This window comes from Nicotiana sylvestris, chromosome 6, assembly GCF_000393655.2.
Source record: "Nicotiana sylvestris chromosome 6, ASM39365v2, whole genome shotgun sequence".
Lineage (NCBI taxonomy): Eukaryota > Viridiplantae > Streptophyta > Magnoliopsida > Solanales > Solanaceae > Nicotiana > Nicotiana sylvestris.
The window spans coordinates 1,996,771-2,140,949 of NC_091062.1; the positions used below are offsets into that span (position 1 = coordinate 1,996,771).

The 144,179-nt window shown below is 36.6% G+C and overlaps 7 protein-coding genes, 1 long non-coding RNA gene and 1 pseudogene across 8 annotated transcripts; 3 read left to right on the forward strand and 6 right to left on the reverse strand.

Moving 5' to 3' along the window:
* The first annotated feature begins 9,113 nt into the window (after positions 1-9,113).
* Positions 9,114-9,692, forward strand: LOC138870117 (uncharacterized). Its single transcript, XM_070147745.1, has one exon. It carries the CDS (start codon positions 9,114-9,116, stop codon positions 9,690-9,692), a length of 579 nt encoding a protein of 192 aa, XP_070003846.1.
* Positions 9,693-30,271: 20,579 nt separating this feature from the next.
* LOC104214762 (zeatin O-glucosyltransferase-like) lies at positions 30,272-34,164 on the reverse strand (annotated as a pseudogene).
* Positions 34,165-34,666: 502 nt separating this feature from the next.
* On the reverse strand, positions 34,667-36,185 carry LOC104214761 (zeatin O-glucosyltransferase-like). Its single transcript, XM_009764473.2, has one exon. It carries the CDS (start codon positions 36,183-36,185, stop codon positions 34,800-34,802), a length of 1,386 nt encoding a protein of 461 aa, XP_009762775.1. The 3' UTR covers positions 34,667-34,799.
* A 3,993-nt stretch (positions 36,186-40,178) lies between these two features.
* On the reverse strand, positions 40,179-42,542 carry LOC104214760 (uncharacterized). Its single transcript, XM_009764472.2, has 2 exons — positions 40,595-42,542; positions 40,179-40,490 (listed from the first exon to the last, which is right to left on the reverse strand). The coding sequence occupies exons 1-2, from the start codon at positions 41,813-41,815 to the stop codon at positions 40,467-40,469; spliced, it is 1,245 nt and encodes a 414-aa protein (XP_009762774.1). The 5' UTR covers positions 41,816-42,542; the 3' UTR covers positions 40,179-40,466.
* Positions 42,543-45,274: 2,732 nt separating this feature from the next.
* On the reverse strand, positions 45,275-56,322 carry LOC104227474 (V-type proton ATPase subunit H-like). The gene is made up of 12 exons (XM_070150114.1): positions 56,083-56,322; positions 55,238-55,352; positions 54,606-54,731; positions 54,134-54,236; positions 53,993-54,065; positions 53,031-53,096; positions 52,801-52,918; positions 52,067-52,228; positions 51,669-51,794; positions 50,869-50,994; positions 50,477-50,656; positions 45,275-45,866 (listed from the first exon to the last, which is right to left on the reverse strand). Exons 2-12 carry the CDS (start codon positions 55,271-55,273, stop codon positions 45,618-45,620), a joined length of 1,365 nt encoding a protein of 454 aa, XP_070006215.1. The 5' UTR covers positions 55,274-55,352; positions 56,083-56,322; the 3' UTR covers positions 45,275-45,617.
* Positions 56,323-58,346: 2,024 nt separating this feature from the next.
* Positions 58,347-59,205, reverse strand: LOC104225288 (uncharacterized). Its single transcript, XM_009777058.2, has 2 exons — positions 58,841-59,205; positions 58,347-58,765 (listed from the first exon to the last, which is right to left on the reverse strand). The coding sequence occupies exons 1-2, from the start codon at positions 59,132-59,134 to the stop codon at positions 58,454-58,456; spliced, it is 606 nt and encodes a 201-aa protein (XP_009775360.2). The 5' UTR covers positions 59,135-59,205; the 3' UTR covers positions 58,347-58,453.
* Positions 59,206-78,224: 19,019 nt separating this feature from the next.
* On the reverse strand, positions 78,225-79,619 carry LOC104221532 (putative UPF0481 protein At3g02645). Its single transcript, XM_009772601.2, has one exon. It carries the CDS (start codon positions 79,617-79,619, stop codon positions 78,225-78,227), a length of 1,395 nt encoding a protein of 464 aa, XP_009770903.1.
* A 13,668-nt stretch (positions 79,620-93,287) lies between these two features.
* LOC104221523 (uncharacterized) lies at positions 93,288-103,838 on the forward strand. The gene is made up of 3 exons (XR_011400521.1): positions 93,288-93,535; positions 93,622-93,668; positions 103,750-103,838. It is a non-coding gene; the product is annotated as an uncharacterized lncRNA (long non-coding RNA).
* A 17,308-nt stretch (positions 103,839-121,146) lies between these two features.
* Positions 121,147-121,963, forward strand: LOC104240041 (uncharacterized). Its single transcript, XM_009794826.2, has one exon. The coding sequence runs from the start codon at positions 121,229-121,231 to the stop codon at positions 121,742-121,744; it is 516 nt and encodes a 171-aa protein (XP_009793128.1). The 5' UTR covers positions 121,147-121,228; the 3' UTR covers positions 121,745-121,963.
* The last annotated feature ends 22,216 nt before the right edge of the window (positions 121,964-144,179 follow it).

The following is a 144,179-nucleotide window of genomic DNA, read 5'->3' on the forward strand; positions in this document are numbered from 1 at the left end:
TGGTAATTAAAATAGAATTTGCATTAAGTAATAATGAAATGAATATGATTTATATTCGGAAATTATAATCAATGGTCAATATTTAATAAATTGTGGATTATTTTCCAAAAAATTAAAGAATATCTTAAAACGAGATTTCTTGTGATGTAACAAACATTTTTTTTGTGGAAATTCCATAATATCATTACAAATATGTTGCGCAATTAAGGATACGTTCGCGTACCCTGATTATACTTCTAAAAGCAAAAATTTCGGATTATGCGTACGCGCAATTTCGAGCGAATGTTTAATAAAAGGATTTTTCTAAAGGTGTTAAATCAATTTCATAAAAATCCGATATGTACGGTTCACTATTCAAGAAAAATAATTATTCTTGATTCAACACAATCTCGAAAAAAAATGTGCTTAATAAATATATTGTCAAAAGTAATTGTGTACACGTGCGCGTGACACAATTCCGCATCTTTTTAATTTATAACACGAATATACGTACGCGTAATTCGATTCAAAGAAGGGTTCTCAATCACAATAAGTATAAGCGGTAGTAAAATCAGATAACCTCAATATATTTAATTATCAAGATAATTAAGCCAATAATAAAAACAGTTAAGCGACCATGCTAGAACCATGGAATTCGGAAATGCCTAACACCTTCTTCCGGATTAACAGAATTCCTTACTCAGGATTTCTGGTTCGCAGAATAATAAACAGAGTCATATTCTCCTCGATTCAGGGATTGAAATTGGTGACTTGGGACGCCTTAAAATTCCCAGGTGGCGACTCTAAAATAAACAAACAAATCCCGTTTCGACTGTCCTTTAATTGGAGAAAACTCCCCATGCGCCCCGCGGGTGCGGCAAATAGGAAGTGCGACAGTGGAATTCCCATAATACATTCTGTTTCTGGAACTTAAAATAACTGGGCGAATTTGCTCTATGCGTTCGCAACAGGCTCATCGCATTCGCGATGAGCTAGGCCTGAGAGACCTTCGCGCTCGTGGAAATGGGCTCGTGTTCGCGGAGAACTAACTCCTCGAGCCTTCGTGTTCGCGTCCAGGTGGTCGCGTTCGCGTAGGTATAATACCCCTCCCCCTGCCCAGGCTCATAAGCCTTCGCGATACCAGGCCCACGTTCGCGAAGGGAAGACCCCCCAAAGCTATGCGTTCACGACTTGGGTCTCGCATTCGCGTAGAAGGAAATTTCCTTCAGCAAGAATAACTCATCGCGTTCGCGAGGGTCCTCCTGCGAACGCACCAGAAACTGAAAAACCTACAACTTTTATGAGTTCAAAAACCTTCCGAAACACACCTGAGCCCTCGGGGCTCCAAACCAAACATACGTACTAACTCAAAAACATCATATGAACTTATCCGTGCGATCAACTCGCCAAATTAACCCCTTAAACAATGAATTAAACCTCAAAATCAATGAAATATTTCAAAACTTCTTAAAACATCAAATTTTGCATTTAAGGTCCGAATCACGTCAAACAGATTCCGTTTCTTACCAAACTTTACCGAATTATCTTAAATCACATATAAGACTGTACCGATCGCTAGAACCAAAATACGGGTCCGATACCAACATGTTCTAATCAAAATTCATTTCCAAATCCTTTAAACAATTTCAGAATACAATTTTATTTTAAAAAATTCATTTCTCGGGCTTGGGACCTCGGAATTCGATTCCGGGCATACGCCCAAGTCCCATATTTTTCCACGGACCCTCCGGGACCGTCAAATCATGGGTCCGGATCCGCTTACCTAAAACGTTGACCGAAGTCAAATTAATTCATTTTATAGTCAAAAATTATTATTTTTCACAGATTTTCACATATAAGCTTTCCGGCTACGCACCCGAACTGCACACGCAAATCGAGGTAATGTTAAAAGAGGTTTTTAAAGCCTTAGAATGCAGAATTTTATTTTAAAGGTCATCACAAGAAGGTACGTTAGACATGTTTCCAACGAAAGAGAGGGTTTTCAGAGCAACAAAGAGTTAAAAACAATAGAGATCGCTGGAACAGAGAAAAAAAATGCACAACCATGGAAGAAGAGGAAGTAGCACAAGGTTTCGATACAAAATATCTGTAAATTTTGAAATTATATCTTCACATCCCTATTTATAAGAACTCAAGCGTCAGAACCAAGAAATTAGGTCATCATTACCTGACACCAGAATTGAAGCGGCAGGTCCAATCAAAAGACACACACGAAACGAAGCAACGCATCATAATGATATATGATGTCGTGACGTCACTTTGATTCATGAACAATGTAACTCCAAAATTTGCGGCTTAGGAAGGGCCACGTTGCCAAATCGCCTTGATCATCACGACCCGACCCTCTCGTCCAATCGTTTCGGCCACAATGAACAGAATCCGCTTATCAAGCTCGCTTGAGGCCGACCTCAATAAGCGGAGGGACTAACTGTATGAGTCAAAATCTGCCCTAGAATATTTAAGATAAGATTACATTGAAGGAAGAATTTTCGAGCCGTCACCAGTCGAGGTAGACCAGAAAGCAGAAAGACTTATAGCCGAAGAGTCAATTAGAGCCATGGTCGAGATGTCAGTAATGGTCGAGGTCGAGCATCGTTGATGAAGCAGCAACAACTAGTTTTCAAAATAAGATATTAAAGAGAATATTCTAGTAAATATTTTCTGCACTTGTACTATTAGGGTTTACTAGAAATATGTATCATATAAGTAGAAAAGAGGGCCAATGATCGGGGCATGTGAGATTCATCCGTAAGAACAAACTTTTGACCAAATATTCTCTCCCTCTTAACTATAATACAAACACTACCTTTTCATCAAGATTCTTGTCGATATTATTCCATACTTTTCCATCAGATCCGAGAATAATTCGAACATTAAAGGATTTGTTGTCACTTATCATTGTGAGGAGAAACAACCATCTAGTTCATCCTTTATTGGGTGAATCACTCCTCCTATTTACTTAAATGTCATTTATTGTTATTCATTATTATTAAATGCTCTATTATTGCTCACACTATTTGGAATAGTTATTGCATATTGTTATCACTTTCCTACAGGATCTATTCGACGCTAATCACATTTTCAAAAGTCATATCTAGAAATATTATTGTTAACTAGGTTTAACCCATTATCATATAAATTTAATTATTTGAACCAATTGTTATATTTTTTGGTCAAACAAGTTTTTTTCTTAAAACTCTACATATACACTAAGAAATCTACTAAAAATCTATAAATAGTTGACTCTGAACTTAATCATTACTCCCTCCGTTCATTTTTACTTGGCTTATATACTAAAAATAGATTTTTATTTTTACTTGGCACTTTAAGCATATCAAGAGAAGTCAATTTTTTTTTCCTGTTATACACATAGTATTTATTACTCATTTCAAATCATTTTCTCAAATCCAATAAAATATACATTAATTAATATGTGTATCATGATAAATTATCCACTTCATTTATTATTTCTTAAGGAGCGAGAAACGTTAAAACGTGCAAGTAAAAGTGAATGGACAGAGTATGTAGTTTTAACTTCAGGACGTTGTAGGAACTCATAAACTTTAAATTTTGAATAGTCAATTAGAAAGTAATTTTAATTTGAGATTACCGTAAGAAGTTATAAACTTTAAATTCTGAATCCGGCTATTAACGTAATATTATCGAACTATAAGAAATCCAACAAAGCCATAATCTCAAATTTTATATACTTTCCAAATCTTATCGCCACGCCTTTAAAGACTCATTTTTTTCCCCAAGAGAATAAATACCTTTATAGACATTAAATTACCAAGATGGTAGAAAACTTAAAACTCTTTTAAAAATGCTTCTTTTGTCGGCAGAAGTGGACCCAATTAGAAAATGTTGTGCAATGACTATCCATTATAATAAAAGAACTTATGATTAACTTTTAAAATTTAAAGTTGTGATTTCATAGGAAGTTATTTGTAAATTCATAAATAGTAGTGTCACATCACACGAGATCATCCACTAGTAAGTGACACATTCTTAATTTCAAAATGCATAGTTTATTTTAATTTTCAATTATAAAAAAATCTAACGTTCGTCTGCTCTTAATTTCTAAACTTTGCTTATAACGAGAGTTTAGTACACTTATGCAGTGTCGTAATAGAAAATAAAAATTTCATCAAAAATTTAATATACTCCCAACAAATAAGTATATTTATTTTGATGAAATTTTTTTTTATGAACCCATTTTCTTTATGAACTCATTTTCCTCCAATTGGAGGAAAATGTTTTCCTTATCAAGAGAAGGGAAAACATTTTCCAAAACTCTTTCTCAAACTTCCCCACCCTCACCAACCCATTTTTCATTTTTCTTCACCAATCACCCCCACCCCGCACAATTATTTTTTTTTACTTTTTTTTTTGTAATTTCAAATTTCTGTTTTTCTGCACCCCCACCCCCACCAAACCCTCCACCCCCCAATTTTCTTTTACTTTTTTTTTTTGTAATTAGTTTCTGTTTTTTTATTTTTCTGCACCCCCTCGGGAAAATATATTTTTTTAATATATTTTTTTGATTTTTTTTTCTCTTTCGGTTTACAGGTTCGAAATTATACAAGTTCCAAAGTTATGAGTTTGGAAGTTTATGGGTTCGAAAGTTCGCGGTTTCTGAAAGTTTAGCGGTTCAGAAGTTTATGAAATTTGTGGGTTCGGAAGGTGGTTGGTTCGAAAGTTTATGGCTTCATGTTTATTATATCTAAATTATTTATGAATACTCTTGAGAAGTTATTTTCCTTAATTTGCGTACCAAACACCGGAAAATAAATAAGATTACTACTTGTTTTCCAAGAAAACTTCTTGAAAAATATTTTCCGTTATACCAAACACATCCCTAATGTTTAATCTTTCTACTTTAAGTCCTTAACCAAAATGTCCCTTTTACATTTCTCAGTTCTAGCCATTTTTGCTCCAATGACTATAATATTCTTCAACTATAAGAAGTAATTGTAGCCATAATCCCATGGCCAGAACAATCAACTCTTTCATATTGCTAACTTCATTTTCACTCATAATATTCCTGTTCACTTCATTTCTCTTACTGATACAAACCAAGACCCAAAACTTCGTGTCAAAAATAGCCACAAAACCTCAAATATTTACTTCAATGACCTTTTGGCATCAAATTCAGAGACCAAGAATTCAGGAAAAAAAAGAAGATGATGGTGCTGATGAGTATGCTTTTTTAGAGTTCTTGGAAAAATTAAGTGACCCCATTTGCAAAATATGTGTTGAACCATCAACTAGTGCTAAAAAAATTGGTCATTATTTATGATTCTTTAATGACAAGCAATATAAGGGATATGTAGGGGTGTTCATAAAAATCCGAAAATCCGAAAATCAAACCAAACCGACCAAAAAATCGATACTTTTTGGTTTGGTTTGGTTTGATTTGGTTTATGTTTTGAAATTTAAAAACCGATCAAATTTGATTTGGTTTTGGTTTTAATTAAAAAAAATCAAACCAAACCGAATATAGGAGTAGCTATTTTAAATTTATTATTACACGTATATATATGTATACTTTTATATAAAGTTTTAAAATTTTTATAGTAAATATTAATCGTTTGCACTTTTAGTACAGTTCTTTACCTTTACATTCTAGTTTAATTGGTAGTTTTCTTTTGTTAAGTGTAAGAATCTATTTCATGTTAAAAATAATATATTTTTAATTGAGTCCTTAAATTATTCATCACTATTTGATTCAATTATCATCAATATATCTTGGTAAATAATAAATTTCTTAAAGGGCAATTGATTTGATAGTGTTATGTTGAAAATGTGGTCGCCGAAATGTGTGTTTGGTAGTGTATGTCTTATATTTAAGAAAAAACCGATAAATAACCGAAAAAACCGAAAAACCGACATAAACCGAATCGAGAAAAAACCGACTTAATTGGTTTGGTTTGTTCTAATATTTGAAAAACCGACTTACTTGGTTTGGTTTCTTTTTAGGAAAAAACCGATCCAAACCGAACCATGAACACCCTAGGGATGTGTATTCAATTTCAGATGCGGAGTGTTACTCATTTCATGCCATTTCAGCTTTGCTATGTATTATACGTTTAGACAAATTGTTAATGTAGTTGACGAAGATCATGACGAAATGGTCATTCAACTCGATGAATTTGCACATGTGGAGAATTTGTGAATTCTTGTAGAGAGTTGGAAGGCAAGTACATTGATTTGCTTGCAAATGTTAGAAATAAGCCATTGTGGGCTCTTGGTCCATTTCATGTGATACACGAATCACACGAGTCAGGTGGCGAAACTGAGGCGGATCCAAGATCCGAGAGTTAAGGGTAAGGGTGTCTAATGAGGGGGCTAGGCCGGGCTGGGTAGGGAAAATTTTGAACCGTACGGGTTTGGAACCGGGTCGATTACGAGTTAGGAGTTACCTGGCTTAACGGGTTCGGGTTCATCCGGGTAAAAAATGAACGGTAAGGCTGCGGGTACAAGGGGCCGGGCCGGACTGGGTTAGTGTTTTTTTTTTTTTTAAAAAAATATTTTGTATAACTATTGTAATTTATATTAATATAAAGTATGGGTGTGCATTCGAATCGGTTTATCATAATCGAATCGATTATTTGTTATCGGTTTGTCGATTTATCGATTTTGACTTCGAAATTTTCCTTATCGATTTCGATTTTGTCCTCTTCGGTTATCGGTTTATCGATTAACCGATAAGATATACTAAAAAGACAAAAAACAAATTATTATTATTATTATTATTTTTACCCTTATTCTGTAATAACCTTTCCTTTATCCTAAGTCCCTAACCCTATTATTTCCTCTGCCACATTTAAGGAATGATCATATTTAAAGATCAAGGGAATGAAGTTCAAATTAATGGAAAACAGAATTAGCTGTGATGATGTATTTTATTTTGTTAGTGACATACATTTGATCCCGTACTTTAGTTTTGTTGCATATGCTTGTTGACACAATTTTTATGTTATAAATAGTGTTCGTCTTATTTTAGCTTCTTTTTGTCCATATTAGTTAGGTGAGTTTATAACGATATACTTTCCGTGGAATCCCGCAAATTTTCTTATTGGTGTAATCGATAACCGAATCGATAAGCCCCAAAATCGATAAATTGAAATCGAAAAAATCGAAACCGTATTGAAACGATAACGATAAGCATATGTACAAATCGATAATCGATAAGGGTCAAAATCGAATCGATAAATCGAATGCACACCCCTAATATAATGTAAAAATATAAAGAATACAATGAAGATGGAAAAAAAATTGCACTTATAAATTGCAAGTGCTACATTTATTTCAAAATTCATACTTACAAATTGAAAGATTTACATTTAACAACAAGTAAATTAACGAAAAAGAGTAAATTCAAAGGTTTTGCATTGCCTTAGACTCTAAAACCTTAAAAAAAATAATTGAAATCTAGCCTTTAAACCGGGTCGGCCCGGTCAACCGGTTCTACAGGGATTTTGGTTGACCGAGTTTGACCGGTTCGGTTAACCAGATAAATTAAAGTGAACGGACCAACTCCCTAACCCCAGTAACCCAACCCACCTAGCCCCCTAAGTACCGGGCCGGACCGATCCCGAGTCAACCCGGCCCGTTTGACACCTATAGTTAATGGGCACCGTTATATTCAATATAAATTTATCTGCTCATAAAGACTGGTCGAGGGCCTTTGTTAATATATTTCTCGAAGAATTAGCAAATATATATGGAATTTTTTGCTGAAGTTTTTGGGTGTCGGTGACCCCTCTACCAACCATGTAGGTCCGCCTCATGCCAGAAGGAGAAGAGATAAGACTGAGGGCAAAGGAGTTGAGTAATAAGATCAAAAGTCCTGTTAGCCATGGAGGACTAGCGCGTAAGGAAATGGAATCTTTCATTTCTTATATTAGCAAATAAATTTTTCCATTTATTGGCAACACGCTTTACCCCATTTTGTGCAATTATACTGAATTTGTTGTTGTTGTTGACGACATGCTTTAGCGTCCATCGCTTGTATATCATCTGCAATTAAGTTCCATGCTATAAATCTATTTTATACGACAACTTCTCCTTTTTGCCATGCCAACTTAGAGTGTGTCGTATCAAATGTTTTAAAACGTTGGTTTTATGCTAAACTGTCAGTATATATTGAAATCCAGGACTGCAATTTATGACTTTTTTTGTAGTAGTGTTTTGCCTACTCTAAAGAGAAACATTAAGCTCTCTATCCTATTATATTATGCAGACTTAAGATTACAGATTACTTGACTAAATGGAAGAAAGTCTTAATTTGGGAATCTACTATAGTGAGAATCTATATCTAGTTGACAGCAGAGTGCATATAGTTATCAAATTCTTACTTGTGCATTAGGGTAGGCTGTCTCTTGATGTGCAGCCTTTCACCAAATCTTGCGTGAACGCGATATATTTTGTGCACGGAACTGCCTTTTTTTTAGTTGTAAATTAGTAATTTATGTTCCTATATTCATCTTGCTCTATTCGAGTAGCTCTTTTCGCCAGTCTCAAAATGTTAACTATTTTGGACTTTTCTGTATTCAAAATTAGATCTTTGCTTGATTCAAATTTTATGTTTGTATTGAAACAACAACAAATCCAATATAATTTTACGAGTGAGGTCTGGAGAGGGTAGTGTGTACGCAGACCTAACCCCAACCTTGAGGGTAGAGAGATTATTTTGTTGGATTTTGCATCTGTTACTGCTACTGTTTTCTAGAATAATTAGTTGTTTAGTTTTAGGAGGAGTTTGCTAGAAGATTCAGAATTTTAATTATAGTACGAGTTTAGTAATTTAGTTGTAGGAGGAGTCTACTACTTTATTTATTTGGTTATTTAAAGCCCTATGATTAATAAAATTTTAGAGACAGTTTTTCAATCCTATTTTTCAACCTTCTTGCTGCTTGTATATTTTCTAAAATCCATAACAGTGGTATCAGAGCCTCCATTGATTGATCTTGATGGATCTCTGAATACGCTGAAAAAACAACCAATTTCAAGCACTTTTAAACCATACGCATTTTTACCCATACCGATTTTTAACCAAATTTTTAACAATGACAAGCAGCGGTTAAAACTATCAGATTTGGTCAGTGAGGATGAAATTTTATCTTGAAGCTTATGATCTATGGAAAGTTGTAATAGAAGACAGACTTATACAACCATTTCCTGCAAATCCTACCCTTGCCCAAATCAAAGCTCATTTAGATGAGAAAACCAAAAAATACAAAGCCAAAACTATAATTCAAAATTCAGTTGCAGATTCAATCTTCTCGAAAATCATTGCATGTGAGACAGCAAAAGAAGCTTGGGAAACACTCAAACATGAGTATCAAGGAAGTGAACGAGGCAGACAAAATCAGATTTTAAATTTGAAAAGAGATTTTGAATCTCTTAGAATGCAAGATGATGAGACCATCGCTAAGTATTCTGACCGAATTTCTTTAATTGTCAATAAAATCAGTTTGCTTGGCAAGGATTTCAAAGACGACAGGATAGTTGAAAAAATTCTTGTGACAATTCCCGAGAGATTTGAATCCAAAATTTCCTATCTGGAAGCGTCTAAAGATCTCTCTACCATCTCTGTTGCAGAATTAATAAGTGCTCTTCAAGCACAAGAGCAAAGAAGGGCCTTCAGACAAGATAAAGTTACTGAGGGTATATTTTATGTGAAATAGCAAAAAGAAAAAGTCGATTATCCTTATTGCAAATATTGCAAAAAGAAAACACACTTAGAAAAATTTTGTTGGTGGAGACCTGATGCATTATGTGGAAATTGCAAGCAAAAAGGCCATGTTACAAAAGTGTGCAAGTTCAAAGATGCTCATGCACAAGCACTAATAGCAGAAGAAGGAATTGAGGATGACCTTCTTTAGACTACAACAATAAAAGCAAGGAGGAGTGTTGAATTTTGCATTTGTTACTGCTACTGTTTTCTAGAATAATTAGTTGTTTAGTTTTAGGAGGAGTCTGCTAGAAGATTCAGAATTTTAATTATAGTACGAGTTTAGTAATTTAGTCGTAGGAGGAGTCTACTACTTTATTTATTTGGCTATTTAAAGCCCTATGATTAATAAAATTTTAGAGACAGTTTTTCAATCCTATTTTTCAACCTTCTTGCTGCTTGTATATTTTCTAAAATCCATAATAGTGGTATCAGAGCCTCCATTGACTGATCTTGATGGATCTCTGAATTCGCTGAAAAAACAACCAATTTCAACCACTTTTAAACCATACGCATTTTTACCCATACCGATTTTTAACCAAATTTTTAACAATGGAAAACAACGGTGAAAACTATCAGATTTGGTCAATGAAGATGAAATCTTATCTTGAAGCTTATGATCTATGTAAAGTTGTAATGGAAGACAGACTTATACAACCACTTCCTGCAAATCCTACCCTTGCCCAAATCAAAGCTCATTTAGATGAGAAAACCAAAAAATACAAAGCCAAAACTATAATTCAAAATTCAGTTGCAGATTCAATCTTCTCTAAAATCATTGCATATGAGACAACAAAAGAAGCTTGGGAAACACTCAAACAGGAGTATCAAGGAAATGAACGAGGCAGACAAAATCAGATTTTAAATTTGAAAAAAGATTTTGAATCTCTTAGAATGCAAGATGATGAGACCATAGCTAAGTATTCTGACCGAATTTCTTTAATTGTCAATAAAATCAGTTTGCTTGGCAAGGATTTCAAAGACGACAGGATAGTTGAAAAACTTCTTGTGACAATTCCCGAGAGATTTGAATCCAAGATTTCCTCTCTGGAAGCGTCTAAAGATCTTTCTACCATCTCTGTTGCAGAATTAATAAGTGCTCTTCAAGCACAAGAGCAAAGAAGGGCCTTCAGACAAGATAAAGTTACTGAGGGTATTTTTTATATGAAACAGCAAAAAGAAAAAGTCGATTATCCTTATTGCAAATATTGCAAAAAGAAAACACACTTAGAAAAATTTTGTTGGTGGAGACATGATGCATTATGTGGAAATTGCAAGCAAAAAGGCCATGTTACAAAAGTGTGCAAGTTCAAAGATGCTCATGCACAAGCACTAATAGCAGAAGAAAGAATTGAGGATGGCCTTCTTTAGACTGCAGCAATAGAGTAAGGAGGAGTGTTGAATTTTGCATTTGTTACTGCTACTGTTTTCTAGAATAATTAGTTGTTTAGTTTTAGGAGTAGTCTGCTAGAAGATTCAGAATTTTAATTATAGTACGAGTTTAGTAATTTAGTTATAGGAGGAGTTTACTACTTTATTTATTTGGTTATTTAAAGCCCTATGATTAATAAAATTTTAGAGACAGTTTTTCAATTCTATTTTTCAACCTTCTTGCTGCTTGTATATTTTCTAAAATCCATAACATGTTTCCGATAGACGCCCGACTCGAGAAAAGAAGAAAAGAAAGTAGTAACAACAACTAGATAATAAGAATAACATGTAGCAATAATAGTTTAAAGAATAGCTTAAAAGGATTACAAATCAAATTGCTGGTACAAGACTAGTGCTAATATGAGTAACAACTCAAAAATATCAAGGTAGCTAATGTTTTTTCTATATATTAGAAGAGAATGAGTTTAGACATGTGTGCTTCAGATCAATATATATAAAATTAAGGGTATATTGGACTTTTCAACTATTAACTTTACGTATCTTTCATTGTGCAACTGAAGAGCCACGTATCATACCCCTTTTTGATTTCTCTTCGTATCTTGGTTCTCATGGTTCTTCAATTTGATCTGCTCTTTCATGCTCTTTTCAATATCTGCAATTTCTGCACTAACCCTTTTCATCAGTTTTCCATTCTTAGTCTTCTCTTCTCATACGATTTTGTTGCTAAAAAGAGCAAAGGTTTCGACGTGTCAGTTTTAAGTCATTTAAATTTTGTTCAAGGATACTCCTGTCTTTTCATATCCTCAATGAGATGTGGCTTTTAATCTGAATGAAAGTGCACAGCCACGTATCATTTGGTCACTATTACTTTGTCAGGTTCATGTCTTCTTCCTGTTACTCTTTCATCTTCATCTCTTTGAACTTTGCAACTCTTGCTTGTGGATTTTGTACCAGCTATGTCAATAAATTCAGTCATTTTCTCCAAACCAGAATTCAATGGATTGCTTGCTTTTCTTCTTAATTTACAGCCTTTCTCCAACATCTTTGTTGCGCCTGTATGTTACTGATGGTTCTACTGTTATGCTTTGTTTCATCTTCTTTGTATCAGGTTACACTCTGCATTGTGATAATTGCGTGTTCTTGTTTCTACTCAGCATTATTCGACTTCGGTGAGTAAGACTTTTCCACTAAGGAATGCATATTACCTTTTAAAAAATATATTCTTCCAATATGATGGCTAAAAACTTGATATAATCTGTGAAACAAAGTGTGTAGCAAGAGCCTGATGTGACGTTGCTGTTTATTTAAAATGTGTTAGTCTTTCTTTCATGTAGTTTGCTGTTAAAAATCGGCATTTAGAAATTGATTCACCTTAATTGAAAAGGTAAAGAAACTTCCCTGAGTTTTACAGGGAAAAGCGTCAAGTTGATAACAACCTCGCTCTCTTATTTAATAAACAAGCTTAGAGAGTTTTAAATAACTTAAACTGAAGAAAATACAAGATTGTTCCTATATCATTGTGAAAAAGAATATCTAAAGTTATTATTAGTTCGGTAACACATCAACATAGATATGAAGTCAGCGTTAAAAAGAGTAACAAATTAAATTTTGTGGAGTGTTTATCCAAGGTGATAATGAGTTCACCTTGAACTACAAGCATGATAAGAGTTGTATGATCCTTTACTGAAGTTTGCAGCTTCAGCTGTATATGTAAAATATTTTTATGTTGCAGATTTGAGAAGCCTATGCAGTAAAGTATTCTTCTACTTATCGTTGTATTATCAGGACTTGCATGGTCATATGTGATTGTTTTCCTAATGCCAGTAAAGAGAGGTTGATAATTATTAAACAATTATTTCTTGACAACTCAAAGTACGTACCTGATCATCTTATCTTTGCAGGTGGAAAATATCCACTTAAATTAGAATATCAAAGTAGTTCTCGGCATGACACCATAGAAGCTCTCATTAAATTTGTAGATGTATGACCAAAAGAGTATAGCGGAATAGGAGAATATTAATATCAGAACCATTATTAAGGTGCTTGATTCAGCAAAAATAAAGTAATGAACCTGCAAAGAAAACACAAATGATGGATACAGTGCCTTAGGCTGGCTGCATTCCTTGCGAGCCTATATTTACCACGTAGAGTCTCCACTCTAAGATTCTGAACTTCTTTGTTATCTTTTGTTAACAATGGATCAGATCAATTATTGTCTGCTAAACTTCTCCCAGCTCTTGTGGAGTTTAGCTTTTTTGAAGTTAGAGGAGATATTCCCTCGCAACCTTAGAGTTCAAATTCTAAAAGAAGTTATTTATTATGATATACAAATCAAGAGAATAGAATGAAATTTATAAATACTCAAGAGATGGATATAACAGTAAAGTTTTATGGTAATTCTACCTTTGAAATTTACTTTGGAATAAAAGTTGTTCATTAGTATTTGTAGACAAAATGATATATACTTGGAGTTCAACAGATGTTTTACTAAAGCATATATTTTCCTTGAAGCTATTCAGATACAAATAGTAGAAACTTGGTGGAAAAAGTTAATATGCTAATTTTGAAGTCATCTATGCCTATTTTGCACTTTTTGTGTCACTAATTGTTATTATTGACTGTTTGGATGCACTATTTAATGTAGACCTTGTGATGCTTGTGGAAGTAGTACCGGAGAAAATACTTCGAGAGCAACAATTGAAAGACCAGTAAAGTTCCTGCCAGTAGGATTATTTTCTCTGCAAAGAACTAATTGGTTCATTTAGAAAAAAAAAGTTGTGCAGTCTTTATCTTGATTGCAGTTAATAACTTATAATATTCTGATACAGTAAGACTTTGTTGGTTGATTAATGCAGTCGATATGACTTGGTGAAGATGTATTGGGAAAAAAATGAATTTACATTGTAGGTGTGGCATGACACGTGGACTTGTCAAACGGTCAAAACACAATAAATAGCCAAGAGGCACGGGCGACAACAGATAAGGGAAAAAGAAAGCAACATAGGTGCGGACCGTTACTAAAATAGATACGAGTCTCGTACCTATCCAAGTCATTTAAAGATCGAAGATTGGAAGAAGTTGAAAATACGAATCCGATGACGTAAAAGAGTCTAAATACAACATTAAATATCAAATACGTTAGAATATTTGATTTAAAAAGAAATGATTGTGTAACGTTTCTTTTAATGTCATTTATTGCTCATAATTGCCTCATTAAGACAAAGGCATTACATCTTCTCCTAGAATTAACTATAAAAGGAGAAGAACTCACCATCTGTAAGGATACGAAATACTATTGGGATCTTACTGAAATACAAAACTATTTACTGTTTTACCATCATTCTCAAAAATATTTTATTTTCGTCTCCTGATTATCAGTAACCCGAATTTCTTTTTAGCTTTGATCAAAGACTCAGATTTTTGGTTAAACAAATTGGTTCTGTTACTGAAAATCTGATAATCTTTTCTTTTAAGCTATATCTTGTCCATTGTTATCACCATGTCAAACAACAACACCGACAATAACAATAATAACACATTGGGAAACCATGAAAATCAAATCCATCAAAATCAAGGTGACGTGGTTCCCTCCCCTCCAGATTCACCACGTCAATCTCGTGAAGGCACTCCTGTTACTGAATCCCGTGTTGATCAACAAGAACAATCTGAACACTTTGAAGGAGGTACAAATGAAGCTTTACAAAAGCTAATTGATGCGCAGGTCGGCAAAGCTCTTCAGGCTCTAGTTAGTCGATTGCCTGCTGCACCACCCACACCAACTCCTAATAATAATACATTGGAGAATCCCCGTTCTGGTCTTGTTAATTCTGAAAACGGAGGAACCACCAATGAACCACAGGAAGGGGGACCAGGTAATTCAAATAATTCGTATTTGCAAAATTTAGTACTAACCTTGCAGAAACAGATTAAGGAACAAAATGAGCGTATTGATCAAATCCCTGGAGTTCCGCCTGTAATAAAAGGAGTAGACATGGACAAATACTCACAACAACCTTGGAAGCCAAGTGCTGCTCCCCTTCCAATTCCGAAAAAGTTCAAAATGCCTGACATCCCGAAATATGATGGTACTACAGACCCACGTGACCACGTGACTGCATTTACAACAGGCGTGAAAGGCAACGACTTGACCAAACAAGAAATTGAATCAGTACTGGTCAAGAAATTTGGAGAAACACTCACCAAGGGTGCATTAACCTGGTATTCTCTTTTATCTGAAAATTCTATAAATTCTTTTGCGGAGCTTGCAGATTCTTTTATTAAAGCACATTCGGGAGTACAAAAGGTTGAGAAAAGAATGGAAGATATTTTCAAAATCAAACAAGGGGATTCAGAGTTGCTTAGAGATTTTGTTGATAGATTCCAGCGTGAAAGAATGACTCTACCCCGTGTGCCTGACAACTGGGCTGCAATAGCCTTTGCAAGTAATTTAAATGACAAAAGTTCTGAAGCCACGAGACGACTCAAAGAAAGCCTTCGAGAATTTCCTGCAACCACGTGGAATGATGTTTACAACAGGTATAGTACGAAGCTGCGAATTGAAGAAGATACCGTACCTAAGTTTCATCATGAAGAAAGGGGTGGTCCCAGAAGATCAGAAACCGAAAAAAGATCAGGTAAAAACAGATACGATCCATATATGGGACCTGCAGGAAAAGACCCGCGGTCAAAACAAGATAACCAGCAATATGATCACAAATCGAGGAACAGGGACTCTGGTTCTTCTTCAAAATTTAGGAATGATCGAAACATGCAAGAGTCACGAGATGATGACAGAAGTTTAAAGGCACGATTCGGCGGATATAATTTTAATGTCTCTACCTCCGAGCTCGTGGCTGTTTTGAGAAGCATGGGAGATAAGGTACGGTGGCCAAAAGAGATGCGGTCAAATCCAAATAGACGCAATCCAGATCATTGGTGTGAATTCCACAATGATCACGGGCACAAAACTTCAGAATGTAGATTCTTGCAGAGTGAAGTGGATCATCTATTGAAGCAAGGGTACCTCACTGAGTTATTTAGTGAAAAAGGAAAACAAGCCTATATGAAAAATAGGCAAGAGCCACCAAAGCCTCCTTCACCCAAGAGAACAATGAATGTGATAAGTGGGGGAGAAGATATTCACGACATAACCTACACAGCCTCCAACAAGGTTTCTAAGGTAACAATTACACACGGGAAACGGGTGCGGCAGGTTTTAGAAAATGAAAGTATTTCGTTCTATGACGCAGATACCGAAGGAGTGATAACTCCACATAATGACGCTCTGGTAATATCTTTACTTGTACATGATACTAATGTAAAACGAGTTTTGATTGATCCAGGGAGTTCCGTAAATATTATACTACTAAGGGTATTACGTGAAATGCAAGCTGAAGACAAAGTGATACCCAAGGCGCACACCTTGTCAGGCTTCGACAATTCAAGTGTGGTAACAAAAGGAGAGGTAATTCTAACAACTTTTGCTACGGGTGTTGTTAAAGAAACTAAATTTCAGGTAGTTGATATGGAAATGGCCTACAATATGATCATGGGGAGACCATGGATACATGATATGGATGCTGTCCCATCAACTCTACATCAAGTTATTAAATTCCCATCACCATGGGGAATTTGCTAAATTTGTGGGGATCAACGGACGGCTAGAAGTGTCAACGCTGTAACAGGTACGAGCACCGTAAATAAAGAAAAATAGCAATTACAGGAAACAGTTGAAGGTGCAAAAGATCAAACTTCAGCTGAACAAGAAAAGATAGAATTGGACTCGAGGCTTGATACAATTCAGGAACCTGAAGAAAATTAAAGCATCAAAACAACAATTGAAGAGCTCGAGGCAGTGATATTATTTGAGCAATGGCCTGAACAGAAGGTTTATGTCGGAGCCAATTTAAGCTCAGACATGTGAGGTATGATAATTGAATTTTTAAAAGCTAACGTAGACTACTTTGCTTGGTCCCACGCTGATATGATAGGGATACCACCGGATGTGATGACTCACAAACTCAATGAGGACCCCTCTTTCACACCAATAAAGCAAAAGAAAAGAAAGCAAGGTGCTTTCAAGAACCAGGTGATTCAAGATGAGGTCCAAAAATTATTAAAAATCGGATCAATCCGCGAGGTAAAGTATCCTAATTGGCTAGCTAACACGGTGGTCGTACCCAAGAAAAATGGTAAGTGGCGCGTTTGTGTGGATTATACCGATCTAAATAAAGCTTATCCAAAAGATTCTTTTCCTTTACCGCATATAGACCAACTAATTGATGCAACCGCAGGTCATGAACTTTTAAGCTTTTTAGATGCATATTCGGGATATAATCAAATTAAAATGGATCCTGGTGATGAAGAAAAAACTTCTTTCATCACAGACAGGGGGACTTACTGTTATAAAGTAATGCCCTTTGGTCTCAAACATGATGGGGCAACCTATCAAAGGTTGTTCACCAAAATGTTCCAAGAACATTTAGGGAAAACAATAGAGGTATATATAGATGATATGCTCGTCAAAACCCAGCAGTCTCATGATCATATTTCTCATCTATCTGTTACATTTGAAATTTTGCGAAAATTTAATATGAAACTCAACCCAGAAAAATGTGCATTTGGAGTTGCATCAGGTAAGTTTTTGGGTTTTCTTGTTTCTAACCGTGGTATTGAAGTAAATCCTTCTCAGATCAAAGCAATAGAAGAAATCTCTGATATCCTTACTAATAAAAAGGAAGTCCAAAGATTAACGGGAAGAATTGCAGCTTTGGGGAGATTTATTTCCAAATCCTCAGAAAAGTGTTTTAAGTTTTTCTGTGCACTCAAAAAGCAAGATCATTTTGAATGGAATGAAGATTGTCAACAAGCCCTTAGAAATTTGAAAGCTTATTTGTCAAAACCACCGTTATTGACAAAACCAAAGGTGGGGGAAAAGCTTCTCATCTATCTGGCTGTATCTGAAGTTGCGGTGAGTGCTGTTTTAGTCCGTGAGGACCAAGGTAAACAATCTCCTATTTATTATGTAAGTAAGTCCTTATTGGATGCTGAGACACGATACCCACAGCTAGAAAAGTTAGCATTAGCTTTGATCATGGCATCTAGAAAATTAAGACCTTATTTTCAATGTCATCCCATTATTGTAGTTACTGCTTTTCCGCTTCGAAATATTTTGCATAAACACGAACTTTCAGGAAGATTAGTAAAATGGGCTATAGAACTAAGTGAATACGAAATCATTTATCAACCCAGGACCGCTATAAAATCTCAAGTACTAGCTGATTTCATGGCTGATTTTAGTCAAGGGATGCATCTAGAAGCAGAAAAAGAATTACTAGTTTTTAATGGTGCAAACCCGGGGACTTGGGTTTTATTCACTGATGGTTCATCTAATGTAAAAGGGGCAGGACTAGGGATAGTCCTCGTACCACCTACGGGTGAGACTATTAGACAGGCTATAAAATGTCACTCTATAACTAACAATGAAGCAGAGTATGAGGCTGTAATTGCAGGTCTAGAATTGGCACGAGAACTCGGCATAACACAGATTATAATCAAGAGTGATTCTCAACTCGTGGTCAATCAAATGTTGGGGACTTATACAGCCAGGGAGACGCGAATGCAAGAATACCTCGCAAAGGTACGGGAGTTAATAAAGCAATTCCAAACTTAGAAAGTAGTGCAGATCCCAAGAGATGAGAATGTAGAGGCAGATGCTTTAGCTAATCTCGCATATGCAGCAGACGTAGCAAACTATACAAATGCTTCAGTCATACATTTATTTCATTCCGTTCTCGAACCTGATAAAAACGAGGTAAATTTTAATCATTTAACACGGGATTGGAGAAACGAAATTGTTGCCTTTTTACAGCACGGTACCGTGCCTAATGACAAAGGAAAGGCTCACGCGCTTCGCAAAAAAGCTGCTCGATATTGTTTATATCAAGGAAATCTTTATCGAAAGATGTTCGGTGGACCACTAGCAAGGTGTCTCGGACCCTCTCAAACAGAATATGTGATGGGAGAAGTGCACGAAGGACATTGTGGAAATCACGCAGGGGGAGGTCACTGGTAAGAACATTAATTCGCGCAGGATATTATTGGCCTAAGATGGAAGAAGAGGCAAACAGTTTCGTGTCCAAATGTGATAAATGTAAAAAATATGACAATAATATGCACAGACCAGCTGAGTTACTACACCCTGTTATAGCCCCGTGGCCCTTTATGAAATGGGGAATGGATATCGTAGGTCCACTTCCACAAGCAAAATGTCAGGTAAAGTTTCTACTTGTACTTACAGATTATTTCACTAAATGGGTAGAAGCAGGGGCATTTAAACAGGTACGAGAGAATGAAGTTAAAGACTTCATATGGCGAAATATAATATGCCGCTTTGGAGCACCAAAGGAGATCGTGTGTGACAATGGACCACAATTCATAGGAGCTCAAATCACAGAATTTCTTTAAAGTTGGCAGATTAAAAGGATAACGTCTACGACATACCATCCAGTGGGTAATGGACAAGCGGAATCCACTAACAAAGTCATTATCAACAACTTGAAGAAGAGGTTACAAGATTCAAAAGGTAATTGGCCTGAGGTGTTACCTGGAGTATTATGGGCTTATCGTACAACGACAAAAACAAGTATTGGAGAAACACCACTTTCAATGGTTTATGGTGCGGAAGCCTTAATTCCAGTTGAAATAGGTGAACCAAGCACACGGTACGATCGAGCAACGGAGGAATCTAATGATGAAGAGATGCGGGTCAACCTTGATTTGCTTGAAGGAAGAAGAGAAGCTGCATTGATAAGAATGGCAGCACAAAAGCAAGTAATTGAACGATATTACAATAGGAAAGCACGCCTCAGATTTTTCAAAATTGGGGACTTCGTGCTTAAAAAGGTGTTCCAATCTGCAAAGGCTGCTAATTCAGGAAAGCTAAGTCCAATGTGGGAAGGACCGTACAAAGTTCGTGACATTGCGGGAAAAGGAGCATACGAGTTGGAGACAATGGACGGCAAAGTTTTACCCTCACATTGGAATGCCGTCCATTTAAAAAGATATTACTTCTGAAAAAGCACCCACGGTCAGGTATCACCATGTTAAAATTTCTCTCTTGAATTATTCATGTTTTACTAACAATTTTAGATGCTAGGCAAAAACCCTAACTCGTGCCAAATGATGAGTCACAACCTGCAAGGCAAAATGGAGTATTCTCAATTTCCTAGCCCAGAGTTACAATTAATCTGATGGAAATACACACGAGTTAGGCAGTCTTCATCTATAATCGCACCTCCGAGTCCCGTATATCTTTCTGTTTCAGGAAAAGGGCCAAAGTAAAAGAAATAAACAAGTGCTCGAGGCTTCATACTTCACTGCTCAAACACTTGGGGGACTACATATTATACACAGATATGTGTAGAAAAACAGATACAAATATCGAGCAAAAGTCGGCCACAAAGAGACAAGTGTTGAGAAAAAGTTACGAAGTCTTCAGCATTCATGAGAACAACAGAGTCATCTCTCAAACTCATAAACAAAGTCACCTCTCAAACCCTTCTTAATATATAAAGATAGGGTCATGACTATGTACTGAAACAGGTTATGAAGAAAAACCTTGTTTATTCTATGTTATGTACAAATCTGTTACAAGAAAAACAGTTACGAGAAAGTTGTAGATGTATTGTAATACATGTAATAGTCAAACACTTGTTAAAGTTCATGAATAAAAACTTGCCAAAGTTGTTTCATACAAAACATGTGTATTCCTATTTCTTTCATCGTATTATAACACCATTATGAAGTTGAGACGTCTTCTTCATTAAGTGTCGATAAAATAAAAGGGACCTCTTTTATAAGCCTCATGTTGATAATCCATGAGAAGAATCATAAAGCATTTTAAAAGGATAAAAATGCTAAGCTATTCTATAAGTCCTAGATAAATGGGCAAGAATAAAATATACAGAAGTACCAACAAAAACTTCTTAATATAAAAGACTAAGTACAAACTTAGTCAGCAAAATATTTGTTTTTTACAAATGCCCCATTATGATAACTGGGGACTTCGTCAAAAGATCCCTTAAAGTTGCCAAGGGATAACACCACCAATTAATAAAAACAAAAACATCAGTAAAGTTTGAAATACATTCAACTAGTCACTAAAGGGGTTGGAACATTAGAGGTTGCAATTTCATTTTCAGGAACAATTTCAATTGGGCTTGGAATGTTGAAATCACCGAGGGAAGCAAGAGTCATAGGAGCTTCAGCTTCCATGGACTGTGTCATAGAAGTTTCACCCTCGGGAGCCGGAATTGCAACTCTAATTGCCGCAGTAGCCACTTCTTCATTTAAAAGCTCTTCCGTTCTAGGAGCTTCAAATGCAGGAGAAGGAGTATCAACAGGTTGTTGACTTTTCTCGATAATGTCTAAGACTTTGGCTAATTCAGATTGCAAATCAAAGCTTTCCTGAGCAGCTTCCAACAAAGCATCACGGCGAGATTTCAGGAAAGCCCAACTTACCTCTATGTTGAAGTTCTCCTCCAGAAGTCCATACTCCCTTTCCCACATAGCAAGATCATTCTTCAATATTTGATGTTCAGCTAAATGGGAATCAAAGGAAGCTTCAAGGGAGGCATGAGAACTCTTCAAAGCTCGAATCTCGTCAGAGGAGATCTGTAAGTCAGCTTGAGCTTGAGTCAAGATTTGCACTAATTCTCCTGCATACTCTTCTTTCTTGGCTAAAAGTGCCTTAAGCTCCCTGACTTCTTCACTAGCCTTTGATAATTGTTCTGACAATGAGCACTCCAAAAGCTCTTTATCTCTTTTAAATTGGCTTGAAGAAGCCTTGGCAGTTGCTAGTTCAGAAGTCAAACCACGCTTTTGCTGCTCCAGGAGATTTCTACTTTCTTGCAACTCCTCTATGGTCCCCTAAGCATTCTCAAACTGTTCTTTCCAATTAGCTGCTTCAAGCTGGGCTCCCCTGGCTATTTCCTCGGCCTCATGGATAGATTTTTCAGACTCACGGGTTTTTCTTTCCATAAGGGAAATTTTTCCTATCAATTCTGTACCAATAAGGTTAGCCTACAGAGACAACTCATAGAAATGAGGATTTGTAGATTAAAAACAAAAAACTTGTTGGTAAAGGAAAAATACCTTCAAAGTAGAATGAACTATGTCATTCATCAGAGTCAGGCAGCTGTGGCTCTCCATCTTCTTCTTCTTCTCAATATCTCCGATTAGAGGCTCAAGCCAAACATCAGCTCTACCAGTCTTTCTCAAAAGGCTATGGTTGGCAGGAACTTCAAGAGTAACACTTCTCATAGCCATAGAACTATCGGGTAGAATAGCCAAGTGGGCCATAGAACTGAGCGAGCACGACATAACGTACCGGCCGCGAACTACCATTAAGTCGCAGGTGCTCGCTGACTTCGTCGCTGATTTCAGCATGAAAATATTGCCCGAGGTAGAACAGGAAGCACTCCGCACTTCCACACATATCGACCTCTGGGTCCTCTACACCGACGATGCCTCTAATGCCTCGGGACCAGGACTGGGACTCGTCCTCGAGGTCCCTACATGCGAAGTAATTCGCCAGTCCATACGATGCCCCAAGATGACTAACAACGAGGCCGAGTATAAAGCTGTGATTGCAGGTTTGAAGGTAGCCCTCAAATATGGCGCTCGACGACTCGTCCTCCATTGTGACTCTCAACTCGTGGCAAACCAAGTCACCGGGACTTTCCAAATCAAAGAACAAAGACTATAAAGGTACCAGTCATAAATCCACAACCTACTGCCAGAATTCGACGAATGCCACCTCGACCAAATAGCCAGGGCGCGGAATATTGAAGCAGATGGCCTCGTTAAACTAGCTGTCGCCACCAAGAATATCAACAAAGAAAACGTGGTCACCCTCCTTCATTCCGCAATAGACCACGTCGAGGTACATTTTATAAACTTGACTTGGGATTGGCATAACTGTTTCGCAACCTATTTGCAGGATGGAACGCTCCCGCAAGATAAAAAAGAAGCCAAAAAACTCTGGGTACAGGTAGCCCGATACAGCCTAGTAAACGGTGATCTCTACCAAAGAATGTTCGGTGGCCCACTAGCCAAATGTATTAGGCCACATCAAACAAGGCGAGTACTGGAAGAAGTACACGAAGGGCACTGCAGCATTCACATGGGAAACCGTGCCCTCGTCAGATGCCTCATCCGCGCTGGGTACTACTGGCCTACCATGAAAAACGAAGCCGCGGACTATGTCCGGAGATGTGAACAATGTCAAAAGTATGCCTCTATGATACATCAAGCAGGGGAACTCCTTCATTCCGTCACTTTGCCATGGCCATTCATAAAGTAGAGAATGGACATAGTCGGCCCCTCCCAGCAGGACGAGGTAAGGTATGCTACCTTTTGGTTTTAACTGACTATTTTTCTAAATAGGTAGAAGCATGTGACACACTCAGATACTTGAGCAGGAGGTCATCGCGTTCATATGGAAAAACATTATATGTCGTTTTGGCATCCCCAAAGAAATCAGCTGTGACAACGGACCTCAATTCGTTGGTAAAAGAACGACTGAGTTTTTCGAAAAATGGCACATCAAACGAATACTCTCCACGCCATATCACCCTGCTGCCAATGGTCAAGCCGAGTCCTCCGATAAAGTAATACTGAATATATTGAAAAAGAAGCTTGAGGATGCTAAAGGGCTATGGCCTAAACTACTACCGGAAGTATTATGGGCATAATGTACCACGCCAAAAGCCAGAACAGGAGAAATGCCATATTCACTAGTCTACGGGGCGGACACAGTTATACCCATCGAAGTCGGGGAACCCAATTTGAGATACTCCAACGAGAAAGGACCAAGCAACGACGGAAGTAGGCTACAAGATCTGGATGAAGTCGAAGAATGGAGAGACATGGCCCACATAAGAATGGTAGCCCAGAAACAGCAAGTAGAAAGATACTACAACAAGAGAGCCAAGGTGCGACCACTCAAAGTCAGAGCCTACGTCCTCAAGGCCAAAACACAAGTATCAAAAGACCCTAAGGAGGGAAAATTAGGAATGAACTGGGACAGACCATACAAAATCATAGCTGCAGCAAACAAAGGAGCATTCCAGTTAGAAACAATGAAGGGAAAACTACTCCAAAACAACTGGAATGTCGCCCACCTCAAGTACTTCCACTTCTAAAAGAAGGCATCACCTAAGTCGTACTCTTTTTCCCTCACTCAGGTTTTGTCCCAATCGGGTTTTTCCGGGGAGGTTTTTAACGAGGCGGCAAGGGAGACACCTCAAAGGTCAAAGTGCTATTCATTACCTCGATCCGTCGACATGATCTCCGGAGCGAAGTAATGAAGGGACTGGATATAGATAATTGAATCTCCATTGTATTATCAGAGTCAACATGTGATTCTCACAAGAATTTAATCAAATCTGTATTGTATGTGCAGAGTCGACATGTGATCCTTAAAAGTATATAATTAAACCTCCATTGCATAAACAAAGTCATGTCTTCCTACGGGAATACGATCAAAATCTCCAAGAAGAAGTGGCCAAGGCCATCGACAAAAACATGAGTTCGACCTCGTTCGAACTACGACAGGATTCTACTTCGACGACAGCTCGAAGCATCATCCCAATGGCCAAGGCCATCGACGATATATATGAGTTCAACCTCGTTCGAACTATGACGGGATGCTACTTCGACGACAGCTCGAAGAAACATCCCAATGGCCAAGGCCATCGACGATAATATGAGTTCGACCTCGTTCGAACTACGATGGGATCCTACTTCGACGACAGCTCGAAGCAACATCCCAATGGCTAAGGCTATCGACAATAATATGAGTTCGATCTCGATTGAACTACGACGGGATCCTACTTCGACGACAGCTCGAAGCAACATCCCAATGGCCAAGGCCATCAACAAAAACATGAGTTCTACCTCATTCGAACTACGACGAGATCCTCCTTCGACAATAGCTCAAAGCAACATCCCAATGGACAAGGCCATCGACGATAATATGAGTTCGATCTCACTCGAACTATGACGGGATCCTACTTCGATGATAGTTGGAAGCAACATCCCGATAGCCAAGGCCGTTAATAATAACATGGGTTCAATAATTGCAAGAAAGGACAAATCGACGAAATAAAGTTTATATTACATCAAAATATTATTTATGCTTACCCTTACAAGCGGGCTCAAGTATGCCTCCCGCAAAAACCCCAAAACAAAAGCAAACATAAAGAAAGGCTACACATTACCTCCAGGGGGTAAGCATCTTCATACCATGAATCTGAGGCAAGGCGGTTCGCATCATCAGAATTGATGTCATCCCCGTCATGTGTGAGGGGGTCATACCCGCATGCCTCGCGAGCTGCACGAGCTTCGGTATACATGATCTGGAGCTCCACCTCAGTAGCCCTTTCCTCGACGTGAAAAGCATTATACACGTCAAGACGAGCCTCCGTGTGGACCCACAATTCATATAAACGATAGGGCATGACCGGATTGGCTGAGGCACGAGACGTAGAAGGCTGAGAACGTCGATTTGCATCCTCTACCCTTAGCAAGGCCATTTGTCCATTCAGTGCAGCCAGCTCAGCCTCCAGCTCTTTGACACACCCTTCAAGCCTAGCAACCTTGCGACCAGAGGCTTCCTTCTCTTCAGCCAGCTCCGACCTGCAAATGCGGAGGGCATTCTCCAAAGATGCAGTTCCAAAAATAGCTGCCTCCAATTTGTCAGTACTGACGCTCAGCTTTCCCTTAATCCCCTCTACCTCCGTTGCTTTCGCATTCAGCTCAGCGGTCAAACCGGTCACCTTTGCCTGCAAGTTGGCATTTTCGGCCATCACCCCCTACTCAACTTCATCTCTTCGTCCTTCACTTTGAGGGAAGCCTCGTGTTCGCTATTACGAGCGATAGTTTTCATAAGCTCCTCATCCCACTCCCTCAACCCTTCAATCATACGCTCTAATTGGTCCTCTCGTTGTTTGATCCCCTCGCGAAACAACTAGAACTCGGGGTCTTGATGATAAATGTCGGCCATCGCCCAATGCTTAGCATGATACTACTGGTATTTAGACAAAATCTTCTCATAAAGGCCCATCCTTCTCCTCTCTCAATGCTCTCTCTCAACCTCCATGACGAGGGTCTGGCAAAAAAAAGAGAAGGGGAGAAGTTAGAAACAAAATACGGAATGACGATCACCGCACAAACCCAACGATGAAAAGCGAAGAAAGGCACCTACCTACAGGGCAATACTGGCAACCTTCTGAGACAACTCTACGTCGTTCATCACCCTAAGCATCTCGCTTTAAGGAGCGGCACATGGAGGAGCTAGGGCAGAAGCCACCTGCTCGCTGTTCAGCAGCAAGTTGTAGTCCCCCGGGATGACTACATGACGGTCAGATCCGTCCATCCTAACTTCTACGTGGGTATGGCGACCCACGAACTCATTAACATCCTCTGGGTCGACATCCGATCCTGGGCCGTCACCCTCAACACCCGTCGCCCTCCAACGTTAGACAATGCACCACCCTCAACAGAGCGCACTGAACCAGCTCCTGGGTAAACTCCTTCCACTTGGGGAGATCTCCCCGATAAAATGGCATCGACCATGAATACGGGCACAGGGGCTATCTGCGACGCCCTGCTTCTATCAACATCCGTGGCCACACCCTTCCCAAGTTCCATCCTCTTTCTTTTTCTCAATAATGGCTCGTCTCCGTTAAAGGATTTGTCCAAAGGGAGTGAGGCCGGCACCGAAGAAGCCTCTTCCCTCATGACCAGGACTCGAGATGGACCTTCTAATTGAATAGGTTGAGGACGGCCCTCTCAAACACACTCACTTAGAACAAATTGCGCATCTGCAGTAGCAACGGCTTGTCGAAAGGCAGGGACTGGCGCCCGTCACCTAGAAGCTCCTCGACCTGTCATCACAAATGGTTGTACCATTAAATAAGGTTGCACGGTCAACAAAGTAGTAAGTAAGACATTTACCAGAGGGAACTTTAGGGCCGTAACGCTTCATGAAGGTGGGCCAACCTCGAGTTTCTATTGCATAAGGCAACAGATGGGCTACTAAATCCTTGATATCCGTAATAGGGCGAGGTGGACGGCCCATAGCTGCAAACGGGAAACGAATAAACTTTACAGTGAATACAGAGGAAATGGGAGTAAAATGAGTGGCGACACTTATGAGCCTCATTTCATCGCTCCGGGAATCTAACGGAATTAGAAATGACGTGCTCGGTTTTGACAAATAAGTACTTGTGCCAAAACTTGCGGCTTGCTTGGTCATCCATCCCGACCACCAGCCCTTTCATGCCACGAAGCCTCAAATGCACCATGGTACCCCTAATGAACCTAGGCGTGAACATGTGCAAAAGGTGGTGGACAGAAATGTTACACCCCGCCAACTCTACATACTTGGTCAGTAGCAGAAGTACCTTGAGCGTATATGGCGAAAGTTATGCTGGACAAACTTAGTAGAATCTACAGAATTTTTCCGCTAAGGGGAAGAGAGGAAGAGTATAACCGATCATAAAAGGGTACTCATAGAAAGTGCAACACCCAGGTCTGTGGACGTCCATATGATCTCTGCCCATCGGAACCATCTCTATATGAACGGGAATGCCATACTTTACACGAAGAGCATCGATATGCACTTGCTCCGTCTCAGAAAATATGGGGTTCGGGGTAGGAGGGGGATCTTTGAGGAAGTCACTCCGGGATAATGGGTGTTTCGGTAGTAACTCCTCCACCATGGGAGGGCTATCACCCTCTTCTACCATCGTATCTTCATCGCCAGAAGGGGGAGCTGTGGACAACGGGGTAGCTCCAGAAGCCTCTTCATGAGAACGACGATACCTCGGCATAATATCGTTCAAAGGAATATCAACACAGAAGGAAGAAGGAAGAAGAAAAAGTTTCAAATGAAGAACATAAAAAGAAACAGAAGGATATAAGAGCAAATGAGGAAGAGTGAAAGAAGTTATCGAGAGTGAAATGGCTAAAGTTTTTCGAAAAAACAAACCCTTCACCTATTTATAGGGTTGGGTGGCGCCAAAATCGAGGCGGCAGGTCACAAAGCGGCGCAAGAATCGAAGCATCTAGCCGTCGATCCCTGCTTGAAAACCTGCGTAATGATGACGCACGTGAAGCTGACATCATTTCCCGGTAAAGTGCATCACTCGATGTTTGCTGAGCACGATGACCATCTCTCGTTGGCCACGTCGTAATGTTTCGACGGATCAAATTTCTCTATGAGAACGCATGAAGTCCGCTCATCAAGGATGCATCCTGTTGCAACCCCGACAAGCAGAGGGACTAACTGTATGAGTCCAAATTTGACCGATCACGACCAATAATGAATATGACAAACGACTGGGTTTCTTCGAGTTGACGTCCCGAGGGAGATGACCTCAAGGCAAAAGAAGAGATTGTGCGACCTCCGTAAAAGTGTAAGCCTATTAGGGGACATTAGGAATATTCCGTCGAATATTCCTTGTATTTGGTCTTTCACAATTTAGAAGAGTTTCTCTCTTAGTATAAAAGGGGGACAATAACCTTGTGGGGGGGGGGGGGAGGGGGATTTTTTGATTTCTGGAATACGAAGAAAATTAACGACCTTCTACTCTTTATCTATCATTATTTCTAGAGATTATTATATTCAGCTAAGATTTACCCCTTCATCTTTGATTGATTTGTTTAAAAAGGTTTTAGTATCTTTTGAGTCAAACACTCACCAAGAGAGAGTAAGTGTACTGGTATATTATGGGAGGCAATAAAACGAGCAAGGATGAAATGCTGGTTGAGATGGCTATGCTCAGGAAATGGTACCATTGCCACAATCACTTCATTAAGGTGAATAATGTTGACTGATGAGTTGGTAGCCATTGGAACAAAAAGAGAAGAACTGAGAAACGAATAACTTACAATGAGTGCAGGGCTTATATTAGAAAATAAAATGAAATAAAATATTTGTCTTATATGTTTAATTGCCTTTGACTTTAAATATAATGTGCATTTAAAGATTGAGCATAAATGCATCTTGTCATAAGCAGATCTTGGGAACATACTAAGAGATCCCAACTTGATGTTTTGCAGATGAGCTTTTATTAACTATCCGGTGTCTAAGTTTATTGACTCGATTAATTTCGATTTCTGAGGGGTAATGCATTTCCGAAAGATTTTTTATTTTATTTTTAGGATTCAAACTCAATATATCTGAGTTTATTTTTATTTTATGTTTGTAAAATATTGGCTTGAGGTGAATTTAAGACATGGTCAGTGATGATTCATATAGCCGATCCAACTTGTTTGGGACTGAGGCGTAATAGTTTTTTTGGCTATTGAACTCAAAACATCTAATTAAGAGTAGAGGGACCTAGCTATCCCGTTCACATATATCCATAAGCAATCAAAGCAAGACGAATCACTGAAATATTTATAGGAATCCACCGAGGGGAGCGATAAATTATGAGTTACCACTACTTGAAAAGGATCACAAAATCATATTGCTAATAGGAAACTTGTTATATGAATAACTATCCATAAATCTCAAGGTTACGAGGCTCCCTTTGTACCACTAGACAACAATAACAATCCCAGTGTAATCCCAGAGTATAGTCGGTATACAAACCTTATTCCTACCTTATTGAAGTAGAGAGGTTATTTTCGATAGACCCTCGGCTCAGAAAAAGCATAGTCACATCATAGTTGAAAAGAAATATAGTAACGAGAAGCCATGGAAAAAAAAAGTAGTAACAAGAAGCAGTAACAACAACAATAAAATAACCGAAGCAAAAGAGACAACCTGTAGTAATAAAGATCTAACTGTAAGAAAATCCACGAATAATAATGATACTACAGGTATGAAAAAGGAAAATCTTAATTACCTACTAACCGTTTACCCTAATTCTCGGCCTCCATCGGTAAGCTGCAGTGCACCATGCCTTCTATAGCACTAGACCATGTTCTTAAAAGACTCTTCGATTTCAATGCAAGGATCTGAAGATTGTGAGAAGTAAAAAACTATTCAAATGAGCTCTAAAGTAGGAACAGAAAGTACTAATACTCAAATATGAATGTCTAATATACACTGATCTGGCTATGAAGTTATTTGATAATATCGGAGATGAAAGATTCCATTTCCTTGCGCGCAACTCCTCCATGGCTAATAGAGTTCTTGATCTTATTGCTCAATTCCATCGCCCTTTGCCTCATCTCTTCCCCTTCTATCGTATCCATCAAAGTCTTGACAGCTTTCTCAACCGCCTTTGCTGTCACCAATTCCTCCTGGTGAGCCCAACTCTTAACAGAGGTTCCAATCTTCAGTACATTGGTTACCAAAATAGCGTTATAAGGCTGGTCGTATTGGATTGGCCAAGTTGCTAGAGGCACTCCCATGCTAATGCTCTCGATACAAGAATTCCATCCACAATGACTCAAAAATACACCTGCAGACGAGTGCCCCAAGATTTCCAATTGGGGTGCCCAATTTCTCACTACCATTCCTCTTCGTTTCGTTCTTTCTTCAAACCCTTTTGGTAATTCAATCTTCCCATCTTTCTCTTCAAATTTCTCATTTTCCATCTTTTTATCCGCTTCTCTTAGTACCCAAATGAATCTATGGTTGCTTTGTTCTAAACCAAGCGCGATCTCACACTTGCTCTTACGAGAATGTAGTGGTTGTTCCAACGAGACAAGTATCACTGTATTAACATCTTGCTAGTCGAGAAATTCTAGGCATTCATCACGAGTTTTATGTTAGGACCGTAAAAATCAGGTGTCATACAGAAGCTAGCAAAGCAAACCTTGAGCGACGATAAGTCCGACAACAAAAGAGAAATCTACCAAAAGAGACATAAATATTTAACGTGGTTTGGTCATCTAACCTACGTCCACCGCGGAGATAGAACAATCCACTATGTAAAAAGAGAGTACAAAATATCGAGAGAACAACCTCACGAAGAGGCAAACACAAGTGACATGCTAACACTACTCTCAAGCTCCTGTGGCTACATTGTGGATGCTACTGAATGAGAAAGACGGATCTTCAATTTACAGAAGTCCAAACCTTTTCCTACAAGAAAAAGGACTAGCCAAGTATAGGAGAATTATAATTTCCTTCTACAAAAAGGAAAACTCAATTAAGGTAATTATATTGCTCTTTCCTTCAACAAATAGGAAAACCAAATATATTAAGAAAATTATGGCAAACACCTAACATTCTATTGCTTGAGTCGTGTGATTCAAGCAACATATGAAGTGGACCAACAGCCCACAACGGCTTATTGTCTATTGCATTGGCAAGTAAATCTAGGTACTTACCTTCCAGTTCTCTGCAGGAGTTCATTATTTCTCCTGAGCCGAGCGTCCACTCATGTTCCTCTCTAACGAACATTGCCATATCGGGTGCAGCCCAACTATCCAACAACGGAAACTCATCCTGCATTTGCTCGATCATTTTGTCATGATCATCATCAAGTATGTCATCGATACTTTGTCGGAGCATAGTATATCTGGTAAAAGCTGAAAAAGAGTGGAATTTATAGGACTCTACATTCAGGAATGAATGAACATCCCCCATATAACTCCTCATTATAGTGTCATGAATTATGATTAATCTCTTTTCATTGGTCGACAACTCAAGGCATGCTCTACAAATTGGTCCAAAGTATTTTTTTAAGAAGATTAGAAGCGACGCCAGACCATCGCCACCATCTCTGGTATCTTCTGTTTCAGAAGGTAGCAAAAGGTCATTGAAAAGAATGTTAGAGACTTCCAAACCATCTTGAACGCGTTGCTACAAATCTTGGTTGCGTTCAGCAAGACAGAGGAAGTGTACTGGTATATTTGTTAGGGATATAGTAGATATGTCATAGATCCAATATCATATTTGATGATTTGAACATATTTTTGTGAACATTATTTGATATAAATATATATGGCATCTGATATTCTTTTATCATAGTTATTATTAGTTGTTTGATTAATTTGATAAGGTCCTTGATTAAATTTTGAAATTTTTCATCGTGATAGAGATCATGATAATGAGAGCAATGTCTCTTACAATTTAATCTAAATTTGTTCTTGATCGTAGGATTATTAACTTGGATATTAGTAATCCGGTTAGATCAATATTTATGTGTTCGTCTTTATGGGATAAAGATTAGTTGATCTCATTAACTAAATCACATAGATAGATGATGCATATAGAGATATGATTATTGAACCGACTCATTGGATAATTCCTAATGGTTAGAATTATCATAAACTGTCAATAGGATATTCTTTTGAAGAATATGATGTAAAAGTTTCCTTTGACCTCAGATCATTATAGTAATTGACATGTTATTTATTGTGCTTTGATACCAGACACCTATGGCCCTAGGGCGATAGTTGAAAAGATATTGGGCATAATTAAATACTTGTAAAATTAGTGATGGATCAAGATGGAATCTATCAACTCTTGGTAATGAGTTTAAGTTCCATGTTGTCATGAATCATAAACGACCAAATTAAGACCTTGGCCAGGGCAATTGAATGAAAAAAGAAATGAGTTTCTTAGGTCATTCAATGGTCGATTATATTTGACATGGACACGTAGTTGGTCGCCTATTAGAATTTGACAGTTGAACCATATCCTAGGGTGATCCAGCGCTATAAAGACAGAAGGAATTACTACATTATTCTTGTACTGGTTCTTGAGAGTAAATTGTATACTTCATGCTATCCGGTCGTTAAGGAGTGTTGCTAGACGCCACCCTTGATTAGTATATTGATGTGATCAATTTACTACCGGTTTAGTATTGAACCTATGGGGTCGCACACTTACGAGTGTTCTGATCTTTGCTAAAGGATTAATTAACTTATTATTAGATAATTAAATTAAGAAATTTAATTAGTCAAATAGATCTAGTTATTAGTCCAAATGAAATATTATTATATTCTTTGCTAGCACAGAGGATATAATTAATATTGTGAACAAATTGAAGTTTCTTTTGGAATAAAAATTAAATTATATCTCTTGGTTGAAATATATATGTGATATATATAATAAATATTTATTTATATAAAATATTAATGGAAGTCTTTGATTGAATCCAATTTCGAATTGGATTAGCACAGTAAACGTCCATAAAAGTACTCGCCGGCAACGTGATATCCTTTGAAAAATGAGATGTCATTTTCTATAGTAAAATACCAACAAGGATTTTAGAATCCAAATTGGAATTGAATATGCAAAGTCAAATTTTTCGGCAGCCACAATCCCATTTGAATGGGATTCGTTTTTGGAAAGAAAAGTCCAATTTAGAATTGGACAACATCTTCATGCCGGCTATCAAATTCAAAGAATGAGATTAGTAGTTTATGTATAAGGTCAAAAGGATTTGTTGGCTACTTTGTCCTATTATGAATAAGATTTGTATTTTACAACATAAAATTATAAGAATCCAATTTTGTTTTTTGATCCTCAACGGTCTTCCCGTGTTTCTTAACATAAATTAATAATTTGGTGCTTGAGTATATATATATAGATATCGTACTTCACCCAAAAAAAGTGAACAAGTGGTATCAGAGCAAAATTTATTGTGTCTAAAATTTATTTACGAAATATTTTAATATTATATTTGAAGAGTTCAAACCATAATACATGTGTCTTATGTAGTAGTCAAATCGTTTGAATGTTGCTATTATTTTATTGTAAATAAATTTTAAACACGAAAGGATCTTCCTAGAATTGTTATTGTATTCCGCTACGTATTACGAATACCTATACGCAATCCAACAATATTATGGGAGGCGATGAAGCGAGCAATGATGAAAAGCTGGTTTATAGGACTATATAAAGGAAATGGCCCCATGGCCCCAATCACTTCATTAAGCTGATCAATATTGGGGTTAGGGCCATAAGAACAAGAAGAGAAGAACAGTGAAATGAGTAATGTGCAATACAATGAGTTTAGATGCTTAACTACAGAAAATACTTGTATCACTCTTCTCATACTTATTTTAAGTTAGAAGGAGAACTTTGACGTAACTGGTAAAGTTGTTGCCATGTGACTAGGAGATCATGGGTTCGAGCCGTGGAAACAACATGTTACAGAAATGTAAGGTAAGACTAAGGCTGTGTTCCGAACCCCGTGCATAACGGGAGGTTAGTGCACCGGGCTGCGCTTTTTATACTTATTTCAAGTTAGTATGCATTTAAAGATTGAAGAGAAATGAATGTGCTACTCTATCGATAAACGTGTATAATAAAGGCATCATGTGATATGAAGATTTAAGAAATTCAACTAATTAAGAGATCCCTCAAATTTCTATAAGGTGGTGTTTGACTTCTCTTAAACCAAGAAACCTGTTAAACAGATAATTAAGTAAACTAAAAAATTATTCCTTACAATTTAAACTTTCAGATGTATGGCATTTATTTATCTGATGCATGAATGAATATCTTATTTTCTTTTACAAAGACAGCATCCAAACTGATGTTCTCTCTCCCTTAGCTTTTTGATAATGGTGTCTGAGCCAACTTTTTTCTGTGCCTCGACTAATTTAACTGGTACTTGCTACCTCGCGCCAATATAAATATGAATAACTCTATTCACCATTCCCCTGATTCACCTATTGTCCAACCTTTTTATCTGATAATACATGATATGAAAGATTCCATTTCCTTGCGCGCAACTCCTCCATGGCTAAGAGAATTCTTGATCTTATTGCTCAATTCCATCGCCCTTTGCCTCTTCTCTTCCCCTTCTGTCGTATCCATCAAAGTCTTGACAGCTTTCTCAACCGCCTTTGCTGTCACCAATTCCTCCTGGTGAGCCCAACTCTTCACAGAGGTTCCAATCTTCGGTACATTGGTTACCAAAATAGCGTTATAAGGCTGGTCGTATTGGATTGGCCAAATTGCTAGAGGCACTCCCATGCTAATGCTCTCGATACAAGAATTCCATCCACAATGACTCAAAAATACACCTGTAGACGGGTGCTCCAAGATTTCCAATTGGGGCGCCCAATTTCTTACCATCATTCTTTCTTCAAACCCTTTTGGCAATTCAATTTTCTTATCTTTCTCTTCAAATTTCTCATTTTCCATCTTTTTATCCGCTTCTCGTAGTACCCAAATGAGCCCATGGTCGCTTTGTACTAAACCAACCGCGAGCTCATTGACTTGCTCTTGTGAGAATGTAGTGGTTGTTCCAAACGAGACCAATATTACTGAATTAACGTCTTGCTTGTCGAGAAATTCTAGGCATTCATGACGACTCCTGTTGCTAGAGTCGTGTGATTCTAGCAGCATATGAAGTGGACCAACAGCCAACCACGGCTTGTTGTCTTTTGCATTGGCAAGTAAATCTAAGTACTTACCTTCTAGTTCTCTGCAGGAGTTCATGATTTCTCCCGAGTTGAGCTTCCATTCATGTTCCTTTCTAAGTAACATTGTTGCAAATTGTGCACCCGAACTCTCCAACAATGGAAACTCATCCTGCATTTTCTCCATCATTTCTTCATGATCATCATCATCAACTATGTGATCAATACTTTGTCGGAGCAAAGAATATCTGGCAAATGCTGAAATGGAGTGAAACATATAAGACTTTACGTTCGGGTATGAATGAACATCCCTCACATGATCCATAATTATGGAGTCATGAATTAAGACTAATCTCTTTGTATTGGTAGAGAGATCAATACATGTTCTTCTAATTGGCTCGACGAGGCTTTTTATAAATAGTACAATCGAAGGCAGATCATCTCCAGCATCCTCTATTTCTACCAGAGAAGAAGGTACTAAAATGTCATGGAAATGGATGTTTGAGGCCCTGAGATCTCCTTGGACGTGCAGTTTCAAATCTTGGTTCCGATCAGCAAGGCAGAGGAAATGTACTGGTATATTATGGGAAGCGATGAAGCGACCAAGAATGAAGAGCTGATTGAGATGACTATAATCAGGAAATGGTACCATGGCTACTATCACTTCATTGAGCTGATCAATATTGTCTGATGAGTTGGTAGCCATGGTGACAAGAAGAGAATAACTGAGAAATGAATAATGTACAATGAGTTTTCTATAAGTTGGTGTTTGACTTTCTCTTGAAGCAAGAAACATGTTAACTACTAATTAAGCAATCTAAAAAAATATTCCTTACAATTTAAACTTTCTAACTAAATTGTCGCACAATTCAATACCATGAAGGAGAACTTTGGAGCAACGGTAAAGTTATCTCCGTGTGACCTATAGGTCACGAATTCGAGTCGTGGAAGCAACCACTAATGCTTGTATTTTGTTAGGCTGCCTACATCACATGCCTTGGGTATGGCCCTTCCCCGTACCCTTCTTAAACGTGGGATGTCTTGTGCACCGCGCTGCCTTTTTCAATACCATATCAATAAAGGTCGTAAATTGAAGTCTCAACACCACCTATTAACCAAAAAAGTATTTCAACATGCTTGATGCAAGAAAAAGAATCAGATCCACACGATGAAGGAGCATAGTAAGAAATAGTAAAAAGAACCAGCTTGTAAGTGCCATTTTTCGGTAGAGATTCCATCTCTTCTTGCATAGCTTTCATCCACTGGTTCTTTTCTGGATGGGACAACACATCCTTAAGACTTTTTGGCTCCCCCTCATCACTGATGAGGACATACTCTATGGAAGGGTACCTGCATGACTCTACCCTTGGCCTCTCTGATCTCCTCAGAGTTGAGGTTGTTCTTCTCCCTGAGTGGGGTGATCCACTTCCTCGACACCTTCATCAAGTTGCTCCCCCTACTCAATAACCTCACCAGGTTGCTCCCCCTGCTCGGCAACCTCGTCGGTTGTACTTTCTGCACTTGTGGGATTGTTAGAAGTATAAGGAATAGTAAAAAGGTTAGGAATTATACCATTCTTCGCCTTTTCTAACATATCGACAATAGTTCCAACTTCACTTTCTCGGAAGACTACATCTCTGCTTCTGATGACCTTCTTCTTTACAGGATCCCACAATCTGTACCCGAACTCTTCATCTCCATATCCAATAAATATGCAGGGAACAGATTTATTATCCAGATTTGTTCTCTGCTCTTTTGGTACATGTGCAAAAGCTCTGCAACCGAACACCTTCAGATGCGAGTAGGACACCTCCTTGTTGGTCCAAACTTTTTCTGGGATGTCAAACGCCAATGGAACTGATGGACTCCTATTGATCAGGTAACAGGTTGTCTGAACTGCTTCACCCCAGAATGACTTAGGCAGTTTAGCCATTCTAAGCATGCTTCTCACCTTCTCCACAATGGTGCGGTTCATCCTCTCGGCTATGCCATTGTGCTGCGGGGTTCCAGGAACTGTCTGATCCCATGACTTGAACAATACTCTTCAAATTCCCTTGAAGTGTACTCACCTCCATTGTCACTTCGGAGACGCTTTAGCTTTCGACCCGTCTCTCTTTCTACTAGAGCATGAAACTTCTAGAAATCTTGCAACACCTGATCTTTGGTTTTTAAAATATAAACCCATAATTTTCGTGAAGCATCATCAATAAAAGTAACAAAATATTTGTTACCGCCCATTGATTCAATTTCCATTGGGCCACAAACATCAGAATATACTAAATCAAATATATTCAATTTGCTTTCAGACGATGTCTGAAATGAGACTCTATGTTGTGTACCAAATAAACAGTAGTCACAAGGTTTTACCGTTGTACCTTTGGCATAAGAAATAAGTAATTTCTTGGCAAGAATCTGCAATCCCTTCTCGCTCATATGACCCATTCTTTTGTGCCACAAATCTACAGAAATCTCATCTTGTGCCGCGTTCAATTCACCTTGGCATATTTCTGCATTTGTCCTGTACAACGTGCCACGAGCAACTCCCTTTGCAATCACCAATGATCCCTTAGTGAGTCTCCACTTTTGATTTGCAAAATAACTCTCGTATCCATCTCGGTCTAAAGCAATTCCCGAGATCAAGTTCATCCGCAAATCAGGTACATGCCGCACATCCTTTAGAACCAATGTGCATCCGACATTTGTCTTGATACAAATGTCACCAATCCCCGCAATCTTTGAGTAACTTGTGTTACCCATTTTCACTGTGCCGAAATCACCTGCTACATATCTGCAAAAAAGATCTCTTACCGGTGTGGCATGGTGAGATGCCGCTGTGTCAACCACCCATTCCGACTCTGGACCTGACAGGTGCATGCATTCCTCTTCCTCATTTATAAAGAGGACAACATTATCATTATTTTGCACCATGGCGGCTGTGTTGTCGTCATTCTTCTGGCCACTGGTTTCACCTTTGCCCTTCCTTGGATTTGGGCAATCTCTTTTGAAGTGACCTGGTTGATTACAGTTGTAGCAATTTCTGACTCTTGATTTGGATCGGTTCTTTGACTTCCCACGAGCTCCGGATCTACCATAGTTGTTCGAACTCCTTTGATAACTCCTGCCTCTACCTTCTGTGATGAGAGCCTGTCCTTGATTTTCAGGCTTCTTTCTCATCTTCTCATTGAGTAGAAGAGCCGATGTGACATCTTTCAACTCAATAGTAGTCTTACCGTGCAGGATGGTTGTTGCCAAATTATCGTACGAAGATGGCAACGAGTTCAATAGCAAGATGGCTTTATCTTCTTCCTCGATTTTCACTCCGAGGTTGGCAAGCTGTGTGATTAGTCCGTTAAACACATTTAAATGTGACAAAAAATTCGTACCTTCACTCATGTGTAGGGCGTATAACTGCTTCTTCAGGTACAATTTATTTGTCAGCGTTTTGGACATGTATAGGCTTTCCAACCTTGTCCAAATTCCACGTGCAGTGTCTTCATCAATGATGTTATTTACCACATCATCTGATAAGTGCAACCTGATTGCACTAGCAGCTCTTTCATCCAAGTCAGCCCAATCCTCAGCTTTCATGGTATCAGGCTTTTTGGAATCAACATCTAGAACCTTGTGTAATCCTTGTTGGATGAGCAGATCTCTCATCCTTCTTTGCCATGTTGAGAAACCGTTATCTCCGTTGAATTTTGCTACCTCGTACTTTACTCCGGACATTTTTATTTTTCACCAAGTATAGTACTACCGACAGTGAATAGTATTTCAGTGAACGAGCAGAACCTGTGCTCTGATACCAGTTGTTGGGAATAAACCCCTTACCAAAATAATATTCACGGTAATAAAGCGGAATAATAATGTAGCACCGAGATACGGTATTAACAAGAATAAAAGAGTAACAACGACACCAAGATTTTTACGTGGAAAACCCTTTTAATAAGAAAAAACCACGGCCCCGAGAGGAGCAACTGATATCACTATAGTAAGGAATTTTACACTTTGTAAGTCGGAGTAAAATACTCCAAAGACCACTACAACACTCAAAAGAAATAACCCTCTTTTGATATTTCCACCTCACTACAATATCGCTCACTCTCTATTTTCCTCACATACTATTTTCTTATACCCTGTCTATGAAACCTCACTCTTTCTTTCTCTCTTTGTTGGTGTGAAGAAATGAGAGTTGAAGCTCTCCTTTTATAGCCAAAGCTTCACTCTCTAAAGCCTACAATATTTGACAATTTACACACACTTTTCACAATTCAACAAAGTTGGCTACCAAACCAAAGAAATTCAACAAGGTTGGCTACCAAACCAAACTAATTCAACAAGGTTGGCTACCTAACCAAACCAAGTCAACAAGGTTGGCTACCAAACCAAAGAAACTTTTATTAGGCACATGCCTAATACTTCTTCAATGAGATGGACATCATCAATCTCCCCCTCCAGTCTTGATGCAAGAAAAAGAATCAGATCCACACGATGAAGGAGCATAGTAAGAAATAGTAAAAAGAAAATGTTTACTGTGTAACATGTTGAGTTTTTCGATGAGATGATCAGATAATTCAAGAGAAGCACCAGTGAAGATCCAATCCAAAGCATATATCTATCTATCTATCTAGTGAGTACAAATATTCTAGCTTAAACTACAAACTGCAGCAGAGATAACTTACAACCAAAACTCACAAGAAGATAGAGAGAAATTCAAAGCAAAATATCATGTTGATATCATGTTCTTGATGTGGTAAATTAAGTCGTTGCAGATTCATGGAACATACAACATTTACAAGCCACTAATGATCAATTCTTTGGCCATTCTTGTAAAAATGCCAAAAAGACTTTTTCAATATTCAAAAAAGGCATAATAAGTACAAATTTCAACATCTTGAATAAAAGAGTAGCCCGGTGCACTAAACTCCCGTTATGCACGGTGTCCGAGAAAGGGTCGGACCACTATTTGAAAGCTTTTTGATAGCTGATATCAGAGCCAAAAGCAAACCATCACCTGTCCACCATTTTAACAAATTGTCAAGATTTTCACATATATACAGACTTATTGCAAGCAAAATATATACACAAAAAAAAAAAAACAGTAAAAGAGAGTAATACCTCTGTTAGAGAAACTACAGATAACTCATCTCTTGTAGGGGATTTCTTATTTTTCCAACTTCTAATTTCAGATTGCATCAAATTTATTTGCTCCTTAATATCATGTAACAACATTAGTTCTTCGTATCTGTCGGATTCTTGCCTTGTTCCTTGTACCTCAACTTCAGCTATCTCAAACGTCCTATTGAGACGACGAATCTCTTCTGTTTCTGAAGCACTAGTTGTAGCGCAAATCGCCAAATGACAGTCGACTGCAGCAGCTTCACCTACTTTATGTAACTTGTTCTCATGCTGCATAGGTACTAAATATTTCTTAAGGCAATCAGTTTGATCTTTAACAAGTTGTTTTGCAGCCTCTTTTGGGACAAAATCTTGTTTTTCAACCCTTTCATCACTCTGCCAAATCATCTTATCGTCGTCTTTAATAGCTCGAGGGACTTCAAATACATCAAGAACCTTCGGAGGAGAAGCAGAACGAACAGACGTTCCATTGTCTGATTTATTTCCTCGATGCTTAACTTGGTAAACGTCGAGGAAATTGTTACAATAGTTCCTTTTAGAAAGTGGTAAATGTGACCTCATTTCACTACTGCACGATTTCGCATAGTTAGCACCAGCAATCTGTTTAACTCTTTCTTCCAACTTTTCAATCTTCTCACAGTATAAATCTATACTTCCATCCATTGAAGTATCATTCAAATCGCGTTCTTGACTGATATATTCATCTTTATCAAGAATTCCCTTTATCTGATTAGCATATTTCTGTGGAATATTTGGAGCTGATTTACACCTCCCAATAGCTTGAACACTCATTTCTTGATCAAAACTTTCATTCTTATGAAACAAATCCTCATTAAATTCAATATCATCACAGCCTATACTTAATAACTTATATCGATAAGCTTGTGTTTGATAATCTAAAGCAACTATTTCCATCTCTTTTTGATTAATAAGATCTTGAAAAATGGATAATGACTCATCTGCATGGCACATTTTTTCCTCCACAAATCTTTTATACTGTTCTGCTTCCATTTCCTCTGCAGCCTTTTCGCCTTGAAGACGTAAAATCATGGACAATGCTTCACTTGCAGCACTAGCTGAGGCTTCACTTTCTTCATCCAACTCATTATAAAGCTTCTCTATAAGTTGTTCTTGAACATAAAGTGTTTCTTGTAACGATTTGACGTCGATTTTAGACATTGCCATGCCAATTTCAAACATCAAACATACTACAACAACATACGCAGTATAGTCCCACAAGTGAGGTCTGAGCAGACCTTATTCTTATCCTGTGAAGGTAGAGAGGCTCACAAGTGGAGTCTGGGGAGGGTAGTATGTACGCAGACCTTACCGCTACCCTGTGAAGGTAGAGAGGCTGTTTCTGGGGACCCTCGTCTCAAGGACAAAACGAAAATGAGCAGTATCAACAAGCAGTAACAACAGTAACAAAAAAATGTAATAATAATCTTGCTTGTGTCTATAATAAGAGAATCATTTAGGAAATTATACCAAACAAAAATGATTGATAATTGATACTATTAATATGAATCCAGGCATCAAAAAATGGATCCAATTGCAGTTAATGCTCCAAAGATTCAATTTTTATCATGATCATAATAAATCCATGTTTGGGTTTTGATCAACTTAATACTATCCAACAAGAAATGTCTAAAATATTTACATTTATATAACATACAAAATTACTTAAGTATTCAAAGAAAATAATTGAGAATATTCCAAAGTCATCATTTTCAGGCTTGAAGAAACCTCCATATATGAATTCTTTCAAGGAATTACAGAATTGACAAGATACAAAGAGGAATTTTTATTAAGGGAAGCAAGCAATAAAAAGTTTTTCTTTTTTAAAATTAAAAAAAAAACATAACAGGATTCAAAGATATGTGAATCTTGATAAAGGATATAAAAGAAAATAGAAAAACCCCAATAGAGGAAGATAATCAGATAGGGAAGAAGAGTAAAAGAAATGAATTTTTCTTTCCTCTAATGAGATTTTTCAGATCCAAAAATTCTTTTTATTTTATGACTGTTTTTTTAATTATATTTCAAAAAATGTATTCCTAGATTCAAGTGTTTGTTTAGGCAACCCAAAGGTAACCAAATAAAATCCGCATCTAGTGTTTGCATCAAATTGTGACTAACGCTAAGTGAGGACAATTTCTTTTTTCCTTTTCAAATTCACCCCTTTTAATGTACGAAATAATTTAATTTTACCTTCGTTTACATTGGGGCTATTTGAACCCATGTTGTTAGCAAATCATCATGTAATGGAGCTCTAATTGAACTGTGAGCTTTGAAGTCGATCAAAATCTTGACACGTGTTAAAATACTTCGAAAAAAGGTCTGAATTTATTCATTTATTTTTGACTAAGGTTAAAAATATTCTTCGTAATGAAAAATCTCTATTCAAGCACAACTCAACTTTTAAATACTCATTTTTTCTACTTTAACTTCAAATATTTTATCGTTTTTCAAACTTCAACCAAATATCTTGCAAAGAGAATAATAATGAAAATACGGAATAACATATATCTCGCTTCACTATGACTGATTTTGGATAGATATATACGATACAATATTATTGAAAATAACTTCTCTACGTCACACAAGATAAGGATAAGGTATGCGTACATCCTATCCTCCTCAGACCTCACTTATGAGATCACATAACATAGGTTATGTTATTTTTGTAATATACGATACATTATAAAACTACCATACAACAACCAATACTCATATGGACTGATTTCACTTTTCTCTTTAGTTACATTTCATCAACATTTATCTAGTCTCAGCAAATCTTGGACTCTATCCAAGTTCTGCGGACATCGGAACTAACATTAATACAAAGACCCTAAACCCTAAACCCTGAACATTAATATAGAGAACCTAAGAAGAGGCTTTAGTTCCAAATAAAGGAAAAGACCTTTGAACTTTCTTAAGAAAATACTTAGAATTCATAGATTTTGAACATGAACTCGAATAATTCGAAGAAATTGATGACTCGTTCGAGCTAGCCGCTTCTCTATCGTCTTCTTTGATCGTCTCTAACATCTTCGATGCTCGATTTCTCATGACAGTCACAAATTGTGGTGGTGCTGTTTCAAGAACAAACTTTGCAATACGAGCATTCGCCATTTTTGGATTGAAGAAGTTAGATGAATTAAACTGGTGTTTTGAGGATATGTTGGATTGTCAGTGACTTTATAAGAAAGATATTATATGGTATGAAATTTATATAGGAGTCTGGAATATTGGATTATGAAGCTAGCTAGCCATGCATTGCCAAGGCTTAAATTGATTCAGTAGTCTTAATCATAATGTTTAAAATCATTTTTAGCAGTTAGTGCTGGTGTTTACTTTTGGTATTAATTGTATGGATGAGATATTTCCCTCCTAAATCATCTAACCAGAATGATAGGACAAAATATACACTGATTGTACAATATTTTAAGTTTTAACCATTAATTGTAACAAGTAACTTTATTTTTCTAAGTTATTTGTTATATATGGTCCATTGCAAGGTATGGACTTGAGTCCCATATTCGATATTACAACGTTGATGTAGGGTTATATGGCCTTGGCCTCTACCATCTTAATAACTAGCTTCTGAAATGTGGTTTTCTCTGGGTTGCATCAATGGTATCAGATTCATCCACCACACGCTGTGCCCACCGTGCCATGGATGGTACGCCAGCATTGCAGTGTTTGCCTGAGGCTAGAAAGGTCTAGCGCACAGCCTCGAGGACGACAGATGCAAAGCGTGATGGTTTGTTATGGTCCACTGCAAGGTACAGATTTGAGTCCCACATCGGTATTGCAATATGCCGATATGAGTTATATAGTCTTGGGCTTTCCCCACCTCAAGCTTTTGATTCTCCCTAGGTTGTATCGTTACTAACCCTAGTTTTATGGATGGTAAGTTATAGTTATCACTTAGGAACTTGATAATATAAAAGTTCTTTTTAATTGTAAGTGTGTATAGTTAAACTCAAAATAATTTCACAACCGTTAATACTTATAATTTAGTGATATCGGTAATAATTTTTCATACAATAGGTGTCGGTTCAATTTTCGTTATCGTTTTAACCATTCTCCGCCAAATAAAACTACAAATAAAATCATTTAGAGATATGGTGTTACTGTCATCAAAAGTTTCCAACATTGTACTTTATGTCATTGAGCTGTAAGTGGCTCATAGAATGCCACATGTCCTTTTTAGATCAATTACCTCAACTGACTGCTTTTGGTAGATTTGGATGTATTTTGCGCTGAATGGTCAAAGAAGAAATTATTTACTTGAGATAGTGAAAGTTTATTTTGTCCAAAAATATATTTTTGTACAATTTTGGCATGTTTTTTCCCTGTTAGTTTGGTATGTATATGGGGTTGTTGGAATTTCAAGTGGCGTACGTAGAATTTTGCAAAAATAATATCGGTCTATTGATACAATTATCTTGTAAGTTTTGGCCTTGAAAGTATGGTGGTTTAATTTAAGGTTTTACTCGTTCTAAATTAATATCTGTTCTGTATTATTTTCAGGTGATGTTGACATATTAATAAACACACATTATTTATTAGAAAAAAATTGTAGTATTTAGATATGTATATATGTGAAGAAACTATTTTGCAAGCGATGCTGAACCATACCCCTTGAATAAATGGTAGAAAAAATTGATTTATTGGATAGAATAAGGAATTATTCTGAGTGAGAACTCATCAAAACAATAAGCACGCTACAGTCTCAAAATAAGCTCGGATCGGCTATATGAATTCTCACTGTCAATGTCGCTCCAATCACATTAAAGAACAACAATAAACTCAGTGTAGTCTCAAGAGCGGGATTTGGGGAAGGTAGTACGTACGCAGACCTTACTTCTACCTTGAAAAAATAGAGACCCAATCCCATTAAACAATAAGATAAAATGAATAAATAGAACATGACCTAAGAAAATAACAAGATATGTATAGTTTTGTCTGAAGAATGAAGCCAAATGAAGATAATTTAAGCCTGCAAAAAGCTGGCATATTTGGCACCTAAGAAAAGCCTCTGGATGCAAAGCAATGCATTTTTCGTGACCTCTGCAGTTTCATGGTTCAATAGTTTCATTACGCGTTCCTTAGCTTTGAGGTCGGCCACTATGATTCGCCCGGCAGGATGGCATTGAATGAACTGAGACAAATCGTAGCAAGCGACAGCGAGTGTCCTTGCATCACTTGATGTGTCCAAGATTGTCATAAGCACTCTCAAGATCTGCAACACAGGACGACGATGATCACTTTAATACTAGAACAGAAGTTGTCGGATTGATTTGTTATATGTACGCTAAAAAGAATAACAAGGGACGATAACAACAATAAAGCTACTAAGATTGCCACCACAATAACTGATTATTACTGCCTATGTTTCATTTTATATGATACTCTTTCCTCTTTAGTCTGTTCCAAAAGAATGGTACTTTCAACTTTTATAGTTTCCATTTTACCTTTATAACATGCTCTTAAAGCCATAGAAATGTCATATGACATGTTAACACCACAAGTACTAAGGATACTTTTGGTATGTGTCGAAAGTCTATCTATCTTTCTTCAACTCCATGCCTATCAAACACCGCTTTATAAATAAAATGGAGAGAGTACTACTGCTAGCGATGACTACTTAGACACAAGTATAGTTTTTGAGTTCGAGTAGCAGATATACCAAGTCAAAGCCAGCAGAAAGTCAAAGATGAATAAATTCAGGTTTAATGCTGCACTGTGGGCCGGTCCCGAACCGGACCGGACCGGGCCCGCGGTCTTAACGGGCCTCACGGGCCTGGTGGGCCGGTCCTGGTGGTCTCTTAAAGCCCGAGGCGGGCTGGTCTTCTTTGGTAAGCCCACGAGCCCGGGACCGTTTAGCCCGGGACCGGCTGGCGAGCCTGGTCCGGGCCCAGCGGTCCTAACGGCTATAAGTTTAAATTTTTTTTTTTTTTTTTTTAAAAAAAAACAGCCCAACGGCCATATTTAAAAAGTAGCCGTTTGGGGCTTTTTTTGACCGTTTGGTAGTTTAGAAAATGGCCATTTGGCCCCCAAACTTTATTTTAACCCCAAACTTTATATAATTACACTTTTCCCCATTTCTCAACTATAAATACCCCCTCATTCTTTCATTTTTATTCACCAATTCATCAATATCTCTCAATCTCTCTACTACAATTACTTAATCTATTGTTGAAATTTCGTGAAAAATTGTGAAGTTGTTGAATTGAAGTTTTCAAGTGTTCAACGATTTTCAATTTTCAAGAAGTTGTTCGGCAATCCGGTAAACTCGTTTCAACTCTTACGTTTTAAGAATATATTTTTGTGTGGTTTAGATTGCATAATTATAATTAATATGGCATTTTCTTTGAAAAAAATGTTTGGTAAAGGAAAAGATAAAACCGGTGAAAGTAGTGGCCAACCAACTACCCTTCCCCCGGCTCCCCGACCTAGAAAAGATAAGCAAGTTGAAAGTAGTCGCCAACCTAGACGTCCTCCTCCTTCTTTAATTCTTGATAGTGATCACCCTTGTTTTCAATTTACCGATAGAGAATTTTACCATAATGTTGCACCAGGTGAAAGATTAGATGATGAAATTATGAATGCTCTTTATCCTAATGAAACCATCTTAGAAAATAATGAGGAAAATGAGGATGATGATGAAACCCAAGCACCGGATTTAGATGATACACCTACTAGTCCTCTTAATAACCCAACTGATGCACCGGTCGACCCACCTGTAGAAACTCCTACTTTTAATAGAGAACCTGCTAAACGCCTAGAAACATCATTAGTTTGGAATTTTTTTACTCAAGTAAGAGAACAAAATAAGGCTAAGTGTAAAACTTGTGGGAAATTAATGGCGCATAAATATACTGGAGACCGTAGCGGCACGGGTAGTTTGACTAGGCACATAAAAACACACCCTAGAGATAAGGCTAGATTTTTTCAAATGAAAGCGCAGCTAGAGGGGACAAGTGTAGATTCTGCGGTTAACCCTAGTACAGGTTCAAATCTAGTTCAACCAGGAATTAACACTGTCACCGGAGGTATTTTATATTACGATCCAAATAGAGATCGTGAAGAATTAGCAAAGATGATTACTGTTATGTGCTTACCTTATACTTTTGCTTCTAATCCTAATTGGGTTCATTATATTAGAAGAGTTTTTAATCCTACTTATAAAGGTTGGCCTCGCGCAACAGTTAAGAGTGATATTTATAAATTCAAACATGAATATGAACAATATTTGCGGTATTTATTTACTCATATACCTAATCGGATTTCTATTACTACTGATATTGGTAGAAGTGGTAATGATTGTGATTATCTAACTGTTACAAGTCATTGGATAGATGAGGAATGGATAATGCAAAAACGCATAATTGCATATAGAATAATTAATTCGCGTCACACAGGTAAGTTTATAGCTAACACTGTTGCAGATATTTGTAGATATTTTTGCTTTAGCGATAAAATAATGGCAATTTCTATGGATAATGCTTCTAGTAACACTAGTGCTATAGGCATGCTTACAACAACACTAAATCCTGCATTTACTAATATTTTCCATGTTAGATGTATTTGTCATATTTATCATTTAATTGTCGGTGATGGTATGCGAATTTTAAACATAGAAATTGAAAAGGTTAGAATGGCTCTTAATTGGCTTTTTTATTCAAACCGTAGAAGTAGACTTAGAGAGTATTTTAAAAAATGTGATGAATATGGCCTTAGAGAAAGAAAGGTTCCTAAACCTTGCCCGACTAGATGGAATTGTATGTACGAAAGTTTAGTAGTTGCATATGAATATAGAAACCCAATTAATGCAACGTTTAATTCTCGGGTAGGTGGTGAGGATGATGATGAAATGCTTACTACTCAAGATTGGACGAATGTTAAAATTCTTTTAGATTTTTTAGAACATTTTCAAATTGCTACAAATGCATTTTCTGGGCAATATTATCCTACTATTTCAAACTGTTTAGTTTATATTGCAGCACTATCTGATTTGTTTGTTGAATTTGGTGAGGGTGGGGACATTTATGAACTTGCTATAAATGAAATGAAACAAAAGTTTAAAAAATATTTTTTTCCTATCCCTCCTATTTATGGTCTTGCTGCAATGTTAAATCCTACAATGAAATTGGGAGGTCCTCATTTTTGGTATTCAAATATTTATAAGGCTTTAGATCTTTCAAATGAGGAAGTTGCTACACTTGCAGATGCAAAAGCCTCAATTAAAATTAATGCTCAAACAGTTTATAATGCTTATCAACTTGCCTTAGAGCATGCTAGGCCAACTATTCCAACCCCTACTTCGTCTAGCTCACAATCGTCTAAAAGAGCTGCGGGCTTAAAAGCTCTTAAATCTTGGACGGAGTTCAGGGGTTCTCAAGGTGATAATTATGATGAAACTTCACATCTAAATGAGCTTCAAGTTTATTTGTCTCAGGGACTTGAAAAGGAGAATCCAGACGGCTCTTTTGATCTTTTGGAATGGTGGAAGGCAAGGGAAAAACATTTTCCTGTTCTTGCAAGGATGGCTCGGGATATTTTATCAATTCAAGCTTCAACTGTTGCATCAGAGAGCGCTTTCAGTCAAGCAAGACTGCAAATAGGTGATCATAGAGCGTCTATGAGGGATAGCTTGGAAAAATCAGTACTGTTTAGAGATTGGATCCGCTCGGAAAGAAGAAACTTTGGAATTGCAGAATCACAACCGGCGATAGATGAAGCTTATGAAGAAATGATAGCGGAACTTGCGGAGGATTCGGCTTCGCCCGGAAGTGGTGATGAACAAGCTTCTTTTCCACCACCACCAACGCAACCTCCTCCGAACCTTGAAGGATTTATGAGATTTGTTAGAGATAATACATAGACTAATATGTAACTTGTATTTTGGCACATCTTCCTTAGTTTTTTTCCTTCTAATGGTGGTATTAGTACCTTGTTGTGCTCATTCCATTGGGGGAAGGATGACTAAGAAAGATATGCCATTTTTGGTAATAAAATTTATTGCTTCTACCCTTGAATATCTTTTCGCAATATTTCTTTGTCTTTACTTAGAATTATTTATAAGCTACAATATATACATAACATACAATATATACTACAAGAAAATATATAAGAGAATATATATACATAAGATACAATATATATACTACAAGAAAATATATAAGAGAATATATATACATAAGATACAATATATATACTACAAGAAAATATATAAGAGAATATATATACATAAGATACAATATATACTACAAAAAAATATATAAGAGAATATATATACATAACATACAATATATACTACAAGAAAATATATAAGTAATAAGTTATAATATATATACATAAGATACAATATATATACTACAAGACAATATATTATGCATGACAATTTAGTGTTTTACTATTGTTTTGTTATTTTTCTTTTTCGTCAAGCACTTTAATAATTAGATCTACATATATACTACATATATATTTTTAATATACCCATGATACTACAAGAAATTGCCTTAAAAAAAAAACCGCTAGGCCCGCGAAGCCCACGAGCCCAGCCCGTTAAGCCCAGGACCATGTGGGCTTAGGCCCGTCACGGGCCGGTTCCACCCGTTGAGCCCACGAAGCCCGGACCGCCAGAGCCCAGGCCCACGAAGCCCGGCCCGTTTGGCCCATGAAGGCCCGGGACCGGCCCAGAATACAGCCCTATTCAGGTTAACAATTTTGGTCAGGCAGTTACCTGAATTTATTACAAGATTTTTATTTTACTACAAAAAGGCACAACATGAACAGTATATTACAGCGTTTAAATTATGAAAGAATGTTAAAAACTACAGGCATTACCTGGAATCCATTCTCCTCGAAATTATTTATATTCTCCTTCCAGAATAGAGGATCTTTATGCATAGGAGACCAATCAAGATTGCCAAGTAGGACTTCCTGCTTGTACTTGTCGTATGAACTCAATTTTTTAATGTTGTCCTTCAATCCTTCTTCAAGTTGATTCAGAGCATCCAAAAGGTCCTACCGAGATTACAAATAAACATATTAACATGATTAAGTATTGTCTATTAAGGAAATAAGGGGACACAGTAAATATTTAGTGACCATCTCTCCATACAATGAGCAGTGACGTCAATTTTATCTATTTCAACGTTGCCAGAACTTTTTACAATTTGCTTCTTATATAAGACAAAATAATTATCGACCTAAAAACCAAAAAATGGTTGTATCACCTCATCACTCCAAGCCTGCGCTTTCAGGTTCTGTACAATTTGCAGCACTCCCACGTCTACCATCTGAGCACCAAATGTCCCTTTGGAAAGCAAATTCCTAAGAGTCAAGATAACAACCCTGACGACCTGCAGCCATCGAAACATCAAAATGCCATGAACAAAGATGAGACAAGACATCATTCTGCTCGACTTGATACTTATTAGATAGATAAATTGAAAAAATTTCAACAGATTAAGCAAACTATCCACCAAAATAGGATTGTTGTAGAGGATAAGCATCTTTTATTCCCCCCCCCCCCAACCACTCGATAAATAAAGGGAAGCAAGCTCCCGCTATGCACGGGGTCCGGGGAAGGGCCGGATCACAAGGGTCTATCGTACGCAACCCTTGATAAATATCCACCAAAATAGGATTGTCTTTGCTAGAATGCCCAAATAAGTTCAACTTAATTTGAAGTTAGTTACTGCTTGGTGCTACTGTTTTTCTTTTCGTCTTTCGTGAGCCGAGGGTCTATTGGAAACAACCTCTCTACCTTCAAAGTGAGGGTAAGGTCTGCGTACACACTACCCTCCCCAGACCCCAGATGTGGGATTACATTGGGGTTTTTTTTTTTTTTTTGTTTATTTGAAGCTAGGAAGTATAGAAGCAGGACTGTTAAAACTTCAAACTTATGAATGTACAGTAGAATATTAGTTGGCGAAGTAGAACCTCTCTTCGCACGCCCAAATAGAAAGATTATAGTCAGAAACAGAGCGAATACACAGGTTATTATAACACTTAGCGTGGAAAAGTCACTCACCTTCTCCTTTGTCGAACCTTTAACAACTTCTGTCAATCGAGGTAGGGCCCTAGAAGTAGCCAAGTACTCAATTGCAGGTTCATAGTAAGACAAAAGCCAGACGCATAGGCATGTCTCGTAGAGAAGCTGTTTTAAAAGAAGGGCAGAAAGTCATTACATCTTAAGACAAATTTGTAGAGGAACTGCTTCAACACAAAAAGAAAAGGTTAGCAATGTTTGGAAAGTTAAGCAGGTTAAAGATGGCAGCATAGAACTTTCTACCACAAACTCTCGGAGTTGCATGATACATGAATTAGATGACAAACCATCTCAACTCTCACATCCCAGCACTTTGATAACATAATTACAGAATTTACGAAGTTGGTCTAACATGTGGTAGTATTAGGGTAAAGATGCACCTGAATGGACTGCTGAGTAGATGCTGGTGTAATTAAAGGAACAAGCAGCTTCACTCCGTCAGCTTGAACAAATGAAGATCGAACAATAGGTTCCTTCAACAGAGTTGCAAGGCAATTGATGGCAGCGGGAATGCTACAGCTAGGATGAGAAGGCTTTCTCAGCTGCAGTGATATGGACAAATCAGGATCGATACAGTGCCAATAAATTGTTATTTAATTATAGCAACAAGTGGGAATAAACCCATAACGTTCATTATTGCTCCTTTTCCATTACTTTGGTGACTTAACTTTAGTTAGAAAGAATACCATGACAACTGAAAAGAGAAACACATTAAAATTGGAATCAACAAAGAGGTTAGCAAGAAAACGAATACCTTCTCTCAACTATTTTATGTCAAGGTGGAGAAGGAGGTTAAACCTAGGCTTCACAATGTACTTGAGCAGAAGCAAGAATTTTCATGTTTCAACTCAATAGGGTTGTCCCAAATAGATTGAATTATAACTTAATTTGTTTTATTTTATACTGTTCTAGCTCTTTTCCTTCATCCTTCTCTTCTTTTCAGCCGTTTTCCAAAGTACTAATGCCAAAATTCTATACCTCCATAAACGCTAGCAAATCCCCTTGAAATGTCTAGAAAAACAACCTGACGAATTGGTAATTCTTTTTTTTGCCCTGGGGGGGGGGGGGGTGGAGGAACAAAATAGAATTGCAAAATGTAGGAATGCAGACGAACCTGCGCGCATAGCCACTCAACCAGGCCTCTCAGAACATCTTCAGCGGTGGTGAGTTTCCTCTTTGAACTGGCAGCATCTCCGTTTGCATCAACACCATTCTGAACTTTTGGCCTAGCACTGGAATTACAAAAAGGAAAAGGAGAGCCTTTAGGAAATAGTTTTTTTTGTAAATCATCCTAATCTTAGGTCTCTCAAGATGATAGACACCAACGGATAATGACTTTAATACCTCACTATCACAGAGAGAATCTTACAGCTCTTCTCTTGTATGAACCAATTACCTTTCCAAAGCAATCTGAAAGAAAATAAACTCATCATTCAGAAAGAGAAGGAATGTGAGAAAAGATAACTATCGCAAATAAGAGACTGCATATGGGCAAAGCAAGGAATTTTCGAAGAACATACAAGTCTCATTTTTTCGATTGAGCTATCTGCATGTGCATCTGGCTTTTCTATTTGTCATTTTCAACATCACCTTAGGTATATACCTGCTCCGTTAGAGCCGAACAACATATAAACCCATTGTTTAATTTCAGGAGCAAATGATTTGGAATACCTATGCATATACAAGTAATTGAAGCACAGTTGATTTCGTGATTTTGTTGACACCACAATGTCACCTCCTAATATTTCACGTAGTTCAGAAAATCTTGATCACAAACATTACCACTAAAATAGATCCCGCAATTAAAATCCTAAAGGACTAATGCTTAGTTTCTCCGACAATATAACTTATCAAACTAATGAGAACTTAGAAAAATATGAAAGATCACGTCAATTGGAATAGATAAAAAGGAAAGCAGGTTTTGTATATTTTGGATATGAAGGGGCAAAAAAAAGACGGAGAAAAACTTTGCCTTCAAATATCTGCTATTTCGAACACATAACTTGCTACTGACTATATGTAAAATAAAACAAAACTAAATGAACTCCTGCTAACCGCAACTCAAAATGTGACGACAGCAATTCAGTGATATCCTAAGCTGGCATCGAGTTGATACATGTGAAGTTGAATAAATGTATTAAAGAAGGAAAAAGGATAGATCGACACATGCAAATGCATGGAGAAAGGGGGAGGTAGTACATCAGTGGTGCTATAGAGGGAGAGAAATAAATAAAGACAAGCTCAAGTAAAATACAGATTGTTCCGACAATTATGGACCAAAAGTACACAGATGTTAAGAACATTACCTAAGGAAAGGTTCATAAGTGTCTTCATTGGCAAAAGAGTTGTCATGGAATAATTTCGCTCTTCTTGGGTTTGCTGCAAGAAAGAAGGTATAGATTAGTCGATCTATCAAAAGAGATTTAAAAGGTACGCCCCTCAGTTACCTGTAAGCATTTCATCAATCAAAGCTAAAACATATTCCACAGTTTCTTCCTTGAAGATATCTCGTAAAATGGTAACAAACACACTGACATAAGCTGGACCATCCTGTAACAATGAATAACTTTTGATAAATAAACACCCAAGCACATATAAAAAGGACATTGAATCAGAACCAAATCAAAAGTAGGAAGGAATCAGGTGTATTCCACAGCTGATTAGTGAAGAAAAGGTTAGTGATAGTATTATGTCAACTATATCCGTTAGAGAATATTTAATTTCTTTTCCCCCCAAATATGAGTGACTTTTGACCCCTGTTCTGCTGACATAAAAGCAAACACAATATTACCACATGTAAGATCTTCTCTAGATAATCCAACTAAATACAAGAAAGATCAGGCAGAAACGTTAATTGAAATAGAATTGGCTGGCCATTAAATGTAAATTATAGCTAAGTAAAAAAGACAGAAACATTACATCATCCAGCAACTGAGCTTTGTCACTTTCAGCCTTTTTATCATAACGCCTCAACAGCTGAAGACCAGTTTCGGTGATCAGCTTCGTGGTCATGTAAGTGTCCCATAGAATATCCCTTCTCAAAACCTTTAAAAAGTAAAGCACACAATATGAGCTGCACTGAAATACACAGTTGATCACTACCCTCCCCCCCCCCCCCCACAAACAAGGAAAAAAGACAAAACTGCTTTCAATTCTTAGCTTTTTTATAGGAGCATGATAAAAAAAGATGCCATATTGTTATTGTCACAAAAAAGAAAGATAACCGTGACAGACAGTTCACATAAAAAATCCCAAGAATAGAGAACTTTCTATTAAATAATGTACTACTGCAAGGAAACTAGCAATTAACCTTTAACAAAACCCTCGTACCTTAATCAATCATTTATTGCTCTTTCCGGTTTCTATTTACACAGACAAGCTATTAACCTTTGTAGAAGAAGAAAGGCAATGGATGAAAAGAAAGCAACTAACAGCCACAGAGCTAGATCCTCGTGTAAGTGCTCAATATGATGATGGTGGAAAACACAGTCTAGTAATCATTAGTGCAAAACTGTAGATTCATGATGATGCTTATGCACGCAAGAGATTACCTGCTCCGTCGTGAGCTCAGCATTCTCAATTGTCATTGTGACTAGCTTCTTCAGATCCGAAATATTTTAGCCTCTAGCGAATCAAGTAAAAGTGGAATGTCTTGTTTCCTTTATCCTGTATAGATTCCACAGAAATATTTCAAAACTCATGACAGATAGATATTCCCACATTGTACAGATTCATTTAAACACTGGATCATCAAATGCTTTCGCACAATCCGTATAATTCAAACTCACTAATTCAAATGGACTATCATTTGCAAATTGATTTAGAAAAGCAAGGCGATGATAATTCAAGCATTTTACTCGAAAAACAATAAAACCCAATTTCCAGCAAGTTCATTTAGCTACTTCAACACTCAACATTTTTCTCAACCTAAACCTAAAGCTCCAAAACATTCTTTCAAACCCAGAAATTGGCATTTCCCATTCCTCTCGTGCCGTTCAGAAGAATTAACCCAAATAGCCGCTCAGCCAACCGCTTAAACTAAAAATAGCCTGTGGAGGTATAATATATGCATAATTCGTGTATTATAATTATTACGTGTAATCAATGTATAATCTATGTATACTGCTAGAAAAAAATAAACAATGAATATGGCTGGAAATTTATGTAAAGATCCCCACAAACTTTTTTTTTTAAACTTCAAGAGTCAACCTTTATCTGTAAAACACATTCATTTAAACCCAGAACTAGCATTTCTCATTTCTCTCATAAAAAATCTAAGGACCCAATACTATAATCCAGTGAATTAACTGAAATTGAGATGAAATTGAAGCTAGCTGAAAAGAATGGAGGAAAAATGTATAAAATAAATAAACAGATAGGATACAAATCAAGATACCTGTATCGGGACAGATGGCGGAGATCAACGTGGAGAAGAGAAAGACTAAAGAGGATCTTGAAATCTGAAAGGAATAAGACTGGTAAGAGCCAAGCAGATAGATCAATCTTCAGGAAAGAAATGATCCATGTAAGAAACAGCAGGAAATCACAGAAATGGTCCCTAATATTTGGATTAGTCTAAAATCATCTTTAAATACTTTATTTATCTGTTTTTGTGGCACATTTTTTTGGTTTGTTTAAAAAATTAATGATACTTTTTTATATTTAGAAGGCTAATGATGTTCGAGCCACTTAAACCTACACCCGTGTATACTTTTTCATTTAAAAACTTCCACTTATATTTATGAATTAACTAGTTTTAGTGTACGGCATTGCACGTGTATATAGTGTTCAATATGCATGGATGATGAATTTTGTTAAATTAGTTGTATATTATTTTATAATTATACATATCTTATAATATGATATACAAATATTTTAAATTGTGTCTCACCCGAAATCTCTTTATGACATTTTGGCTTCTACTATTTCATCCTTATTTCTTAAAGTTTATATTTTATCAATTTAATTCTTAATATTATAATTGATTTTGTTTTATATTCTGATTTCTTTTAATTTTCAAATATTTAATTATTTTTTAATTATTAAAAGAAATAATTTATTATTTGGAGATTTAAATTATTAATATTAGCTCATACCATATATAAAATTTTAATTATAACTATATTTTTATCTACAAAAATTCTTTTTACAAATGGTAAAGGGTTTGATATGTCCCTCTACTATTAACAATTGTTTAAATATATCCTTCGTTATATTATCGGGTCAAAAGACTCCTCACCGTTACACTATTAAAAAAAAATACCCGTAATTAGACGGAATAGACGCGTGGCGTAACCTTAAAGCTCAAGGCCATCCGGTTCTTTTAATAACCCATATTTGCCTAACCCGCTCCGACCCATATAATTGACTCACCCTTCTAAAACTAAAAACACGGCTCAGAACCCTAATTTTGTCCCCCTTAACAGAGAAAAATCGTCTCCTCTCTATTACTCAAAATTCATAATTACAAAACTCAACATTCAGTCTCAAAGGTGGGTTCAATGTCCGATTCAACTGCTACATCAAAGAGGAGGTGCCATTGTGGAGAGATTGCCAAGAACTTCAAATCAATCACACCTCAAAATCCCGGAAGGAGATTCTATAAGTGTGTTAAACCTGAAGTAAGTTTTAATTTTGCTTGCGATTCGTTATTTGAAAGTATTATACAAATTTCATAATTGGTTGTTTTTGTTAGAATGAGTCGTGCGTATGTTGGGAATGGTAAGACGAAGCCTATCCGGACAGAGCGTTGATAGAAATCAACAAGTTGCAGTGTAAATTAGATATTGCTAATGTGACAATCAATATGTTGAATCAGTTGTTAGATACGTGCAAAGTTAAAAGGAAAAAATTGCTGGAAAAAGTTGATGTATTAGAGACTGTAAAAAATATTAAAGTGAATAAAGCAAGGGAGATGGAAGAGAAATTGTTGAAGATGAAGATATTTATTTTGATATCATTTTCATTATTTGTTGGCTTTCTTACGGCAATGATGATGAAGTAATGCATTAGTTAAGACCAATTAGTGCTTATTGTTTTTGATGAAGTTAAATGTTGTTGATGAAATGTATTGTGTAGTGCCTACTGATTTGTGTATTGTGTATTGTGCCTACTAATTTGTGTAGTGCCTACTTAAATGTATTGTGTAGTGCCTACTGAAATGTATTTTTGATGAAGTTATGAAAATATTTCTACTTTGTGTAAGGCCTACTGATTTGTAATGTTTTTTTCATATTGCATTATTACTTAAAAACTGTATCATTTCAACACAGTTTTAGTGCACTATCTGGAATAAGTTATTGTGAATTCTAGTCAATAAACACCTAAACATATATCATTTCAAAACTGCAGCACTATTAAGACCAAAAGATCGCAGCAATTAAGTATGTAGATACGTGCAAACTTGAAAGGGACAATTGATGGAATAAATACTAGTCAATAAGCATTTAAGTATTGTTATCACAGTAGTTATATCACCAAAAGATTACCTAATGGATGAATGGATGTCAAATATTAACAACAAAAACTTACACAACTAAGTCATAATATGACATCCAAATCCAGTACCAATATTAACAAGTTTGCAGCAAGTTTGTAGTTAATACATCCCAACAAAGAACAAAAAAAGTTCAGCTTGGTCATCATTTTCCTTTCCTTGGCCTAAGCTTCCCAATCCTATGTTCCCTTGTTTTTCTAACTGATTTGTAGTTGTAGCAGATTTTCCTTTCCAGCTTAAAGATAGTGGTGAGTATGGAAGGTTTGTCGGATCACTCACTAGTGTGATCACCAATGAAGTTGATTGACCTTGTGCCAATGGGTACTGGTATCTTGTGTCTCATCTTAAGTCTTGTATTGATTTCTGATACCACTCTTGGCCTCAGCACAACATTTTGATCAATCTCCAGATCCTTGCTTGATTGGACAATACTCCTAACTCCAGGTGTAGGCATGAACCTAAAGTTACTTTCTTGACTTGGTTGACTGATTGGAGGGACTGAACAATTAATTTCTTCTTCAGTTTCTTCATCTATCAAAGTTCTTGGCCTTTTTGTTTGTTGTTTTCCCTTTCCCTTTGGTTGCTGAAAAACAAATCCAAGTTAGAAAAAAAAAATAAGTTCAAATTTCAGTAAATAAATATTCAAATTAGACTTTACCTGTCCACAAGTCCTAGCATTGTGGGTTGTCTCTCCATATTTGCTACAAGTCACGACTCTTCCTTTTTTGGATTGTGACCACAATCCTTGCCTTTTAATTGCCTCATCCTTCTGTCTATCTCTCTTAACTTTAGGCCTGCCAGCCAACTTTACCAACTCAGGTGGCTCCATTGCTTGTGATGGATTAATCTTCCAAAAAATTTCTCCTCTTACAGGTTGCAACTTTTGTTTATAAGTGAGTAAAAATGCCTCCTTGCTATACCACCAGTTCATCTCTGTTAAAGGATTACCCATGTTGTGAAGTACAACTTTAATAACATGTGGACATGGGATTCCTGTAAGGTCCCCCTGCCTACAGGTGCACTTCTTCACAGCCATATTCACACAATGCTTATCAGAACCTTCTAACACTTCATAGCTATTTTCTCCATTAACATTAACTCTACAAGCTGATTGAGCAATTTGCATGTACCCACTGTACAATTCCATGCCTTTTGGACTAAATTCATGTCTCCAACTCCTCACTTCATGTTCATGTTCTCTTAACATGTTCATCACTTTGATTCTAATGTCCTCCAACATCTTTATTATTGACTTATGCCTTGCTTCCAAAATTCACTTTTTGAAGGATTCAGTCAAGTTGTTATCAACTGACTGATTCTTGCATATTGTGTCGAGATAAGCTCTACACCAAGTCTGAGGCGGGTACTTCAACAAATCAGCCGTTGCTTCCTTATTTAATTCCCCTAAATTCTTCAGTTGTTCCTTGAATTCTTCCTCGTAAGTAGACCATGCACACCACCAAAGTAATATTTTGCTTTCACTAGTATTGTATATCTTGCACTAGTTAGCCTTAATATGTCTAACATAATATCTATGTTGTGATTGAGAAATGATAGTTCTAACAGCATCAATTAATCCCTATGATAGTTACAGAAACATACAGTCACTTAGACTATTTCATGAATAACAAACTTACAGAATTAAAGACAGAATAGAAGTAAATTAGATATAGACCATGGATAGAACTAAAAAACCAAAATGTAGAAAAAACAGAAATATAGGACAGAAATAGAAAAAGACAGAAATAGATTGACATATAAATACCTTTTGCATGTCTGATATAAAGGTAATTCCTTCCCCATCCTTGAGGTCCAGAGAATGTTGAAGCAACTGCAGGAACCAGTTCCTTGTATTCTTTGTCTCTTTATTAACAACTACCCAAGCCAAAGGGTAGAAATAGTTCTGTGAATCCTGTCCAACAACCACTAGCAGTTGACCCTTAGTTTTTCCCTTTCAGAAAGTGCCATCTAGACCAGTAAAAGGTCTCAACTCTAGCTTGAAACCAATCTTTAAAACTTGAAAGCAAATATACATACTCAAGAATCTCTTTTTTCCTTCTTCAAGTGCATTCTTTGAAAGGTTTATAACCACATCACTGCCTGATTACTATCTCTCAATTTAATTGTATATGCTTCAACTTTGTTGTACTCATCACTAAAACTACCATCTAAGCTTTCCAAGACCATTCTTTTTGCTCTCTTATACTTTCCATGACTAATATTTAGTTCAAAAATCCTCTTCAAATCTGTCATTATCTCCTTTACCTTATACTTAGGATTATCCTGTAATTTAAGCTTGAAATACTGTGCAATGGTACTGAAATCAACTGTATTGTTATCATAAGCAACACCTCAATTATGTTTTGTATTTAAGGTCTTGATCTTAACCCCACCTATAAACCCTAGCTCATTTATATATTCATTCACTATGTCTATATATGAAAGTAAGTCTGAGTCATAACTTGTCCAAGTGTGTACCAGTTTCTTTGTGTATAAGACCTCAGGCTGTGTAACCCAATCACCACCATAATTGAATATTATATCAATTAACACCATCTCCAATAATCTACAAATATAGCAAATAGGTCTAGTTAGCAAAGAATAAAGAAACCAATAAAAAGGCAGAACTAAAAAGGGAATAATTAAAGTAAAAAATCAGCTAAGACTAGGGGTCCCCCTTCAACACATAAAAGAGTACATTCGGCTCTGTCATACCACCATTGAAGGTGGTCCTACTCACAGAATACTTTAATATCAAAAAGTCACACAATTGGGAACAACTTCACTTAATAAATAAAGAAGAAGTTTAGATCTTGAGAACACACCATAAAGGTCCACTTTCAGGCCCACTCCTTAATAAATTAACTACAAAATCATTGAAGGTGGTCCTGCTCACATAATACTATAATCAGAAAGTAACACAATTGGAGACAAATTTACCTATTAAACAATAGAAAAAGCTCAGAATATTGGGACCAAGAAACACCCTAAACGAGCTACCAAAATCATGTCGGGACCAAAAATAACTTCACATCGGGACCATATCAATAACAAATCATGCAAACACTTGAAGCAGATAAAAAATATGAATATAATATTGAAAGTACAAAAATAAATGTATGGATGTCGATTAAACACAACAAATCAAAACCCTAAACAAAAAACCTTAGAAAACAGAAAACACACAAAATATTGAGCAAAAAAGAGTTAAAGAAAGAAAAATGAAGCCTTTTCATGGAGAAAAATATTACCTTTACAACATTTCAATGGAAATCAACAATTTTTGTCTGAGGTCCAGCGGAGTCTTCTAGAGAGAGTGAAAGAGAAGAGAAAATGTAAAGTGGTCCACTAAGTTAGGTTAGGTTCTGAGCCATATTTTTAGTTTTAGAAGGGTGGGTCAATTATGTGGGTCGGAGTTGGTTGGAAAAATATGGGTTATTAAAAGAACCGGATGGCCTTGAGTTTTAAGGCTACGCCACGTATCTATGCAGTCTAATTAGGGGTATTTTTGTTTAATAGTATAACGGTAAGGAGTCTTTTGACCGGATAGTATAACGAAGGACATTTTTAATTGTTAATAGTAGAGGGAGAGATCAAACGCTTTACCATTTTACGAATGATAAAATCCGAACTTTGCACTTTATGTTTGTCGTAGTGTTAATTATGATTAAAAGTGTAAGTTTTTGAACAAAAAAATATTACTTCTATATATCTAACTCAATACGAAAGAAATTGCCACATAAATGTGTTCTCAATCATTGAAATATTGAAAATATCATTTTATATACAAATACTGAATAGATTTAAAGGAATTCCTATTTGTATCTTAGGTTTTCTAAGATGAAAATTTTCATCTATAAGTTCCCCTCAATAGTTTTAAACTTTTGTAATTAAAAAAAAATATTTTCCATTAATTTATTTTAAAAAATATCTAATGGAATTGCTAAAAGATTAACTTTTTGTACAACTATATATTTATAGCCTGCCATTAACGTCACTTATTTATCCTCCTTTCTATCTCTATATTTTTTGTTACATGGAGTTAAATTTGTCACTCATGAACGTGTTCTATCAACCCATGCAAGAAAACATGCTACTTTTTCATGAACTTCAATTGACCTAATAGACATTTATAATTTTATATAATACTAAAATATGTGAGACAAAAAGGACACCTACCTAAAAGGAATTGGGCAAACTTTTTAGTGTTATTTTTAGGTTTTGTTTTTTTTTTCTACAAATTTATTGTATTAAACAGTCCAAATAATAAATGATTTAATATACAAAATTTAGTAAATTTTGAAGTCTTAAATATTAGAAAAATAATTAAGTAACTATTTTGTCTAGTATGAAGTTAATTTTTTAAGGAAAAAAAGACGAATGATAGTTCTCTAAGGGTGCGACGCGTGTGTACCCCAATACTTACATCTATTTTTAAAATGTCTTGTACTTTCTTTAGAACTTCATATAGTATTTTAAAGAACATATTGGATGTGTAAAGAGTTTTATTGTTATAAGAGTAGTATTTAAAAATACAAAAAATAATTAAGTAGGCTTTCGAGTGTTATATATTGTCTTAGGCTTTCTAGTTGAAGATTTTGCAAAGTTTACAAATTAAGTAGTATGTTTCTGTTGAAAGTTTTCAGATTCTTATTTTGGTTAAAGTCTTCAAGTGGAAAAAAGGTTTTCAAAAGCAAAACATAGAAAGAAAATATACCATATTTGTTTTGTAGAATTATTTCAATCATTCTTAAAAGAAAAAAAAAAGGAAAAAAAAAAAAGCTTATGGCAAAGGGCCATTTCATGTCAAAGGTCTTTGTTACTTAAGGTTTATTTTAGAATACCGAACCCTCGATTTCTAGTCTTTGTGGAAATTCAATCTTAAATATACAATTTAAATAAGGAAATTTTTTATAAAAGTAAAATCTTATTGGATTTATTGCTAAATAAAAGGAGTTCCTACAAGTTCAAAATTCTAAAAATTAGGAAACTAATTAAATGACTATTTTGTATAGTGGGAACTCTATTTTTAAAGAAAAAAAAGTGAATGACATTTCGCTAAGAGCATTTGCGCTTTTAATATAGTACTAGTCTCCATGTTCGTGAGATACGCGAAATATCTTCTGTCAAACATTAAAAAAACATGTATCAAAAATAATAAACTTTCACTTGCAATATATTCTAAAACTACTTGTTACTAAATATGTGTGAATTTCATAATGGATTAAAACGAAAAACAAAAATATAAAAGTCGTTCAATATTTGAATTAGAAGGATACGTCTTTGGGGGAAAGGGAACTAATGGCCTAATCATAACAATTTACTCATATTTTTGTTAATCCTACATAAATTTATAGACTATTTTGGTATAAACAATAGAAAATAAAATTATAATTTAAGACTACCTCTTGATTTTGAAGCCATGCATCTTTGGGGGTAAAAGGAATTAATGGCCTAATCATAATAATTTACTCATATTTTGTTTAATCCTACATAAATGTATGGATTATTTTTGTATATACAATAGAAAATAGAATTATAATCTTGATTTTGAAGCCGAAAAAATAGGCTGCTAATTATGTATTATCCACTTTTAAACTTACTCTAATTTTTTGTTTCTTTTAGATATTGTTAGGATGGCATTGGAATATTACGTTATATTATGGCTTAAGAAATTCTTTTTTTTTTCAATGATATTTAAGAAGTTCTATTATTAGTTGGTAACAAACTCCCATATTTTAGGCACTGCAACTTAATTCACGTTATTTTATATTTTAAAACCTTTTTAGTATTAGTTGGTTTCAAACTCCTATATTTTAGGCACTAAATGTTACTGTTTTATCTCATATTCTATTTTTTAAAAGAAATAATTCAATTGTGAAGGGTATAAAAGTCGGTCAATATTTTGAGGATATTTTTGTCGTTCATTATTTAGCTTTCCAACATTCGTGCTTTTATTTCCAACGTTTGTGCTTTTATAGTAATTAGTCTCTATATACATGCGTTGCACGTGTATTTTTCAGTCAATTATATACATAGTGAAAGAACATTAAATTAATTTTAAGTAAATTATATACAAGAAGAAAGAGACACAGTAAAGCAATTGGCATGACAAAAAATATAACAGTTTTTTAAGTGCTGAAAATCAATGTTGTTACATTAATATATACTTGATTTCGAAATGATTGAATTTTATCTGAACCAATAGAGATAATTAATCTAGCTAAGTTTGCTAAATGATACTTGAATTTTATTAATATTGCATTATGAAATTTGTCTGTTTGAATTTGTCCAATGTCTAATTTATTTTCATATAATCTCTACCCAAAGTCAAGCTAATATAATTTAAAATGAATACTTTTGAAAGTACCCTCAATAGTTCATATATGGTGTTATAACGACCCGAATTTTTGTTCTAAGAATTAGCATTCCGTTCAGCAGCTTAAGACCTCGAGAAGTTTCGTAATATGCACCATGACCCACATGTGTGGTCGAGTTTGGTTTCCGTAAGATTCGGAGTTAAATTTAAAGAAAAACAAAATTTTATTTTTGAAGCTCAAATGGAAAGAGTTGACTGGAGAGTTGAATTTTTTAGCAAACGACCCAAAATAAAATTTTAATATTGTCAATAGTTTCGTATGGTGATTTTGGACTTAGACGTTTGTCCGAATTTGGATTTGAAAGTCCATAGGACAATTCGACGCATTTTGGCGAAGTAAGAAAGTTGACGTGTTCTAATTATATTATTTTATATGTGGAAGAGGTCTATTACCATGATGGATACCAATTGGATATGAGAACAAGTGTACGAGGCGTACTATAGGATATATGGGGTTTAAGGAAGGCCCTAAGTCTAAGCCAAGTTGGAAAATTATATAATAGACTAAAGTTGCAAATGAGTACACACAAGACCTCATTTTGGACGAGCATATTTGCATGCATATAAGTAGTTGTGTGATGCACAATCTATCAAATTAAAGATTTCTGAGTCTAGTTTCCAATGCTTTAAACCGTTTGTCATTTGGACATTCCTACACAAAGTTATGGCCAAATTATCAAAAGATGGAAAAATGCGATTATGCGGTCAAATGTGCGATCGCAAAATAACTATGCGAACCACAAAATCATTCTGCGGTCGCAAAATGGTCGCAGAATGAAGCAGAACAATCCAATTTTGGGCACCGAGTTTTGCGACACTTCTGCGGCCCGCATACCCATTATGTGATGGATTATGCGATCGCATACCTGATTTCGGAGGGTTAATTTTCCTATTTTCATAACCCAACCCCATTTTGATAAATAGGCTTTGGGGTTTATTTTGGATCATTTTTGAGCAAAAATCTTATGCTTTAGAGTGAGAAAGTGATCTTCATCAAATCATTCTTCAATTCTTACTCAAATCTTTGAAGATTAACAAGAAATTATCACATGATCTTCATCAAAGAGGTAAGGTTTTATACCCTAGTTTTCCATTTCGTTTTTTGGATGATTTTTGAGCAAGAATTCACGAAAAACTTGAGATAAGTCACTTGTGGTTATTGTTAGTCAATAATATGGGATTATCATCAAATATTCCGACTAGATTACTCATTTTTGGGTTGAAAATGATAGAAAACTTCCAAGACTTTAATTGAAAATTTGAGGGTCGAGTTGATGTCAGAATTTAGTAAAAATTGGTATGGTTGGACTTGTAGTTGGATGGGGGTTCATATCCCATGATTTTTGTCGAGTTCCGAGACGCGGACCCGGCAGGGAGTTTTGGACATTTTTCTATTTTTCTTGTCTTAGCTTCGATTTCATTAGCTAAATTAGTTGTTTGCAGTTAAATTTACATTATGTAATTGATTTGACTAGGTTTGGACCACCCGGAGTTGGATACTCGTGGAAAGAGCGTGATTTTGGATTTGATTTGAGCTTGGTTCAAAGTAAGTATCTTGCCTAACCTTGTGTGGGGGACTACCCCTTAGAATTTGAGTCTTCTATGTTAATTGTAGTCCGTGCACACGAGGTGACGAGCGTGTGCTCGGTCTTATTTGTGGGAAAACTGTTCTTTAAGATTCTTAGGACCTTATGTTGATTATGTGGGAAGTATTCTGTTATGATTGAGTTATCTAATTGCATAATTTACCTCTAAATACTCCATACAATGTTGTTAGCTTTCCTCTAACTCTTACTTGTTACTTGGCTCTTATTTGCCTCAATTGAAGTGATTGTTCTCCTTATTGTTTTGTTATTTCTTAGTTGTGAATTCTTTTATGACCCCGTGTATATATGCTATATGTCCAATTTGTTGTGGTTGTCGGTGTAATTATCACGTGCTTTACAAGTTGCACTTCTAGGTTGCTCTGTGATTCTCTTGTTGACGTGTAATCATACTTTTGGTGGTGGAATTTCCTTGTGATTGGATTGTTGGATTGTTGTTGATTCCCTTGCCGGGATGCTATTGTTCATATTGTTAATTCATTTACCGGGATGTATTATTTCTATTATTTGGGTGAGGAAGAGTGTAAAGCACGAAGGGTGATGTCGTGTATGATATTGTGAGGAAGAGTGTAAAAGCACAAAGGGTGATGTCGTGCCATGATTATGAGAGTTAATGCACGAAGGGTGTTGCCGTGCCATATTCTGTGAGTTATAAAGCACGAAGGGTGATGCCGCATCTATATTATGCATATGGTGAGGAAAGAGTGATAAAGCACGAAGGGTGATGTCGTGCAAATTTACAACTATATCATTCATGTGGTGAGGAAAGAGTGATAAAGCACGAAGGGTGATGCCGTGCACATTTCTATTATTGATTGCATGGTGAGGATTGAGAGTAAGAGCACGAAGCGTGATGCCGTGCACTTTCTGTTTGCTGTGTTTACTTGTTATTAACAATTCAAGTGTATTAACTGTTTAGATCCCTTTACTATTGTGATCCTTTGTGTTGTAACCCATAGTGTTTTCAATATTTCGTCGTATTTATATAAAGCTCTCAATACTTCAATTTTCAATAATTGTTATACCTTTAATTCAATTGGCTTCTTAATTAAATCTCCTTAGGACGTCTGAGGTTGTATTTTTACTTAAAAAAGAATTTCTACTATGTTTTGATTTATTGATTTCTCGTGTTAAAGGTAATGATTCATTTGATATTGCACTTTAATTAAAAAGGGTATTTCCTTTATTCAATTGATTTCTACAAATAACTTCATATTATGGACCCTATGAACTGAGCAACATGAGAACATTGTTGCGCAATGTGAGACAAAAATATGTGGGCACAAGGTGCCGGGGAAAATATTATGATTTTATTTAATGGCAGGTGAGTTGCCCGTGCGGCTATGATAGAAATATGGGCACGAGATGCCATGAAAATATGAAAGTGGGCTGAGACCTATATTATTTATGATTATGAAATGAGGCGTCACAAGGTGACCTTTACTCGAAAGAACTATATTCAAACAACAAAGAACGGATTCAAGCGATTAAACTAACACTCTATATTAAAACTAAATCCCTTTAAATTAATAAAAACAAACTGAAGAAATAATTAATTGAATCTTCAACTTAAATCTAATCAACATTATAATTAAACTAAATCTAATCAACATTATAATTAAACTAACAATTTCTACCTAAAAAATAAACAAGAAAAATGAAACAAACTGAAGAAAATAAAAAAAAACGATAAACACGAATTGGTTAAACCAACTAACCAGATCGGAACGACGATGAACTCGAATGAAAACAAATCTGCCTGGAAACAATTGTCGCACCAAAATATCTTGACGCCGAAGACGACCATGAACGAACGATCGAAGAAGATGGTCGTTTGGTGTCGTTTGAAGACGAAGCAATGGTGGCGAAGAGGCGGTGAAGCAGTAGCAACTGCTACTACTGAGCATGCTCGATGGAGGGCAGCTTTGGTGGTCGTCCATGGCTGGATGTAGCAGAAGGCAGCAGTAGCGACGGATATGGGAGGTCGACGGATGTAGCAGGAGCAACCACACGTAGCCATGGTCGTTCGACGGACGTAGCAGGAGCAACAGTGCTGGACGTGACAGTGGTTGAAGATGATGGAGAGGCAGCCATGGTCGTTCGACGTGGATCTGGTCGAGCTGCTGGACGTGACAGTGGTGAAGTAGCCATGGACGTTGGTTGTTTTGGACGTGAGGTCGTCGATGGCTGCTGTGGTTGGTCGACGAGCGACGGGGAGCAGCAGACGCAGCAGCCATGGGAGCTTGACGAGCTCGTCAATGGAGGATGTTGTTCGTCGATGAAGACAAAGCTTGGGCAGCAGCTGGTCGAAGAAGACGCGCAACCATGAGAGCTTGACGAGCTCGTCAATGGCGGATGTTGTTCGTCGATGAAGATGAAGCTTGGGATGAAGAAGCTGAAGACGGGGCAGCCATGGGAGCTCGACGATCTCGTCAATGGCGGACGGGGAGGTTCGTTGGCGTTGGAAGGGGTGTGAGATGAGGAAGATGAAGATGTGAAGAGAAAGGGGGTCTTTTGCACTGTAGCAGCTGAAAGAAACCAAACTTAGGCTTTAGGGTTGTGTATATTTGTGTTATAATTGGAGCGGGTCGGGTCGTGGAGTAGGTATGGGTACAACATTGGGCTTGGGTCAAGGGTTTTGGGTTAGGTAGAGGTGTTTTGGGCCTAGGTTCAAAATTGGAGAAGAGGCCCAATTTCCGATTTTCTTTATATTTTTTGCTCTATTTTCTTTTACTTTCTAATTAATAAAACTAAAATTCTAAATTAAGTTATAAACTAATCTAACTTATAAAAAATACTAATTAATTCCTAGCAACAATTATCATACATAATTAAACACCAATTAAAACAAAATTGCACAATTTGACATTGAATGCTAAAAATGTAAATTATGCATATTTTTTGCAATTTTCATTTCTTGTAAAAACAAACAAAATTACTTCTAATTGTAAACTTAAATCCTAAATGAAAATGTGGTGTATTTTGTATTTTGTTTTATTAATTTAACAAATACACATAATTATTGAAAATGCCACGAAAAATTCTCAAAATTGCACACAAAGGAAAATTATTTTATTTTGAATTTTTTGGGAGTAATTCTCTTATAGGGCAAAAATCACGTGCTTATACACACAATCTAGTTTAGCCCATAAATCATAGAGCCACATTTCACCTTTTCGGAATCATACACAAGATCAGAACCTCACACCTACATTCAGAATAAGTTTGAACCAGCTGTAATAGACCATGCCTGCAACCTTAGGTGCAATTGTATGATATACCAATAACTCAAACAAATGCAGCAATAACTTCCATTCACAACAGCTGCCCACAACAACCAAATACCGATAGAAATCTCTTATTAGCCAATGTCTCATTCCAACACTCTCATATACTGCCAATGATAATTGAAACACGCAATAAATCATAACCATTGCTCAGATCAACCATTCATGAGGCCATTTCTCCTCTAGCAATTATAGTAACATTTTTTTTAAAACCGAACCTCGATATTTACCCATCAAACATGCTGAAATCAAATCCGTTCGTATTCATCAATGACCCCAATGATCACCTCGAATCCAACACACCACTCTGGTGATATGACACCTCAATACAGGCCTAAGCCACAACTTTCATAATACGCGCACCAATAAGAAATGGCCTGAACATACTCAAGTCATGAAAAATGACTCAAACGAAAGAGCCGTACCTCAAGCTCATCAGTACCATCAGCGGACCCAACAAGAACATGCCGCAATACTACCGAAATATCATTAGTTTAATAACATTACCTTTTTATGAGACATATACTCTCGTCAAGTCACTTTCAATTAGCAATACTATTTCCCCAATCATCCGAAGATCATTCGCCCTAATCATCTGAAGCTTTTTTTTAATCACCTAGAAGAAAATCGCTACACATCTCATGTTCTGCATGATGTACATAGGTATTGTTCTAACTCTTACAATATTGACATGACGGATGAGGTATGCATAAATTCATGACCACTATCGAGACAACGATTCGTTGGTTCTATACTCTTGGCAAGAACTATCACCTCATTTTGAGCATAATCATGGTCTTAGCTCCTTAATTTACTTCATATGCTCAGATTGCACTAATCTCAAATTCAATGATCTCGTCTCACCCGGTACGAACTGCTCAGGCAATAAGCCACCCCAGACATAATCAAAAGTAGCATATGATGCCTCAATATGCCAATAAGCTATCAATTCGAACGCGGTACAAAAGGAAAACAAACTCTGGAAGGAATTACCAATCTCACACACTAATACAGACTTTCCTTAGAAAACAGGAAGCAAGGCATACAAAATAGCATATAGAAAACTATACTCAACATCACACTGTTGCGGCGTGCAACCCGATCCAGATAACATACCCATGGCGGCGTGCCACCCGATCCACACATAGATCTCACATAAGGAGATGCACATCGAGCCAAATTTGCTCATTACAACAAAATACCGAGTATCGGTCGTAAGCATGCTAAGTGCATAATAATATCTCTGAGGGACATATAGCGTTATAAGCTACAAAACTCAAGCACAACTGAGGTGCGATGTACAATCTGAATTTCAAGAGCCAAGATGCTCATATAACGTCATTCCTACACAGATTCTCAACACATAGCAATTTCTCAAGTCGTCTCACAACTCACACGGCACAATGTATCACTATGCGAAATATCTGACAATGAAACATCAACCTAACTACTCCTCCATGAGGACCGCGGTACTAAAATGCACACATCTGGCCTGATATAGAGCCATTATTCACATTAAATCTATCCATCGACTTCAAGCCGATTCTGATCACACTGAACTAGTCTGATAACCTTTCAAAGGTCCATAATAACTCCCATTTTTCTCATAACACACAAGAACAACCATCACAATCGGGGTAATCCTCCCCAGTTCACAACCCAATATGCCAAGTGCCCTCCAGGCATGAATCTTTAATTTAACGACACCATCACAAACTTCATACTTGGTTTACATCTTTAATCAATCAAGTGACTACATGTCACACTTATACAATTTTTCTGTGGGACAAGCTCCCACCATCTTCCGAAATAATTAACGGGTTCGCACATTCAAACCACCGGCTGCACTAACGCTGAAAAGTGATCAAGAATCCCTAACCAGGATGCAAAGCCTTTCTCACAGAACACCGGTCTCAGGTGATACTGACATCAATACCCATCTTACTCAAAACACTGGAACTCCTTTCCTGCTCATCCGAGCTTGTGACATCACAGTCATTGACCAAACTGCGACCTTGGTCCTTACTTCAAATTCCATACCACTCACTGCACCTCACGTGCCGATATACGATAGACATGATTTCCATCACAACTCTGGAACCGCCGATAGGCTAATATTTCATCACATAAGGCTTTCCATTTAACTTACTTCGGGAGAACTATAACAACATACAGGTGAATTCTCATAACCGTCGAATATGCCAATATCTAAGTAGTGGTCCAAGCCACCACAACCCTTCCGGGATTTGCCTCCACATAACAAGCCATAACAGAAGAATGCTTCTGAACAAAATCAATTACGGTGGCCGACAAGCCTCACACGTACTGCCATAAATCACTTGCATAACTTGCTCACGCTGAAGGAACTGATCACTGACACCAATATGCCAATTCAACTATGGCTAATCAACCTACCTCCTTCCAATTTACTCTTAATTGCCTTGGAAATAATACTTCTCCATTCAACACATAACATACTTCATCTGCACTCCTCCGGAGTGACCTTGAATCACGAGACCATGTTGTCTCAAATCCCACGAACCATTTCATATCTCCCAAATGCTACACCGCAAGTCAAAATATTATAGAACATTTTGGGCACCTTCTCATAAGCTGCTACAAAGCTTGATTCTTATCTGTATCTATAATGTCGACATCATTAGGCACCACACTTTGCCCTTTGAATTCATGAGGACCGTTACTGAGAGCCACCCGCTCCGACTTGGCCCCGAATGCAACCACTCCACTGAATTTTATAACATATGAATACCCTCTCTATGAAGCACCCAGCGGGATCACTTCCCTCGAAGCCTGTACCTATACGAGGCATAAATCATGAATCTTCCCTCAAGTCTGAACATGAGCCAATAAGTCTAACCATAACATGCATTCAATAATTCATTTACTCAAATTACCACTCATGGTCCTTTTCCGTAGCCGCAATAACCCATCAATATGCTAATAACCAGAATTCACGCAGGTAATTAACCATGCAACCCAATCGTAAGCGGTGGGACTCTCCCACTTAGCTCAAAGCCACTATTACACGACTTTCGAACACATTAGAACCATTATCTCAAGTCATTTTCTCTTATTCAAAATGCAATTCACCTGATCCAAGGAACATAACCACACGTGCCTCATTAGCACTCTGACACCGCAGGGTATGACCTCATTCCAGTACAACCAAACATCTTCCTGCTCCATGCACCGAGCATTCTTTACCAACGACAGCTTAAGACATACTGTGATTCTCACACATCTATAAAGCACCATGTAGCCTTTGTCCAAGTTTTCCCTCACTCGTGCCATCTTCGGACCAATTTCCGTAACCAGAGCTGATTCGCCAGCATGCCTCGAACCGGAACCAACATAGCACATGACCGCACAATTATCTAATCAATAGCAAACTCCCCAACTTGGCTCGAAGCCATAGATCACAACACATATACACTATTGCTGCCGTAATACCATGGTGAGATTAAACTCACTCCTTCATTCACTCACACAACAGTTAAGCCCACTATTAGGCGACAATTTTTTTTTTTTTTACTAAGTCCCAAATTTTTCAAAAATTTCGGCAGAGTTTCCTTTGTAATTGGGCCTATCCACCTGCCAGAGAATCACCAAAACTATCCTAACAACACATCCACAATTTGACAAAGCATCACAATGAAAAATCAAACACTTAATAGTCCACCTATCATCCAACATGTCTCCATCGTCACTTCCAAGTCATATAGATACATCTCGCAGTTGTAACATACTCATCATGTAGCTATCCATCCATCATTCCCACTAATAGGGACAATACCGAACATATAAGTTCAAAACACTTGCTCACATAATCAGCACCCCGGTGCTCAAGCCATAGGCAATGATCCGGCCTCAAGTCCTCCCGAATGGCCTAACATCAAACTCACAGAGATTACACATCGCCCATCGATCGGGGAATTACAAGCCATCAAGGCACATCTAATACTGAGCATTCGTTCGCGCATACGAATATGTGGAAGGAACTGTAAAAGTTACTTTTTCAAGCTGAATCAAGGAGGCACGATTAAGAATTCAAGAATATGAAGTTTTTCCTAAAGGTTCTGCAGCCTCTCGAGGATAAATATAGACGTCTCTGTACCGATCCGCGAGACTCTACTAAACCGGCTCATGACTCGCGAGACCAATTAACCTAGGCTCTGATACCAACTTGTCACGACCCAAAATCCTAACCCGGTCGTGATGACGCCTCTCGTGAGGACAAGGCCAGCCAATCAACAAAACAGTACATCTCTTTATAATTACTTAGCAGGAATAAGTCTAAATCATGGGCAATATAATCTTAAATGCGAAATAAACGTGATAGAACAAGGAAAACCATCCCAACTCAGCCCGAAATCGGGGTGTCACAAGTCATGAGCTACTACAGAGTTTACTAATATTTTACAAAGTCTGGAATTATCATAAATAACAAAGATAAGGGAGAAAACGGGGCTGCGGACGTCAACAGCTACCTCGTTACTCCTAGTCACCGCCTGGTCTGGAAAGAATCAGCGCTCAGGAGCGAACTCAGCTCTGCCTGTATCTGCACACATGGTGCAGGGAGTAATGTGAGTACTCCGACCCAGTGAGTAATAAAAATAAATAACGACTGAAAACATGAAATCTCATAACGGCACAATATAGCGCTATCCCAAGCAGTAAAATCAGTTATACAGTAAAATAGTGAGTATCAGATAATTCTTCTTTTAAAACAGTAAAGACAAATAATTTCCACAGTAAGGATAAATCAAAAGCTTGCCCCTCGGGCTCAATATGTAAATCTCAGTATAGTATCAGCCCCTCGGGCTCACTCCCAACTCACCAGCACACAACATCAGCCCCTCGGGCTCACTCCCAACTCACCACACACAAGCAACGGCCTCTCGGGCCCACTCCCAACTCACCTGGGTACCCTGCGCTCACTGGGGGTGTGTACAGACTCCGGAGGGGCTCCTACAGCCCAAGCGCAATATCAATAGGCCTGAAAGCCTTCACACATCACACACGAGGCCTGAAAGCCTCCTCATATAACACTCGAGGCCTGAAAGCCTCCTCACATCACTCAACATATCCTCACGTATGGCCCTCGGCCTCAATCAGTCCAGAAAATAATCATAAGCCTCTTGGGCATCAGTAAAACAATAGTGCTCAGCTCAACAGCATTATAAATATCATTAAATCTCGAGTTGAGTATAAATGTAGCTGAGTTCACAAAATAATATAATTCAATTGGACTGAGTTCAAATAATATTTCAATTCGTGAGGAAAATAGTGATGTAAATTCACAAAAGATTTCAGATAATTGGCACGAAGCCCAAATATGGCAATAAGCCCAATCATAGTGAAAAACAATAAATCTTTATCAATTACGTGGTAAAAATATCAACTGGGATGGACCAAGTCACAATCCCCAATAGTAAATGACCTCGCGTTCGTCATACAACGCGTGTCTCATCTCAACATAGCAGTATGTTGTGCAATCCGGGGTTTCAAAACCTCAGTGCATCATTTAAAATCATTACTCACCTCTAGCTCGCTATGCCCTTGCCTCTCCGGTTGGCCTCCTCGTACGACGAATCTGCCAAAAAAAATCACACAAACATCGATGAAGTTCGATTTCTAAAAGACGGGATTGTAACCATACATATATGGGACTTGCCCCTTAATGGTACTACAATGATACACTACTCTTAGGTAAACTTCAATCTACAATACGTCATTCAATAGGGCCAATATTAGTACTAAATTCCATAACTTATGCCATTTAGGCATATTATAAAACACCTTGTAGGCATAGATATTTACACCTCATAACTATAGTATTGGTTCTTCCAACTATTACCATTAACCAACAATTCATCTCACCATCATTCCTAACCAATTTATAACTTCCAACTACACATGTATGACCATCCATTCATACCCAACCAACAAAATTCCATCAATTAAACACCTTTAAATCCCTACCATGTTCATGTATTTAAATTGGAAATTTATGGCCTCCAATCAACATACCATAAGTTGTAATACATGATTCATACTCATAATTCCATATTAACTCCATATATGTAAGTCTAAGGTGTAGGATTACCTATTGTAGACCAAATCTTGAAAGTCAACTTTGGGGTGTTCTTGAGATTTTGAAGAAATCCTATGAAATCCAATCAAAATCATATTGTAACTAGTGATTGTGAAGTGAAATCGCCATGAAAACACACTTAAAAGCTTGACTTAGGAGTGCAATTGGTGCCTTGGTCGAGTTGGGATGTAGAGGAAGCCCTAAGCTTGAGAAATGACTCAATTCCTCTCATTTCCGGTCTTTAGAGTACTTAAAACCCTCCAGTCGCGCGAGTTAGCGCGCTGTTCGCGCGTTTTTGCTGGGCATTCTGCCTCAGGCACGCGAAACGCGCGACTTCGCGCGATACTTCGCGCGCTCTGACACCTGACCAGTGAAATGGTCGTAACTTCCTGAATACACTTCCAAATGACGAACAGTTTGTTGCTTTAGAAACTAGACTCAAAGGGATTTAATTTGATAGGTTCTAGCTCACACAACTCCGTATATAACGAGAGATATTATCGTTCAAAGTGAGGCCTTGTACGCACTCATTTACAACTTTCGTCTATTATGAAATTTCCAACTTCAAAAGTTCCCGTTAGCCATCCGAAATCATCCCGAGGTCCTCGGGGCCTCAACCAAAAGCACGAACATATCTTAAAACATTATTGAAACTTATTCCAATCATCAAAACACCTCAACAACATCAAAACCATCAAGTTACATCGAATTCACGCCTAAGTTCTTCCAAAACTTCCAAAATACGCATTTGATCAAAAACCCGACCAAATCACCTCCGAATCAACTGAAATTTTGCGCACAAGTCCAAAATCACCTAATGAAGCTACGACAACTCTCGGAATCTCATTCCGACCATCGGATCAAAATCTCACCTACCAACCAGATTTCGCCAAAATCCTAACTTCGCCAAAATAGGCTAACTTCTACACCGAACCTCCAAAATTACTTTCGGTTGCTCTCCTAAGCCTTAAATCATCCCCCAAAACTAACCGAATCATCGAAAATAAATTCCGAGCCCTCTAACTCATAAGTCAACGTCCGGTTGACTTTTCCAAACTAATTCTTCCTTAAAGAGACTAATTGTCCCATTTCATACCAAACTCGATCCGAATTGACTTAAATTCACCAAGTACACATATTGAAATATGAATAAGCATTTAACGGGGAATACAGGACGAAAATACAGGAAACGACAGTTCGGGTCGTTACAATAATAGAGTTTCATTTTTTTTATTTCTTCTTTAGATGTCGCAGTTATTTGTTTTAATTGTGTAATTTTTTCTATCTGGCCAAATATATAAAAATAATTTGATTAGAATATTATTATCTTAGCCAAATAAAAAACTTATAGGCAAAATAATATTGTTTCAAGTTTTTCTTTCAAAGCAAAGCAGCTCTTAACATTTCAACTCTTTCTTCCAAATAGATAAAATTGACAAACCATTCCAAGGAGATGAAATGATTTTGCAAAACTACACTGGGTTTTTGGTGACCAGAGAAAAAGAGGATAATATATATACTGAAGGTATTTATTTTTCTCCTTGTTGAGAAGTCGATTAAACTCAATTAAAGGATTTGAACTAGAGATACGAAATTTCCAACTTGGGCAAATTATGAATAGACCTTAACGCATCCTTGAGATTTGAGAAGGTTAAATTGGATTAAACGACTCAATAATGAATAGATAAATTGTATTGATTGTTATGACAACCCCAATTAATTAAGCAAGCTTAGTAGAACTACACCTAGGCTACGCAACAACGAATAATAAACCAGTAAAATCACACAAGTGAGGTCTGAAGAGGGTCGTGTGTACGCAAACCTTACTGCTACACTGAGGGAATAGAAAGCTTCCGTAGTTGAACGCCTGACGTGAACCAGAACTAGTTGTCGGATATAGACATTGTCCTTCTCACCCCCACTTCCGCCACCCTCTCTCAAACTTTTATAGTATAACTTAGTAACAATACACCTAGGCTAGGGATACAGCTAAAGGCCTTTTTCTTTGTTGAGTTACTTGTAAGTTCATTAGTGCATTTTAGGTGTTCGATAGATTGTTTTAATTTCAAGTCTTATTATAATCAAAACCAAACTTTCTATTTAAGAAATTAATCTAAGTTTAGAAGGTTCTCACGCGTAGATACACATTTTTTCACCTCAACTCCTTATGGATTCGACCCTGACTCATATTGGGTAATTGTATTTTCTTCGATTGCTTTGTATCCCACATAGAGGTGATTTGGGGGTAGAAATGACACCAGGTAACATTCTAAATGACTGCTATTTAGGAATTAGTCAGTGCGTCCTGAATTTCAGTTTTTCCGTTCAGTTTTTCCGGTAAAAAATATATGAGTTGTCCTGAAGTTAAAGATTTTTAATTTAAAATTTTATGACAAAATAAATACTGATTAATCTCTAAATAGCATCCCTGACAATTGCTATTTGCGCACTTGCTCCGATTTGGGCGACATCAAAGACTTTCAAATATTTTCATTTATTTGAATAAGAGGACAATATAAACGCACTACATAAGGAAACCCCTCCCTCCCTCCATCCCCAAGAAAAGAAAAGAGAAAATAAAAAATAAAAAATAAAAATAAAAGAGTGATGAACTAATTAAAATGACAAGAAAGCAAACTAGACGATTCAGGAGTGAACTAATGATTGCCGCAGCCATAGTACTGGCAAACTGTTTGCATAGAAAGCAGCAATACGAGAACTAGGGTTGTAATGACCGTAAGAGACTTTCGAAATTTAAAAATATGCTTCTTGATCAATCTTTGAGCCTTGATTCTTAACATATTATCATATTTCTCGTTTACCGACTCTATGATCCTTGCTAATCTAGACTTCACCTTATGATTTCCAGTTGTTTTAGGTAGTCCATTGAAGAGATCAGCAATTTCCTCATCACTCAAACTTCCTTTTATAATCCCTGATTTCTTGAGTATTTCCACATCCTTCGATGTGTTCACAATTCCACACATCAAATCCAAATATTCCGCCACCTTAAGTGCCCCATCTTGACCAGCAACAACTGCTTCATATGCTACTAAGTTTCTCAATATCACTTCAGAATCAGAATTCAAAGTGATCTCAGGAAGATACAACGCGTGTTCACCACCTTCCTTGACAAATTTAATATTCCTGATGCCTCCTGTGAGCTTAAAATTTATTTTAGCAGTTTCGTTTAGTTGTGTCACTGATGGGGTTTTAATCTCATCTACTAAAGGCTTCTTTTTGCTGTCCATATTCTTAGACAAAACTTTGATGAGATCCCATGGCAAACCAGTAATGAAACATACAAGGCCGGGATTACCAAGAGTCGGCACGAGGCTGCCACTTTGTTTTTCCAACCAATATAACATACCTGATTCGATGATCAAATGGTGCAAAAAAGCCAGCAAATGGGGACTATTGAAGCTATGGATTATGTTTGGATCTGCCAGTTTGAGGGGAGAATGTGCCTTACAGAAGTTGTAGAACAACTCTGTAAATAAATTGCTATAAGATTGATTGATAGCCTTTTGGGTTTCAATCAGCACAAACGATGGGATTTGATTCTCTAGCATCATAACATCTTGAGCCAACTTTCTTTGTACAGCATGAACTTCTTGATCACCTGGAACATAACTGCTCAATAAATGCAACAGGTAGAGAGAATCAATGGCCAATATCCATGCTAATGTGATGCCTTCAATATCCGAGTACTTATCATAGTACCCACGAATGACTGGCACGACTGAGCACAACTTATCGATAACTTCTTCAGCAAAATGTTGGACCTGGTGATCATTCAAGCAATTTTTGGCTATGGTTTGCTTGTGCCTCTCAGTGACTAATAACTCCGGCCAGAAGTGATGGTATGGTCCGAGGCTTATTATCTGAGGGGTATAAGCTTGAGGCTTAGTTTCAGTAAGTGTTTTTGGAACTTGAAAAACACAAGGTGTAGGTTCAATATCAACTCTCAATTCTGATGTAAAAGCTCTTATAGTTTCATTGACCCAACGTTGCTCATTAACAGTAGAACCAGTAATGGATTCTGTCGTCATTTTTTTGTGAGAAGTTAAATTGAGGGCATTATATTGTACTATTTATTTGTGTGTAGCCATCCCCATTATTGACTCCATTTTGACGTCCTATATGAGTATGTCATTTGCTGACGTTTGGATAGACGTTCAAAATATTAAAGAGAACTCTTGAAAGTGGTTAGACAAGTGGGTTGGTAGTCACTCTTCACTTTCAATCAAGAGATTTTGAGTTCGAGTCGCCTCAAAAGTAAAGACAAAAACTCTTTGAGAAAAGGATGCCGGAAATCTATTGAAAACAATCTCTCTATCTTAGGGTAGGAATAAGGTTTGCGTATACATTACCTTCCCAATTCCATAAGTGAAATTATACTGAGTTATTGTTGTTGTTATCTTGACAGTGATTGGAGCCCTATTTTTGAGGAATCTTGAATTATATATACACATTGTATTTGGGCTAAGTGACATTTGAGGTTTATTACTCTGTTCGTTTCAATTTATATGAATCTATTTAACTGGGTACGGTCTTTAGGAAAAGAAAAAAAAACTTTTGCTTTTGTGATGTAAAATAATGCACATATATTATGTGTGGCTATAAATTATTATGTAAAAATAAATTATTTTCAAATAAAAAAACGAGTCCTTTTTAATACGAATTAATAAACAAATATGTTCACACAAATTCAACGGTAATAAATTGAGCACGAGTAACATGACACATTAAAATTATTGGGAGGCAAGGCCATGTGCTTTGTGATAGGGACAAACTTAGCAATTATTTCAATCAATAGTGTTGTGGGTATGTGTTTGGAATTAAAATGTGGTCTTTTTGGACTCAAAATATTTAAATATATGGAAAAAAAATTTAGTTATCAAAATATGCAAAATACGGTTTTGAACCACTTTTTATTTTAACGGTTATTTGGGACGTTAAGGTAAAATGCGGTTCAAAATTGCGTTTTACAAAAACACGATTCACAACCACGTTTTCTATTCTGTGCCTTTCTACCCATTAGCTCGGCTAGGTAAACTCCACTTCCAATTAAGAGGTTGTGAGTTCGAGTCACCCCAAGAGTAAGATGAGAAGTTCTTGAAGGGAAGGATGCCAAGGATCTATTTGGAAACAGCTTTTCTACCCGTGATAAGGGTAAGATTTGTGATATACTACCCTTTCCAGGCCCCACTAATAAAATTATACTGAATTATTGTTATTGTTGGTGTAAGGTTTTAAAGGACAATTAAAGTAGTAAAAGTTCTTACAGAACAATAGTTTTGAATTTAAAATTTAGTTTCTAAAGTTGGCACATGTGTACTATCTAGTAAAACAATTCTTATTTTAGTACGACAATACAGGTACCCATTTGATCATAATTTTTTTTTTCCGGATTGAAAAAAAATATATGTTTCTCTATGAAATTTTGTAAGTTTTTGAAAATGAATTTTTCAAAAATTAAAAAGTGATTTTGACAACTTTTTCAAAATTTTCGGAATTTTTTCCACTCACAAACTGCATTAGTTTTCAAGTGAAATGCATGTTCGAATGTGATTATAAATTTCAAATTTTTAATTTAATTTTAAATACTATTTAATTTTTTTGGCTTTTATTTCTTTTTATATATAAACAATATTTAAATTTAATTTTTTTTTATTTACCTCTTAATAATATGCTTTTAAAGTCGTATAACATGACCAGGAGTACAAATCTAATGATAACTTTTATTACGTGCAAAAAGTTTTTATTTATTTTATTTTTATGATAATTAAATATTGTTAACTTAAAATGGGAACCAAAATAAAATAATTATTTATATATTCCATAATTTATGTTATAATACCTAGGTATTAATCCATGTTCAATGACGCAAACACGGTGCATTTAAGATCTGAATTTGTCGTGTTTGCAATTTAAGTTTAGAAAGTAACTAACAGAAAATGAAAGGAAAGGTGGTAATGTTACACTAAACCCGAATGGGACCCCAAACATTTAATGAGACGAAAGCTGAAAGTGTTTTGTTATCGTTTGTGTACAATATATTTTTTAATCTCATTTTACCTTAATGGTCGTTGCATATTTTGGTCATTAAATTTTTTTTCTTCATATATTTAAAAGTTTAAGTCGAAAAAGATAATATTTTTGTTCCGGATTCTTGTGAGCATTATAGTACTATTATTTATTTGTGTGTGGCCATCCCCATTATTGACTCAATTTTGAGGTCCTATATGTCATTTGATGACGTTTGGATAGACGATCAAATTCATGATTAACATTACGAGAATTTAAACAAAGCATGCCCTATTGACTCTTTCCCACTGTCTAACATTGATCGTATGATCGATGTCACGATTGACCACGAGATTCTAACTTTTCTTGATGCCTATTCTAGGTACAATCAAATTGAGTTGAACTCAGAGGATCAGAAAAAGATCTCATTTATCACTAAGTTTGGGACTTATTGTTACAACATAATGCCCTCCGGTCTAAAAAATACAGGACCTACATACCAACGACTAGTTAACAAAATGTTCGAGGAACAGATAGGTAAATTGATGAAAATTTACATTGATGATATGTTGGTTAAGTCCCTGTGGGCAAATGACCATTTAACTCATTTTCAGGAAAAAATCAAAATCCTGAGATAGTGGAACATGAAGCTTAACCCAGAAAAATTTGCTCTCGGAGCCGGTTCGGGTAAGTTCCTCGGCTTCATGGTGTCGAATCGAGGCATCAAAATTAACCCCGATAAGATCAAGGTCATCGAGGATATCACGGTCGTGGATAGTGTAAAGGTCGTGCAAAGGCTAACAACGCGAATAACTGCTTTGGGTCGATTCATTTCGAGGTCATCAGATCGAAGTCATAGGTTCTTTTCTTTGCTCAAAAAGAAAAAAAGGATTTCGCGTAGACCACGGAATGCCAACAAGCCTTAGAAGAATTAAAGCGATACTTGTTACATCCCGTACCTTAGCATTAGGATGTGCCGTAGTAAATTCACATGAGTTCAAAGGGATTATATCTATTAGGAGATTATAGAAGGTTAAAGATTATTATTATTATTGTTAGACCCTATAAGTTTATAACATTGATATCGTTAGATATTATGTTAGTGCGATATTATTTTTATGTGAAATATTTTAGTAAAAGTTTTATAAGTATAATTTTGAATAGTTACCATTATTACTATTTTCGGATATAGCAAATTATTCCTCTAATCGGTCCAAAGACTTTCCAAGTCTTGCTTTCATTTTCTCAACATATGTGTGATGCGAAGTAGTGCAATATCTACTAAGTTTTGTGACCCACCATTTTGCAACATTAATTTAGAAAGGAAATAATAACGTTTGTCGCCACTAGCATTTTTTAAAGCCAAAATAGTATTACATAAAACCCAAAAGCTAAAATAAAATGACAGTCTTTACGTGAAGCTAAAGATTTTAAATACATTTGCAACACCTGAATTATTTGGAACAAAAATTTCAAAGAGTTGATTGCCAACCATACTAATCCATGCTAAATGATGATGTCAGTATTGACGATAAATTTTAGTTGGCTCTAATTTCTTCTGTGATGAAGACGTTAAATGTGAAATTGTAATTTTTACCATTTTAAAAATTAAGTATACGAAAATTTGTACTCTTTATATGAGATTAGAAAAAATTAGAAGTTGAGAAAATATATGTATTTTTACATGGATATTTTAAGAAAGTAATAATATATGTATTAATTTTATATGTTATCACATGACCACGATAGTAAAGTATATTACAGTAAGGTATATAAAGTATATTAAAAGTGAAAAGTATTTTAAGTAATTTGGAATAATTTTTAATTATGTGGGTAAATACTTAATTACCGGGTAGCGAAGTATTACCTAATTAATAAATTAGTGAATAAAGATTTAAAACCCCCACCCCACCCCACGTGGAAGCAAGCCACTTCCTAAGAGATATGACTCTTAGTTATTTTTAATTAGGTGGCAAGGCAATGTGTTGGATGGATATTTTTCCTTTAAATTTTAAATGGTGAAGATTATCTCTTTCCTATGGTTCCTTTTTGAATTCTGCTTCTTGAAGCCGTTTCTGTTAAAATCCTTAAATAGCATATCTTATACTATTGTAGTTAAGGGTTACCCTATGAACAGGAAGGTTGATCTTGTATACTAGTTATTTTGGTGCTGTTTACATCTACCATCTCAAAGCTGACTATTTACTCAGGGGCGGAGCTAGCATAGCACTTACGGATTCGGCCGAACCCAATAACTTTGGTCCAAAATCTGTATTTATGTTAAAAAATTTATTGAATATGTATAAATTATTAATTTAGAACCCAGTAACATAAACGAACTAGAATCCCGAACCCACAAGCTTCAAATTCTGGCTCCGCCTCTGTATTTACTATATGCACTTCTGTGTCACTGAAGTAAACTAACTCCTAGCCAATAAGAAATCGAAGTGAAACAACTATAGCTACTCAGCCAAACAGAATAAGATTAGGGATATGAGGAAACTTGTCATATTATATATACGGCTGAATCCTCTCCCTCTCTCTCGATTCATTGTTTGGTCCATGTCTAGAGGAGATTGTAAATGGTTGGAGGTCAAGTTCTCAAGTAATTCCTTTGGCTTCTCAATCTGTATAATTATTTTTGTGGAATATTCTGGTTCGGCGTGTCTTTGTGAAAGGAGAATGAAGCATCTGCCAATGGCAACATGAGGTGATTAATAAAGAAAGTGGTGGTATGGGAGTGAAGATTCTCAAGTTTCAAAATAGAAGTTTGGTAGTATACTTAAATGAGTATTTCCTTCTCCCAGTCAAGAGAGCAGAGAGTTTATATATATACAGTATTAAAAGTATTTTCATTATCATCGAGCTATAATCGATGGGCAGACCCCTATTGGGCAACCTCTGATCAGATGGTAAGTTATATGACGATCCTGCTGCGTCCGAGCACATATGAGCGAGCCCAGTTGGTCGAGATACAGAGCCTAATATGGTCGAGCGCTTATGAGCGAGCCTACTACGGCAGAGCATATATATATATATATATATATATATATATATGTATATGTATATGTATGTATATGTATATGTATATATATGTATATGTATATGTATATCGAGCCCTTATAGGGCCGAACAACTATTTTATTTACTATATTGAGAGAATTGAGTCAGTATCAGCAGGTAAGCATATCTTCAGATTATCTTTGACTTCCAGCTACTTGCAGTTATTATATTATCAGTTCAGTTTCAGCTTTCAGTATATTATCTTACATACTCAGTACATTATTTCGTACTAATGTCCTTTTTCTGGGGGCGTTGCATTTCATGCGTGCAGGTCAGACAGACGGACGAGTAGGCCTCTTCAATAAGTGTTGCCCGAGTTCAGCTTGATCGGTAAGCTCCATGTCTTTCGGAGTTTCCGGGTCTAGAGACTTATGTATATCTTGTATATATACGTATATATGTCATGAGTAGGTCGGAGAGCCGTTCCGATCACAGTATATCCATTAGTAGAGGCTTGTAGACATATCTTGTCAGTTAGTGCAGTATGTTGGGCTTTCAGGCCTTGTATGTATATTTGGTTAGTTTGTAAGCTGCAATAAATATTACGGCCTTGTCGACCAAGTTTTATATTGATATTTAGTCAGCATTCGCTGTCGTCTTGCAATGTGGCCCATGGCCAAAAGTAAGACATCATATGTTCAGGGTTCCTTAGTTGCAAGTTGGTACGCAAGGATAGGTGAGGTACTGGGTGCCGGTCTTGCCCCCCAAGTTGGGGTCGTGACAATACCTATCGAGCCCACCCTTGCTTCACACACCAAAGGCGGATGAAAGGCTTTACTATATATATATATATATATATATATATATATATATATATATATATATATATATATATATATATATATATATATAGAAGTGTCCGAGATAGCGGTAAGTGGTGTATTAGTTCGAGACAAGCAAGTGACGCATTTCCTTGTTTATTATCGAAGTCGAACTCTAGGAGATACTGAAAATAGGTACTCTCACTTAGAAAAATTAGCACTTGCATTGATAAGTGCATCTAGGAAGCTAACACCATATTTTCAATGGCATCCCATATGTGTGTTAACCACTTACCCCCTTCGAAATGTTTTGCATAAGCCCGAACTATCGAGCCGGTTGGCCAAATAGGCCGTCGAACTTAGCGGGTATGATATCGAATATCAACCCCGAACCGCCATCAAGTCTCAAATCCTAGCTAACTTCCGTGGTTGATTTTTGCACCAACCCTTGTACCCGAAGTGGAGAAAGAACTCCTACTAAAATCGGGTATATCATCGGGGGTATGCACCCTTTTTACGGACGGTGCCTCAAATGTGAAAGGGTCCGGGCTTGGAATTGTTTTAAAGCCACATACGGGTAGTACCATTAGACAATCTATCAAAACTTCTAGGTTGACTAATAACGAGGCCGAGTATGAGGTCATGATTGCAGTTCTCGAGCTAGCTAAGAGCTTGGGAGCAAAAGTCGTTGAAGCCAAGTGCGATTCATTGTTGGTGGTAAACCAAGTAAACAAAAGTTTTGAAGTTCGAGAGGATAGGATGCAACGATACTTGGATAAACTGCAGGTAACATTGCATCGCTTCAAGGAATGGACTCTAGATCATATGCCTCGAGAGCAAAATAGCGAAGCCGGTGCACTTGCTAATTTGGGATCCTCGGTTGAAGAAGATGATATCGTCCCGGAGACTGTAGTCCAGTTATCGAGGTCTGTGACTGAAGAGGGTCATGCCGAGATATATTCAACAAGTTTGACTTGGGACTGGAAGAACAAGTATATCGATTATTTTAAAAATGAAAAACTCCCATCGGACCATAAAGAATCGAGGGCCCTCCGAATCAAGGCTGCTAGGTTTGCATTAGATGAAGATGGAACATTGTACAGGATAACTTTCGATGGGCTATTGGCGGTATATTTAGGGCCGGGAGACACCGATTATGTTCTTCGGGAAATCCACGAAGTTACTTGTAGAAATCACTCCGGCGCCGAGTCTTTGGTTCACAAAAATTATTAGAGCAGGGTATTACTGGGACAACATGGAAAAATATACTAAGGAATTTGTCAAAAAATGTGATAAGTGCCAACGGTTTGCACCGATGATCCATCAGCCCGGAGAACAACTCCACTCGGTCCTATCCCCGTGGCCTTTCATGAAATGGGGAATGGACATAGTCGACCCTCTACCAACGACCCTAGGTAAAGCTAAATTTATTTTGTTTATGACTGACTATTTTTCCAAATGAGTGAAAGCACAAGCCTTCGAGAAAGTCAGAGAAAATGAGGTTATTGACTTCATCTGAGACCACATCATATGTCGGTTCGGTATACCTGCCGAAATTATATGTGACAATGGAAAACAATTCACCGGCAGCAAAGTGACGAGGTTACTCAAAGCACACAAAATAAAGAGGATCTTATCAACACCATATCACCCAACTGGAAATGGACAGGTCGAGTCAACAAACAAAACCATCATCTAAAACCTAAAGAAAAGGTTAGATAATGCAAAGGGAAAATGGAGAGAAGTTCTACCCGAGGTCCTTTGGGTGTATCGAACAACATCGAAGTCTAGCACAGGGGCTACTCCGTTCTCTTTAGTATATGGCTCCGAGGCCCTTATCCCTGTCGAGGTCGGAGAACCCAGTGCCAGGTTTTGACATGCATCGAAGGAGTCAAATCGTGAGGCTATAAAAACTAGCCTTGAGCTGTTAGATGAAAAACGAGAGGCAACACTTGCTCGGATAGCTGCGCAGAAGCAAAGAATCGAAAGGTACTACAATAGAAGGACCAACCTTCGACACTTCGGAATCGGCGACTTAGTTCTACGGAAAGTCACCCTTAACACTCAAGACCCGAATGAAGGGAAACTGGGCCCGAATTGGAAAGAACCGTATCGAGTCCTCAGAATTGTCGGTAAAGGATCTTACAAACTTAGCACAATGAAAAGTGAACAACTGCCAAACAATTGGAACGTACCATTACTCAAACGATACTATTGCTAAGGTATGATTTTCTCTTTTTGTCCATTTGAATTTGAGACTAACTCATTGTAGGTGTTTGATCGAAGCTATCGAAGGCACCTTTTTACACGAAGGCCTTAGGTTTTAAAGCATGTGTTGCACTATTTTTTCCTTAGATCGGATTTTGTCCCAAAATGGATTTTACTGGCGAGGTTTTTAACGAAGCAACAACTACATGCCAACTAAGGAGAACTCAACAGTATCCAAGGCTTCTTTTCAATCAACATCGAATACTGGTAGGCATCAGACTCGGGGGTTATATTTTCGAAGAAAGTACTTCACACCAAAGAGAGCTTCGATAGGAGAACCTTGTAATGGGGCAAATGGTCAGATGAACCGTGTCCATATAGAATAGACAATCCCCGACGGCAAAACATGTATGCATGTATCAAAATAATTCAAAGAAGCATTCTTTATGTATCAAAACACTTCATATCTCAAAGAAATCTATTGTTTTACGAGCTCTATACTTATAATTCTACGAAAAATGGCCCAAAGGCTAGAACGCAAATACACCCCGAATACTCGGGAACTGTCATCGACAATTAATACATCTGAGTCATCAAAAACTCGAATACATAAGACCTCGAAAACTCGAATTCATAAGATCTAAAAGAGGCATCCTATCGACATAAAGGCTAAGGACATCATACTAGGGGACTAACCTTTCGAACAATTTTGAAAGGTTATCGGGAGACAAGTCCAAGAGACAAACCCGAATGTTACGACCACATTAAGGACTACGGTCATATAAAAAGGCTACGACCAAAATAATGTGGCTCGGAGATGTCCAACTTCTTCCATGAATTAAAGGCCTTCAAATACTTTGAAAAAATAGGTTAAATCAGGCTACCCTCGGCAAAAGCAAATGATAAAGGGCTTTGATAAATTCAGCCCTCGAACAATTTAAGGGCTTCGATGACATCAACCTACGAAAATATCTCAAGAGGTATTCGATTATGTTTAGGCAAACAAATTGCAAATAAGGTTCCGATCCGTTGAACTTTCGAAAAACCCAACGGATACAAAAAACACATGCTAAGGCATAGAAAATTTTTCACTAAGTCTTTTAGCCGAAAAGAGGAAAATATTATGGCCACTTTAGAGGCCGAATTGGTCCAAATTAAAAGAGCCTAAGGGTCAACCTAAAAAAGCTTAAGGGCCGATATAAAAGAGCCTAAGGGCGAAACTAAAAGAGCTTAAGGGCCGATATAAAAGAGCCTAAGGGCCAAAATATATAGGGTTCGATACCTCGCTCTCACTCAACTTGGACTCAAGAGTCCCGGCATCCCGATCTCGCATCAAATCAATTTAAGCCTAGCTCGAGGATTAACAAAAACCTTAAGAGGTATTATATTGATCAATAAAACCCTAAGGGTTTATTATGATCTGAGTCTAAACCAATATTCAGAATGATCATTAGAGTTATACAATCAAATTTTTCACAAATAAGACAAAATGGAATTCAACACAAATCGAAGATGAAGCAAAGAAATTCTTTATATTTATGAAAGATGTTTACAAAAGATATTTACAAAACCCACGAGGGGTCCTTGCACAAAAACACAAAAATAAAATAAAGAAAATCTACTACGGGGCTACATCCTCAAGAACCACATCCCCGGGAGTTGCACCTTTGGGAGCCGCGTTTTCGAGAACCTCCTCCTCGGTGACTTAATCTTCATATCCCCCGCTCTTGGAGCCACTAGCGATAGCCTTGTCGTCGGAAAGCAAAGCGGCAACCTCTTCCTTCAAAGCTTTCATACTTTTGATATCCGCTAAGAGGTCAAAGCCACGTGCATACATTTCCTCGAGGGTTTCCCTCAGTGACTGCTGCTTGGTGTGATCCCGAGCACATAATAACTTGACTTCTTCAGCAACGGTGATTTCCTGGGCATGAATATTGGCAGCCTCAACATCAATCCTAAAAGAAGCCACGAGCATCTCTGCCCCGGATTTGGCCTTTGCAAGATCAGTGGCCAACTTGGCTTCGAGCTCTTCAACCTTTCGACTCCAGGCCAAATTTTCTCCCTTTGCATTTCAGAGATGTCATTCGATCGAAGCTAGTTGGGCCGGAAATGCCTTTTTCTCCTTCTGCGCGACAAGGCGGTCCATGCTTCATTTCTATCGATCACAGTCGGCTTTGATTTGATCGACCCCCCGACGGAGAAGCTCGATCCTCTCTAGCTTCTGTTGTAACTGAGACATTGAAGTATTAGCCACCGTAACCGGACCGAGACAGTATTTTTGCAAAAGCTTAGTTACCTGCTCGTCTAGCTCGACTCTTTCCTTGCAAGCCTTGGCCAGCTCAGCTCGGAGATCTCGCAGCTCCTCTTCCTTCTGCACGTAAAGGTGTTTGAGGGACTTTGTTTCCTCAGTAAGCTTTTTGAGGTCGGTCTCAAACTGACTCAGTTCGGCCGGGATTTGTTGAACACAAAGAAAATAATGAGTAATAGAGTTTACATGATTCTGAAGACGAAGAGCTTCGTCGAATATCATCGGCGAGTCAAGATCAGAGATCTCCTAGATCCCCGCAAGGCATTCCCAAAAAATATCATTCCCTTTGTGGGCCGCCCCCCATGTCAGGAGTCTTCATGGCTCGTGCCTCTCTGAATTGCCCCTCAGAAAACACGGGGCCAGGCGGGGATCCATCTAAATCAATTACCCCAAGTGATTCGCTTGTGGAGTTCTTTTCTCTTCGGGGGGCCTATAGAGTAGGATTTCGGGCTTACCTGATGGATGTTCTCCGAAGTGAAGAGCGGTTTTGCCACTCGATGGCTCGGGGAATCTGCTCGAGCTCCCCTCCGAAATTTCTTCTACTCGAGACTAGATCGTATCTGATGGCTTGGCGGCTTTCAGAGCTGCACTGCTCCCTCTCTTCCAAGCCACCAACGGACAACCGACGTCTTCTTCCTCTTCTTCGCCTTCCGAAGATATTGAACTACTTCTGTGGATAGGGCTACAATCTCGGCCTTGAGCTTTTGAGCCCCGCTTTTCTTGGATTTCGGAGAACTCGCAGGCGAAGCTCTTTTCATTTTCTTCTCATTTATTGGCTTAGGGGCTTCCTCCTCACCGGGCGGGGCGTCCTCATATTAACGGAATCTACGAGACCTGGGTATCATGAGAGTGAGTATTTTGCTGAAAAAACATCAAAGTATGTAAATAAGGAAGCTCACCATGATTCTTGGCTTCCCATCGGCCCTTGGCCAGATTGCGCCAACAACATTCTGCATGAGAATAAGTAGAAGCCAACTGTCGAACCCAACCGGCAAGATCCGAGATTGCGTCGGGAAATCAGGGAGTAGCTGCACCATCGAAGAAAAGTCAGACAAAGAAAGAATAGGGAAAATAGTAATAAGCATTACCAAAAGTGTTGTACTTACGCTTCATATTCAATTCCTCGAATAATGGTATCCTTTCTACTGGAATCAAGTCAGAAGTTTTAATTCGATCAAACTGACCCATCCACCCTCGGTCCTTATCCTCATCGATACTAGAAAACAACGACTTCGAGGACCAACATTGAAGCTTTATCAAACCACCTCGATAGAAACGAGGGCTGCAGAGCCTAATGAGGTGCTTGAATGTAAAGGACAGCCCCTCGACTTTGCTCGAAAAGAAACTGAGCAGCTTGACAATGCGCTAGAAAAAAGGATAAATTTGGCTAAGGGTAACCCAATATTGGTGGCAAAAATCAATTATAACTGGATCTACGAGACCCAAGACCGGGTCTACAGGACCCAACGTGAAAGGATAGGTATAGACGCTCAAATATCCTTCCACATGAGTAGTGATGTCCTCTTCGGGGGAAGGGATCACCACATCCTTATTCTTCCTGTGGCAGTCTTTCTTTACCAGTTTGAGATCGGCCTCAGATATTGTACAAATATAATGAGACACGGGCTCGCATCGTCCCGGAACTGACGAATGTTTATCGAACTTGAAATCAGAGGATGGCTCACACGGCCCGGGAATGCATTCCTCGATACGAAGTGGCACTGCCTCTCTACCACCTGCCGACCGTGAAGATGAGGAGGGTTTTTCTTTCTGTGGCACAGAAGTTTTGGCGATTTGAGGAAGAACTCGGGAAAAAAAGGAGAGGCTGATGAAGTTTGAGAAAGATTTGCAAATGGTTGTGAAGTTACAGAATGAAACTATTTAAATAGTAGTCACTCACCGGTTTGATGAAACCAATGACTAACCATCAACCGCCCTCAATTAATGGTCTTGAGAACTGTGTAGACACGACCTTTCAATCACTTCAGTCGCTGACGTCATGGGGTCGACTTCATGATCGAGGTACCGGAAGATCGAAGATCAAATCGTTTTTTATCATTTTATTCTAAGAAATGCGGGGACTATCTGTAAATGGTCGAAATCGGGTATGCCCGATTTTAGTTCCTTGAGGGACCGCTCTAAGCCCGAGTTAGGAAAAGGTCGAATTTGAGCTTGATGGACCAAACTCGAGCTCAAAAAAAAAATGCAATGCCCGAGGATCAAAGTGTTCGAGGAACATTGGAGCCAAGCACGACCAGATCCGAAATAGTGCCGTTACGAGTTTGTTACGAAAGGACTAGATTCTTGCCACGTGTTGATACCCAATTTTTCCTATAATATTTTCAAAACTATGCTTTGGCATCAATTAGTATTTTTATACAATTTCTGCATTTTTTTCAAAATATTTTAACTAACTTCTTCCAGTATTTTATTTATAAAACAATCATTAATTGCATCTCAAACAGTTTTATAATAATTTTTATGGTTTATTTTTATCATTTGCATTCGTACTATATCTCAATTGTTTCATAAATAGCCACTTCTGTATTTTTAGGCTGCAATTGTAATTACTTTGTAATAATAGCCCACACACGCATTACTACATTATTTTACCAGAAAATAGCCTTTTATATTTTTAAAATATGAAGTAATTATTTTAAAATATTTCCAGGCATGAAAATCAGCCTATTGGTTATTTTTAAAAAATTATTTTATCAATTAAATAGGGTACTTAATAAATGACCCTCTTATTTCGAATTTAGCCTAATTACCTAGCCCAATTTTAACCCCCCAATTCAACTAAACCAACCCAAATATACCCACCCCAAACCTTAATGTCTAACCCAACCGCAAACCCTTTCAATCTCGACCGTTGATCACAGAGATCAACGACTACAATTAACCCTTTCCTTTTTTAGTTCCAAACGACCCGCCAAACCTGGCCATTTCTCACCAACAGCCGCCCTGAAACCCTCTCTTCTCCGTTCTCTCTAAGACCTAAACCTAACCCTAGCCGCCGCCACCCAAAATCAGCCCTAATCCCCTAAATCCCTGTCCGATCTATGGCATTCTATGGTTGCACGAAGCCTCTACTTGTCTCCTATTTCCCTGACTGTTCGATTGTGTGGTTTTTATGGAAGGACCTCGAAGAGATCCGGTCCAGATCTTGTTTAAGGCTTTTCAAAGAGTTTGTCCATGGTCTGTGAGTGATTTCTATCGAAGTTTCACGGTTCAAATCCTTGATTCAAAGGCCAAATTCTCTTATCCTTTCTCTTTTCTTCAAGAAACCCAATGCTTGGACTTGAATCGATTCAGATCTCTGTAGATCTGGAACGATCCTGAGTTCATCATTGATTTTCCTAAAAGTTCCTTACTTCTTTACACTACAAGAAAAAGCCTTATTAGGGACCAACATTTAATGACCGGGTTCAAATTTGGTCCCTAAAAGTACACTACTAGGGATGAGAATATATGCTGGTCCTTAATTGTCTAATTTTTTATTAGACCGATGAAGAGAATTAAGTCTAGTTCACAAAAGGGTTTCTAGCTGGTCCCTGAACCTAAATCTGCATATTCTTCTCAAAGTCTATGAATGACGGTATGTATACTGAAACCAGGGCCACATTTTTCTACTCTTCCAATCTTTCATCTCTGTCAAGGTAGATTTACAATCCATTTGTGCAGGTTTGGGGAGAAGATTAAACTAGGAATGGACGATTATCTCACTAAAAGTAAGTATACTTTCTTTCTCTACATGTATCCTATGAGACAACCTTTATTTATTACTTCTCATCTGGGTTTTTGTTAAATCTGATCATTAGTTAATAAAGTAATTATTAACTCTAGCTCATTACTATGAAAGTTATGTATTTCTAATGACCAGAGAAATTGTTGATGAGTAAAAATTAGTACACTAATTGATAAGCGTTGAACTGAGAAATTATGTGTTCTCTATTTTGACAATGAATTTGTAGCTTACATTCTTTTGGAGTATTATTAGTTTTAGTTTCTTAAATGTCATAAGTTAATACTTATTAACTCTTAACTCATTTCCTCAAAGAAACGTGCAAAGTCCATAGTAAACAAATAAAAATGAACTAATGGTGTAAAATTTTCGTTTCTACACATTAATTGATGACCCCACTTATGGGATTATACTGGTCGTTGTTGTTGTTGTTGTACACATTAATTGACGTAAAAGGCTTTCCTAAATCCTAAAGTCAAACCATGAGTATTTGTTTTAATATTTATAAAAGTACCAATACTTTTGATTTTTCCAAGCATCAGACAAGTAAAATAATGAGGTTTTTCACTCAACGACAATGGAGAAATAAAAACAGTGGTAGAAATAATATGCACAAAAAGTAGTCCTTGAATTCTTTCAATATGCACATGTTTCTAAAATAGTATGAACTAACATGTTATATACCAATTCTTGAACTCCCAAACTAGTAGTAGTCCTTGCCAGTGGCGGAGCCAGGATTTTAACTAAGAGGAGTCAAAATATAAATAAGTAAGCACATAAAAAAATCAAGAGGAGTCAACGTATAGTATATACACAGAAGGATGTTAAAAATTAAGAATTTAACATATTTATACAGTGTAATATTTTAGCGAAAGGATGTCAATTGACTCCCCTTGCCAATGAGTGACTCCGCCACTGGTCCTTGGAGAGTGATGGAGAAGAACCACCGGAGAACTTGGAATTGAAGAGCCGCACGAAATTAAAAAAAAAAAAAAAGGCACTTTCACGGCAAACCTATTTTTTGTATCGTTATATTTTTTGTTATTAAGAATTTAATTCCTTTTTAATTTTTATTTATTTATTAGAAATAAGACTCTTAATAGCCTTAGTTTATCTTTTATAGTTAACTTAACTAAGGCGGGTGTATACATCCGGTGCGGGAAAGTTTTTACCGTTAAATTTTCTTTTTACTTTTGTTTTGTTTTCCCATCGAAGGCCCGATATCCACATTAGAGCCCGATTATATTCGAGATTGTGCCGCATAGGACCCCATTTGAGATTCATCGGAAGAAAGCCCTTATATGGGACTGATGTTGTAAAAATAGCATGGGCTAGCCAGTTTTCGGACTGGTCATCCAAAAAATAGCCAGCATTTGCAAAATCAATAAAAAATAGCCACTATTTTGCTGCAACAGGGACCGGTCCAGCATAATATACTGGAGATCGGTAAACCTGCGTATGAACTTCCAGCATATTATGCTGTAACTCCAACATGCGGAAAGGTCTAGCATAAAATACTGGAGATTGGAGCACATGTGTATGAACTTTCAGCATATTATACTGGACCAGTATATTATACTGGAACTCCAGTATATTATGCTGGAGTTCTAATATACTTATGCTAGAACTCCATTATAATATGATGGAATTCTAGTATACTTATGCTAGAACTCCATTATAATATACTGGAGTTCTAGTATACTTATGCTGGAACTAGGGGTAGGCATTCTGTATTTCGGTTCGATATTTAAGAATTTCGATTCGATATACGGTTTATCAATTGTGTATATCAAATACCGTATCAAAATATATTGGTACGGTTCGATATTTATTACTTTGGTTCGGTACGGTTTTGATTTAATAGTCGCTGATGAAGAACAACGAAATGCTGCCTAACTGTGACTCGTTAGTAGTGTTAAAGGAAGTAAGGAACTGTGCAACCAATGTAGCAAGGAATACAAGTGGCCAATACAAATATAAAGGCAGAAACATATATTGTTTCTAAAGAAACAAAGAAAATCCTGCTTACACACACTAAAAATAGCGTGCTGGCTCACTGGGACGGGAAACAAAGACAACCAAATATTGTTGTGCTGACTGCTGAGTGACAAGGAAATTCAAAAATGCAGAATTAACAAAAACACATAACAGAACAATGCAGCACTGTAGCAGCATTAACAGGCTGCAAATTTTAATGTTCTAACAGCACTATAGCAGCATTAACAATCGAATTAAATAGTGCAATAACAGTAGCAGCAGAATTAACAATAGCAGAAATGCAGAATTAGTGTTCTAGTAGTACCAGCAATGCAACAAAAATAACAGAATTAACAGTAGCAGCAGACTCTAATTCTTAAATACAGATTCCAGGAAGACGCTCAAGACAACGCCTAATATGCTTCCTTAAATCAGATGTTCCCTCTTTCGATAAACATTATAATGTTCCCTCTTTCGATGAACATTATAGACTTGTGCCGTATCCAACATCAAATAGGTGGAATTCCACCTAGTAGGAGCATCCAAACACAACATTTTGGTACATTATACCTTTACATGTGCACAACACTGTTTAAACTTTAAGGTCCTTGTTGGCGAAGATCTCACTTACCTCACAATATTTCTAACACGATTCACAGAAGCATCAAGTTCTTTCAAACCATCTTGCACAATTAGATTTAGTATATGCATCATGCATCTCACATAAAGATGTTTACCACTCATCATATTAGTTTTTCACATATCTAACTGTTTAGACAATTCTTTGACTGTGACATCATTTGAAGAAGCATTGTCCACGGTAATAGTAAAAACCTTGTCTAATTTCCATTCAAGCAAACAATCCCTAATAGCTTTAGCCATCTCTTCACCCCTATGACTAGTGATAGGGCAAAAATTTAGTATTCTTTTATGCAACTTCCAATCCCAATCAATGAAGTGGGTTGTCAAATACATATAATTTATTCTTTGTAATGAAGTCCATGTGTCTGTTGTGAGGAAAATTTTTGGTTGTGCTTCTCTAAAAGACCTTCTTAGATTTTGCTTCAATTCACTGTAACTTCATAACAATCCTTTGTTATTGTTCTACGAGAAGGAAGACGAGATAGTGGTTGAGTTTTTCCCATAAACTTCATAAAGCCTTCATTTTCTACAAAGCTAAATGCTAGTTCATCAATAACTATCATCTCAATTAAGGCCCTCCTAACCACTTCTTGATCAAATTTCCAAAGTGATCCTCCATCATTTTCGCAAGATTGAAAAGTTATCTTTGTTTGACTTTTATCTTTATCAATGTTAGGTGGATATTCTTTACATCCAGCCAAATGATTTTTTAATCCCGTTGTTCCATTCCTTAGATGAATGAGCAGCATAAGCTTGCTTACAATATCTACACCTTGCTTTATCAACCCCATTTACCTCAAATTTATTAAAATGGTTCCAAACGTCAGACCTAGGTTGCATGACTTTCATTTTCTTAGAATCTTGAGTATCAATGGTATTGGTGTTGCTATCTCATCACTTACTCTACTTTCATATGTCATCTATACAAAATTAAAATAAATATAAACACAAATTAAGAACTTTCCATTATTTTGTCAAGCAACTTATCAATAGGGAGTAAATTTCTTGTCTAAGAACTTTCCTTTTGTTAATCTTTGTTTGATGCCTCTATTTTTGGTTAATTCTGGACATTTCTTGTCTATTTCATACTCTTTTTAGCTCCCATTTAGCTTTCAGTTAAAGGCCATATTCATTTTACATATTCTTCTATTCAAATAAAGCAAGTTTATTGGAAGGTAGACAAGTCTTTGCAAAATAGATAGTTGGATTTTTTCTTTCTTTTTGTTATACCCAACCTTGGAACTCCAGTATATTATAGTGGAGTGTTTTTCGAATTTTGAACAGTTTTTTCGTTTAAATTTATCTTTACATGAAAAGTGGCTAAATTTTGATGACTTTGAAACTGTGGCTATTTTTTAATAACTACTTATAAATCTGACTATTTTTGAATTTCTCCTTGACGTTGTTTTACACTCCTCGCTGCTCCGGTTATAATATGGCTACAAATTGAATGACTACAATTTTGAAAAATGCTATAATTACGTTCGCCGCAATCATATTTGTAGCGATTTTTTTAGTCTTCCCGATGAGTACTGCAAAATGACCTTTTAATTAATTCACTTTGTGATGATTTAGAAACTCCACAATATAATCTCAATATTTTAAAATATTAAATTTGTGTGGGTTTAAAACTGTCAGAATATGATATCCTTCCGCCCCTAAATTCACCCTGACCGTGGCGTAATGCAAAATAGGCATTACAAGTTTACTACCAAACAGGGGCGGATGCACGCTTCCTCAAGCGGTGTCATGCGACACCGCTTGGCCGGAAAATTTTACTAAATATATGTATTAATACTGTACGGAAATGGATAAGTAAGAAAAAATGACACCATTTGGCATAAATTGTGTCTTGGTGTGTTGATTTTGTGCTTGATTTTGCTCTAAGAGGTCAAAGGTTCAAACCTCAACTAACACATTTTTCGTTTGTAAATATTTGAGAGAGCTTTTGTAGTTAAAAATTGTGACGAACTAGAATTGAATTCAAAATCTTTTTTAACTTACGACTCAACAAAACCAATAAACTAAGGTTATTTCTTGTCTAAAAATATGATAATCAAAGTAACATTCCAGTTCTTTTATAAATTTCGACACCGCTTACAAAAATTCATGCATACGCCCCTGCTACCAAATGAGAATCAGAGACTCAACATGCATATAAATTGGGATACATAAAGGCTAAAGCAATAAGAAGTTGGGACTTAGGAGGCCAAAAGTTGACCTCAAAATCTTGTTGCCTTAAATTCAGATTTCACCCCAATTTCTCTATGATCCATATACTTCAAATTCACTAAGTCAAATGGACTATCATTTACAGTTGACCCAGTAAAGCAAGGCCATCAGTAACTGGGCTGGAGCTAAAGTATAGCTTACGGGTTTAGCCCAATTCAGTATAACTTTAATCCAAATCAGAGATGGATCCAGAATTTTGAGAACACGGGTGCACCATTGATTTTATATTTAGTTTGATGATATAAATTTTGTTGCCACAACAACTTATGAGCAAAAAATAGTTTATTTTATTATCACAAAAATATATCATGAGTTTAGCTTTGAAACAACAACAACAACCTAGTATAATCTCACTTAGTGGGGTCTGGGGAGGGTAGTGTGTACGCAGATCTTACCCCTACCCTGGGGTAGAGAGGCTGTTTCCAAATAGACTCTCGGCATCCTTCCCTCCGAGAACTTCCCACCTTTCTTTTGGGTAGACTCGAACTCACAACCTCTTGGTTGGAAGTGGAGGTTGCTTACCATCAGAACAACCGCTCTTGTCTTGAGTTTAGCTTTGAAAATGATCCATAATAGCATCATTAAAGAAAGAGGATACGTTGATTCAAAGAAAGAAAGAAAAGAAAAGGAAGACTTAGGGAGAACTAAAATAAAAGGATGCTTTTGATGGGATTCGATCCCATGAACTTAAGTTAGTAAGAAATAAGGGGCCAAAACAAACAAACCACTTTACCTCTTTTGACCACAGGTGTCATCAAGTAATTATAAGTCTTTTCCGCAAATTATGTACATAATATATTTGATATCGTTAGGAGTGGCAAGTGGTTAAAAGAAAACAGTTAACCACTCATATTATCCACTAAAAAATTGGTTGGATAATGATTTTTTTTTAAAATGGGTCAAATATGGATAAGAACCATATTATCCATTTAGAAATTGGGTAACCAATGGGTCTAATTTTTACATTTGTAAAGCCTCAAATTGGGAGTTTCTCAAGTTATGGAGACTAAGAGCCCGTTTGGACATACAAATTTATTGCTTTTTTCCAAAAACAAAATTGAAAACAATGTTTGGTTATCCATATCTTACCAGTTTTTCCAATTTCACTTGAAAATGCATTTTCACTAGTTTTTAATTTTACAAATTTACCCTATACTTTTAAAATTTATAAAATAACCCCATCAATTATTAACCTACAATTACCCACGTATTTCTCCTCGACTATCAGATGAAGCTACTGTAGCGGATAATGAACCCTTTTCTTGTGATGACTACCATGTTGCTAAACAATAGCATGTTTGATTCAAGTAGTATAATTAAATTGGGACGGTTTTGATATTTTTACAAGTTATGGGGTATAAATCATATTTCATGGTTTAGCAAAAAAAGACATTCAAATATGTTGCAAAAATTATAGCCAAACACAACTTCATCTTCAATTCAAATTTTAGTGAAATTCCAAATTTGAAAATTTATTTTGGAATACATTGCCAAACGCCTACTAAGATTCTCCCAAAAGTGATCATATGCAAGAAGTCATGGATAATATGATAACCATATTATCCGCCGGTTAATCCATTTTTTATCTGTATTAAATATGGGTCAGGTCTGATAATTTATCCGTTTTTTCATTACTCGTTTTCGACCCTAACCATATCTGACCTGTCGCGCCCGTTTGCCCCTCCTAGATATCGTCGGAGGACCATAGGTTCACGTGAACCACGATTTACACTATGGATCCGCCCCTGGTCCAAATAGTGTATTTATCTTAAAATTTTATGACACATATACAAATTATTAATTTAAAATTCAATAATTTAAAAGAACTAAATTCTCGAACTTGTAACCTTCTAATCCTGGCTCTCATTGAATTCAGTAATTTAGACCATAATTCTTGATTTGTTAATCTGTAAGTAGATAAAGTCCCAATTTCAGCGTACGGTGTTGAGGTTTCACATATTTGAAAATTTCAAAATTCATGAATTTTCCCTAGAGTTTGAACTGAAAAATGTCTAAACTTCGGTACTCATTTTTTGGAATTTTTCGTGTTTTAGTGGGTTGATATTATTGTCTAAATTTTATTTCTGATAAAGAATAGGAGTAGCTATTTTTTTGTTACATCTCAAATACTTATTAAACTCTAATAGCAGAGTTAAAAATGATTATTTTCCAATTTCTCACGCGTTGTTGGTTACATATAAAATTTCGTTATAGTTTCAAATGCATTTTTTTCAAAACAATGTGAATCGTTTTTTAACCAAGCGTTTATTTTAGTTTTTTCGAAAGCTAAAAGACCACTCACTACTTTAGGGGTGTTATTAAATTTTTACAAAAACTTTTCTATATTACTGTTTGATTAACAAAAATATTAGAAAATTTTGAAAACTTTACAACAATTTAAAAAAAAAAAAACCAAAAGAACACGATAAGCACACGGTTTATGGTCATTTGCAATGTTAAAAAAAATCGTTTATGTCATTGTCATTTTGATAAAGTTTTCTTTTATCAAACTATTAATTTTTGGCAAAATACATAAGTTGGCACTTGACCTATGGGTCAAATTCCTGCTACACACTTTCTGTGGGCGAAAATAATATTACACACTTAACCTTTTAAAAGTGTGTCTAATACACACCACTTTCTTGACCACTTTACCAAAATATAGGTAATATCATGCACCAATAAGGTCATGACACGTATAATTAGCATAAAAAAATATCTAAAATTACATACCCTCGTCTTCTTCGTACCCATCTCTTTCTCTCTATCTCGCCCTCCATGGACCACGAGAAAAATCAGCACACAATTCAACCCAAAAATTAGGAGCCCGAGTGATTTAATCCGAGAAAGAAATAGAAGGCATCAAAAGCTAATAAGCCATGGCTCACTAAATTGCATACTAGCAAATAAATTGGTGATTTGATTTTCAAATTTAACAATCTCTTCCTCCTTATATCCCTCGATATTTTCCTGCTCCTTTCACCTAAATATCAAAAAATTTAATTTTCACTTTTCCATGCGTGTGCATCCCGTTCCCAGATTTTAAATACTATACAAAATGAAATCATATGAAACGAAGATAGCAGCCGACATTAATGGATTTGCAGGAGAAGATCACAAGGAATGAAAGAAAAAAGAGAAAAGTGACAACTAGGTTGTTGATGTTCTTGATCAATTTGATAAAATGTATGACATTAGTTCCGTATTTACTTTAACGGTTAGATAGTAACTAATGGGTTAACAAACTCAAATTTGACGAAGTAAATAGATGGTCCGTAGAAAGGCCAGAATTGATATTACAAATGGCAAGAAAAATGTGGTGAAGATAGGGAGAGATGGAGGAAAAAATAAGATTCTTGAACATGATATGGAGGGGAGTTTGGATGGCGGAACAAACGAAGAGAGAGATAGAGAAGTGTGGGGAAGATGAGGGATTTGCTTACACGTGGCATAATTAAGTATTTAGACAATACTTTTATCTGTAGACGCGCTTCTGCCTTGGTGTTTTACACATGTTAGTTCCCGGTCAAAGAAGGTGTGTATTAGACACACTTTTAAAAGGTTAAGTGGGTAATATTATTTTCGCCCACAGAAAATGTGTAATAGAAATTTGGCACATAGTTCAAGTGCCAATTATGAAGGTGTGTATTAGACACACTTTTAAAAGGTTAAGTGGGTAATATTATTTTCGCCCACAGAAAGTGTGTAATAGAGATTTGGCACATAGTTCAAGTGCAAGTTATGTATTTTGCCTTAATTTTTCTATTCTTCGCCAACTCATAGTTGTTGTGTTCTTTTAATTTTAGTGCCCCTCAAAAAGCACTTTTCGGTGAACTTAGTTCGTTAAGAAATTCAATTATTTAAAAATCTAAAAAGTTGAAAAAGATGTCAAGGCAATTGCATTAAATAAAATATGCCTGTTATAATCAAATAAATTGTACAAATAATAATAAAAAATCTTTATACATCAATAAATACACATAACGCTCTACGCTCTTTTACGAAAAGCGCCCTTATCCAATTCTTAATTAAGTACCTACGATCGCAAAAGTTTAATTTCTTTCATAGAATGGGTGCTAATTAATTATAATCAAAATCTTGAAAATAGTCAATCAAATTAAAGTTTTAATAACTAAGCAAACCAAGATTGGCCCAGAGGTGTGGTGGAATAATTCGGGTGAAATTCAAAAATAGCCAGATTTATAAGTGGTAATTGAAAAATAATCACATTTTCAAAAGTGATCGAAATTAGCCATTTTTTATATAAAGATAAATCTGAATCAAAATACTGTTCAAAATCTAGCATAATATGCTGGAGTTCGAATTTTTTATATGTGAAATTATAGCATAACATGTTGGAATTGCATAATGTGCTGGAGTTTCAACATAATATGTTGGAAGTTCATACACAAGTGCTACAATCTTCAGTATATTATGCTGGAACTTTCCGTGTGCTAAAGTTCCAGCATAATATGCTGGAAGTTCATACACATGTGCTCCAATCTCCAGTATATTATACTGGAACTTTTCGTGTTGCAGCAAAATAGTGGCTATTTTTTAATGACTTTGCAAACACTACATATTTTTTAATTACCAGTCCGAAAATTGGCTAGCTCATGTTATTTTAACAAGAATTCAAATCTCATTATTAACTAGAGTCTCGAGTTCAAACTCTAAAACTAAATAATTTCTTGGTAGGGAGCATTTTACCCCCCTTAAAGGGCCTATCTCCCATGAATCCAAATTGGTGGTCTCGACTTCTAACCCTAGGAACATAAAACTTCTTGATAGGGAGTACTTTACCCCCTTAATGGACCCATGCGACACAAATCCAAATTGGTGATCTTGGATTCGAGCCCTAAAAACGGAGAACTTGTTGGTAAAGAGCGTTTTTATCCACTTAGTAGACCTACCCGACGCGAATCAAAATTAGTCAAATCAGTAAATTCCGGATACTAGATGATTATACCCACAAAAAAAAAAAGTTAAACAAACCAAGGCTACCAATGTAATTTCTCAAAGCAAGAAAATTCTATATAAACACAAACCTAGAGAGATTAAAATGGTTTGCTTCACAAACAAGTTGTGTCAACCACTTCCCTTTAATTTCTTCATTTTCACATTCTCAAAAAGAACTTTTGAATACTTTTCCATGGCTTCTTCAAAATCTAATACACTAAAACGTATTTGTACTTGTTCTCCTACTACACATCCAGGTTCTTTCAGATGCAGTTTTCACAGAAATGTTGGAAATTTATCAAAAAGGAGTTCATATTCAACAAGTTATAATTGGGAATTGGCAAAGAATTTGGCTAAAGCTAACTCTTTGAAATCTTTGCTTCTTATAATCATAAAGCCTTCTAGCCATGATCTTCAAAGAAGAAGGAATTTCCAGCCAAAACCTTCTAGGTTTTTCTGGATGAATAATAATCCAGATGGGGTTGCAGTTTCTTGATTACAACAAGCATTTGAGAGCTCGATTTTTTTTTTCTTTTTTTATTTGTCTATTTTTCGGTGGAAGGAGAGTCTTGGAGCAACGGTAAAGACGTAAAATTGTCTCCGCTTGACCTATAGATCATGGATTCGAACCGTGGAAGCAGTCTGCTTGCATTAGGATATGTTGTCTACATCACACCCCTTGAGGTGCAGCCATTCTCCGGCCCCTGCGTGAATGTATGATGCCTTCTGCACTGGGCTGCCATTTTTCGTTTTTAATTTTCGGTGGGCAAAGTTATTTGCTACCTATAAGGATGAAAAAATAGCAGATATCTGATGGAATAATCGAGGTGTGCACAAGCTGACATGAATACTTATATCCTTGTAAATTTGAGTTATAAATATTTTTAGCTATCAATGTGTAGATTAATCTATTATGGTAGGTAATTTACGTGCTTATCAATTAGTTACCAGTTAATACTCCATATAATAAAGATTTACATGTACAAGTCATGACATGATTGTGTAAAATATGTTTCTACATTGTCAGTACGTGGAACTTTCTTTTTTCTTCCTCTTTTTACTTTTCTGTAACTTTATATGATAATTGTAATCTAGTGGCAAATTACCCAAAAGAAAAGAGAGAAAAGGGAATTAACAAAAGGGAGTGGAGGGTCTTTAATTATCACTAAGCTATTCCTCACTAATCAAATTTAGACCTCTTTTGATTACGTAAAAATATAGATTAAATGTTTAATCCGATTGCAAAACTCAGTTGGCAACTCATAAATCAGGTAAGCTTAAAACTTTAGCTTTTAAGGTTTCAGCGTGAAGAGAAAAAAAAAATGGTGTTATAAAAAAACAAAAGTAGGGTTTTATTGTTACATAACAACAAAAGAAAAGAAAAGGCATATGTACTATATATAATCTCAAAGAATTTTTACACTATTAGGTCAGGACGAATCAATATTTAAATTTAATAGTTCGATCTTCAAGGTTTTTAGTATACTTTTAAAATTATATATTCAAATTTAATATATATACACACTATGTGTCGAAAATATTGGGTTGACCTGCAGCACAAAAACAGAAAAACTGCATCCATCACTGACCATAATTAGTATAATTCGACTTGATTATGAATGCTAAATAGAAATTTTATAATGTGGATGCATAAAAATTAAGCTCAATTTTGAAAATGAAAGCTAAACCCCGTAGTCATCTTGCATCTAGGTTCTTTCCTATATCTTGGGAATTTATCAACCAACTTGTGAAGCTTAAGTATGAACAAGACTAAAGGGCAATCCGGTATATTAGGCATTTCGCGTTTATGTAGGAACCGGAGAAGGGTCGCATCCGAAGGGGTAGTGACGTACATAGAATTTTTCATAAATTGTGTCACAATTTAAAGGAGTTAACAAATGAACACATCACTATTTGAAAAGCGGTGTCATTCTTTATCTTTATCCCAAATAATTTTATTTTTCTTATACATATCGAGTAAAAATCTTCAATGAAGCGGTGTCTCATGACATCGCAGAGAACAAGATGAATATGCTCATGTCAACGAGTTTGATGTAGACAGTCTATCTCAATGCAAATATTAGTAGTTGCTTCTATGGCTTGAACCCGTAACTTATAGGTCACTTGTGAGTTACAATTATCAACAAGGCTATGCGCATTCTATACCTAATATCTTCAAGATATTAAATATTATTGTTTCAAAATTCAAACTATTTAAATACACAACGAAATACAAAAAAAAAATGCAAATCAAGAGTAAGAATAAAAAAAAATTAGCCCAAGATATGACTTGATAGAAGTTCCAAAATTATGGGGTTCCCCTTCCCCACCATATGGAAAAATAATACTCCATTATTTAATTGTATATACATACTTTTCAAACAGTTGTTCTATTCTTTTTCTACTTTCTCAACCCACAAGACCACAAAACAAGTGGATCCTATTTATTGGGTCTTTATAGAATAAGCTACTTTATGTTTTATTAAAATTAAGATTAAAAAAAAGAGATGATGACAAAATGAAAGTGCTAATTTCAAAAGCATAGTCTTAACCAAATAATTAGTTAAGCCATTATATAAACAAGCAAGATATAAAGTTTTGGTTCATTTGAGAATAATATTGCGATTTGTCATGCATGCTTTATTTGGTCCCAATATTCATATTCGCACTAAAGACTACTTTTGACAAGTTGATGTAGAAGACCGAGACATTAACTTAAATTTATTGAGTCAATTAATTAATATGTTAATGCTAATATATAAGAGAATTTATTCTTTCGTATTGTAATAAATGAAAACGTGTAATTAAAGATCTTGCTTAATCACTTGAGAAGTCAGAGGCGGATTTAGACTTCTGATATCGGGTTCAACTGAACTAATAATTTTCGATGTAGAGTATTAATATAGTTTAAATGTAAAAATTTATTAAAATTGTAACAAATAATATATTTGAACAAAAATTTTAAAAATATAATGGGTTCAATCATAATAAACTAGTAACACCGTGAAGAAGTCTTATTATAGTATTAATTATCACCGGTATAGGAATGTTACTAATTATTCTGGAAATAATTCATATTCCCTCCGTCTCATAATATGTGTCGTGGTTACTAAAAGTAATTATCTCAAATTATTTGTCATTTTAGAAGTTCAAGACAAAATTAATTATATTTTTCCTTTTTTACCCTTAATAATTATTATCTTAGAAGACTACAAACACGTTACTTATGGAGATAACACATTAATTGAGAAAACATTTAATAAGGGTAAATTAAATAATCAAAAACTTTTTTCAAGGAGCGTGCACAAGAGAATCACGACACATATTATGAGACGGAGGGAGTAGCACATTTGACCAACTAGTTTGATACAAGTTGCCAAGTCTTGTGACAACTCATAATTTAATACGTTTAAATTTTGGTCAAAGGTGGATACTATGGCAACACTTTGCTAATATCAAATGACTTAAATTGTATATTTTGATCGTGTAAAAAAAAATTGCATATAATTGTGCAATTTAATTGGTTATAATAAGTAATTTTTTTAATCTATTTTTAATTAAGTTCTAGTATCGAACTTGCTACTAAGAATTACATGTCATTGTTAGTCAATTTAACGTGATAATGTAAAAAAGCAATCGTGAGTACAAAAAACTAATTAAATTTAATTCAATAAAATAAAATCTATAGCGATTGAAAGTTTTTAATACGTTTAATTTTATGAAACAGCTAGTTACTTTTCCTGTAATTTTTTTTTTATATTGTCTTGTTATTAATTAAGCCACTTCAATTCAATTCTAAAGTAGTAATGAAGTTAGGTCTGTTATTCAAATTTGAGAAAGCTTATATGGAAAAGTCAAGGTATATCATTCAAATTAATTTGAGAAAACTTATATGGTAAATTCATGATCTCTTGAAACTATATCCAGAGGCAGATTCAAAATTTAAAATTTATGGGTTTATACAGCGATCTCAAATTAATAGCTGAGTAAAAATTAAATATTTATAAATATTTATACAAGACCGATAAAAACTACTAAGTTCCGGGAAAGTAGTATATTTGCCTCTAGATCCGCCACTGACTATCACAATACTTTTTTTATTGCTTAATAAACTATTACAATACTACTTTTGGTCAATAACCCATCACTTTGAGTGGAATTAACTTTTTGATAGAAAACACTTTATTTATATTGAGTTATTTGTTACGGATTCAAATTAGTATGATCAACGTGCTTCGAACACTTAGTGTTATTTTATTATGCATTTTTATGGTACTAATATATCGTCTTCTGTTGCTTTTTTGAGCCGAGGGTCTCCTGGAAACAGCCTCTCTACCCTTCGGGGTAGGGGTAAGGTCTGCGTACATATTACCCTCCCCAGACCCCACTTGTGGGATTATACTGGGTCGTTGTTGTTGTTGTTGAACGTGCTTCGAATACTTATAATTAAACAAAAAAATATCACCTTACCACTTATTCTATGCCATTTATCTTCTAAACTAAACGAGATTTAGTTTTATTTTAATATAAGAAAAGTTTAGGAAAAAGTTATTAAAGAAAAAATATGAAAGCGTAGTGCTTTCGGTGTAAGAAAGCAAACTTCTATATACGTGACCTAAGAAGAATCTCTTTTGTGGTTTTTCGATCACAAAATCTTTTATTTTACTAAAAGCATGGGATTTATTTTACGTAAAGAAAATCATTTAAAGTTTCAATTAGTTTTTTTGTAAAAATTATTTTTTATTTTTATTTACCCTTAAAAACGGATAACAATTAAATTTATAAGTGGTTTTAAGAATACATGGATTAATTCAATGCAAACGATAAATTGTGTTAGATTAAATAAATAAAGATATAGTGAATCCAAATCACGCGAGGACGATTCCAACCTCAATGAAATATCCACGCTCCATCTGAGCTCACGATGACCAGCACCGATGAACAAGAATAAGAAAAAAGAAAATAATAGTGTATTGCCTTTGTATACGTGTGTTACTATATGTCTAATGAATAATCAGACTCCCCTTTATATAATAGAAGAGTTTTACCCTAAGTACAATTCTATAGAAGGTAAGAAATCTCATGTTTAACTAATCATTGGTTCCCTACCGATGCGTGCCGGGATCTACGCCGTGATATCCGGCCGGTTACGGATATCACGGCCTTCTGTTGGCCGTGCTTGGTTGCCCATCGACATCCTCTGAGGTCTTTTGGGATTTAGATTGATTCCGAATCATGAGCCTGATATTCTTGAGGGTGGGTGTCACGCCCCCGGACTCTGACTCGATAAGACCCTTGCCTCAATTCTGGTTTCTCATCATCATATCTCTTGCTCGATTTATCTCATCGGAAATCGGGGCATACCATTAGCTCGATTTTACCCGTATACAATTTTATGTAACACTATTAAGATCTAGAGCATCACAAATGATTTTTTAATTTATTTAGATTTTAAATATGTATGTCTTATTGAAAGTTTGTACTTATGTCAAAATTTACTTCGAAAATTAAGTAATTGATACTCATAATTCAAATCTATGGGGTAAAAAATATTTGATATTAACGTTTTAAAGCCTACCTGTTTTTCTGGTTTCTGTGTGAATATGAAATACCTTTTTTTATTATTATTACTAAAGTTTTAAACCCTACTTAGGAGGACATGCCCAAAAAAAAAAAAAAAAAAAAAAAAAAATCCGCTGCACGAATTTTTATTCTCCTAGCCGTGCCCTAACACCACTACAGAACTGATTAAACATATATTAGTAAGGTACATATAATTGAGGTTAACTTAAAGATACCAATAATTTTCGAAAAAGGGCCTAATATGCAGTGAACTATGCGAATTGGGACAGATATGCCCGTCGTTAATAGTTTGACATATATATATCCAATCCGTCCAATATTTGGTTATTCATACCTTTAGTTTAACGGAATCACTATTTTATCTTTCTTAAATAATTAATAACCGGACCCAACCAAAATATATTGACTCGGTCCGTTAGGACCCAACTCACCCTTATTTCAAAGATATTTTTTGATAGATTATTTTTTTTTGATTGAGAAATTATATGATAATCATATTTTAATAATATAACATTCGAATTAGTTTGTACTTTCTTCAATCATTTTATCATCTATTTTTATTTTTCTAGCAATCTATTTGTATTTTTTACCAATCTGTTTTTATTAATTAATTATTTCAATAAAAATACAAATAGATTGTGAAACGGATTAGACTGTATTTCAAACTTTTCTTAACCGTCCGAACGCAACCATCAGTGTTGGTTGAACGATTTGGACTAATCATTTTCAGATAATATTGATTATTAAGTAAAAATTTGGGGACAAACCAATATTTCAAGGTGATATTAGGTGTATTTCAGCGAACCCAATATTTTATTTGAAATACAATTTCAAACTAGCATTTCAATATTTTCACTGAAATTTCAAATATTTATTTTTATTTATGAAATAATTAATTAATAAAAACAGATTGGTGAAAAATAAAAATAGATTGTGAGAAAAATAAAAATAAATGGTAAAATGATTGAAAAAAGCACAACCTAATTCGAATACTATATCATTAAAATAATAAATAAATATAATTACTATTTTTAGTAGGATTACTTTCCGAAATGATGTATAACAAAAAAAAGTCGATTATGAAATTACTCAAATATAAATATGATTATCACACAATTTCTCAATCAAACAAAAATAATATACCAAAAATTATCTTTGAAATAAGGGTGGATCGGGTCCTAACGGATCGAGTCAGCATATTTTGGTTGGGTCCGGTTATTAATTATTTAAGAAAGATAAAATAGTGATTCCGTTAAACTAAGGGCATGAATGACCAAGTATTGAACGGATTGAGCATATATATGCCAAACTATTAACGACGGACATATCTATTATGGGTGTCAATGGATCGGTTCGGCCGGTTATTTTATAAAATTTATACCATACCAATATTTTGGTTATTCTATTATGTATAACCAAAATTAGACTTTTCGAAACCGTCCCAATCATGTCGGTTTCTCTTCGGTATCGGTACGGTTCGGTTAATTTTCGGTATTTTTTTTATATCATGTAAAATTCACCAGTAGAAGTAGAATGCAATAACATACGTTCTTTTATAGGACTTAGCAAAACTCTCTAGACATTTTTACTGTTTAAAGAGTGATGAATTAAAAAAGAAAAAAGAAAAGAGATGGCTAGAGTATAGATTCAGTATTTTTTTTATATCATGTAAAATTCACCAGTAGAAGTAGAATGCAATAACATACGTTCTTTTATAGGACTTAGCAAAACTCTCTTGACATTTTTACTGTTTAAAGAGTGATGAATTAAAAAAAAAAAAAGATGGCTAGAGTATAGATCCATCAACTATTCTACAACAGCGTAAAAGAAATCAAACAAAGGTAAAGAAATATAAATCACACGAGTTGAAAGATATACCAAGCTGGGACTCAAGAATAAAATCTATAGAAGATTAAATATTCAAAAAGATAAATTCAAATTATATGAAACGACATGCCTTGGGATTTAAAGGGTAATATGGTAATTTCAGTTAAAATGGAACATAATGATTGGTCAAAATAGAATTTTACTAATAGCTCAGTGTATAAATTTTTGTTTCACGATCATGCTGTTTGATTTTTTTCTTTTAAATAAAATTGAATTAATGGTGTAAGAATATTTGAATTAATGATTTAGAATATGGGAGTACATTTTCATTTTTAATTGTGCTAAAAAGGGAATACCCTCAAAAATATACTTTGCCAGTGCAAAACTTTGAACAATGCTTATTCTCTCTTATAATAAGTAGTGATGTAATATTTCCCTCTATTAACTGCTGCACACACTTAATTTATTCTTTTAACTTCTGTTTTTGTAATTAATATATACTGAATTACCATTATATGTGAATTATATGACTAATGCTTTTGGAAATCATGCACATTAAAAAAAACGGGCTTTTGCAAAATACCTACAAACTGCGTAAATATTTTATGAATAAATTAGAAGAAAATTCTAGTGGACCTAAGCATATTAATTTATGGTTGTCTAATATCTTAATCATACAAAATAAGACTAAGATAGTGCTGACAAGGATTTGCTTAATAATTTATTAATTTCAGATGTTTGATTATCAAAATTTATTTTAAGTTCAATTTGATTAATTTTTAAAATAAATGAGAGATTAATTACTTTTACATTAATGCAATATTCCTACCAATATTGGTTTTTTTCTTCTTCACAATAACATATTACATCATTTGTATTAGAATAAAAAAATTAATTTGTGGTAGATGAATTCCCTAATACTATAGAAGATGAGAGACGATTATAAAACATTTAGGACATTTAAATTATGAAAACAAGTCCATAAAATTGTAAGGTAAAATTTAGAGAAAATTTACACAAGAAATTAAGAGAGAGAAGTTAAATTGAAAACCTCCCCCCCCCCCCCAAACCCCTATTTTTGTTATTGCAATTTGGACGTTTCTATATAAGTATCCTTTCAAATGATTTCTAATTTAATTGTTTTATTTATTTTTTGAACTTTTTATTAATTATTTTTACTCCAAGGCTTTTAATTAGAAACTTGACCATGCAAAGGAACTGTGAATTTATATGTTCGTTTTAATTTTTTTACATCTTTTAGGAAAGATCTTAAAATTATATATTAGAAGATTTTCGTTCTTGAAATTTTTAGTTGAATATGATTAAAAATGTGGTTGTTAAGGATTAGTGTCTAAAAAGCTCCTGGTTTCTTTACGATTACCCTTATGTAGCTTAACTTCAATCCCTACAAAAAGTTATAGATTGCCATAACCAATAGCTAAGTTGGGGAAAGTGCATCCCGATACGCTAAGCTTCCGCTATGTGCGTGTTCGGGAAAGGGCCTGACCACAAAGGTCTATTGTACGTAGCCTTATCCTGCATTTCTGCAAGAGGCTGTTTCCACGGCTCATAATCAAATTGAGTGATGTGCTGATTTTAGAATCATCAAAAGCTTTACATGTATCCGATTAAAATAAGCCTATCATTTCCAGAAGGCAAAAATACATCGAAATAAACTATATTTCCATAGAGAGATTGACGGTATAAAACACAAAACACAAGTTAAAAAAAAAGACCATACATCATATAACTACTTACATATATCAATATCTCGTGAATATAGCTATTCGGCCCGTGCTCAACATGGGCCAACTTTAACTAGTATTTATACTAAGGGAAAGTGAGAAGTATCTAGTAAAAAATTTAAAGCATGTGAAATAATATTATGTATTCCATAATTAAGTAACTTATAAAGTAATTACCAAAAAAAAAATGGTAAATAAAGAATTTTATTACCAAGCAATGTTATGTACAGAGTTTCAAACCTAAATCAGACAAATTACACCCGCGAGCTAAGCATAGTGCCCCAGCTGCTAGGTACTTCCTATCTATCTATCTTCTACCTTCACTGCCTATGGATATGAATCCAATTCATTTAATCTATTAGGTACTTTTGACTTCTTGTTTCCTCGATAAAATGTCTTGTATTATCAGCCGAAGGATTCCATCAACAGTCTTCTTCTTGTCTTGGAACAATCTTGTATTCCTCTCAGGCCATATATAGTAGACACACCCTGCGAGAGTCATTCTGTAGACCTCCGCAGTGGCTTTCTTTCCATTTATTTCTCGGACTGTCCATTCAATCTCCTCATCCCACTTCAATACCGACCTTTGGAATCCTTGCCATTTCAGTAGTCTGCCCCAGATTTATTTTGACATCCTACATTCAAAAAAATAAGTGTGGAATGGTTTCATTTTCCTCATTACACAACTCACATTTTTGGTCTATTGTTTTGCCCCATCCTGCTACCTTATTTTTCGTGTGCAACTTCCCTTGGATCGCCAAATTTATTATAAAACTCCACCTAGGAACAACATAGTTGTTGCAAGTTAGTCTCCTCCATGGCACCTTTGGGAACCCCTCTCTCATTCTATGGCACATCTTTTTAATAGAGAAGGATTGTTGGCTCATCAACTCTGTAACCTACATTACTGCCCTTTCTAGGTATGCCTTGGCTTTAATAATTTTGAGTAGTACCCTGGATGCTTGCTTCACTTGGACTTCCCAGATGTTCTTCCCCTTCCCGTAGTATATATGGACCCACCTTACCCACAGTTTATCTTCTTGGTACATCGATTCCACAGAAGTTTAATTATTGATGTCTTGTTCCAAGTTTGAATGTGTATTACATTAAAACTCCCGGCTATTCTGGGCCAACAAACCTTTTCCTAAGCCAACAATGCTCTCTTTGATATCTCTGCTGTGCCAGTCCAGAGAAAGCTTCTACTTGTTGCCTCTATCAGTTTCACAACTTTCTTAGGTAGCACAAAGATTTGGGACCAGAATACTTGGACTGAGAATAGTACACTCTTGATCAGTTGTAGTCTCCCGGCATAGGACAAGTATTTTGCGGTCCATGAAGTTATCCTTCCCAATATCTTCTCTACAAGTGGCTGGCATTGTACTAGGGATAGTCTTTTGGAGCTCAGAGGGACGCTCAAGTACCTAATAGGTAACTCCACTTTTGTAAACTCCAGTGTTGTTAGAATTTCTTCTTGCACCTCTCTGCTTACCCCTCCATAATAAATGGAGCTTTTGTCTCTGTTTGATATCAGTCCGGAGCATTGTGATAATTCATTAAAACAGTTCATGAGCAATTGAACTGAGATTTCATCTCCCCTACAGAAGAGAAATAAATCATCTGCAAAACATAGTTGAATAAGCTGCAGCTTTGAGCATTTAGGATGAAAATTAAAATTTGGGTTGTTTTGTAGTGTCATGAGTTTTCTATTAAGGTACTCCATGGCAATAACAAAGAGGAATGAGGACAATGGATACCCCTGCCTTAGTCCCTTCTTAGCTTGAAATGGCGAGCTTGGTGTCCCATTAATGATAACTGAATAAGAGACACTTGTAATACATATCATGATCCATTCTATAAATATCTTTGGGAAGTTCAAAGCATGTAAGATTTGTTCCAAGTAGGTCCATTCTAAGGAGTCATAAGCCTTTTGCATGTCTACTTTGATCCTACATCGTGGGGACACTCCTTTCCTTCCATAACCCCTGACCAATCCATGGCTAATAATAATATTGTCTGATATAATTCTTCTAGGGACAAAAGCTTATTGGCTTTGGTCTATTGTAGTATCCATTACTCCTTGCAGTCTCTTTGCAAGAATTTTGGATATCAGTTTATAAAAAATTGTACAGCATGATATGGGCCTAAATTGCTTGATAGTGGAGAGGTTCTTAACTTTTGGTATTAATGTAACTGTAGTGCAATTGATAGGCAGATGCATGGTCTTTGTATTGAAGAAGGATATGACAACATCAGTTACCTCATTCCCTATAATGTTCCATGCTTTCTTGAAGAAAAACGCATTGAAACCATCACAACTTGGTGCTTTCTGGTCATCTATATCTTTCAGAGCATTTATCACTTCCATTCTTGACACTAGTGCTATCAGTTTCAGCTGCATCTCTCTATTTAGGCAAGGTCCATTTTTCATTTCCATAGGGTTTATTGCAGGTATAGAGTCAGTTGCTGAGCCCAGTAGTCGTTTATAGAACCCTATGATCTCTTCTTGAATTGCTTTTTTACTCTGTAGCAATACACCATTATTATCTATCAAATTTTTGATTTTATTTTGGGATAGTCTATTCTTCACAGAGGCAAAGAAGTAGGCTGTATTTGCATCCCCCAATTGCAACCATTGGTTTCTAGATTTCTGCTTTGTGATACTTTCTTCAATAAGGATCCACTTCTCTAGTTGCTCTCTAATTGATTTCTCTTTCTTTTTTAATTTCTCTGATATCCCCCTAATTCTCAACTCCTCTTGGACTGACCATAGTTGTTGTCTATTGTTTTTGATTTTCTCATGAACTCCTGAATAGTGAGTACTGTTGAGTTGTTTCAGTTTGTGTTTCACTCTTTTCAGTCTTTCCCATACTCTCTGCATATTCACCTCTTTATCCATGCTGATCCACCCTTCTATTACTTTTTGCTGAAATTCTTCATGTTCTGCTATGACATTGAAAAATCTAAATGGTCTATATGTCTTTTTCTGGTGATCCTCCAATCTAATAGCTAACGGACTATGGTCAGAAAATCAAGGCGCCATGATTATAATATTAAAATGTGGATATTTGAGCATCCATTCTGCATTTGCCACTCCTCTGTCTAGCTTACTGCTAACTGAGTTATTTGACCATGTGTACTTTGCCCCTATACTTCTTAGCTCTGCCATATGACAATCATTCATAAAGTCTTTAAAATCTTTAACCTTAGATTCATGTATCTGGTTGCCATTTATTCTATCCTCTATATTTAACACTGCATTAAAGTCTCATATTGCTAGCCATGGTCCTGCTTGATCATTTTGAATTTGCCTTAGTTCATGTCATAGACTTCTCCTATCACCAATTGTATGCAGACCATAGATAGTTGTGAAGTTAAAACTCATCTTGCTATCCAATATGCAAACCTTCCCATGAATGAGTTGTACATGAATAACTTCTACTGTGAAACTGACCCTGTTAGGATCCCACAGTAGCCAGATTCTTCCTTTATCTCCAGTTCCATAGTTGTTGCACCAGTTCCACTGTGGAGCTATTTTATTTTTGATCTTTTTTGCGATTACTTCTGTCACTCTATGTTCTACTATAGCTATTATTGCTATATTATTTTCCTTTATAAGCTCCTTCATCTCCTTCTGCTTGTAAAGCTTATCCAACCCCCTTACATTCCATGTGACTAACTTCATCTTGGAATGAATAGGTGTTGTTTCTCCCCTCCTCTACTTGTGCTACATTGTCCTGCTTCCATCCACTGTTTGGTTATAGCAAATTGCAAAAGATCACCTGTTGCTAGAGGGTCAAAACCATTTTTCGGTCTGCATGCCTTCATTTTGATAGCTCACTGGAGACTTGCCTGTTGATTTCTCCCTCACTTCTGTCGACCCTTCTTCCTTTTCTATTGTATTTTCTTTTGTCGGTTCTTTCTCTATAGTTGGTATCTCAGCCATCTTAGTTTTCTCAGGATTGCTTTGTGCCTTTGCTATCTGTGTTCCTCCTTTTACATGCCATTCCTGTCTCTGCTTAGAGGCATTCTTTCTCACTTGCTTTGGTTGCTCTTTGACCTGTTCTTGTTTCTCATTTTGTTGGCAAGAGTGTCCCAATTATAGGCAAACATTACAATATTCAGGGCGCCAATCATAGGTCACTACCTGCTCAAAATATCTACCATTTTGATCCTTCACATCGATCTTTTCAGGGAGTTTTTTTGTGATATCAATCTCAATTATCTCACGAGCATAAGAAATTCTATCCATTCTAGTAGTACAGTCATCAGCATACAGGGGTACTCCCAAACTATTTGCTATTCGACTCAGGGATGTCGTCCCCCAGCAATTCAGAGGTAAGTTTGAAAATTTACCCATATTGGCAAAGTATTCAGTACTTCATCCTGGAAGTTGAAATCAGCTGTCCATGCCCTTGTTATTATCAGCCTATTGTTTATAGTGTTGGGGGATGCATATAATGCCTTGTCTTTGTCCTCTATATTGTGGAATCGAATTAGGAAATAACCATCGTTATGGTAGTAAACTCTTGGCTTTGCAGCAATTACCTATTGACTTGCTATGAACCTCTCTACAGCCCCAATTGTAGGGGAGTCCCCAACCACATCGAAGACAATTGCCTTGCGCCATTTTTCAGTTTCCTCTTCCACTTCTTCTTTTTCTAATTCTACGATTTTAACACCATCTCGTATAGTGGGGGCGATGTAGCTTAGATTCATACCTTTGGAAGCATATTTGTTTCCTTCAAACAAGTTCACCCAGGGCAGCTTGGTTGGTGGATCATGCCCTAGGTCCAGTCTTTTTTGCGCCTTATTCGCCTCTGCCACTAGGTTTCCATTTTGATTTTTTGAACTAAGTGTTATTGTATCCTTGCTTACATCTTTCACTTCCTCCATTGCCGCGGAGAGTGGCGTTTTGGTCTTCTCATTGTAGCTAGGTAGAGCAGGCCATGGACCCTCCTTCTATGGCAATTGATCCCTTGGCGTATCAGTAATCAGCATGCTTGTGCTCAAAGGCCCCTTTGTGGGCGGTGTAAACTTCTCCGCCACCATCTTTGCTGGTGCGGTGCAAATTTGGTCATTCACATCCCCTCTAAGATCCTCCTGCTCTGAGTTCTCAGTTCTCATGGATCGTTGATTAACCTTTGTCAATTTCACATTTGATAGTTCAATTCTGTGCGCTGCCTTTTTTGCTCGGCCCCTAGCCATTTCCGGCAAGGGCGTACGTTAGTAATCACCACTATCGTGCGCCTTGAGAGGAAGAGCTAGAGAGCTAGAGAATTATTACCAAAAAGTTACTATGCTAAATATCAATTGATAATTTAATAGAAATAGCAACTAAATTTATTTAAAAAAATTGTCACAACTAAACCGACGTTCATCCCCTCATTCTTAAATAAAAAATGTAGAGCTAGGCTTTGAAAATGAATTTTTTTTTGAATAAATAACGTTTTGTTATGAAAATAATTATATTATGAATGTTCATTTAATACTTCACTATAGATAATTTTTCTGAAAAAGATTATCCATTTAATACTCCATTGAAATTTATCTACAAGCAGCTGATGCAGGCAGGTTGTAAGCAACTCAATGAAATAATTTGCAGCTTCTTATTAAACAGGCATGCTGCAAGCAGTTCATGCAGACATCTTACAAGCAGCTCAAGAAAAGTCTCGCAACTGCTTTCCTGAAAAGTCTCGCAACTGCTTCCTTTCTTTTATAAATAAAAAAAATTAAGTTCATTATGTACATCAGTTTGAAGTTGAATAATATATCAACCTCTGTCTATACTTCTTTTCAGTTTATTTACTTTATAATTTTTATTTTATAATACATTTCTCCTTCTAATAAATTTTATGCCGTATGAATTCAAATTAATCGGGAGAATTCAATATATATATATATATATATATATATATATATATATATATATATATATATATATATATATATATATCGAACACGCGATTTAAAAATTAGAAAAAAGACATTTATCATAGAACCCCACATGTGCACCGCCTCTAACTGATGATCCCAATGGCCATGATCTTCAACATTTTTCAAATACTCATCGAATCTAATATTTTCGAATTCTTTTATAAATCGAATCTACTTTAAATAAATATAAACAAATAGGAAACAGTTATACGTGGAATCTATATGGAGTGAGTCACCAAACATGAACTAGGACGTGGCAGTCATTTGGTAACCCCAATTACTTACAATTAGAGGTGTGCATTCGAATCGGTTTATCGATAAATCGAATCGATTATTTGTTATCGGTTTATCGATTTCGATTTATCGGTTTATCGATTTCGATTTCGATTTCAAAATTTTCCTTATCGATTTATCGATTTCGATTTCGATTTTGTCCTCTTCGATTATCGGTTTATCGATAAATCGATAAGCTACAGTAATTTTTTTTAATTTTTTTATTTTTTTTAATTTTTTTTTTAAAAAATTTTTAATTTTTTTTTTACCCTTATTCTATAATACCCTTTCATTTACCCTAAGTCCCTAACCCTATTATTTCCTCTACCACATTTAAGGAATGATCATATTTAAAGCTCAAGTAAATGAAGTTCAAATTAATGGAAAACAGAATTAGCCGTGATGATGTATTTTGATTTTTTGTTTGTTTATACCGTTGGAGTGTTGGTGGCATACATTTGATCCCTTACTTTAGTTTCGTTGCATGTGCTTGTTGACACAATTTTTATGTTATAAACGGTGCTCTTCTTATTTTAGCTTCCTTTTGTCCATATTAGTTAGGTGTGTTTGTAGCGATATACTTTCTGTGGAATCCCGTAAATTTTCTTATTGGTGTAATCGATAACCGAATCGATAAGCCCCAAAAATCGATAAATCGAAATCGAAAAAATCGAAACCTTATTGAAACGATAACGATAAGCATATGTACAAATCGATAATCGATAAGTAATTATCGATAAGGGTCAAAATCGAATCAATAAATCGAATGCACACCCCTACTTACAATACTGGTCGTTACTCAAACGGCAATTTCCCAAATAACACCAATTAATTGCAGTCATATCCTTGAGATTTTGACCAGTTTACACTTTGCTCCCCAAATAACCATGAAAATAGAGAAGAATTTTAGCATATTTTCCTAATGTACACAACAACAACAACAACGATCCAGTATAATCCCACAAGTGGGGTCTGGGGAGGGTAATATATACGCAGACCTTACCCCTACCCGAAGGGTAGAGAGGCTGTTTCCAGGAGACCACCGACTCAAAAAAGCAACAGGAGCCGATATATTAGTGCCATAAAAATGCTTAATAAAATAACAGCAATATAAGAGATATGAAATACAGAATACAAAATACGAAATAGATGGCTGGTATAGTAAAACTAGCAGATAAAGCCCTGCATCAATAGCCGACCAATGACATTCTTAGTCTAACTCCTAACTGGCTAGTCTCACTCTATTGTGCTGTGAATGAATAATAATACGAGATATTAAAGTGTAGCCCGGTGCACAAAGTATCCTGCGTTCATGCAGAATTCAGAAAAGGATTATATCCCAAAGTGTGTGATGTAAACAGTCTACTATAATACAAGCATTAGTCGTTGTTTTTACGATTCAAATCCGTGACCTATACGTTATACGGAAATTAATTTATTATTGCTCCAAGCTAAGCTTCCTCTTTCAATACAACATTGGTAGATTTAAATATTATCCAACAAGATTATTATGCAAAGATCATTTTCCCTTTCCTCCGTGTATATATGAATTATTTTGTAGTTACTTTCATGTAATCACGTGTTACAAAATTTTGTTGAGAAAGAGAACATCGTGAGATTAATATCTACAAAGTAAGTTTTATTTTTGAATTTTTCTAGCCTCTTCTAGCTTGTAATTATTTCTATCGAAATGTCATTTAGAAGTTTGATTACTTTTAAAATGAACTTCAATTTTCATCTTATTATTGTTAAATCGTTAAAAAACGTAAGTATTCAGTGATAGAGTCAGAATTTTCATTAAGAAAAGTCAAAATATAAAGAATAAACTCACCAAAAAGTCAAGGGGTATTATTATATAGTATATATATATATATATATATATAAAATTACCGAGCTAAACAATGGAATTTTCCGATGAAGACACCCCTTGGGTGCATGTAGCTCCGCCTATGTAAGCATAAAGAACCAAAATTTTGCACATATTGAAACTTCATTTTTCAAAATTTCTTTTAAAAGAAATATCTTGGAAATGTTATATGATAAGACATAGAATTAAAAATAAATTAATGTGCATAAGGTTTGAGATTTCTTAACCGTCAAGTTAATGTGTTAACAGAATATTAACGCGCATCTAGACCGAAATAGAATTCTAAAAAAGATAGAGGGTCAGCCATGCAATTAAAGCTAATATAGGCCCAGCAAAACAAAAAAAAAAAAAAAAAAAAAAAAAAAAAAAGGAAAACTGCTATAAATATATACCTCGAGTGGAACCTCCGTTGTAAATTCAGCAGATAAGAAATATTCTTCTTATTCTCTCTCCCTTTCTATTCCCTCTCTCTCTCTCTCTCTATAAATAACTGTAAAACAGCAAAAAATGGCGGTTTCTGCTCGGCGCTCAACCGGACCGGTGTTACGTTCACTTTCGCCTGCCGGAAGATTTTATTCGTCCACCTCTAGGACGTCGTCGTCTTCTGCTTCATCCATACAGTTCTCTCTGGACCGTGAGATGTCACCGAACCGGTCTATTTCTGTTATGAACCGGGAGAGTACTAGGAACCGGCAGTACAAATCTCTACCTCAGAAGAAGGCGGCGTGTATGTGCTCGCCGACGACACATCCAGGTTCATTCCGTTGTAGTATGCATAAGAAAATGGATGTTCGAAGGAGCAGTAGTAGTAGTACTCAAACAGTATCGTCGTCTTATAATTCGAATTCAAACCGGTTGAATATGAGGCGGTCGGCGATGACAAATTCACTTGTACGAATTGGTACTGTTGAAGGCGAATTAGTGAAACGAGCTTTGGCTGCTTTGATTCGTCCCTCGTCTCATCAACAGCGCCGCCGTTTCGGTTTTCAGCGCCGACCGAGCCGGCTTTCTAATATGTTTTGAACGGATGAGCCTGAGGAATGCTGACTTCAGTAAAGATGAAGTGATATCAGCTGGTAACAAGGCGGCGAAGCATGGCGGCGGATCGAGTTCTGGGTGGAGGTTGGAACGGAACGTTTTTTTTTGTGTAATCCGGTCGGCCAAAACCTTAAGATCCGACTGTATATATTAGTCTCAATACATTAGGAAATTTATATAAGATCGAATTATCCAGTTTTTCCATTGATGGCTTATACCAGCTTCTACTTTTACCGTAAAACCTCTACGTAACGGCATCGCTTGTTTCAAATATTTTTGAATGTTATAGCGAATTATTGTTACAAAGAACATATATTATAACAAAATATAACATTTGATTCCGAGAAGAATTAGTTTTTATAGCGAAGTGTCCTTATAGTGATGTTATTATAGAGAGATGTTTTATAATGCATTTTAATGACGGGCGTTCTGTGTTTAATTTACAGGCGCTAATCATTCGGACTGATTTTGGATGGTTAAGTTTCGCTTTATATATTGGAGTAAATTATTCTAAATCCGTTTAATCATTAGATGTTTAATTGAACATTTTTGTCATTAGGTTATGCAAGGGTGTTTAAAGTTTACTTTTAATCAATTACACGTAATATTTTACTTTATACGTAGCTTAATTTTTCGGGCGAAGGAGAATTGGCTTCATCTGAGGCGCCACACCTGCGGAAAATCTATCGCAGTTGCGGTCCTAGTCTAGGCCGCCTGATTTTGCTTCTGCGAATGGGCTCCCACTTTTGCGCACCCGCTTCTGCGGAAAGCGGAGCACACCTGCTGTTCAATTTTAGATGTTATTTTTATATTTTGATCGCGATTGAGTTCATATGATGTTTTTAGACTTGTATGGATATTTGACTTGAAGCCTTGAAGGCTCGGATGAGGGTGGTCAATTGACTATCCTTAGGCCAACATAGCTTCGCCCGTGATTGTTGGTAGGGCAGAAAAAGGACATGGTGCACAAATCAAAAGTATTACAAAGGTATGAATTCAAAAGTATTTTACTCGTGATGAGCTTACTTATACAAATTGAGTTCCTTCAATGTCGTTATTATAGGTAAAGTAGCTTTCTTCATTACATTCCGTGAGCAAACAAAACTTATTAATTGGTTGTCGTATTTAATATTTTAATATTTCGTATTCAAATGTGAATGTTATAAGTGACAAATGAACGTAAGGGGTTCCTATAAACAAAATTATTTTTTATATAGTGTATAAACCTAGTCGAATAATAGTGGTTAGGCATAGTAATAACTGAAGCTTTCTCCTCTTGACTGATATATATATAGTATAATACACCTTTGGCATTTGCTATTATCCTTTAGTTTTGGATAGGTGCAAAACTGATATTAATAGAAGCTACAAAAAACAAAAAAGCAGAAAAGAGTAATAAAAGGGGTTTGTTATAAATATATTATATTATAGATGTTTATTTAGTACTTCGTTGTAAATAAGCTTCCTAAAGAAGTTTATCCATATGGGACTCCGCCGTAAATATGTTTATCTATTTAGTACTCTATTGGAAATAAGCCTCCTGAAGAAGCTTATCACTTCGGTACCCGATTATAGATAAACATAAATATATATATTCTATGGAAATAAGCCTCCTGAAGAAGTTTGGCGGAGTTGATAACTAGGGATTTTAGTCTATTTTATACTCCATTCTGCTTGAGTTTTGAACTAAAAATGTATACAAGTAATCCCGAAAGCTTACATGTTGTGCTTGTTAGCAGTGTTTGATCAAAAAGTGACAAGGAAGTCAAAATCAGTTCAAAAAGGAGTGAAACCTGCTCAAGTACCAAGAACAAGTCAAAGCACTGCTACAACAGTAAATCCATCACAGCAACAATAGCCTCACCGCGACCGTAGTGCATTTGTTGCGGTCCGCGGTGGAAAAGATCAGAGAGATGCAATTTTGAAAGCTCAAGCACTGCGGTCCACGGTAGATTGTTCGCGTCAGCAGTAGCCTCATCGCGGCCGCAATCCATTTTATGCGGTCCGCGGAGAGGGGATTCAAAGAGTTGGGAGTTTAGAAGTTGGAAGCCACCGCGCTCCGCAGTCCATTTTGTGCGGTCCGCAGTGAAGCCACCGCGGCCACAGTGCATTTTATACGGTCTGCGGTGGCCAGATTCAGAGACTTAGAAACGAAGCCAAAAGGCCTCACCGCGGACACGGTGTATTTTTTGCGGTCCGCGGTACCTCCGTCGGGGGTATTTTTGTCCAAAAAATTCGGCCTTGTATAAATACTTCTTTTTCATATTTTGGGGTATCTTTATCTTAGCAGAGCACGTGAACGACGATTTTAGTCCATTTTGAGTAATTTGTAGCTAGTTTAACATTGAATCTTCAAATCTTAGCTTGTAATCATATTATATGTGTTATTCTTCATCTAAATATCTGAATTTTTCCATTATTATGAGTAGCTAGACCCATTAGTTAGGATTGTGGCTCAACCCTAGTATGGGTATTTAATGGGTCTTTTGTTTTAAGGCTTAGATGTTTATGGGTGGTTGATATTTGGACTGATTTGTATCTTTCATGTTGAATTAGTGGTTGCAAATACTAATTTGTGCCTTTTTGACTTGGGCTCTTCTTGAGAAAGAGAGCTTGAGTCTAGGAAAATCAGTCCAACAAGGAATTGGGGTGTATTCAAGAGATTGATAGCCCCAATTAAAGGGTTAAACCTAGAGATAGTAATACCCGACTTGAGCATATATTGCTTGCATAATTTTGACACCCAATTGGCCTTGAGAAAGTCAATTAGGGAAAAGTCACTCAAGCTACCGAGAGGTATAGAGTGAGTAATTTCGTGCATTGGCTATATCGTAATCCCCAATATAACAACTTTGCCTTAGGCTTTAGAACCCGTCAAGTATTCACCTAGGAGAAAGTCACTTCCCTAGTGTCTCTTTAACCATTTAGAAAACCTTGCAAGCATTCATGTTTAACCAAAAAATAGAATTTTAGTCAAAGCTAGAATTTAGAAGAACGCGAGTTACTGATAATCAAAAGAATACGTAGAAGAAAGTAATTTGGGGTAACTAGAGTGTAATCAGGAGAAAAATAAGTGAATCAAAGTATATTCCAATCGTATCTTCTGTTTACAAGTAACCAGATACCTCCCTTTTATAGGTATCTTGAAGATATGCGTTTTTCCCAAATCATAATGAGGCTATTATGAATAATTAAAGACATTGAATGCTACGTTACACAATCATTGTAATCAATACACATTCTCTAACGTATCCAGTATTTAATGCATGTCGAATTCCGTATTTGCGCTCTTTATTATGGTCAGATCCATTCCTTTTGATAAATGACTTAAATAGGTACGGGCGTTGAATCCTTCAAATGTCCTCCCGTGCCTCTTCCTTTGCCTTTGCTCGTTTCTATTGTTGCCCGTGCCTCTTGACTAATTATAATTCTTTGACTATTTGATCAGTCCACGTGTCTCAACATGTCACTTACATATATAAATGCAATTTTTTCCAATACAGATAGTCCCCCCACTTTTCATTTATTCATCAATTGAATATTTGGGAAGTGAATTTTATTAAAACGAGAATTTTTGTCACCATTAATGTTATGACAAAATTGACGCTTCAATTGTCACTTCCATTTAATATTCCGTACATGTATTGAATTTCCATTGGCTCTACAGTTTTTGCAGCCTTTTTCAAGGTTTTTACGGTTCCACTATTAATGAAGTGCCAGTTATCATAATTATGGTCTTTCCACCTCCGCACTTTTACCTTTGGCGGTTACTTATCGGTATAAATATAATTTTTTCCCTTGTCTTTTATCACATAAAGCTTATTGAACACTTATTTCTCCAAATCTCTGTTTACTTCTTCCTTAAATCATTCTTCTTTGATATGTCTTCTCCAAGCCCTAACCTTGAGAGAGTTTCCATTACTGACTCCTTCCCCAATGCCCCTGTTAGGCACAGAAGAGGAGGTAGACCTCGTAGTTTAGGATCAAGTCGAGGTGGTTCGTCTATGCCTTCTTCTAGTTCTGGTCCTTCCTCTAGGACCAGAGGTTCTCTTTCTCACAAATCTTCTTCTAGGGGTAAAGATCATTCTGAACCTTTACGCGAACTTTTATTAGATGAGATAGTCCCTTCAGAATTGTCTTTTTACCATGACAGGGAATCTCTTAGAAACCAGGTTTCCGCATTAGATCGTGTCGATGCTTACCCCACTCAAACTACAGAGGTTTTGACTCTTGTGGTTCGTAAGGACTGTCATTGGAGTAATGATTTTCCCATTATTATCCCTAATCCGAATCAGAGAATTACTTCCTATTTAACTGGGTTCTCTTTTGTTGACACTTACCCTTTTACTTTAGGGTTTAGACCAGCAATCGACCCAGTCATTCTTGAATTTTGTCGTTTCTTCAATGTCTGTTTGGGTCAAATTGGCCTAATCATATGGAGGGTTGTTTCCTGTTTAAGGCATTTAGCCACTAAAGCTGAAGCTCCTTTTACTTTCCCTCACTTGATTCATCTTTACTCACCTAGGCTTTTTCGTAATGGTATTTTTACACTAGTAGCCAGGAGTAAGAGGGTTTTGGTGAGCCCTGAAGATGACAAGGATCGTGGCTGGTATGCCCGATTTGTTGCTGCCCCCACTGTTGGTTTAGTAGGTGAAGATAATGTTCCCTTCCCTGAAAAGTGAAATTTTGCACGTAGGTCTTTTATCCCTCTCGTACCTTCTTCTTTCAAGTTTATCAGCTTTTCTAATTTTACCCCCCCCCCCCGCCCTTTTTATTAGCAACCATGGGAGTTGTGGGGGATGTTCTCAATTTTCGTGATTGTGTAGATAAATTGCTGAAGATCTCACCAACGGATGGTAGATCTTGGAAAACACTTTCTAACCGCTTTGGTTGGAAGGTAAAGACTCATGGTAAGAGTTCATATTTTGTTCTTTTCGTGCCTATATTCTCCTTTATCGTTTTCACTTTTATCCTTCTTTTTGTCAGGATTTGCTATTTGAGGGGTTACTGCTGAAGCAGTTGCAGCCTCTCGTGTCTCTTTGGGAACTCGTACTCCTTCGGGAACCCGTATCTCTTTAGAGAGAGCCCGAGAAATAGTCTTGGGTTCCTCTTCTGTGAAAAGGAAGGCTGCTGAAGAGGAAAATTCTGGAGAAGAGGAAAATGAGAGTTCCCTGGTAACAAGGCCACGAGTTAGGAGACGCATCGTGTCCGATGACGAAGCTGAAGTTTCGGTTTCTCTTACCGAACCTGTTGAAACCCCAATAATAATTCCTGATGATGACGTCACTCCCTACGATACTCGTGAGTCTATTGACCAACTTTTCGTCAGTGGATTTGGTCGTGAAGATGTCGGGCCTGTTTTAGACGAAGTACTTTTATCGTCTTTTTCATTACCCGTGCCTGTGATTCCTTCTTTACCGGCCCCAGCTATTTCTGTTCCTTCTTCTACTGCTCTTACCTCTTCTCCGGCTCCTCCTTTGACTATTTCCCCTCCCATCGTTCATCATACTGAAACGAGCTCTTCAAGTAGAAGTGCCGCTATGAGGCGGGTAATTATTGAAATTCCTGTTGAGAGCAGCCTTTTGAGAAAGTCAGGTCAGGAGGATGTATGGCTGGAGCCTCTTATTGGCCCAATTGAAAAAGCAAAGCTGGAGAGCCATAGTTCCCTGACTTTAATGAATGATATCGTGCATGCTACTCTGAAGGTATTTTCCTTCTCTCCCTTTTTTACTTTGCAAAATTTTTCATCTTTGGGATTCTTATTTCTTTTTTTTAAGCCAATCTTATCGGCACAGAATTGATGAAAAGAATTGCCCCTTTGGAGAAGATAGCACGTGACTCTCAATTGGAAGCAATCAATTGGAAGGGGCAATTTGAGAGTGCACAACTTGATATAGAGAACTTACGATAGAGCAAGAATACCTTAGAGCAGCGAGTACGGGCTATAACTTCAGAATTGGCGGTTACAAAAGCCTCTTCACACCAAGTAGAAAAAGAAAAAGAGCGTCTCGAGTCCTCCTTCTCAGAGCAGCTATCTAAAGCTAGTGAAGAGATCAGAGAATTAAAGGCTCTTTTAAACCAAAAGAAAGTTTACGCTGGGGAGCTTGTGCAAAATTTGACTCAAGCACAAGAAGACCTCAGAATCTCTGCTGATAAGGTGCGTGCTTTAGAATGCTCCCATGCCTCTCTTCAAGCTTCCCACAGCTCCGCCTTGGCTGAAAATGAAGAGCTAAAAAATGAGATCACTGCTTGGGAAAAGGATTATGAGATCCTTGAAGAAAAATCTACTGTTGAGGCAAGTTGGGCTTTTTTGAATTCCCGTCGTGATACCCTACTTGAAGCCGACAACCTGGAGTTGGAGTTAGCTAATATCAACGAAACCATTGAAAAGGCTCAACAAACTCAGGACTTCCTTTCTCCCGTGGATGAAGTTCCCGTGGCTGAAGCTCTCATGAATGTTGAAGCTGATACGGGTATCCTGACTATTTCAAACTCGATCTAGCCTGTTGCTGCAAGACAAGTTAAAATCGCGCCTGCTGATGCACCTGCCCAAATTGAGCCCACTGTTATTGACGTTCCTACCTCAATACCACAAACTTCTCAGTGAACGGTTTTAATCATTCAAATGATTTTGTTTTTGTTTTGATTTTGGAAGATATTTAACCAAAAAATAGAATTTCAGTCAAAGTTAGAATTTAGAAGAACGCAGGTTACTGATAATCAAAAGAATATGTAGAAGAAAGTAATTTAGAGTAACCAGAGAGTAATTAGGAGAAAAACAAGTGAATCAAAGTATATTCCGATTGTGTCTTGTCTTTACAAGTGACCAGATACCTCTCTTTTATAGGTATCTTGAAGATATGCATTTCCTCCAAATCATAATGAAGCTATTATGAATAATTAAAGATATTGAATGCTACGTTACACAATCATTGTAATCAATACAAATTCTCTAACATATCCAGTATTTAATGCATGTCGAATTCCGTATCTACGCTCTTTATTATGGTCAGATCCATTCCTTTTGATAAATGATTTAAATAGGTACGGGCGCTGAATCCTTCAAATGTCCTCCAGTGCCTCTTCCTTACCTTTGCTCATTTCTAGTGCTGCCCGTGCCTCTTGACTAATTATAATTCTTTGACTATTTGACCAGTCCACGTGTCTCAACATGTCACTTGCATATATAAATGCAATTTTTCCCAATATAGATAGTCCCCTCACTTTCCATTTATTCATCAATTGAATATTTGGGAAGTGTATTTCATTAAAACGAGAATTTTTGTCACCATTAATGCTATGACAAAATTGACGCTTCAATTGTCACTTCCATTTAATATTCCGTACACGTATCAATTTTCCATTGGCTCTGCAGTTTTTGCAGCCTTTTTCAAGGTTTTTACGGTTCCACTATTAATGAAGTGCCAGTTATCATAATTATGGTCTTTCCACCTCCGCACTTTTACCTTTGGCGGTTGCTTATAGGTATAAATATAATTTTTTTCCCTTGTCTTTTATCACATAAAGCTTATTGAACACTTATTTCTCCAAATCTCTGTTTACTTCTTCCTTAGATCATTCCTCTTTGATATGTCTTCTCCAAGCCCTAACCCTGAGAGAGTTTCCATTACTGACTCCTTCCCCATGCCCCTGTTAGGCATAGAAGGGGAGGTAGACTTCGTAGTTTAGGATCTACTCGAGGTAGTTCGTCTATGTCTTCTTCTGGTTCTGGCCCTTCCTCTAAAACCATAGGTTCCCTTTCTCACAAATCTTCTTCTAGGGGTAAATATCATTCTGAACCTTTAGTAGATGAGATAATCCCTTCAGAATTGTCTTTTTACCATGACAGGGAATCTCTTAGAAATCAGGTTTCCGCATTAGATCATGTCAATGCTTACCCTACTCAAATTACAGAGGTTTTGACTCCTATGGTTCGTAAGGACTATCATTGGAGTAATGATTTTCCCATTACTATCCCTAATCCGAATCAGAGAATTACTTCCTATTTAACTGTGTTCTCTTTTGTTGACACTTACCCTTTTACTTTAGGGTTTAGACCAGCAATCGACCCAGTCATTCTTGAATTTTGCCATTTCTTCAATGTCTGTTTGGGTCAAATTGGCCCAATCATATGGAGGGTTGTTGCCTGTTTAAGGCATTTAGCCACTAAAGCTGAAGCTCCTTTTACTTTCCCTCACTTGATTCATCTTTACTCACCTAGGCTTTTTCGTAATAGTGTTTTTACACTAGTAGCCAGGAGTAAGAGGGTTTTGGTGAGCCCTGAAGATGACAAAGATCGTGGCTGGTATGCCGATTTGTTGCTGCCCCCACTGTTGATTTAGTGGGTGAAGATAATGTTCCCTTCCCTGAGAAGTAGAATTTTGCACGTAGGTCTTTTATCCCTCTCATACCTTCTTCTTTCAAGTTTATCAGCTTTTCTAATTTTACCTCCCCCCCTTTTTTTAGCAACCATGGGAGTTGTGGTGGGTGTTCCCAATTTCCGTGGTTGGGCAGATAAGTTGCTGAAGATCGCGCCAATGGACGGTAGATCTTGGAAAACACTTTCTAACCGCTTTGGTTGGAAGGTAAATACTCATGGTAAGAGTTCACATTTTGTTCTTTTCGTGCCTATATTCTCCTTTAATGTTTTAACTTTTATCCTTCTTTTTGTCAGGATTTGCTATTCGAGGGGTTACTGCTAAAGCAGTTGCAGCCTCTCGTGTCTCTTTGGGGACTCGTACTCCTTCGGGAACCCGTATCTCTTTAGAGAGAGCCTGAGAAATAGTCTTGGGTTCCTCTTCTGCGAAAAGGAAGGCTGCTGAAGAGGAAAATTCTGAAGAAGAGGAAAATTAGAGTTCCTTGGTAACGAGGCCACGAGTTAGGAGACGCATCGTTTCCGATGATGAAGCTGAAGTTTCGGTTTCTCTTATCGAACCTGTTGAAACCCCAATAATAATTCTTGATGATGACGTCACTCCCCACGATACTCGTGAGTTTATCGACCAACTTTTCGTTAGTGGATTTGGTCGTGAAGATGTCGGGCCTATTTTGGACGAAGTACCTTTATCATCTTTTTCATTACCCGAGCCTGTGATTCCTTCTTTACCGGCCCCAGCTATTTCTGTTCCTTCTTCTACTGCTCTTACCTCTTCTTCGGCTCCTCCTTTGACTATTCCCCCTCCTATAGTTCATCATACTGAAACGGGATCTTCAAGTAGAAGTGCCGCTATGAGGCGGGTAACTATTGAAATTCCTGCTGAGAATATCCTTTTGAGAAAGTCAGGTCAGGCGGATGTATGGCTGGAGCCTCTTATTGGCCCAATTGAAAAAGCAAAGCTGGAGAGCCATAGTTCCCTGACTTTAATGAATGATATCGTGCATGCCACTCTGAAGGTATTTTCCTTCTCTCCCTTTTTACTTTGCAAAATTTTTCATCTTTGGGATTCTTATTTCTTCTCTTTTTTTAGGCCAATCTTATCGGCACAGAATTGATGAAAAGAATTGCCCCTTTGGAGAAGATATCATGCGACTCTCAATTGGAAGCAACCAATTGGAAGGGGCAATTTGAGAGTGCTCAGCTTGATATAGAGAGCTTACAAGAGAGCAAGAATACCTTAGATCAACTAGTACGGGCTTTAACTTCAAAATTGGTGGTTACAAAAGCTTCTTCACACCAAGCAGAGAAAGACAAAAAGCGTCTCGAGTCCTCCTTCTCAGAGCAGCTATCTAAAGCTAGTGAAGAGATAAGAGAATAAAAGGCTCTTTTAAAGCAAAAGGAAGTTTACGCTAGGGAGCTTGTGCAAAATTTGACTCAAGCACAAGAAGACCTCAGAATATCTTCTGATAAGGTGTGTGCTTTAGAATGCTCCCATGCCTCTCTTCAAGCTTCCCACAACTCCGCCTTGGCTGAAAATGAAGAGCTAAAAATGAGATCGCTGCTTGGGAAAAGGATTATGAGATCCTTGAAGAAATATCTGCTGTTGAGGCAAGTTGGGCTTTTTTGAATTCCTGTCGTGATACCCTACTTGAAGCTGGCCAAGAAAACTTCAACCTGGAGTTGGAGTTATCTAAAATCAACGAAACCATTGAAAAGGCTCAACAAACTCAGGACTTCCCTTCTCCCATGGATGAAGTTCCCGTGGCTAAAGCTCTCATGAATGTTGAAGCTGATACGGGTATCATGACTATTTCAAACCCGATCGAGCCCGTTGCTGCAAGCCAAGTTGAAGTCGCGCCTGCTGATGCACTGCCCAAATTGAGCCTGCTACTATTGACGTTCCTGCCTCAATACCACAAACTTCTCAGTGACCAGTTTTAATCATTCAAATGATTTTATTTTTGTTTTGATTTTGGAAGATTGTAATCAAACCCTTAACTTCATTTGAGGGTTGTTTTAGAAATGTCAGTCCCTAAGTCTTTTAGTGGGGCAATCTAAACAATTTCGTAGTTTTATGATTAAGTTCGAACTTAGTCTTAGATTTTTTTACATATTAAGAAGTTTTTTATCTTAAACTTCTGCTTGCTTTATTCTCTCCTTTTTTTAAGGACTTACAGAATAATTTGCATTTTCGTTTTCCGAAAAATGTTTCTGTTAACCTCATGATTAATTTAAACATGAGTTTTATAAAAGAGGGCCCTTTTATATTCCAATATTTAATGAAGAAGACGTCTCAACTTCATAATGGTATTATCATACGACAAAAGAAATAGGAATACACATGTTTTTCTAAAATAACTTTGACAAGATTTTATTTTTGAACCTTGTCTAGTTCCGAATAAAACTTTACATGTATTTGAATTACATCTATAACTTTCTCGTAACTGTTTTTCTTGTAACAGATTCAAAAGAAGAATAATAGATACAGGGTTTTTACTTATAACCCGTTTTAGTACATAGCCTTTGCCCTAACTATAGTGAGGTTTTTCTTTGGCCTCAACAGCTTTGTTGACCTGAGCAGTAATTAATTTCTGCAAAGCTTCATCAACAACTTCAACATTTTCAAATTGAGCATACTCGTTTATTTGAGATCCATCAGGAGTACCCTCACGAGATTGTCGTGGAGAGTCCTGCGGAGTTGGAACTTGAATGTTAATATTTTGTGGGCCTCTCTGACTTTGTTGGTTCTCTTGGTTTCCTGGGGTGTAATTGTTATTCGACATAATTGATGTAACAAGGAAGGTCAAGTGAAAAGAAAATAGATTATCAGTTTCCCGGTAACGGAACCAATTTGTTTAACCAAAAAATAGAATTTCAGTCAAAGTTAGAATTTAGAAGAATGCGGGTTACTGATAATCAAAAGAATATGTAGAAGAAAGTAATTTAGAGTAACCAGAGTGTAATCAGGAGAAAAACAAGTGAATCAAAGTATATTCCGATTGTGTCTTGTCTTTACAAGTGACCATATACCTCCCTTTTATAGGTATCTTGAAGATATGCGTTTCCTCTAAATCATAATGAGGCTATTATGAATAATTAAAGACATTGAATGCTACGTTACACAATCATTGTAATCAATACAAATTCTCTAACGTATCCAGTATATAATACCTGTCGAATTCCGTATCTGCGCTCTTTATTATGGTCAGATCCATTCCTTTTGATAAATGATTTAAATAGGTACGGGCACTGAATCCTTCAAATGTCCTCCAGTGCCTCTTCCTTTGCCTTTGCTCGTTTCTACTGCTGCCCGTGCCTCTTGACTAATTATAATTCTTTGAATATTTGACCAGTCCACTTATCTCAACATGTCACTTGCATATATAAATGCAATTTTTCCCAATACAGAAGATTGTAATCAAACCCTTAGCTTTATTTGAGGGTTGATTTTGGAAACGCCAGTCCCCAAGTCTGTTTTGGGGCAATCTAAACAATTTCGTTGTTTTATGACTAAGTTCGAACTTAGTCTTAGATTTTTTTGTACATATTAAGAAGTTTTTTATCTTAAACTTCTGCTTGCTTTATTCTCGCCTTTATTTTTAAGGACTTACAGAATAATTTGCATTTTTGTTTTCCGAAAAATGCTTCTGTTAACCTCATGATTAATTTAAACATGAGTTTTATGAAAGGGGACCCTTTTATATTCCGACACTTAATGAAGAAGACGTCTCAACTTCATAATGGTGTTATCATACGATAAAAGAAATAGGAATACACATGTTTCTCTAAAATAACTTTGACAAGTTTTTATTTTTGAACCTTGTCTAGTTCCGAATAAAACTTTACATGTATTTGAATTACATCTATAACTTTCTCGTAACTGTTTTTCTTGTAACAGATTTAAATGAAGAATAATAGACACGGGTTTTTTCCTTATAACCAGTTTTAGTACATAGCCTTTATCCTAACTATAGTGAGGTTTTTCTTTGGCCTTAGCTCGTGGCTTTATGACTTTTACTCTGCACTTGACTCTTTCAGGCTTGATTTTTCCTTAATCTGCTTTGACTTCTTTATACACATGTCCGTGTATATTATGTAGTCCCCCAAGTGTTTGAGTGTTGAAGTATGAAGCCTCGAGCACTTGATAGTTTCTCTCGTTTGGTCCTTTTCCTGAAAAGAAAAAACATACGGGACTCGGAGGGACGATTATAGATGAAGACTGCATAACCCGTTTGCATTTCTATCAGAATAATTGTAACCTTAGGCCAGGAATTTTAGGTTACTCCATGTGCCTTACAGGTCGTGACTCATCATTTAGTACGGGTTAGCGTTCCTATCATCTAAAATCGTTAGTAAAATTTTAACAATTCAAAAATGAAATTAAAAATGGTTATACCTGGCCGTGGGTTTTCCTTAGAAATACTATCTCTTTAAATGAACAGCATTCCAATGTGAAGGTAGTATCTTGCCATCCATTGTTTCCAGTTCATATGCTCCCTTTCCTGCAACATCACGCACTTTGTAGGGTCCTTCCCTTATTGGACTTAATTTTCCTGTGTTTGTTACCTTTGTAGACTGAAAAACCTTTTTAAGAACGAAGTCCCCAATTTTGAAGAACCTGAGGCGTGCTTTTCTATTGTAGTATCATTCTATGACTTGCTTTTGTGCTGCCATTCTTATTAAAGTAGCTTCTCTCCGCCCCTCGAGTAAATTTAGGTTGACCCCCATCTCCTCGTCATTAGATTCTTGTGTCGCATGTGTGAACCGTGTACTTGGTTCCCCTATCTCAACTGGAATTAAAGCCTCAGCTCCATAAACCAATGAGAACGGCGTTTCTCCTATACTTGTTTTTGCAGTTGTGCAATATGCCCATAAAACTCCAAGTAACACTTCAGGCCAGTTTCCTTTTGATTCCTCTAGTCATTTCTTTAAATTGTTGATAATGACTTTGTTCGTTGATTCTGCCTGTCCATTACCCACCGGATGATAGGGTGTTGACGTAATCCTTTTAATTTGCCAGCTTTGAAAAAATTTCGTGATCTGAGCTCCAATAAACTGAGGACCATTATCACATACGATCTCATTTGGTACGCCGAATCGACATATGACATTCCGCCAAATAAAGTCTCTGACTTCCTTTTCTCGCAACTGTTTGAATGCACCTGCCTCTACCCATTTAGTAAAATAATCAGTGAGAACAAGCAAAAACTTTACCTGTCCTTTTGTTTGTGGTAATAGACCTACGATATCTATTCCCCATTTCATAAATGGCCATGGCGCAATGACCAGATGTAATAATTCCGCAGGTCTATGCATATTGTTACCATACCTCTAGCATTTATCACATTTGGCCACGAAACTTTCTGCCTCCTCTTCCATTTTAGGCCAGTAATAACCTGCCCTAATTAAGATTCTTACTAGTGATCTTCCACCTGCATGATTCCCGCAATGACCCTCGTGTATTTCTCTCATTACATACTTTGTTTGCGAAGGTCCAAGGCATCTTGCTAAGGGACCACTGAACATTTTACGATATAGATTGCCTTATTTTAAGCAGTACTGAGTGGCCTATCTTCGAAGCGCATAAGCCTTTTTCTTGTCATCAGGGACAGTTCCATACTGCAAAAAAGCAACAATTTCGTTCCTCCAATCCCAGGTTAAGTTATTAAAATTTACCTCATTCGCATCAGGATCAAGAACTGAATGAAATAAATGTATCACTGAGGCATTTGCATCGTTTGCCACGACGATCGCAGATGCGAGATTAGCTACGGCGTCTGCTTCAAGATTTTCGTCCTTGGGTATTTGTCTAACTTTCCAATCTTGAAATTGTTTTATCAATTCCCGTACCTTTTCCAAGTACTACTGCATCCTTGCTTCCCTGGCTGTATAAGTCCCCAGCATTTGATTAATTACGAGTTGTGAATCACTCTTGATTATAATCTGATATATGCCAAGTTCCTGTGCCAATTCTAAACCTGCAATCATAGCCTCATATTCTGCCTCATTGTTAGTTATGGAATGACATTTAATAGCTTGCTGAATGGTTTCACCCGTAGGTGGTACCAATACTACCCCAAACCTGCCCCTCTCACATTAGATAAGCCATCAGTGAATAAAGTCCAAGTTCCTGGGTTAGCTCCATTGAACACCTGTAATTCTTTTTCTGCTTCTAACTGTATTCCCTGACTAAAATCAGCCACGAAATCAGCTAATACTTGTGATTTTATAGCAGTTCTAGGTTGGTATGAAATTTCGTATTCACTTAACTCTATTGCCCACTTAGCTAACCTACCTGATAACTCATGCTTATGTAATATGTTACGTAAAGGGTAGGTAGTTACCACAACGATAGGGTGACACTGAAAGTAAGGTCTTAACTTTCTAGATGCCATGATTAACGCAAGTGCAAGTTTTTCTAACTGAGGATACCTCATCTCTGCATCTAACAAAGATTTACTTACGTAATAGATAGGAGATTATTTACCTTGCTCTTCTCGGACCAAAACAGCATTTACCGCCACTTCCGAAACAACAAGGTAGAGGAGTAGCTTTTCCCCAGCCTTTGGTTTTGCCAACAAAGGTGGATTTGATCAGTACGTTTTCAAATTTCTAAGTGCTTGTTGACATTCCTCATTCCATTCAAAATGATCCTGCTTCTTAAGGGCTGAGAAGAATTTAAAACACTTCTCTGATGATTTAGAGATGAATCTTCCTAAGGCCGCGATTCTCCCTATTAATCTTTAAACTTCTTTCATGTTTGAAATTATGTCAGGGATTTCCTCAATGGCTTTAATCTATGCAGGATTTACTTCAATTCCAGATTAGAAACAAGAAAACCCAAAAACTTGCCTGATGCAACGCCAAATGCACATTTTTCGGGATTTAACTTCATATTAAATTTGTGCAAAATTGAAAATGTGTCAGATAAGTGTGATATGTGATTTTTTGAGTACTGAGTTTTAACAAGCATATCATCTATATATACCTCCATAGTCTTTCCTAAATATTCCTGAAACATTTTGGTAACTAAGCTCTGATACGTTGCACCTGCATTCTTTAGACCAAAGGGCATTACTTTATAACAGTAAGTCCCCCTGTCTGTTATGAATGAAGTTTTTTCTTCATCTCCCGGATCCATTTTAATCTGATTATAACCTGAATATGCATCTAAAAAACTTAATAATTCGTGACCTGCAGTTGCATCAATCAATTAATTTATGTGTGGTAGTGGAAAAGAATCTTTAGGGCAGGCTTTGTTAAGATCTGTATAATCTACACAAACCCGCCACTTACCATTTTTCTTTGGAACCACAACAGTATTGGCTAACCAGTTAGGATACTTTACCTCTCGAATAGAACCAATTTTTAGCAATTTTTGGACTTCTTCTTGAATCACCTGATTCTTGAAAGTTCTCTGCTTTCTTTTCTTTTGCTTCACAGGAGGATATGACAGATCTTCATTTAGTTTATGAGTCATCACCTCCGGTGGTATTCCTGTCATGTCGGAGTGGGACCAAGCAAAGCAGTCCATGTTAGTTTGCAAAAATTCAATTAACTTACCTTTCATTCCTTGGTCAAGATTAGCTCCGACATAAACTTTTTTATCAGGCCATTGAGCAAATAACACGACAGGTTCTAATTCCTCTATCGTTGTTTTGATATTTTCATTCTCTTCTGGTTCTTGAATGGTATCAAGCCTTGAGTCTACATCTTTTCGCCCTTGTTCAGTTGATTTTTGTGTTGTGATGTCCTCAACTGCCTTCGGTGATTGCTATTTGCCTTCACTTCTCGTGCTTGTATATGCAACGAAGTTAATAGCCCTGGATATATGTTGATCTCCGTGAATTTGATAGATTCCCCATGGCGATGGAAATTTGATAACTTGATGCAAGGTTGAAGGAACAAAATCCATTTCATGGATCCATGGTCTCCCCAGAATCATGTTGTAAGCCATCTCCATGTCTACTACCTGGAACTTTGTATCTTTGATGACCCCTTCAGCAAAAGTGGTGAGTGTTACCTCTCCTTTCGTGACGACACTGGAATTATCAAATCCAGATAGAGTATGCGCCTTTGGTATTACTCTATCTTCAGCTTGCATCTCACGTAGCACTCTTAGCAAAATAATGTTCACGGAACTACCTGGATCAATCAAAACTCGTTTCACATTAGTATCATGCACAATTAAAGATATTACCAGTGCATCGTTATGAGGGGTTAATATGCCATCTGTATCTGCATCATTGAATGTAATATTGCCTTCTTCTAAAACATGTTGCACCCATTTCCCTTGGGTAATAGTTACTTTGGAAGTTTTGTTAGCTGCAGTATATGATACACCATTGATGTCTTCACCCCCACTTATAACGTTAACAGTTCTTTTGGGAGAAGGTGGTTTTGGAGGCTTCTGTCTATTCTTCATGTAAGCTTGCTTGCCTTTCTCGCTGAACAACTCAGTAAGATATCCTTGTTTTAATAAATGATCAACTTCACTTTGTTAAAATCTGCAATCTGCTGTTTTATGCCCGTGGTCATTATGGAACTCGCACCAATGGTCAGGGTTGCGCCTGTTTGGATTCGATCTCATTTCCTTTGGCCATCGAACCTTATCTCCCATGCTTTTCAAAACAGCTACGAGCTCGGAGGTGCTGACGTTGAAGTTGTAACCTCCGAATCTCTCTTTTAAATTTATATCATCATCCCGTGACTCATAGTTGTTTCGCTCGTTCCTAAATCTTGATGAAGAACCTGATTCTCTGTTTCTTGATCTATGATCGTGCCTTTAATTATCCTGTTTTGACCGTGAGTCTTTTTTCGCAGGTCCCATATAGGGCTCATACCTGTTTTTACCGGATCTTTTTTCGGTCTCTACACGTCTTGAACGTATACTTTCTTCTTTTTGAGATCGTGGAATAGCATCTTCCTCAATCCTCAACTTCGTGCTATACCTGTTATAAACATCATTCCACGTTGTAGCTGGGAATTCTCAAAGGCTTTCCTTGAGTCTCCTCGTAGTTTCCGAGCTTTTTTCATTCAAATTGCATGTAAAAGCTATAGCTGCCCAGTTATCAGGTACACGCGACAATGTCATTCTTTCACGTTGAAATCTGTCCACGAATTCTCTAAGCAATTCTGAATCTCCTTGCTTGATTTTGAAAATATCCTCCATTCTTTTTTCCACTTTTTGGGCTCCCGAGTGTGCTTTGATGAAAGAATCTGCAAGCTCAGCAAAAGAATTTATAGAATTTTCAGGTAAAAGGGAATACCATGTTAGTGCTCCTTTGGTGAGTGTTTCACCAAATTTCTTGACTAATACCGATTCGATCTCCTGCTTAGTCAAATCATTGCCTTTTACGCCCGTTGTGAATGCAGTCACATGGTCTCATGGGTGTGTTGTTCCATCATACTTTGGAATATCAGGCATTTTGAACTTTTTTGGAATTGGGAGTGGGGCAGCACTTGACTTCTAGGGTTGTTGCGAATATTTGTCCATGTCTACCCCTTTGATTATGGGCGGCACCCCGGGTATCTACTCTATGTGTTCACTTTGCTCCTTGAGCTGTTTATGCAAGGTTAGTACTAAATTTGTAAATCAGAATTAATTATATTACCTGGTTCTCTCTCCTGCGGTTTACTGGGAGTTCCACCGCTGCCTGAGTTAACAAGCCCGGAACAAGGGTTTTCTATAGTGTTATTATTTGGAGTAGGTGTGGGTGTTGCAACAGGTAACTGGTTAACAAGCGCCTCAACAACTTTGTTGACCTGAGCAGTATTTAATTTCTGCAAAGCTTCATCAACAGCTTCAGCATTTTCAAATTGAGCATACTCGTTTATTTGAGATCCATCAGGAGTACCCTCACGAGATTGCCGTGGAGAGTCCTGCGGAGTAGGAACTTGAATGTTAATATTCTGTGGACCTCCCTAACTTTGTTGGTTCTCTTGGTTTCCTGAGGTGTTGTCATTGTTATTCGACATAATTGATGCAACAAGGAAGGTCAAGTGAAAAGAAAATAGATTATCAGATTTCCGGTAACGGAACCAACTTGTTTAACCAAATAATAGAATTTTAGTCAAAGCTAGAATTTAGAAGAACGCGGGTTACCGATAATCAAAAGAATATGTAGAAGAAAGTAATTTGGGGTAACCAGAGTGTAATCAGGAGAAAAACAAGTGAATCAAAGTATATTCCAAACGTATCTTCTGTTTACAAGTGACCAGATACCTCCCTTTTATAGGTATCTTAAAGATATGCATTTTTCCCAAATCATAATGAGGTTATTATGAATAATTAAAGACATTGAATGCTACGTTACACAATCATTGTGATCAATACAAATTCTCTAACGTATCCAGTATTTAATGCCTGTCGAATTCCGTATCTGTGCTCTTTATTATGGTCAGATCCATTCCTTTTGATAAATGACTTAAATAGGTACGGGCGCTGAATCCTTCAAATGTCCTCCCGTGCCTCTTCCTTTGCCTTTGCTTGTTTCTATTGCTGCCTGTGCCTCTTGACTAATTATAATTCTTTGACTATTTGACCAGTCCACGTGTCTCAACATGTCACTTACATATATAAATGCAATTTTTCCCAATACAATTCATGCTTAGTATAATTTTACATATTATTAGCATAAAATTAGAAGTAACAAACAAACAAATATGATTGGAAGTGTAATTAAGAGCACTACACACTGCTAGTTTAGATAGAAATATAAATCCCAAATATTCTAGCTCTCTGTGGATTCGATCCCGACCTTCTCGGGAAAAAGCTGCATCGACCGCTCTTGCCACTTTGTAGTGGTGTAGGGTTGGACCCGATCATGCTCAAGCTACAGTTAAAACCCAACCTCAAGTCCTCTAGATTGGCCCATCATCAACACACATAAATCACATCTCGCACCTCATCCAGGGAAGCACAAGACGTCGATGCACAACTGACACCGAGCGCTCATGTGCGCATACGAATGCGTGGAAAGAATTCAAAGGATTACGCTTCAAGCTGAATCAATAGCGCATGATAAGGAAAGAAAGATGGGAAGTATATCCTAAATGCCTTGTAGCCTCTAGAAGATAGGTATAAATGTTATTATACTGATCCCCAAGACTCTACTAGACACTTGCTCATGACTTGTAGAACCTATGAACCTAGAGCTCTGATACCAAACTATCACGACCTAATATCCACTAGTCGTGATGGCACCTAACCCAACCCGCTAGGTAAGCCAACTATACTATCCAATTCCCATAATATTTAATAAGGCAGTTTAAACAAGAGAATTATCTAAATCTTATACACTTTTCCAAGGACTAGTAGTACAAATCATGAGCTTCTAAGAATAAAGTTTACAAAGCTGATATGAAGTAAATACATCTTCTGTTTGAAAAGTACATAAACAGAGTTTTATAAAATTAAGGCTACCATGAACAAGAGGCAGCTACAACAGGAACGCATGTGCATCTTCAAATCCATGCAATCATCGAACACAGCAACATCAGCATCCTGAATATGAACGCAATGTGCAGGAAATGTAGTATGAGTACAACCGACCCCATACACTCAATAAGTAACAAACCTAACCTTAGGTTGAAAGCAGTGACGAGCTGGAACATAGGTCGGGTCCAACACCAATAACTAAATAGCAGTTCATAACAGTGTAAAGCAAATAAATAAAGAAATAGCTCAGAGATAAAGTGCTCAACCTTTTCGTAGTTTTCCGAAAATAGTTTCGCTTTTCAAGTATACCAATGAAAGTCCAAATCTGTTACCGAAATCGTCAAAAATATGAGTAAGTTTGAAAACTGTAACTCTTTTCCAAAAATCCTTTCAACAGTAAATATGATGTTTCATTTTCTTTCTAGATAGCATGTGTGAAATACCCCTCTATAGCCATCAATGTGTGTAAAAAGTCATGAATGACGTGATACCGTACATCATAAGGAAAATGTATCTCTATACTTGTATGTCATGTGCGTGCCAAATGCGATGCAGTAATACAACCATATGCATACTCTTAGAGTATCAATTCACTCAGTCCTCCCAGTTACTGAGTATTCACATTCACTCAGCCCTCAAAGTCACTCAGTCCTCATAGCCACTCGACACTCGCACTCAGTAGGTACCTGCGCTTACTGGAGATGTGCAGACTCTGGAGGGGATCCTTAAGCTCAAGCGCTATAATCTGCACAAACAACTCACGTGCTGCATGGACAACTCACGTGCTATAATATCAAATCAGAATCTGCACGGACAACTCACGTGCCATAGTATCAATATCAGAATCCGTACGGACAACTAACGTGCCATAGTATCAATATCAGAATCCGCACGGACAACTCACGTGCCATAGTATCAATATCTAAATTCGCACGAACAACTCACATGCTATAGTGTCAATATTCTCACAATCAGGCCCTCGGTTTCACTAAGTCATCAATTTTTCCAGTCTCTCGAGCTCTTAATGTCATAAAATTAGCCCGACAATAATGATATGATGTATCAATAAATAACAACTGAGACTGAGATATAATATGAATGCATGAATATGACTGAGTACGAAATATCAATGAAATCAGTGGGGTGACAGAAAGAAACGACCACTATGGGTCCTAAAAATATCAACATAAAGCCTAAACATGATATCTAACATGATTGATAGCTCAATTGATTAATCACATGGTGAAAACACATATATCAACAAACTAGGGCCATTAAATAGTTCCAGGGAAACAACGGAGTCATAATTTACAGGGTGCACGCCCACACACCCGTCACCTAGTATGTGCGTCACCCCAATACCAATTACACAACACATAATTTGGGGTTTCATACCCTCAGCACTAAGTTTAGAATAGTTACTTATCTCAAACAAGCCAATTCAAACATCGAGCAAGACAAGTGATGCTCCAAAAATGCCATCACGCGCGTTCCGACCTCCGAACGGCTCGAAACTAACCAAAAATAACTCAAATACATCAAACAATGCTAAAGGAACGCATCTCAATTGAAAAAGGTCAAATCTTTAATCAAAAGCCCAAAATCGGCAAAAAAAAAGCCCAACTCGGACCCGCACCTCGAAACCCGACAAAACTCATAAGATTCGATAACTCATTCAATTATAAGTCCAACCATACTAATTTCACTCAAATCCGACTGCGAATCATTGTTCCAAACTTAAAAATTCACTTTATGAAACTTTAGGCAAAAATTCCCAAATTTCACTTTGAAATTATCAATCAAATCCCAAAAACGAAGAAATATTCATGAATATAACCAAAAACAAGTAGAGAATACTTACCCCAATCTATATGGTAAAAATCACCTCCAAAATTGCCCAAATCCGAGCTCCCCAACTCAAAATATGACTAAATGAACAAACCCTTATTTTATATATATTTTTGCCAGCTATTCTGCCTCATTTCTCATGCTAAGCGATCTCGAAACTGGCTTTTTATGCCTCCAATGGATTCCTTATGAAATTTTAGTCAAGTTAAGCTTTTAAATCACTCCATTTGACCTTATAATAAAGGAGATATATTGGTTTTAATATTTGCAAATAGTGCAGATTTTTAAATACAAAATTTCATAATTAATCTAAAAAATCTGGCAACCCAATTTTTAGTAAAAAGACCATAAATTCCTCATAAAATGTCCAAATTCGACGATTCTTTTTGCTATAGTTCCGTAATTATGATATGGATCTAATGATTTAATCAAAACAGAAATCGGAGCTCATTTGCTTAATGTGGTATCATTTATGCTTGAAGAAACGACGTCGAAACATAAGAAAAACGAGCGCAACACAGCCCAAACCTATCTGAAGCTCACCCGAGCCCCTCAGGACCCCGTACGATCATATTAACAAGTCCCATAACATAACACATACTAACTTGAGGCCTCAAATCATGCATAACAACATTGAAACGATGAAACGCGCCTCAAATCAAACATAATGAACTTTCGAACTTTCGAACTTTCGACTTCCAAAAACTCGCGCTGAAACATATCAAATCAACTCGGAATGAACTTAAATTTTGCAC

Bases quoted from the DNA above. Each gene is read 5' to 3' on its own strand.
- LOC104227474 (XM_070150114.1), bottom strand. From the start codon at position 55,273: ATGACAATTGAGAATGCTGAGCTCACGACGGAGCAG. The intron at 51,795-52,066 runs GTGCATCTTTAC...CTTTTAAAACAG, and splicing joins CTACTCAGCAGTCCATTCAG to CTTCTCTACGAGACATGCCT. The intron at 45,867-50,476 runs GTAATGCCTGTA...CCTGTGTTGCAG, and splicing joins TCGAGGAGAATGGATTCCAG to ATCTTGAGAGTGCTTATGAC.
- LOC104214761 (XM_009764473.2), bottom strand. From the start codon at position 36,185: ATGGCTACCAACTCATCAGACAATATTGATCAGCTCAATGAAGTGATA.
- LOC104214760 (XM_009764472.2), bottom strand. From the start codon at position 41,815: ATGTTTGAAATTGGCATGGCAATGTCTAAAATCGACGTCAAATCGTTA. The intron at 40,491-40,594 runs GTATTACTCTCT...AATGGTGGACAG, and splicing joins CTGTAGTTTCTCTAACAGAG to GTGATGGTTTGCTTTTGGCT.
- LOC104240041 (XM_009794826.2), top strand. From the start codon at position 121,229: ATGGCGGTTTCTGCTCGGCGCTCAACCGGACCGGTGTTACGTTCACTT.
- LOC138870117 (XM_070147745.1), top strand. From the start codon at position 9,114: ATGAAATTTTATCTTGAAGCTTATGATCTATGGAAAGTTGTAATAGAA.
- LOC104221532 (XM_009772601.2), bottom strand. From the start codon at position 79,619: ATGACGACAGAATCCATTACTGGTTCTACTGTTAATGAGCAACGTTGG.
- LOC104225288 (XM_009777058.2), bottom strand. From the start codon at position 59,134: ATGGGTAATCCTTTAACAGAGATGAACTGGTGGTATAGCAAGGAGGCA. The intron at 58,766-58,840 runs GTAAAGTCTAAT...TTTGTTTTTCAG, and splicing joins ATGCTAGGACTTGTGGACAG to CAACCAAAGGGAAAGGGAAA.